This window comes from Anomaloglossus baeobatrachus, chromosome 4, assembly GCF_048569485.1.
Source record: "Anomaloglossus baeobatrachus isolate aAnoBae1 chromosome 4, aAnoBae1.hap1, whole genome shotgun sequence".
NCBI lineage: Eukaryota > Metazoa > Chordata > Amphibia > Anura > Aromobatidae > Anomaloglossus > Anomaloglossus baeobatrachus.
Genome location: NC_134356.1, coordinates 355,610,549 through 355,754,727, shown reverse-complemented (window position 1 = coordinate 355,754,727; position 144,179 = coordinate 355,610,549).

Below are 144,179 nucleotides of genomic sequence, written 5' to 3'. Positions count from 1 at the left end.
CCGCGCTGTCTCTGCAACCCTGCACTCCCAGCCATCCAGCCTCCCCCGTTACACCACTGGGCCCCGGGATCACCAACCCCTACCCATGGAGAGGACAAGATCCTAGCTGCTCCCTACCATCTCTCCCGTGATCCCCGTCACCAGCAGCGGTGGTGCCCTCATCACCACGTCCCGTGGGTGGCGTCACGAACTCTCTCCCCAAACCAACCATCCCCTTTCACTCACAGTTGAGGAGTGCTGCTCGAGTCCCCGGGTCCGGCCCACTGCTTGAGCCACCGAGCAGCAGCAGCAGAAGCCCCGGACCCGAGCGTGGCGAGCGCGTCCCCTCCGTCCGCGACAGATACAGCTAAGCCCCCACTAAGTGGAGGCGTCACAGGTGCAGGAGGAGCAAATCACACACACATTTCCAAACATAGAGGGGGCAATTTCTGGATGATAAAACTGCACACTGATGGCTTGCATAGAGCGCTGTTCAGACATGCAGATAACACAGTCACAAACCCGCAGCCTATTAGGCGACGCCCATACTATTAGATAAGGTGGGCTGCCAAGCCGTACCCCAACAGCGCACTACATAGGGACAGGAACTCTAATAGCAAGGTCTAACAAAAAGGGTCTGGCTGTATCCTGTATTTTGTACAGGATCTGTGAATTTATCATACGCTGGCAGGGGGACATATCATTCTAAGCATTCATCAATGCCCCTGTGGTGCAATTGTGGGACTTCAATGGGTCATCATAATGCCTGAGGGTCTGCTGAAGATTCCCGTAGCTGTCATTACATTTCTTCTGTGAACATCCAACTGTGATTTGTGGCATACACAGCAATACTTTAGTATTACTGTGTATAATACAAACAATAATACAATCGCAATTACAAGTCCCCGAAAGTGATTAAAAATATTTTTCAGAACATAAAATAATGATAACATTTTATCAAAAATTGAATAATGTAAATAAAACAATTCATATAAACAGTAGCGTAATTGTGCTTTTTTGCAATTTTGCCACATTTGAAATTATTTTTCCCACTTTCCATTAAATTTCATGATAAAATACATGGCAGCATTTAAAAATACAATTGGTCCCATTAAAAATAATCCCTTATATGGTTATGTCGACATAAAAATAAACAAGTAATGTATCTAGGATGAAGAAAACGAAAAAACAAAAATTCAAAAACAGAAAATAGACATGAAGAGAAAGGGTTAAAAAAGGGATGTGTTGCTAATAATTAAGTAAAGGGTGTTATACGAATGATAGCACAATCAATTACGCAAAACCCTCCGGATAATTGCAACATGTCATCATGTCAAATTTAAAAAAATAAGCAGCAATTAACTTGGCATATTATTGTCTAGAGCTCATTCCAGGAAATTTGTTTGCCATGTAAAAGTCCCTTATTCTACATTTCCTATGCCTTATAGTAGTCACTGAGAAATGGGATAATGAAACTCTTATTTGTTTCTATTTTGTTGCCAGGAATAGATTCCATTTACACATTAAGACCAGCTGACAAAGAACATAATGAAACATGTCTTCTCAATGATTCCAAGACTCTCAACAAGACGTCAAGCTTCAATCTTCCCAACAATTTCACTTTCACGGCTTAGCATTGGTGGGTATAAGGGGTTTCAAGCACATCACAGGAAACTGCAAGATAGAGATATGTCTTTAAAATTGTGTTAATATTTTATAAAAATAAAAAGCCATGTCCAAATCAGAGCTATACCACTTAAAGCATTCATGTTAGCTAAAAGGTTTTAACTCATCACAGCCTTCCATGGCTGAGATGGGAATAACTGTGCCAAGACTCTGAAAACTGGAGGTTGAGCTACAGGAAATGCTAAGAGTGGCTGAGCTACACTGTTTTCATTACTCCCATAATAGTGAATGAGTTACAGAAACAATAGGGCACAGCAGGAATCATAGAAGCATAGAATAATAGAGTTGGAAAGAACCTCAAGGACCATCAGGTCCAACCCAATGCGAGTGCAGGTTTTTGTAAATCATCCCAGGTATATGTTTATCTAGCTTCCACTCGAAGATTTTCATTGATGGAGAGCTCACTACCTCCCGTGGTAGCCTGTTCCACTCTCTGACTGCCCTCACTGTCAGAAAGCTTTTCCTAATGTCTAATCTGAATTTCTTTCCTTTTAGTTTCATCCCATTGCTTCTTGTACTTCCTTGTGCTAATGAAAATAGGATGGTTACCGCTGCACTGTGACTACCTTTCAGATATTTGTATCTTCTGAGTAGATGTACCTCTAGATAACAAATCCTGGGAGAAGGGATTTCTCACTTAGCCATGCAAACATGACCCTAAAATAATTTTTATAGGGGTTTCTGATATTGGGATATTAATGATCTATCTGATCGTTGGTGGTCAGACAACAAACACTCCCAGTGATATTGTACCCCCCAGCTATTATAAGCTGCAGCAGCCAAATGATAAAAGTGATTGGAGTTGAAGAGCAAAAGTCAACCCTTAATGAAGAAAATAGTAGCTGAGGTGTCGTTCTCAGCATACGCCACTACACATTCAATGACAGTGCTGTTCAGCTCTGTTCATTATTTACATCTGGCCACTGGATCATAAAACCAGAAAACCTTTATAAGCCTTACCTGTGTGTTTGGCATACAGGCCATTTTTTCCTCTTTAATTGTCCCTTTTAATAGGAAGATAAATATACTAAACATCAAATTTAAAGCACAAAAATATAGTTTCTTGCTTTAGAGTTTTCTGCCTAATTTATCAATGATAAGTGAATGTGCCAAAACTCATATTTAGTTAATGTGCTTGAAATTAGCTGGGAAATTCGATTCATTTTTAATTTATTCAGTGTGAATCGAATGATCCCAGATTACCATTAATAAAAACCTTTTTATTATGCTCTGAGGTTTCTCAACACAAAGCATTGTACATGGATGGGACAGGAAGGGTTGAAAAAAACAAAAAAAGTCATACTCACCCAGCGCCTCAAATCCCCTACTAATGCAGATCACTGTTTTAAGCCCCTTTCTGGTCTAAATGAACAAAAAACAATTGCTGCTGTGTGAATTGAATGCCAAAAAAATTTGGTTTACTATTATCTGATAATTTTGGGAAATGATAACACATTCAATTAATGCAGAATCAGTTCATTCATCCTTACTATTAATATTTGATGCATATTGTAGCAGCAAGCATCTCACCATGGGAAAAGTGCCAAAAGTGAAGGAGTAGTATGAGGCTGTTGGGAGAATGAATTAAGCAGTAATGAACAGAGTAGAGCTTATTTTCTATCCATAATTGTAGGCTTCAGTCTACTAATAAGCAAATTATCATAACTGCACATTTCAGCAGTCTGATCAAAAATCCTTTGATTCTAAATATCAATGGTAGTTCTTTAGGCTTTAATGTTCTAATAATAATAAATGTACCTTATGCTTGATAGTTTCCTTTTGCGTTGCTAAGGCTAACTCTTTAAAGGTACCTAGGGATCCACCACAAGGTAGTGGTTCTAATTATGTTCTAAGTTCTAACCATAGTTTCCAAGTTCTGTTCTAATCTTGAATGACATCTATTATACTAGCTAGAAAAGTGTAAAACTTTTCTGAACCTGTGTTGGTGTTTTTTTAAGTTTGTAAAATATGAGAAAACCTGGCATATGGTATAAAATATTCTTAAAAGCAAACCATGCTCCATTAGAATAGATATACTCATCACAGGGCTGATATGTAGAGTTGGACATTTTCATGTCACAAGAGTAAAGGCCACTTTACACACAGCGACATCGCTAGCGATGACGTTGATGAAAGCACCTGCCCCCGTTGGTTGTGCATCACAGGCAAATCATTGCCCGTGGCGCACAACATCAATAGGACCCGTCACAAATACTTACTTGCCTAGCGACGCCGCTGTAGCCGGCGAACCGCCTACTTTCTAAGGGAGCGGTCGTTTAGCGTCACAGTGGCGTCACTAAGCGGCCTCCCAATAGAAGCGGAGGGGCGGAGATGAGCGGGCCGAACATCCCGCCTGCCTCCTTCCTTCCTCATTGCGGGCGGCCGCAGGTACAATGATGTTCCTCGTTCCTGCACTGTCACACATAGCGATGTGTGTGCAGGAACGACGAACAACCTGTGTCCTGCAACAGCAACGATAATCGGGAAAGGAACGACGTATCAATGATTAGGTAAGTAATTTTGACCGTTAACGTTCGTTCCTGCGTTTCACACGCAACGACGCCGCTAATGACGCCGGATGTGCATCACGAATTCCGTGACCGCAACGACATCTCGTTAGCGATGTCGTTGCGTTTAAAGCCTGCTTAACACAAGCAGTTGTGCAAGCATCATTATACAGATATGAATATTGTCTCAGAATTTCATCAATGTTACAAATCTGTAATACTAAAGGGTTTTCTTCTAAGGAACAATTTTCGTTATCATTATGTAAAAAATCAACAGATTTGCAGACCGACAAATTTACACTCAAAATTTGAATTGCGGTGAGTAAATTTGCGCATATTTTAAAAATGTGCAATTGTTTGGAAAAAAAGTGGGTGGGGGGACCACGTGCTGTTTTTTAAATTATTTATTTAAATATTTTTTTTTAAAAGAAGCCGCATGCGGGTCTTCTTATTTTGATACACAGCCCAGATAAATGCATGGCTGGGGCTGTTGTCTGTAGCTGTATGCTTTATCTGTGCTGGGTATGATAATATAGGGGGACCCTATGCCAAATTTTTCATTTATTTATTTTTATACGATAGATGCTCATAGTGTCTTTAATTGGAAGCAGTCAGCACTCAGGGTGAGGGCGCATCTGACTGCAGTGCATATGCTTGAAGGTAAATGAGCAGCCCTGGAACTGAGTGAGTGGCCTGGAAGCAGTTACCGCTGCGCTGGAGACTCGGTAAGTATGAAGCGCTTGCTACTATCCTCTTTTTTTTTCTACCACCATTTTAATGGCTGGATTCTGGTCCCTATAGACTTGTATTCGGATCTGCATTTGGTCAGATAACTGGGATCAATCCCAGGTGTGAACCGGGGTTTTCTTAAATTTGGTTACACCTGCTGTTCCAGGTTAAGTGTGAGTCCGCCATCACTACTAATCAGTGAATGGAGTTTATCACAATTTCTGTGTTTTTTGCTCTACCTGTTTCTTGAGGATTGACCACAGATTTTCAATTGGATTGAGATCTGGGAAATTTACTGACCATGAACTGAAAAATTCAATGTTTTGTTCACGAAACCACTTAGTTATTATTTCTACCTTGTGACGTTGTGCTTCATTATGCTAGAAAAAAAAGCATTGGTCATCATCAAATTGCTCCTGGATCACTATTAGAAGTTGCTCTTCAGACTTAGCTACAATCCTTTATTCATACCATCAATAATGTGAATTCAGCTGCAAGATTCATTCAACACCAAAGATTGCTAAGAATGATTGCAAGCAGATGGAAGTGAAAAAAGGATTTTGTAGATTGGCCTGGTGTCTAACAAGACAGACAGAAAAGAGGGCACTAACCATGAAGAAAAACATTCTGCAGGGATTGTACTGAGTTTTTGGATATCTTTATGAAGAAGACTGCTTTAGACTATTTGAGACAGTTGGGAAAATTATTATCCATACATACTGCCATATGTCCTTTGCAAAAGCCAATAGTAAATTATCCAGAGGCCATACAAGTGTGTTTATTTTGATCTAAGAATACTCCTATAAAAAAGAATATTATTTACACACCTTCAAAAAGTAAATTCTACCAATTATCCTTTAGAAATTTTGTGATGAACAATACCTTTTCAAGTATCATGAAGCCCAAATGTCACAAGACAAAAGTGATAACTAAGTGACACTTTGACTTGTGACCAAAACCATTAAGATCGAAACATTGAAAATCCAAAGTCGCTTACTTTCCTTCTCACCTGCATTTACCAGTAAAGGTCTTTTTTTGCCTTGCAGAGTGGCTTGGAGGACGTATATACAGTATTGTAGAACACTGGGTCTACAGGCTTACAGGTGCTAGCCGTACTTTACATGGAAAAAACCTGGTGACAGATTCTCATTAAATTAGGCATCTCTTGTTGAGGTAAGATGAAGATGGGAGGATAAACCACAACAAGAAACATCAAGCATCTTTGAAGATAAAAAACAAGGCTTGATTGGTGAGACGATATCCCCAGATGTCCTTAATGTCTCAACTTGTACGGAGAAATTTTTGGACCATAACAGTTGATTTTTTATGAATTGACTTCAATTTGTCCCTGTACATCTGAAGGATTTGATAACGGACTACATATTATCTTTGTGGTCATTGCTTATTGAGATATATATATATATATATATATATATATATATATATATACAGTATCCTTTATCCCTGTACCTTTCCGATATTCTCACCTAATAAGATTATAAGCTTATATGGGAAGCAATTCTGAGACTATTTGCTGTCCCTGAGAGAAACTAATGGAATTACCTTTTATCCTAATGACGCCTAGGACTTTATATCTAAAGTACTGATAAACAGACCTTACATGAGAAGCAAAGACAAGGCACTGGCATTGACCATTACTATAGGATGTATTAGCCATTGACCATCTGACACTTGTTTTGCCTCCTAAAGGGGACGGACAGACTAATCTATCTATACTGGACCTAATAATATTGGAGAAATCCAAAGTTCATAATGACCTGTGTTACTTATATCTAGAAGTACAAGGCTAATCAGGCTGAGATAAGGGAGAGCCACCCTTGAGCAGGGGGACAAAAATAACATTAGAGTCACCTCCGCTGACAGGAAAATTTTTTGGCTAGAAATAAACAGGGAGAAGGAGTATGATGGATGATGGTATACCGAGAGATATACAAACATATTTATATGTATATATTATATATATATATATATATTTCTTTTTATATATATATATATATATATATATATATATATATATATATAAAAATATACTGTATATATATATATATATATATATATATATATATATATATACAGTACAGACCAAAATTTTGGACACAACTTCTCATTCAAAGAGTTTTCTTTATTTTCAGGACTCTGAAAATCGTATATTCACATTGAAGGCATCAAAACTATGAATTAGAACATGTGGAATGAAATACTTAAAAAAGTGTGAAACAACTGAAAATATGTCTTATATTCTAGGTTCTTCAAAGTAGCCCCCTTTTACTTTCATTACTACTTTGCACACTCTTGGCATTCTCTTGATGAGCCTCAAGAGGTAGTCATCAGAAATGGTCTTCCAACAGTCTTGAAGGAGTTCCCAGAGATGCTTAGCACTTGTTGGCCCTTTTGCCTTCACTCTGCGGTCCAGCTCAGCCCAAACCATCTTAATTGGGTCCAGGTCTGGTGACTGTGGAGATCAGGTCATCTGGTGTACCACCCCATCACTCTCCTTCTTAGTCAAATAGCCCTTACACAGCCTGGAGGTGTGTTTGGGGTCATTGTCCTGTTGAAAAATAAATGATGGTCCAACTAAACTCAAACCGGATTGAATAGCAAGATGCTGTGGTAGGCATGCTGGCTCTGTATGCCTTCAATTTTGAATAAATCCCCAACAGTGTCACCAGCAAAGCACCCTCACACCATCACACCTCCTCCTCCATGCTTCACGGTGGGAACCAGGCATGTGGAGTCCATCCGTTCACCTTTTCTACAAAGACACGGTGGTTGGATCCAAAGATCTCAAATTTGGACTCATCAGACCAAAGCACAGATTTCCACTGGTCTAATGTCCATTCCTTGTGTTCTTTAGCCCAAACAAGTCTCTTCTGCTTGTTGCCTGTCCTTAGCAGTGATTTCCTAGCAGCTATTTTACCATGAAGGCCTGCGGCACAAAGTCTCCTCTTAACAGTTGTTGTAGAGATGAGAAGGTGTGTCCAAACTTTTGGTCTTTATGTGTTTTATTTATATATATATATATATATATATATATACATTAGAAGGTGGCCCGATTGTAACGCATTGGGTAATCTAGAATGTGTAATGTAGGTTAGCAGGTTGAATAATAAGGTAATGAATGGACTGGATGGGTTCGGTTTAATTTAGTATTCTTATAATTGCTTGTTGGTTTTAAAATGACAAACAACAGAAGGAACAGTTTTAATTGATGAGTCTAATGTTTAATGATGTCGATGGCTTGTAATGAAAGAAGGCCATGAACAGTGTAAAGTTAAGTAAAAATATGCTGTTGATGTGGCCCAATGCTGTTATGTGCCCCCATCGTGGTTCAGCCACCATCCTGACATGTGCCCCCATCCTGCGGGGTAAGGGCGCTTTCACACTTGCGTTCAGTGCAATACGCTACTATGGAGAATAGCGCAGTTCATTAACGCACTGCACTATTCTCCATAGACTTGTATTGACGTCGTACTGTAACGCAAGTGTCTGCGTTGCATCCACTGGATGACGCTGAGTCGTTATTTTGACGCAGCATCGGGCAGAGGGAATGCTACTTGTAGAGTTTTTTGGGTCATTAAAATAACGCACATTGACAGATTCCTTTGGAATCCGCCAAGGTGTTAATGATTGTCTATGGTGGTGGATTCCGCCGCTGTACGCTAAGCGGTGGAATCCGTCGACAAATTCTGTCAAGTTCTACTGAGTATGTTCAGCATGTCCAGAAGAATGATCGAAGTCATTTAAAATCACTCCTGGTCTCTCTCCCCCTCTCCCCGCCTCTCTCATACTCACCGATCACGGGTTCGGCGCTGCACAGCTGTCACAAAGCTCCGGCGGCTTCACCTCTTTTGAAAATGCTGGCCTCTCATTATTCCATCTCATATTCCCTGCTTCCCCCGCCCACCGACACCTATGATTGGTTGCAGTCAGACCCACCCCCACGCTGAATAACAGCTTTCTCACTGCAACCAATCACAGCCGCCAGTGGGCGAGTCTATATCGTGCAGTAAAATAAATAAATAAATAATTAAAAAAAAATAACGTGCGGTCCCCAACAATTTTGATACCAGCCAAGATAAAGCCACATGGCTGAAGGCTGGTATTCTCAGAAAGGGGAGCCCCACGTTATGGGGAGCCCCCCAGCCTAACAATATCAGCCAACAACCGCCCGGAATTGCCGCTTCCATTAGCTGCGACAGTCCCGGGACTCTACCCGGCTCATCCCGAATTGCCCTGGTGCAGTGGCAATCGAGGTAAGGAGTTAATGGCAGCAGCCCAAAGCTGCCACTAAGTCCTAGGTTAATCATGGCATTCGTTTCCCCGAGATACCTTCCATGATTAACCTCTAAGTTAAAGAAAATAAACACATACACCCGAAAAAATCCTTTATTTGGAATAAAAGACAAAAAAAAACCATCATTCACCACTTTATTAAACCGGTGCCAAGCATTTTCCAGCACCTCTGCATTAAACCCTCATGCACATTTTGCTACACTATTTTTATAGCAAACAGTGCTGAACATAAGTGGCATCCAAAAAGTGGCTGCTATACTAATTTTGTGTCCCACCGGTGCCAAGCATTTTCCAGCACCTCTGCATTAAACCCTCATGCACATTTTGCTACGCTATTTTTATAGCAAACAGTGCTGAACATAAGTGGCATCCAAAAAGTGGCTGCTATACTAATTTTGTGTCCCACTTGTGCCAAGCATTTCCCAGCACATCTGCATTAAACCCTTATGCACATTTTGCTACGCTATTTTTATAGCAAACAGTGCTGGACATAATTGGCATCCAAACAGTGGCTGCTATACTAATTTTGTGTCCCACCGGTGCCAAGCATTTTCCAGCACCTCTGCATTAAACCCTCATGCACATTTTGCTACGCTATTTTTATAGCACCAGTGCTGGACATAAGTGGCATCCAAACAGTGGCTGCTATACTAATTTTGTGTCCCACCGGTGCCAAGCAATTTCCAGCACCTCTGCATTCAACCCTCATGCGCATTTTGCTACACTATTTTTATAGCAAACAGTGCTGAAAATTAGTGGCATCCACAAAGTGTCTGCTATACTAATTTAGTGTCACACTGGTGCCAAGCAAGTCCCAGCACCTCTGCATTCTACCCTCATGCACATTTTGCTATGCTATTCTTATAGCAAACAGTGCTGAAACTTAGTGGCATCCAAAAAGTGGCTGCTATACTCTATTGTTGTCGCACTGGTGCCAAGCAATTTCCAGCACCTCTGCATTCAACCCTCATGCACATTTTGCTACGCTATTTTTAGAGCAAACTCAGGGAATTCCTTGCTGCATTTTATCATTAGGAGAGATGGAAAGTGAGGCTTCCTTTACTGTCCTGGTACACACAGAACACGGCCACTGTACCCACCTGCCCACTTTTGCCATGCTATTTAATTTGCCCAAAGAGCTGACACTTTTTCTGCCATCCAAAAATTGTCTGTAATACTAAGTTAGTGTTCCTTTGCTGCCAAGCAAGGTACAACACATGTGCATTCTATACTCCTTTCCATTTCTGGAACGCAATTATTAACTACAGGTTTTCCAGCCAATCTGTGACGAAAGTGCAGGCATGGATATAATGTTGCCTTCATCCAATGATGGTTCCCTCGATGTCTGACAGCTCAACAATACCATATGTTTCCACTTCCAAAACAAGTGACGACCTGCCAATCACACTCCCGCTTACGGGTAAAGGGGTGGAAGTTCAGCGTGAAAAAGCATGTGTGACTGCTGTCCCCACAGTCACAGAGGATGAAAAGCACGCAGATGCACTTGATGGGGCAGGCGGTGGTTGCACAGCCCGCTAGGCCACATTGTAGCACAGTGAAATTCCCATTGCGACTTATGCTTCATTTTAAGTCTTGTACTTGGTGGGCTCCCCAGTATGCAGCAAAACCAGGCAACAGGAAAAGGACTCTAAGCAGTTGGGTTGATAAATGATTGTTTAACTTTACCAAAACAAACAATAAGAACCATGCATAAAATTAAAATAATAAAACAATCTATTCAGTTGCCTTCTACCTGCTAATCCCTCTGCGTAGCAGCAGTAATTGTGTGTTTGTGCGTGTGTGTGTGTGTGCGAACACGACTTACCAGTGGTGCATCACAAGAACTTCAAAGTTATCTACCTAAACATAGACAAAACACATTACCCCCACTGAATACCCTTGTTAGCTGAAGCCTCACAGATCAGGAAGATGATAACAGTGTGAATGCAAACCACACAGCTCTGCAACACAGTCATGGAAATCTTGAAAAGCAACAGTCAATGGAAACATGTGTCGCTGTCCATCTATGATTTAAACTGTACGTGACAATTTGACAGTGCAGAGGCAGCAAGTCTTATTGTCTATATAGTCGGCCTACCCAGAACAGATATATGTTTTGCTAATAAAACAAAGTGTTGCGTGCACGCATTACTGTCTGGGCACAGCCTACCGTACCCGGGTACTGTGATGTCCAGTTGCCATAAATACAGACTTTACGCTCCTCTCATGGTAAACAGTATAGACAGCACCGGAAGAATGTTGGTCTGTGCCACAGGATGCTGCTCACTGGCGTTATGGTCCTCCTCACCAAACTCCAACACGACTTCCCTCACAATTTAACGAAGTGTTTCCGCGGTGGCTCCTTGCTGTAACACACACGTCTAGCTTTTCTTTCTGTTCATAGACAGCATCTCCAAGTTCACACCCGAAGACCAATTTGCTATTGCTATAGTGACCAAACAGACAAAGGCAGATCCAAAAAAACAGCAGCCCCTTGTGTGTAGTCTGCAACAATGCATGCAATGAACGGCAAATAAGCATGTTGCATTGACAGTGGCTAAAGCTGAGCAATACACCCTCACGCTATCAATTCATATCCATGTGACACTTCATGGTGGAAGTACTCAAAGTTGTGAGTTTTTGCCTTCTACTTAGAGATTGTTGACAAATCTTACAGATTACATGACTTGGGTGATCCTTTGCGATGTCCAAAAAGTCCCAGGCTAGGCAAGGCTTACAGCCCATGCGACCTACATAGCCAACATGACTTATGCTCAGAGGCAGAGTTGTGGCCGAGGATTCAGTTGTTGACGTGCTTCCAGTACTTTGTCTGTGTCCAGGAAGACACAATGTAAACTCGTCGTCAGTAGCATCCTCCTTCACCTCCTCTGCTGACGTCATCGACTGGCTGACTTTGGTTTGACAGTAAGTGGGTTCTCCAACCTCATCATCACCCTGTGTTTTTCATTCCCCTCGTCCTGATTCCTCCGTGACAACCTCTTCCTGCCCTGACCGAATAGAAAGTTGTCGTTACAATCAGTTATCTGAGTCTCCTCATCATGTTCCCCATTGTCTCCACCAGGATGATGTATGGTTTGCAAATGCGGGTGTACATGATGCTCAGCACCTTCTTCATCGGGGCCTGGATCCGACTCACAAAGCTTTTGGCCATCTGTGCAGATCATTTCCCCTGTCTCCTGGAACTCGCTGCCTCAACACATCAGATTATCTGCTACACCCGCAAGCTTCAAACGGAACCTGAAAACTCATCTGTTCAGAAATGACTATAACCTTCAATAACCCCACCACCGTGCATAGCTGCCGCCCAACCTACACCCCACCTACTGTCTCCTCCCCAAAATACTTTACAATGCAATCCCACAAGGGCTGGGCCCTCTTTCCTTTGTACCAGTCTGTCTATTGTTACTTGTATATGTATTGTGTATGTAACCCCCTTCTCATGTACAGCACCATGGAATCAATGGTGCTCTATAAAGAAATATTAATAGTAATAATAATAATAATAATAATAATAATATTAATAACTTCTTTGTCTGTACTCACTGCAGCTTTTGAGCAGACCTCTGATTCACAGGCTATAGTTTGACTGAACAGCTCTGCAGACTCAACCATCTCTGTTACCCCATACTCAGCAGGGCTGGTGGAAACTTGAGAGCTGTTATGAAGCAAGTGCGATTGGGTTGACACCACAGTGGAATGGAGTATTTGTGATATTGAACTTGAGGTGGAGGAGAGGCCACTTTATTGCGCACTTGAGATCCATTGAAGCAGCTGCTGTTTTGGTGCCTCATCTACATTTGTTAGCAATGGTCGTGTCCATGAAAAAATGATCATATCAGATTATCCATGGGAAGAAATACACCTGTTATTTTGGCTGTTATTTGTAGTTACGAATCGGTGCCACCGTAAACGCAAGCAACCTGCTGCAGTTCCAGTTGCGCCCAGGCATCAGCTGCCATTTAAGGCTGTGCCTCGGGTTGTCCAGCTGGCTGCTTTCTCCTCCATGTCTAAGTGTGGAGAGGCGGCTAGTGCACATGTGTGTGCCAATTTACCCCAGCCGCAGCCTAACTCCAGTGTTTTGCCTAGTAAGTATGCTCAGCCTGACTGTGCCATTCCTGAGGCTAAGTCTTCATTTCGGGCTACAGCGCAAGCTCCCACACTTAGTGCGAAAAGCCTCTTTGCACAGGTACTTGCACTCCGTGCCGGGTATAAAGAGGGCTTTACGCGCTACGAGATCACTACAGCGATCTCGTTGGGGTCACGGATTTTGTGACGCACATCCGGCCTCTGTTGCGATCTCGTTGTGTGTGACTTCTAGGAGCGATTTTGGATTGTTGCAAAAATGTCCAAAATCGCTCATCGTTGACATGGGGGTTCATTCTCAAATATCGCTGCTGTCGCATGGGCGAAGTTGATCTTCGTCCCTGCGGCAGCACACATCGCTACGTGTGACGCCGCAGGAACCAGGAACCTCTCCTTACCTGCCACATGCCAGCATTGAGGAAGGAAGGAGGTGGGTGGGATGTTCGTCCCGCTCATCTCCGCCCCTCCACTTTGATTGGCCGGCCGTTTAGTGATGTCGCGGTGACATCGCTGTGATGCCGAACATCCCTCCACCTTGAGGGAGGGATTGTTCGGCAGTCACAGTGACGATGACGACCAGGTACAGTCAGGGCCAGAAATATTTGGACAGTGACACAAGTTTTGTTATTTTATCTGTTTACAAAAACATGTTCAGAAATACAATTATATATATAATATTGGCTGAAAGTGCGCACTCCCAGCTGCAATATGAGAGTTTTCACATCCAAATCGGAGAAAGGGTTTAGGAATCATAGCTCTGTAATGCATAGCCTCCTCTTTTTCAAGGAACCAAAAGTAATTGGACAAGGGACATCCTGAGGCTGAAAAAAAGAAAGAATCCATCAGAGAGATAGCAGACATGCTTGGAGTAGCAAAATCAACAGTCGGGTACATTCTGAGAAAAAAGGAATTGACTGGTGAGCTTGGGAACTCAAAAAGGCCTGGGCGTCCACGGATGACAACAGTGGTGGATGATCGCCGCATACTTTCTTTGGTGAAGAGAACCCGTTCACAACATCAACTGAAGTCCAGAACACTCTCAGTGAAGTAGGTGTATCTGTCTCTAAGTCAACAGTAAAGAGAAGACTCCATGAAAGTAAATACAAAGGGTTCACATCTAGATGCAAACCATTCATCAATTCCAAAAATAGACAGGCCAGAGTTAAATTTGCTGAAAAACACCTCATGAAGCCAGCTCAGTTCTGGATAAGTATTCTATGGACAGATGAGACAAAGATCAACCTGTACCAAAATGATGAGAAGAAAAAAAGTTTGGAGAAGAAAGGGAACGGCACATGATCCAAGGCACACCACATCCTCTGTAAAACATGGTGGAGGCAACGTGATGGCATGGGCATGCATGGCTTTCAATGGCACTGGGTCACTTGTGTTTATTGATGACATAACAGCAGACAAGAGTAGCCGGATGAATTCTGAAGTGTACCGGGATATACTTTCAGCCCAGATTCAGCCAAATGCCGCAAAGTTGATCGGACGGCGCTTCATAGTACAGATGGACAATGACCCCAAGCATACAGCCAAAGCTACCCAGGAGTTCATGAGTGCAAAAAAGTGGAACATTCTGCAATGGCCAAGTCAATCACCAGATCTTAACCCAATTGAGCATGCATTTCACTTGCTCAAATCCAGACTTAAGACGGAAAGACCCACAAACAAGCAAGACCTGAAGGCTGCGGCTGTAAAGGCCTGGCAAAGCATTAAGAAGGAGGAAACCCAGCGTTTGGTGATGTCCATGGGTTCCAGACTTAAGGCAGTGATTGCCTCCAAAGGATTTGCAACAAAATATTGAAAATAAAAATATTTTGTTTGGGTTTGGTTTATTTGTCCAATTACTTTTGACCTCCTAAAATGTGGAGTGTTTGTAAAGAAATGTGTACAATTCCTACAATTTCTATCAGATATTTTTGTTCAAACCTTCAAATTAAACGTTACAATCTGCACTTGAATTCTGTTGTACAGGTTTCATTTCAAATCCAATGTGGTGGCATGCAGAGCCCAACTCGCGAAAATTGTGTCACTGTCCAAATATTTCTGGACCTAACTGTAAGTGCGTGTGACGCTACCGTAGCGATAATGTTTGCTGCGGCAGCGATCACCAAATATCGGCATACCAGTAGGGGCGGGTGCTATCACGCTCGCCATCGCTAGCATCAGCTAGCGATGTCGCAGCGTGTAAAGCCCGCTTTAGTTCTGTGTTGTGCCTAGACAGCATGCTGAAGCTGATAGTCTTTTTTCGCAGACTGTGTTTCATGCTACTGAGTATGCTCAGGCACTTACTGCATCAGAGGCTAGGTCTGGTAATTAACTCTTTGGCCCTGCCTCTGATGGGGGGGCCCATATAGACTACAGGGCATCAGGTGTCCTGACGATGTGGCCAGGCAACTCCCAACTGGCTTGCAGAGCCCGCCCCTATGACTTGTCACCTCATTATTTTTGGTCAGACGATGACTGGTGAGGTGTTTGGGTCGTGGCTGCCATGAGGTCATCATTGAAGTGGTGGTTCCGAATAGGACGCCAGTTATGCCACTCATGCTGTGTCACTCTGCTTTTGTCTCCAGGAGGTACATTGTGGTCCACCCTGGTTTGGGGCGGACCAAGGTTATAAAAGGGGCTGGATCCAACAAGGAGGTGCGCAGTCTTCTATTATGCTCTGAAAGAGCACACTTCCATGTGTTGAACCCATTGCGGCTTTAGGCCAGAGATAGGCAGGGAGAGGCCGTCGATGCAGGCTGCCACCACAGTTGGTAACGCAGAACGGTTAAGACCAGCTCCTGTCCTACCAGTTCTGCTAGTGCAGCCCAGTGGCATTAACAGACCTGCTGCTGCTGATGCGCCTGCTGTCCACAGGTGTGTCCCCTACGCACACGGACAGTGTACCCAATGACCCCTGTGTTGTTAACAGGGAGTTCCTGGGCTGGGTGGGCGTGTGGACCCTGTGACACTAACAGGGATCCCAGTCTCCAGATCCGAGTGGCGTCTAACTGGGTTCAGGCTACTATTAGTTTCAGAGTCAAACTGCTCTGTATCCGCCACCTAACCTTCCAGTTGCCAACCTCTCCTTTTCCATCTGGGAACACAGTGGACACCGACTGGCGATGGGGATATATACCTTTCTCTTTCTTTGAAGATAAGGGAGAGTCCAGCTCACCAAGGACTGACCTGCTGGCTGCAATCAGGGATCCAGAACATGACTAAGACCTGAAGCGTCGAAACGCGTTGTTCTGCCATCTTTCTGACATCTATTATGGTATCTGCTGGATTTTTATTACCTTATTTTCAATAAAAAAGGATTTTTAATCTATTCCTGGCACTGGAAACCCTTCTTTCTATTTTCTCTTTCTTTAATTCTTAATTTTTTTTTATAGCGGTAACATAGTATATACCACCTTATCCAAATCTGCCAGTCCCACCATAACAGATGTTGTTTCTTCAGCAAATGTTACTGTTGCTTAACCACCAAACCCACGGACACAAACTTTTTTCCCCTTTCCAACACACCTGTTCCCCTTTCCACCAGCATCTTTCCTTTTTCAACTCATTTTGTATATGACCAAAAGTGCAACTCTGCAGGGACACCGTACTCAACACCGTCTGAGCACAGCAGCTAGCCCTCGGTCCCTCAGATGTGGACAAGTAAAAGACCATTTTCTCCTATCCATGACAAAGCGTTGAGATTCACTCTGTGCACCACTGGTGTTTAGTGGAAAAGCAGATCTAAGATTGCGTACCACCTTCTGCTGATACTCCTGCATACGTGCGTCCCTTTCTATGGCAGGAATTATTTCGCAAAATTGTGTGTTGTACCAGGGATCTAACAGTGTGGCAACCCAGTAGTCAGCATTACTTCGAATTCGTACAATCCGAGGGTCATGTTGTAAGTAGTGCAGCAAGAAGGCGCTCATGTGTCTTGTGCATCCAGGAGGACCAAGCCCTTGGTGTGTTGGTGGCAGAGAGGTGAGAATCATGCCTCCTTCCTCTGCCCTCTCCCCCCAACCTCGCACAACCGAAATGTGAGCAAGCTCTCACTCATCTGCTTAGTCTTCCATGCCCATTGCCAGTTCGTCCTCCATTTCTTCCTGGGCTCCTGCACCTTCCTCAACTGTTTTGCTGAAACTATTGATAATCCCTCTCCCCCACCGTCCCATGACTGCCGCCTAGCTGCCGCTGACCATCTGGACCTTGGAGATCTTGTTATCTCTTCCGCATATGACTCCTCCTGTACTTCCTCCCCTTCCTCTTGTCCACCTGACTCCGAATAATGCTTACAGTGTGCTCCATCATGTAGATGACCAAAATTGTCACGATGAGAATGGCATCGCCAGTGCTAAACATCTTCATCGACATTTATAAACTGGGTAAAATGGTGCATAGGTCCTTGATCTGACACCACTCCAGCAGCGTGATCTGCACCACCTCTGGATCAAGTTAGTCCAGGGTTTACGTCATAACGTATTTCAGGAGGGCTCTGCGGTGCTGCCACAGACTTTGCAACATGTGCAGATTCAAATTCCTGTATGTCGGCACATCACATTTCAGGCGTTTAACCGCCAGACCTAAAGACTTCTGGAGCGATGAAAGTTGTTGAGCTGCTGGGTGCGAACGATGGAAGTGAGCACATAGCGAGCGTGCCCGCTGCACAAGGCCATGTAGGCCGGGATGGTGTTTTAAAAATTGCTGGAGAATCAGATTCAACACATGAGCCATACAAGGCATGTGTGTCACATTGCCGTGACGAAGGCCCGCAGCCAGGTTTGCATCATTGCCGCACACGGCTGTTAAGTCACCACCGGAGTCCGCTCCGTCAATTTGTACTCCGGTCGCCAGGTGACAACGTGTTCCTTTCTTGCATAGTGCTGATGATGGGATAGGAGTCGATGCCAGCGGTGCAGGTGGACGCAGGTTATGCTCACCCACTGGGCTGCATTACCTTGACAGATGCAGAAGCACTGGCTGAATGTAGGTAGTGGGTGTCTCACAGATGAAGTACCATCATTCAGCTATAACCAATGGGAAGACACCTCACCCTTTTTTAGGCCCATCCTGTCTGCTGACCACTGCCAGACATAGCTATGAACCTCTGGTTACTGTTACCCCAAGTTCTGTTTTGTGATTTTGTGTGCTTGTTAACTGACTACTTTTCCTGCTTGCTGTTTATGTACCTCATTGGCCGATCCGCATTTCACTTCTGCTTGTTTACTGATTAAGTCCTGGCCGTTCCATTCTGTTCCTCTTTCTCAGTTAATGTTTTGACCCTGCCTGACTACTATTCTCTTGAACTGCAGCCTTCCACAGGTATTGATCACCTTGGGCCCTGTGTAATTCCAAATCCCTGTATAGGGATTAAAGGGTTTCAGGGGGGGTCCTGCTTGGTGAGTGGCTTCCCTCTAGCCTATCCTTTACAGCCCGTCTGAGTGTGTGGATCAAGGAAGGCGTTACACCGTGCTCTCTGTAGAAGGCCACGTAGGCCAGGATAGTGCTTTAAAAATTGCTGGACAACCAGGTTCAACACGTGAGCCACACAAGGCCTGTGTGTCCCATTGTCACGGCGAAGGGCCGCACCCAGGTTTGCATCATTGTTGTACATTGCTGTAATGTGTAGGATTTCCGTAGCTGCTCCCCCTAGTGTTTAACAGTGGAAAATATCAAACTTTTTAATTTTTTTTTATATTTTGCTCAATTAAAAACAAATAATAATCTTTAAACAAAACATGAAAACATCATTACTTTACATTTTTTCAGTTATTGAATTTTTTTGATTTTGATGATACTCTTTAAATTAATTATTAAAGGTTATATTTCATGTTTGAAGTATTAGGCTGTGTGCCCACGGGAAAAGTGTCCTGCGGATATATCCGCAGGACATTCCGCAGGAGCCCCCAGAAAACCGCAGCACAACTTTGTCTGTTTACATGCTGCGGTTGTATTGCGGAATGTCCTGCAGATATGCTGCGGGCATTCTGCATTGAGGATACAGTACCATGGCTTCGGCACTGCATCTTCAATGCAGAACAAGTGCTGGAGTGATGGGGGAGTTCATACTTACCACTATCACGCAGCACTTCACTCTTCGGCTGTGTCTATCTGCACATTGCCGGAGAAGGTGGGTGGGCCAGAACTAGCTCCGGCTGTCACATGACCATAGCTCATGCAGGTCCCACCCACCTCCTGCTTCCTGCTTTTGGCACCACCGCACTTCTCTGCACCGGAGGAAGAGACTTCGGTGTCTTCTATCAAGACAGGTAAGTATAGGATCTTACGGAAAAATCCGCAAGAATATCTCACATGCTGCAGATTTTTCCACAGGGAAATCCGCATTATTTCCGCTGCAGAAAAAAAACGCAGCATGGACACAGAAGTTCCAAAATGCCATAGAAATGGCTGGGGACTCACTGTACTGCAGATTTTTTAAAAATCCACGGAATTTCCTTGAAAAAATTGCGGCAAATTCCGTGAATTTTCCGCAACGTTGGCAGATCGCCTTACTCTCAATTTGCACATGTTTTATGACTCCAAGATGGTTATTTTATTAGCTGATATTCCCTTTAAATTACCACCATATAATAGATAAGAAAGAAACACACACAATAATCAGGGCCCCTGAACTCCAATGTACATCTGAGTTCTTAAGCCCCTGTCACATTTAGCGACTTACCAGCAATCCTGAAAATGATGCGACCCGATAAGGATCGCTGGTAAGTCACTGGGAGGTCGATGGTGAGATGTCACACAGTTAGACCTTACCAACGATGCAGTAATGATGAGCAATCTGTATAACGATCTGTGCTGTCATTGGGACCCTGTCACACAGTGTCAGGACTCCAACCCATATCGGTTAAACACGTGCGTGTTTGTTCCGTTTCCGTATATACCGAAGAAATGGACAAACGTGCACTAATATTAATCTATGTTTGAGGTCACACGTGCGTTATTCCAAAAGCCATCCATATCCGGCGTAATCCACGGAGGTCCCGCGTCGCTTCCAGCTCTGCTACATAAAGGTGACAGGAGCAGCAGAAGAACCCCGCCGCTCCTGCCAGATCCACACAGCAACTGAGGTGAGCCGCGCGATCAACTGTGCTGTCACTCAGGGTACTCGCGGCCACCGCTGGATCCTCCAACTGTGACTTCAAGTCGCCCAAGTGACAGCAATGAAGTCACAGGTGAGTTGCGGTCACGGATGGAGGATCCAGCTAGCCGCTGGTAACCTGAGTGACAGCAGCGCTAATCGCGCTGCTCATTTCAGTGACTTAGGGGATTAGCGGTCACCAATGAGGCCTGCACGGGTGACTGCTAATCAGTACGCGACACAGACAGAGCCGCGGTATGACAATGAAGTCGGGTGAAGTTCACCCGAGTTCATTCTCATCGCGCGTCGCTGTCTGCTATCAGCGGGTATGTATCAATGACATTGTGCATCACACACAGAACATTTCACACGGACAACACAAATACATACGGATGCCACACGTACCATAACAACGGACTTAAAAATGAAAAACGGATCTGATAAATGGACCGTATGACATGTGCGTGCTTTTCACGGATGTGTGTTGCAGGACTCAAACATAGCGATGCGTCCTGCCCAGCAGGACATCGACTTTGAAGAAAATGGTCCAGGACATTCAGCAACGACCGACGACCTCACAGCAGGGGCCAGGTCGTTGCTGGATGTCACACATAACGAGATCGCTAGCGATATCACTGTTGCGTCACAAAAAACGTGACTCGACAGTGATGTCGCTTAGTGAGACGTAACTTTAGATTCTGATTACTGATTTGGTCTTTTTTTTTATCTATGCATTTCATTATTTGCATTTAATCTTTGTTGTATTGTATTAATTTATAGTCACTGTAATATTGATTTGATTTAGATTTTGTTCATTTACTTTACATTTTGCTAATTGATGAAAATAAACTAGCATCTATTTTTTAAAGCATTATTACTTTTCAGCATTTTCCACACCTGCCTAAAACTACTGCACAATACTGTATATGTGAATATAAACTAGGACATGTAGGTTACTGTCCCTTGGCGTGTAAGTCTCACATTGGGTGGCATCAATTTGTATATTTGTTTTTATATTAGATAGAAATTAATTTTGACATTATTTACTGGTGTCAGAAACACATTTATATCTTACTAGTGGAAAAATTACTTATTTCTTTTCATTTGCTTTCAAGTACATTTTTATTTACTTAGCTTACTATTCATTTTCTTCTTTTAATGTCTGTTATCTATCATGTTCTAGAATAGAAATTGCTGGAAAATCTGTGACTTAGAAATATTAAAAAAGAAAGGTTTATAACTGAGCATGCACTTTGTTATGCCTTGTAAATGAGTAGTCACTATAATGTATAATTAATCAGTATTAGTCCCATGCTGATAAATAACTGCTGGACTTAGATGAGCCACTGTCAATTTTACAACTAGAATCCTTGATTTTCCACGCAGTGTTTGGCATTTTTAGCATTGCTCTGATGAACTGCTGAATCAATCAATCTGTTTGTCTTGGTAGAAAGTTTAGACTTTTTATAGTATACATAAAGATTTTTCAGTAAGGTAAAAAGTGTTACCGCAGAATATTTTGAAATTGATGAAAACTTACTAATATTGATGCATACACATTATATATGTTTTTAAACTACATAGTTATGGCGTGTTTCTACACATAAAGTGACTTAAAAGAAATGTACTTTTGAGTTTAAATTAAAGGGCCATTTTTAGGACAGGTTATCAATAATAGATCTATGTAAGCCTGGCTCTCAGCTCTCGTGCTGTATGAAGGGGCAATCGTATTCCTGAAGGCGCATTTTCTTTTTAGTACTAGCTTGATTGCACTTAGACAGGTTGAAAAAAACACATGGGTTGATCAAGTTACAGTATTGATCAATTATATATTTTTTATTGGTGCCAAATTTACAATCCTTAACCTTTTCCTATCCTGAGTCCCCCCGGGGGGGACATTCAAAATAATCTGTTAAGCTTCTTTGTCATATGGCAGGGGACATCACGCCGATGGGTGGCAAGGAATGTTGTCTTCTGCCAATGGGTTTGAGCAGATTCCGTTTTTACTACCGAACGCTGGAATATATATAACTGATGACGACCTATAATAGGTTTTCAATGGGCGAAACAGGAATTGTATTGGATAGAACAAGGTTAATACTATTTCTTAATAAATAAAAATCAAGCTTTTTTTTTGTTTGTTTTTAAATGCTGACAAAATATTTACCATTACTATTTCTTGCGAATGGGAAGTCCAGTTTAATTACTCCAACTGTAAAGAAGCATTTCCTTAGCATAAGCTTAACTTCATCTTTTCTCCATAAGTAATGAGTGCTCCTTGGTTCATTGTAAGGTCTACATCTATTATTTTCCCTATTATTAACACTATTAGCTGTATTCAGTATAGGGATAGCTGTTGGAGGAGAGACAGTTTTGGATAATAGGCATAAAGTCAGGGTATATTGCTTCACATTCCTTTTATAGATATACTGCTGCTGCAACCTAACTGTGTTGGTCAGGGAATAGGTCATGTTATGGGACACATGCATGTGTAAGGCAGGGACAGCACAGAGTGAAATATATTGGCGGCTGAGGACCAAGTACTGCAGGATGGCTGCTATTATCAGGTTTCAGAAAGCCTCAGAGTCCATAATCCTGAACAGCAACATTTCCTTGGAAAGCAGTCAGGATATGCAAACAGGTAACACCCTGTGTACTTTCTCACAGAAGAGGGACAGTGATGCTGATTATGGAGTCATAGTTACTCACCATCTTGGTTGATTCCTCAAAGTTTAGTCAGTTGAGTGAGGGCCATCTGATGGTTCTTCAAAATTTATTAATGAAAGGCCTCTGCTGGCCCTCCAAAAAGTGCCAGCCAGTTGCTGTTTCTCTAAAAACTGATTGAGAGCCATCTGCTGGACCTCAAAAAATTATGAAACGGAGGTGGCTGCTGGCCCTCTAAAAATTGATTGAGTGCCTCCTGCTGGCCCTGCAAATATGATGAGTGCAGATTGCCTGCCAGCCCCCCAAAAATTATGAGTGATGGCCAAACGATGGCCATGTAAAACTTACGAGTGAGGGTTGGCTAATGGCCCTCAAAGAATTTGGAGTGACAGCTGTGTGATAACCCTGTTGATATGATGTAGTATAATAAACAGTTGAAAAATAGAAAACGGGTTTGATGCTGCGCTAAAAACCACAGATGCTGTATATTTAAAAATGTCTCTTTTATTTCAAATATGAAATGAAATGAAATGAAATAAAGGAGAATTTTTTAAATATACGGCATTTGTGGTTTTTAGCGCGGCATCAGACCCATTTTCTATTTTTCAACTACAGTTAGGTCCAGAAATATTTGGACAGTGACACAAGTTTTGTTATTTTAGCTGTTTACAAAAACATGTTCAGAAATACAATTATATATATAATATGGGCTGAAAGTGCACACTCCCAGCTGTAATATGAGAGTTTTCACATCCAAATCGGAGAAAGGGTTTAGGAATCATAGCTCTGTAATGCATAGCCTCCTCTTTTTCAAGGGACCAAAAGTAATTGGACAAGGGACTCTAAGGGCTGCAATTAACTCTGAAGGCGTCTCCCTCATTAACCTGTAATCAATGAAGTAGTTAAAAGGTCTGGGGTTGATTACAGGTGTGTGGTTTTGCTTTTGGAAGCTGTTGCTGTGACCAGACAACATGCGGTCTAAGGAACTCTCAATTGAGGTGAAGCAGAACATCCTGAGGCTGAATCAAAGAAAAAATCCATCAGAGAGATAGCAGACATGCTTGGAGTAGCAAAATCAACAGTCGGGTACATTCTGAGAAAAAAGGAATTGACTGGTGAGCTTGGGAACTCAAAAAGGCCTGGGCGTCCACGGATGACAACAGTGGTGGATGATTGCCGCATACTTTCTTTGGTGAAGAAGAACCCGTTCACAACATCAACTGAAGTCCAGAACACTCTCAGTGAAGTAGGTATATCTGTATCTAAGTCAACAGTAAAGAGAAGACTCCATGAAAGTAAATACAAAGGGTTCACATCTAGATGCAAACCATTCATCAATTCCAAAAATAGACAGGCCAGAGTTAAATTTGCTGAAAAACACCTCATGAAGCCAGCTCAGTTCTGGAAAAGTATTCTATGGACAGATGAGACCAAGATCAACCTGTACCAGAATGATGGGAAGAAAAAAGTTTGGAGAAGAAAGGGAACGGCACATGATCCAAGGCACACCACATCCTCTGTAAAACATGGTGGAGGCAACGTGATGGCATGGGCATGCAGGGCTTTCAATGGCACTGGGTCACTTGTGTTCATTGATGAGATAACAGCAGACAAGAGTAGCCGGATGAATTCTAAAGTGTATCGGGATATACTTTCAGCCCAGATTCAGCCAAATGCCGCAAAGTTGATCGGACGGCGCTTCATAGTACAGATGGACAATGACCCCAAGCATACAGCCAAAGCTACCCAGGAGTTCATGAGTGCAAAAAAGTGGAACATTCTGCAATGGCCAAGTCAATCACCAGATCTTAACCCAATTGAGCATGCATTTCACTTGCTCAAATCCAGACTTAAGACGGAAAGACCCACAAACAAGCAAGACCTGAAGGCTGCGGCTGTAAAGGCCTGGCAAAGCATTAAGAAGGAGGAAACCCAGCGTTTGGTGATGTCCATGGGTTCCAGACTTAAGGCAGTGATTGCCTCCAAAGGATTCGCAAAAAAATATTGAAAATAAAAATTTTTTTTTTGGGTTTAGTTTATTTGTCCAATTACTTTTGACCTCCTAAAATGTGGAGTGTTTGTAAAGAAATGTGTACAATTGCTACAATTTCTATCAGATATTTTTGTTCAAACCTTCAAATTAAACGTTACAATCTGCACTTGAATTCTGTTGTAGAGGTTTCATTTCAAATCCAATGTGGTGGCATGCAGAGCCCAACTCGCGAAAATTGTGTCACTGTCCAAATATTTCTGGACCTAACTGTACATATTATATGCCTCTATGGGGCCGCTGCTGAACCACCAAGACACTCACAAGCAATCATAAGGGGTTGTGACTGGCACAACCTCACCAGGTGAGTGTAACATTCCTTATTTCCTTCTACCCCCATACCGGGTAAGACCCTATTGCGCTTTCGTTCCCTTCTATAGAATTTTAAAGATATGGTGTAGTAGGAGGAGGATCAGAAAAAAGTGAACTGCATACTATTTTTGAGGTGGGAAGGGATACCTGAGTATACAACTGGAAAGTGCTGTCATCTGTCGGAGTTGAGAAGTCGGTGCCAATCCAGGCCTTGAACATTTGAGAAAAGTCAGCCTTTCAACATTTTCAGCTGATCAGTCATTATGCCTTCAGCAGTACTGAAAACTCACTCTGACAAAACGCTAGCGACAGGGCAGACTAATACTTCCAGGGTGGAAGCTGGGAGGGTGTATCAAAACTGTCCCAGAGCTTTCATAATGTTCCCCTACCTCTGTTGGACCTGATGTGTGTCTCCCTCATCTCTTCTCCCTGGTTGCAAAAGGAGCTATGACTTCTGCTACCAGCATTGTCAGATGGGAAATTTTTGAATGAGTTGTCCAACTAGGGTCTTCTGCACCATTTTACTCTCCATATCCACCTCAGGAAGCAGAAATGGAAAGTTTTCCTTTTACCATGGATCAAGAAGGGTGCACAACAAGTAAGTGATGTTGGCCAGAATGCGTATAGCATGTCACGGGAAAGGCTGTGGGACATAAATTAAGTGGGCACATGGCTTACCATTACAAATAGCTCAGGCAAATCTGGGTTGGTTCTCAAAAAGCCCTGCAAGACTAAGTTGAGCATGTCAGCCAGGCCAGATACATGTGTAAGCTTCACAAGCTTCAATGCTGCATGCAGGTTACGGCCATTATCACACACGACCATGCCTGGTTGTAGATTAAGCGGCAACAGTCACAGTTCTGTCGAGTCTGCTATACCTTTCAAAAATTCTGCAGTAGTGTGCTGTTCCCAAGCTATAGAAATTAGTTTCATTATTACCTCTTGTCTTTTCACCAAGGCAATGCTGAAGTGCATACAGTTTACAACTAATATGGACAACATGCTTGAGATGACATTTTGAAGATAGAGGAGGAGTAGGAGAGGGCACTGCAACTGGTGTAGGAGGTGAAGGAAACACTGTTGTAACTAAAGCCCGCAATTCTCGGCGCCAGTAGCCTTGCACCATCCCTGGGTCCGACTCTGTCCTGCCTCCACAAGGTTCACCCAGTAAGACATCAGCCAAGTGTAGCGTTCCTGGCCACAAGCACTTGTTCACGCGTTAGTGGTTAAGTGAACCTTCACAGTACATGCATCGGTGAGGGCATGGGTGATGTTATGAGACATATACTGGTGTAAGGCAGGGATGCCACAATGGGAAAAATTTTAATAGACGGGGAACATGTACCAAGGGCCCACTTCTGGACTTCTAAAAATTATGAGTGAAGGCCAGCTGTTTGCCCTCTAAAAATTGAATGAGAGCCAGCTGGTGGCCCTCTAAAAAGTACGAGTGAGGGCCCGTTGCTTTAAAAATTGAATAAAGGCTTACTGCTGGTCCTCTAAAAATTGTGACTAAGACCAGCTACTGGCCCTCTAAAAATTGATTGAGGTCAGGCTGTTGACTCTCTAAAAATTATGAGTAAGAGACTGCTGTTAGCCCACTAAAAATTGAATGAGGGCTGGCTACTGACTCTCTAAAAATTATGGGTGAGGGCCAGCTGCTGGCCCTTCAAAAATTCAATGAGGGCCGCCTGCTGGCCCTCTAAAAGTAATGAGTGAGATCTGACAGCTGGACCTCTAAAAATTGAGAGAGGGCCACCTGCTGGCCCTCTAACAATTCAGTGAGGGCCGACTGTCCAGTCCCTCTAAATATTATGAGTGTTGGCCAGCTTCTGGTCCTCTATAAATTGAGTGTGGGCCAACTGCTTGCCCTCTATAAAGTATGAGTTAGGGCCATCTACTGGTCCTCTAAAAATTGATTGAGGGTCACCTGCTGGCTCTCCAAAAATTATCAGTGCAGGTTGCGTGCTGGCTCTCCAAAAATTATGAGTGAAGGTCAGATGTTGGCCATGTAAAAATTATGATGTTCGTATTGTTAGTATTAGAATTAGTCCTGACTACTGGGTTGCCCATTTGCTAGATCCACGGTACAAGACTAAATTTATCAAGATGCTTCCCCTCTGGAAAGGGATGCACGGATGCTGGAGTAGACCATCTTAACAGCAGTTTTCCACATGAGGCACACAGCGTGCATTCTAGGTTTCCAACCACAGGAATGTTGCATCGTCAACGCAGAAAATTAGCAGCAGCAGCAGTTGAAGTGACAGAAGCAATTACTGTGAGGTTTGGCACACATTTTTTAGACCATCGCATGCACCAACAGAAAAGAGTATAAGTCTGACACATAGTGAACGACTAGAGAGGATGGTGCAGGAGTATGTAGAGCTCAATATCGATATAAAAAAAGGGGGACTGGACCCTTTTGCATTTTGTTCTTCAAAAATTGAAGAGTGCCCTGAGCTTGCTAGTCACGTCTTGGAAGTTTTGGCCTGCTCAGCAGCCAGCATTCTCTCAGTATGTGTCTTCAGTGCTGCTGGCAGTGTACTGAAAGATAAGTGCATCAGGCTGTCCCCTGAAAGCACAGACCACCTAACTTTCATAAAGTAGAACAAGTCAAAAATGCCCAATGACTTTTTCACCCCAGGCCTAGACTGTGCAGACTAGGCGATGGTGCACTGCCTGGGGTGTGGGAGCCCCAGCCCTATGGCAGTCTTTTATCTTGCTGCCCCTGGAGAAGGTAGAAATATTGGTTCATGCCCTGTTATAAGGCCATTCCTAAGCAACCAGGTTACTTTATTGGACTATTTGTACTCTGTGCCAATTGTTACAACTGTTACTGTTTCCTGACCTAAATTTTTGGAAATGTGGATACTCCAAGTAGGGTCTCCAAACAGTTTTTTGTCATAGTGACAGGGTTTTGGGAGCAAGAGGCCTACACCTATATGTCATCTTGCTGTCTCTGGTGAAAGTAGAAATGCTGGCTCAGGACTTGCTACAGGGCCAGTCATACCCATCCATGTTGCGGCGTTGGACTATTTGTAGTGTGTGCCACTTTTACTGCTGCCTGACCTTATTTTTTTGAAATGTGGAGACTCCAAGTTGGGTGTCCAAATGTCTTTTCTCTTTAGTGCCAGGCTTCTGGGAGCAAGGGGCATGCACCTGTCACTCAGGCATCTCTTGATTTTTAAAATGAAAATGTCAGCCCACATCCTGTGTGTAAGTGAAAGCAATCAGGCAGTGCCTAAATTAATATGCATTGGAGAATGCAATCACACAGCTGCAGAGTTGTGGACCACTATACAGGCCCAATTTGATCAATGGCTGTCTCCACTGAACCTGGAGCAAGGGAAGGCCACGTATAATAATGGTGAAAACCTGGTGGATGCACTATGCCTGGGCGACATCACATGTGCATTGCATGGCTCACGTGCTCAACCTGGTTGTCCAGAAATTTTGAAGGCACTATTCAGCCCTGGATGCACTGCTGCAGAAGGCACAGTCGTTGTGTGCTCACTTTTTAAAATTAAAATGTCAGCCCACATCCCTTGTGTTGTATGGACCATAATTCCCTGCTGTGCAAAAACGTTATGGGGAAATGGAGGAGGGGCAATTGATGCCACTGTCTTGCTGTCTGCCTGAATGGTTTTTACATGTCAATATTCCATGATGGGTCTCCAAGTTTTTGTTGTCTGCACTGGCAGGGGTATGGGAGCACCAACCCTACATCTGTCTCTCTTCCATCTCAATATTTCTTATATCAATAGTCTGGGAAGCTAATGTCTATGCCAAAACAGTGGTGCTGCACTGTAAAACATGTTTTTGCTGTTTTGGATGCTTTCCGACCCTCTAAAGGTGTTTTCTCTGCCTTACACTTGGCCTCCCATTGAATGGGGTTCGGTAAGGTTCGAAAAGGTTTGTAGTTCGGTTCGGTGAACGTAGTGTTTGTTCAGTTGGGCTCGGCGAACTAAACTGAAAAGTTCGCTCATCTCTACTCATTATTTCCTTGCTGCAGCATGACCCCTAGGTTGTGAATTCAGCCTGTGTTCATTTTTTTTCTTAAAGCCAAAATAAAATATTGATAAACCAGTAATTTATACACCTCACAAAGTGTGCATTTTGCAAAAAAATATTTTTGTTAATTGCACAATTCCATGTAATTGTCCAATATTAGACCTGTCTACACCACCCAAATACAGCTGTTTGCTACTACTAGTTATTATTTATTTTCCCATTTTTACACTAATAATGCTGTGTTTTAATTAAAGAGCGCAAATGGATTCAATAAGCTCCAAGAAGAAGGTATTATTTCTTGATCATAGCTTTTCCAGTAATGCAATTATTTTCTAAAATTTGGCAAAGCTGGCAAATTCAAATTTCAAATTGCAGTATTCATCATCTAGCCCAAAAAATTTTTGTTTCTTCTCAATTCTGTATATGAATCATATTGGAATATGGGATTCATGTATGTATGAATCATAGACAGTATTGAGAAGAAAGAAATAATTTTTGGGCTAGATCATGAATACTGAAGGGCGATTAATTTGAAATTTGAATTCAGGAGTAGTTTACCAAAATGTCATAATTTTAAACATAGTTTCTTTATATGTAGTTCACATACAAGTATTGGCAACTTTTGACCATCTGGTCCTCTATAGCTCAGGATACTGACTATGGAATGTAGTAAAACGGATTCCCATTTTTTCAATGTACTTATTCTGTAGGGAGGTAGAGTTTTTTTGTACTTTTGTTAGGAAATATATACATGCTGTCTGACACCACAAATTTATGAGCAGCAAATCTCCCTCATCTCATTTCTAAGTGCTTTAAAATAATTTTTTGGAGAGTCAGGACATGTATTCTTTACAAATGTGTGATGTATAAGTATTATCTAGTTTAGGATCCTCTTGGTCTGAATCTGAGGATGTGGCCCAATTTAGTGTGTTTATCAGTAAACTAGTTTTCTATTATTATGGATGTATAGATTTAGTTAATCTTTTTTTAATAATTTGTTTTAGGTTTGTTTCCTGTTTGCTGATTACTACTGATAATTTTGTAAATGAACAATTGCATTGATTTGGCAATATGGATCACTGAAAAAAAAAAACATTCTATACCATATACTATACCTCCATATGCCTATTTTACAGATGCAGATACCATTATTTCTCTAGGTATGAAGCTAGTAACTACTTACGGATAGTATAGATGGAAGGGTAGTCAGACAAGCCTGGGTCAGGAAACTGGAGGACACGACAAAACACAAGGAGTAAGCAGAAATGCAGTCAAGTCACAGGGTCAGAATTCCAGGAGAGTACGTATTAGATTCAGGGAGCAGACAGAGTCATGGTCAAGTAATGGTCTGAGGTCAGAAGCCAGGAGATAACGACAAGAACAGGGACTGGGTAGAGAGGAGTCAATAAACAGTCTGAGGCCAGAAAACGTGGATCAGAACACAAGTACAAACGCAAGCTAAAAGCACAACTGCAGAACCAGAGAGTACGAATACCAAGGTCCTGGGAGAGCATGCTCAGTAATGAACCAGAGCAATTACCAGGAAGATGGGACACCTGAGTAAAAGCACCTCCCAGAACCTGCATAGAATCCTGTCCTGTCAAACAACCTGTAAGCAAGTGGTCAAAGAAACAGAGCAGAGCATTTCCAGATGCAAGATGCTCTGCACAAAGGAAACATGTCCCTGCCGACACTGTAGTTCAGGAAGGCACAGCAAAACATCGGAAAGTAGTAATTGCCAGCTCACCTGCACAGGAATATGCTCCTTGAGAGGAAGCGCGGACAACACCTTGCTAGTGGAAATCAGAAATAAAAAAATTCCAGCTTCCAGAAATATAAAAGGCGTTCTTTATTACAAATCTAAATTCCAAGACAAATAGTATTCCCAGAGGGTAAAAGACTAAATAAACATAGCTACACTTTTCAGACGAGGTGTCCTTTGTCAGAGCTCTGACAAAGGACACCTCGTCTGAAACGCGTAGCTATGTTTATTTAGTCTTTTACCCTCTGGGAATACTATTTGTCTTGGATTTTAGATTTGTAATAAAGAACGCCTTTTATATTTCTGGAAGCTGGAATTTTTTTCATTACAGCAAAACATCACCTGTGTGCAAGATGCCCTGCACAGAGGGATCATTACACTTGGATTCTGTGCAAAATCCAAACTGTACAATATTCATTACACAATGTATTAAGGAGGTCCTTTACTTAGAATTTTGCTTCAAGGAGTGTATATATTGCTTCGAGGAGATCCCATACAGAATGCCTACAGACAGATGCATAATTTGAATCTCCTAGGCCACACTTGCAATGCAAACTTTGTAACAAAACTTTCTAACTACCATAAAGATTTGTTTTTCTGATGGGATTTTTTTGGAATAAAAGTGTCTTTGAGCCCTCGTTAGGTAGCTGCACTCCCTCATGCGACAAGCGGTGTATAAGGTTTTGTGCTAACGACTTGCGTTCCAATACTTGGACCACTGTATGGGTTTGTGCACATGAACCCAACACGTAATTTCTAGGGATGATCGAATACCTCAAATATTCGACAACGTCCATATTCGCCTAATAGGTCACCGCTATTCGACTATTTGCAAATATTCGATGCGCAATGGGGGGTCTATGGGAAACCTGAATAGTTCTCGAATAGCAACTATTCGGGTTTTCCATATACTTACATTGCACATCGAATATTCGCATAGCGGCGACCTATTCGTCGGATATTCACTAAGCCAAATATTGCCGAATATTTGTGATATTCGATCATCCCTAGTAATTTAATTTACTGTTTCTTTTGGATATTTTTTTTGGCTGACTTCTATAAAATAATGAAGGCGGGGATGTTTGGAAATAGAAAAGATTAAGATTGCTTATTCAGGATGTGCAGATCTAGTATGCAGATCATTAATATTAATCAAATTCACTTTGAAATTCTGTTAAATTATTTCACAAGGATAGATTACAACTGAACATTTAATTACAGTTTACTCAGAGATTTTAATGATAATATTTAAAAGCAGGACAATATTAATATGTGTAGATATTATTGAATAGATTGATATATTCAGCTGATTATTTCATCAACTGTAATTATCTATGTAAAAGTTCATGTTCCTTAATAAATATATTTATTTCATGTAATGCATACATTTAATCAAGTTATGCATACATTAATTGACTCTGTCACAGATGGTCATTTTGCATATGATATTAATATAATTTTAGAAGAGCTGCAAAGTCAAGCAGTTTATGCCTCATTTCAATATCACAACCCCTTGTTAAATTCTTTTGCAGTATTTATCATTTTCATTTATAATTTTAACACTCTACTTTGACACTTGATACTATCAACTACTACCGTTGACAAGGACCATTAAACACATGTTTAGCTTAATTCATTCTGTTTTTATTTTTTAACAAAACTTGAGAGTAATATAACATGTAAAATATTAACACACACTGATGTTACTGAAAATTGAATTAAAGTGGTATGTAAATGAGGCTTTTTGATAAGCATAAACTATTCAATAAGCTCTTTAAAGATTAACACAGCTCAAATATGTGTTGTTAACTACTGTAAGATGGTCCTGAGCATTAGAGACGCTGTAGATAACAAATATCCCTTCAAAAGAAAATCAAACTCAATGCAATAGACATAAATGGCATGTCTGTTTTCTTTATTACCTTTGCTTATATAATGATAACTTATTTGCAGGATACTATTTCATAACACGCTTATACATACAAAATGCGTCAACACACTGCTATTGCTGTAAAGTGCTGGCCAAAAGTATTGGCACCCCTGCAATTCTGTCAGAGAATACTCAGTTTCTTCCTGAAAATGATTGCAATCACAAATTCATTGGTATTATTATCTTCATTTATTTTGCTTGCAATTTAAAAACACAAAAGAGAATGAAACAAAAATCAAATCATTGATCATTTCACACAAAACTCCAAAAATGGGCCAGACAAAAGTATTGGCACCCTTAGCCTAATACTTGGTTGCAGAACCTTTAGCCAAAATAACTGCAAACAATTACTTCCGGTAACCATCAATGAGTTTCTTACAATGCTCTGCTGGAATTTTAGACCATTCTTCTTTGGCAAACTACTCCAGGTCCCTGAGATTTGAAGGGTGCATTCTCCAAACTGCTATTTTGAGATCTCTCCACAGGGGTTTTATGGGATTCAGGTCTGGACTCATTGCTGGCCACTTTAGTAGTCTCCAGTGCTTTCTCTCACAGCATTTTCTAGTGCTTTTTGAAGTGTGTTTTGGGTCATTGTCTTACTGGAAGACCCATGACTTCTGAAGGAGACCCAGCTTTCTCACACTGGGCCCTACATTATGCTCCAAAATTTGTTGGTAGTATTCAGACTTCATAATGCCATGCACACGGTCAAGCAGTCCAGTGCCAGAGACAGCAAAGCAACCCCAAAACATCAGGGAACCTCCGCCATGTTTGACTGTAGGGAGTGTGTTCTTTTCTTTGAATAACTCTTTTTTTTCCTGTAAACTCTATGTTGATGGCTTTTACCAAAAAGCTCTACTTTTGTCTCATCTGACCAGAGAACATTCTTCCAAAACGTTTTAGGCTTTCTCAGGTAAGTTTTGGCAAACTCCAGCCTGGCTTTTTTATGACTCGGGGTAAGAAGTGGGGTCTTAGTAGGTATCCTACCATACAGTACCTTTTCATTCAGACGCCGTCGGATAGTACAGGTTGACACTGCTGTACCCTCGGACTGCAGGGCAGCTTGAACTTGTTTGGATGTTAGTCGAGGTTCTTTATCCACCATCCGCACAATCTTGCGTTGAAATCCCTCATCAAGTTTTCTTTTCCTTCCACATCTAGGGAGGTTAGCCACAGTGCCATGGGCTTTAAACGTCTTGATGACACTGCGCACTGTAGACACAGGAACTTTCAGGTCTTCGGAGATGGAATTGTAGCCTTGAGATTGCTCATGCTTCCTCACAATATGGATTCTCAAGTCCTCAGACAGTTCTTTGGTCTTCTTTCTTTTCTCCATGCTCAATGTGGTACACACAAGGACACAGGACATAGGTTGAGTCAACTTTAATCAATGTCAACTGGCTGCAAATGTGATTTAGTTATTGCCAACACCTGTTAGGTGTCACAGGTAAGTTACAGGTGCTGTTAATTACACAAATTAGAGAAGCATCACATGATTTTTCAAACAGTGCCAATACTTTTGTCCACCCCCCTTTTTATGATTGGTGTGGAATTATATCCAATTTGGCTTTATGAAATTTTTTTTTTTTTCATTAAAGACAAATTAAATGAAGATAATAATACCAAAGAATTTGTGATTGCAATCATTTTCAGGAAGAAACTGAGTATTCTCTTACAGAATTGCAGGGGTGCTAATACTTTTGGCCAGCACTGTACATATTAAAATCGTGAGGTCAAAGGAGCTCTCAGTGGAAGAGAAAAACACCATCATTAAGCTTAAAAACAATACATCAGAGAGAAAATAAATGCTAGGAGTGGAAAATTAACAGTTTGGAAGATTCTGTAAAAAAAAGCTCATCCTGGTGAGCTTCGGAACTTAAAGAGGCCACAAAAGACCACAGTGGTGGATGACCGCAGAATTTTTTCCATGGTAAAGAAAAATCCCTCCACAACACCCACCCAAGTGAAGAATACTCTCCAGGAAGTAGGTGTTTCAGTATCAACCATCAATCAAGTCAACCATAAAGAGAAAACTTCATGAGGGCAAATACAGAGGGTTCAACACAGGGTGCAAACCATCATTCAGCCTTAAAAAAGAAAATCCAGATTAGATATGTACACAATCCAGCCCACTACTGGAGAAGCATTTTTTGGACAGATGAAACTAAGATCTACCACTAGCAGATTAATTGGATGGAAAAGAAATGGACAAAGCCTGGAATGGCATGATTATTTAAATCACACCACATCCTCTGTAAATCATGGTGGAGGAAGTGTGATGGTATGGACATGCATAGCTTTTAATGGCACTGGGTCAATAGTGTTTATTGATAATGTGACTGAAGACAGAAGCTGCCATATGAATTTTGAAGGACTTTACTTTCTGCTAATATTCAACAAAAGGCAGTGAGGATAATTGTATGATGCTTCACAGTACAGCTGGACAATTGCAAAAGCAACCCAAAAGTTTTTTAAGGCAAAGAAAAAATATTCTGTAATGGTCGAGTCAATCACCAAATCTCATCCACATCCAGCATACATTTCACATGCTTCAAAAAAAATTAAGGCAGAAAGACCAACAAACAAACAACAACTGAAGTCAGCTACAGTAAAGACCCGGAAAAACATCACAATGGAGGAAACCCATCGTTTCATGACGCTCATGGCTTCCACACTTTAGCCAGTCATTGTCTGCAAAGGATTCTCTACAAAATATTAAAAATGAACATTTTATTTATGGTTAAGTAAATTTGTCCAATTACTTCTGAGCCCCTGAAATAAGAAAGTTCTGCTGTCACGATTTCCCCTCCCTGCCACATGGCTATGGGCGGAGCCTTCTCCTGGGCCTCACTTCCGGAGCTGGATGCTTTAAATACTGTCATCTCCGGTGAACCAGCACCGGCTTTAAGCTTAGCGCTGCTTTGCCTGCGAGTGCTGGTCCCTGTAAGTGTGATCCTGATCTGTTTCCTCTCTGTGTCCTAAGCCTCTGTCTGTGTTCTGTCCCCTAGTTGTTCTGCCATTCCTCTGTCCCACCTCCTTCCTTCCCACAACACCCCGAATTGTTCTCCCCTCTCTTACCTCCCCACTCGGTTATTTCCTCTGGTACTGACCTCGGCCTGATCTCGACTCCTCCTCTGCTAGTTCCTCTGGTCTTTTTGCTGCCCATACTATGTATGACCCGGACCCATCTGACCATCCCCCACATGTCCCACAGCTTTAGCTGTCCGGCTGATGCTGGCAGACACTGCATCAGCACACACTGGGAGTTCCCCTCCTTGCTCATTCAACTCTGTGTAGTGTCTTTCCCTGCAGGACTCCAGCTCCCCGTGCTGGCAGCCTGACATCTGCAAAATGATGGTTGCAATTCCTAAACTTTTCACAGGTTATTTTTGTTTAACCCTTTTAATTAAACCTGAATGCTTACACTACAATAGCATGGCTGTTGTTCCAATTTAAATAAAAAAAAAAAGTGGTATACAGATCCCAAATCATGACGATTCAGTCACGATCAGTGACGATCCACTTAGACCAAATGCACCTATGAGTATAATTTTCAATGGTTTAGATACATGGACTAGGAGTGTTCTGTTCACCATGCAAGGAAAAATTGTATCACTATACTATGACACTTCAGTGGTTCCTGTCTGTGCAGTTATCTAACAAAGTGTCTGAATATATCTTAAGTCATTCATGCTGATTCTCCATAGTGTAAAACAGGTTGTCCTGATTTGGCACAAAAATCTGTAGTCACTCTTTATGATTACAGATTTTTGAGTCCTAACAGCACACATGTTGCGCATTGTCAGGATTCTCCAGTGTAGACACATGGAGTGGGCGGTCATGTAACCGCAAGTATTTGATATTCATATTCCAAGCTGCATTCTAACTAGACGTTTGTTTCCTCACTCAATATCAGTAAATAGAGTGAGGCTGCACAACCCTAGTTGGACTGTGGCCATAACTATGCATGTCGCATACTTGTGTTCACATGGCCACCAGGTCTCATCATCGGCATCAGAGAATTCTGACAGCGTAGCTAGGTGCTCTGTTAGGATTCACTTGTCTGCAAATTTTTTACAGTGACTGCAGACTTTTGTGCCATATCTTAACAGTCACTTTAAGGTTAAAAACTAAGACCTCAGTGCTTCATGGCCAACTGCACTAACTAGTGCGCCAAAATACTGACCAATTTCAATACTTTAATAAAAATTTCAATTAGAATAAAGTTCGGTCACTTAAATTAAATTATGAATTTGAATAAACGACCAACAATAATTTTGCAATTGAATGTAATAATATGTGTTTAACAATTAGCTTTAATTAGCTTTGAACCCTTCACATTTCATGATAGGCTATTACATCTGAATTATTTCAAACCAATGAAATAATAATGAAACATATATGTTTGTTATCACCACAATTGTACAATCTTGGAAAGTCATTTTTAATGCACAATGATCACCGTAAAAATTAACTCCAAACAGCAATGTTGGAATAGTTTTTCTTTTCACTAATTCGGTGCACTTTTTTGCCATTTTTCTTCACTCTATATGATAAAATACAACCTGCTCTCACGTTTATGTCAGTGCAAAAATAACAAAGGTAATGTCTATTTCAAAAAGGAGAAAAGATGAAAATACAAAATTGAATATTGGGTTCTGAGTTAAAGGGTGTAATTCTTGTTGCTGGAAAAAATATATGTATATCTATTTAACACTGGGATTTTTTAAAGGTAAATTAAAACTGGAGATGTTCCTCCTTTGCCAAAGGACATTAGTGCTATAAATGCATTTAAGGCCTCCTTCCTACCTCTGCGTTTTGACACCTACCTGAGGCACGTTCACACTTACTAATTAAAGTCAGTAGAGATCTTCATACTTCAGTGTTTTCATCCGGTCCCTGTGTCAGTTTAAGTAAGTCACAAGGAAACAAGTCAGTTTTTTCCAATAGCACGGGTCAGATATGGACATCACACGGATGGCATCCATGTGACACGTACTAAGAAAAAACGAATCCTACTTTAATAAAAAAAATATGTATAAAAGATATCCAAAGCTAGAAAAAGGAAAGATAAATGCTAGATAGATACAGAAGTAGAGATAGAATAGATGGGATAGATGGAATACATAGAATAGATAGATGAATAGATATAGATAAAGAGATAGCTAGATTGTTTGTACAGCTATTTAGCAATCTCTATATATAATTGCCTTATTCTGTCTGTCTGTCTGTCTTGCTCCAAAATTGTGTCGTTACAGTGACAGTGTCGTTACAGTGACAACCGTCGGATTGGCCGCTGGGCTCGGCCTGGCCCCACCCCTCAACACGGATTGGCCGCTCGCCTTGGCCTGGTCCCGCCCCCCACATGGATTGGCCGCTCAGCCAGTCCCTGCCCCTGCATGCATTGGCCCCTTGGCCAGGCCCCGCCCCCTCACACATTGGATGCTCAGCCTGGCCCTGCCCCCCTCACGCATTCCCCGAACCAACACGGAACCCCGCCGACAACCCCAGCAACGCGAGGGTATGTGTTGGCTGGCCCCGACTCCCAGGTGAGTGCTGCACCCCCGGGAGCCCACACCAGCGTATGCCAGCAACCCCAGCAATGCGAGGGTATGTGTCGGCTGGGTTCCCGCCGTACGCTGGTAACCATGCTACATATAAATGCTTTCCATAGTTGCTCGCTCAGGCACACCCGCTACACACTCTGCCCGCTCGGCCACGCTCCCCACGCGCTCTGCCCGCTCGACCACACACCCCACGTGCTCTGCCCGCTCGGCCACGCCCCCCACACGCTCTGCACGCTAGGCCACGCCCCCCACACGCTCTGCCCGCTTGGCCATGCCCCCCACGCTCTGCCCGCTCGGCCACGCCCCCCCACACGCTCTGCCTGCTCGGCCATGCGCTCGGCCCGCTCGGCCATGCCCCCCACATGCTCTGCCCGCTCAGCCACACACCCCCAACTCTGCCTGCTCGACCATGCCCCCACACCCTTCCACACACTCTGCCCGCTCGGCCACGCCCCACACACACTCTGCCCGCTCGGCCACAGCCCCCACACACTCTGGCAGGTCGGCCACGCCCCCCACACACTCCAGCCACTCAGCCATGCCCCCCACAGACTGTGGCCTCTCGGCCACGCCTACCACACACTGTTGCCACTCGGCCACGCCCCCACACACTGTGGCCGCTCGGCCATGCCTCCCACACACTGTTGCCACTCGGCCATGCCCCCCACACACACTGGCCGCTCACACACGCCCCCCACACACTCTGGCCGCTCGGCCACGCCCCCCACACACTCTGCCCGCTCAGCCACGCCTCCCACACACTCTGCCCACTTGGCCACGCCCCTCACACACTTTGCCCGCTCGGCCATGCCCCCCACACACTCTGGCTGCTCGGCCACGTCCCCCACACACTCAGGCCGCTCGGCCACGACCCCCACACACATTGGGAACCTATACACCTCCCCTTAGGACTACTCCACCTATTAGACACATCCCCTCCAGGACTACTCCACCTAATATACTCCTCTCCCCCCAGGACTACTCCTCCTATTATACTCCTCAGCCCCAAGGACTACTCCTCCTATTATAATCCTCTCTCCCAAGGACTACTCCTCCTATTATAATCCTTTCTCCCCAGGACTACTCCTCCTATTATACTCTCCCAGGACTACTCCTATTATCCTCCTCTCTCCCGAGGACTACTCCTCCTATTATCCTCCTCTCCCTTCAGGATTACTGCTCCTATTATACTCCTCTCTCCCCAGGACTACTCCTCCTATTATAATCCTCTCTCCCCAGGACTACTCCTCCTATTATACTCCGCTCCCCCCAGGACTACTCCTCCAACACACACACACACAAACCACGCAACACACACAGCACCACACACACACACACAACGCTACAGACACACAGCACTCCACAAACAACGCAGCACACGCAACACAACACACAAACAACACCGCTCACACCTCCCCCACACCCACACAACACCCAGAACATTTACAGCGCCATACACAAACACTTGGCAACTACACACAACAACATCTATATATATAACAAAAATCATACATCAACTACTCAATAAATTCTAGAATACCAGATGCGTTAGAATCGGGCCACCTTCTAGTAATTAAATATGTGGAGTCCCCCTCAATTTTCATAATTAGCGCAGAAACAGCAGCAGCTGTGGGCTGCAGCTGCTAGATGTCCATTGGCTGATTTTGAAAAATAGAGGGGATCCCATGCTGATTTTATAAATTATTTTTTAAATCAGACCATTTTTATTAAACATAGAACAAGTGGTACAGAGCAATTCAGGCTAGACCTCACATAACATTTATATCATCACCATAATAAACTCAATATCACAATATTTTCTGAAATTACAAATCCATTCTCTGTACAACTTTAAATCAGTAGTTTGATTTTCCATAGAAGAACAGTTAAACAACCTAGCCTTATAGCTAATGAAAATTAAAGATAACATTACACCAGTACATCTGTCCAGCTTAAAATCATTAGATGGCTACATTGCTCCATAACACATCCTTATCCAAGCCCACCCCCTCTCTCCTAACCGGTTACCAGATCAGTCCCTCCCCCTCTCTCCCGGCAGTACCATCCAAGGTTTCATGACGACTCAGCAGTGGCCAGATCCCCATCCCCAAAATGACTCCTTCATTGCAAATACAGTAGCAGATCGTCCAACATAGCATCCTGGACCAATGCCCAAGAGGGGAGGCCGGGTACCTCCATCAAGGGCTGTCAAATTTTTATAAAATTTACTAAGTGCTTTCCTCTTTAGTTAGATTCCTCTCTCCAATCTAAGAACACCATTTATCTTATTTTTAAGCTCTACTATAGTCAGAGGAGAAGGATCTAGCCAATGATATGCCAGCAATTTTCTTGCTTGGTATAGCATGCGTGTTATACCCAGGGCCGTTAATGTATCCGAGTCCACCCCTTCTTTCCCCCAGTTTACCAAGCAAATACGGGGTAAAGGCTGTATTTAATGTGGTATACCTTCTCTATAAGTCTCAGGGCTTGCTTCCAAAATTCACCTATATGGCCACACTCCCACAAAACATGCATTAAAACGGCATCGTTTTGTCCACATCTGACACATTGTGCATTTGATCTACATCCGATCTTAAACAGGAGGCTAGGTGTCTTATATATCATATGGATAAGAAATAGCTGGGAGATCCTTTGACAATTCGAGACCACCATTTTATGAATCTGCTCCAATATATCAGATCACTGGTCATCAGAGATAGGTCCTAGGTCCTGCTCCCATTTATGTTTGACAGTCAGCGGATATCTACCTAGGTGTGCAGGTAGTAACCTTCTATATATTTCAGATATAAGCCCTCTAGAGGACTCAGCTGTGGCCAGAGTATAGAGCATAGAATTATGTGTCACATTCACAGGACCCGAAGTCCTCTGTCTTTCAAGTGCATATTGTAGCTGCACGTATTGATAGAAAAATATATGCGGGAGATGAAATTCAGTCTGCAATTGCTCAAAGCTTTTCAGAACATTATTGTGGAAAATATAAGATACCAGGCAGACGCCCTCTATCCTCCCTCCCTTTAAATCCTTCAAGCTTCTGGATTTTTTATAAGTCCGGGTTCCACCATAGTGGCCAATGCTTCGCATGCTCACTGACTTTCAAAAGAGATTTGCCCCATCCCATACCTTAAAAATCATGGCTAGCGTTGGGTGTCATACTCTGTTCACCTGCCTCTATCCCACCTGATTTTTTAAATTACTTGAATAAGTAATTAAAAAAGCAGCCCCCCATTTTTCAAAACCAGCCAATTGACAGCAGAGAACTAGGGGCTGATATTTGTAGGGTTGGAAGGGCCATGTTTATTTGTCCCTTCCCAGCCTAAAAATAGCAGCCACAGTCACCCCAGAGGTGGCACATCTATTAGATGTGCCTAATCTGGTGATGTACTTGGCTGTACTGCTGTGTGATCTGCTACAGTCACCGGGGGTGACCTCATAAGGTCATCTCAGTTCAGTGCAGTGATCTTTACATAACAGTGTATGAGCTGCAGTAACTACTGTCCCTGCCAATGAGGAACCATTTGTTCTTCACTGGCAAGAACAGTGAGTCTTGTAATGTTGTGAGACCCCCTTTTGGATTACGTCAGACTGGATAGGGGTTTTTGAAGGGTAATAAATTGGTGAATGAGGGTGTCTCTTGTCCTTCTTAATTTAATCATTTTCTCTTTTTATGTCTTTCAGGTTAAGTTTTGTGAAACGTCGTGAGACACCGCTAGGGGGTGTCTACTAGATACCCACCCATTACAAATACCAGGGTCTTGATGCAAGCTGGCAATTTACAGCCGGCATCAACTCCATATATTACCCCATTTGCTACCATACCAGGGTAACAGAAAGAGCCGAGTACAGTGAAATATTTGGTGCATCTAAGGCTGCTTTCACACTACGTTCCTTTAACATGCGTCATGAATGTTTTTTTGCTGTAAGAGCGGATCCTGCTTTTACAGCAAAAAACGCATGCAAACGCATGTGTTATTTTGCAGGATCCTGTCACTTTAAGTTTATGGGTGGGCATTGGAGTCATGTGATCGGGAGTGAGGGGAACTGAACGTGATAGACTGGAAGCCGGCTTCTGACAGCTGCGGAGGCTCGTAACCAAGGTAAACATCGGGTAACTTGCTTAGATACCCGATAATTACCTTTTTACGTGCAGCTGCTAGGAGCCGGGCTCCCTGCACACGTTACCAACGTAAACATCGGGTAACTAAGAGAAGCGCTTTCCTTGGTTACCCGATATTTACCTTGGTTACGAGTGTCCGCAGCTCTCAGGCGGGGGAGAGAGAGAGGAAGAGAGAGGGAGGGGGAGAGAGATGGGGAGAGAGGGGGAGAGAGATGGGGAGAGAGACAGAGAGGAAGGGGGAGAGAGACAGAGAGGGAGGGGGAGAGAGACAGAGAGGAAGGGGGAGAGAGGGACTGATCACCCGAGGCTGGTTTCTGTGCATGCTCAGTAGAGCAAACAGGATCCTGTCTATCAGCATGCCAGCGTTCACATGCGTTTGCGTGCAGTATAGTCAGGATCCAGCAATTTGCAGTATTTGGACGCAGCTCAAAAAAGCTACACGTAGCGTTTTTGAGAAATGTTTAAAAACTGCAACTCGCTGGATCCTCACTATAACGCACGCAAACGCATGTGAACGCATGTTGACGCGAGTCCATTGCATATGCATTGAAATGAAAACGCATTTGCACTGGATCCGTTTTTGCGTTAAAAAACCGTTCAGGACGCATGTTAACAAAACGTAGTGTGAAAGTAGCCTAATAGATGTGCCACATCTGGGGTGACTGCAGGCAGCTATTTTTAAGCTGGAAAGTGCCAAATAACCATGGCCCTTCCCACCCTAAAAATATCAACCTTCAGTTCTCTGCTGTCCATTGGCTGTGAGGGATCCTACTCTATTTTTTAAATTATTTTTTTCAAATAATTAAAAAGATCAACATGGGATCCCTTCTATTTGTCTAAAGTAGCCAAGGTACAGCTGAACAGCTGATGCTGCTGCTGTACCTGTGCTGGTTATGAATAGAGATGAGCCACCCCCCTAGCGTTCGTGTTCAGTTCGGTTCGTCGAACAGAGGCTCTGTTTGAGAATGTTCGAGAATGTTGAGAATGTTCGACGAACTATTCAAACCCCATTGAAAACAATGGGAGGCAAACACAAACACATAAAAACACATTATACATGTACACATACAGTTAATAAACATTGCCATAACACGTCACCAAGACACGTCCTGCACTTTGTCTCCCACCGTTTTTCCTTCCGATAATCACTGCGTCCTCCTGGTAACCAGCACTGATGATAGGACCTTCCGTGACGTCAAAAATAGCATGTGACCAGTCACGTGTCTATTATCTCATTGGCTACAGACTGGTCACATGGCTAGACGTCATGCTAGGTCCTGTCAGTGCATCTCTCCGGTACGCGGTGATTGTTCCAGCATCTCCGTGTACCCGCAAAATGCTCTGGCACATGGTCGGCTTCCTGGTTCCTGCATGTGGGCGCTCTTTCCAGAGTCAGCCCACATGCAGGGACTCGCTGTCACAGCAGGTAAATAGCGGCACTGGGAATCACGTGATCAGAGATTGCCGTTGCTATAGTAACAGTGGCAGCGGTGACGTCACCGCTTACAGCCCGCAGCCTCTGCTTACTCATTGAATGATTAAACTGCACGGAGCAGCAACGTTCTTCCTCCCATGCACTGTTGTCTGATGTAGCAGCTGCATGGGTTGAAGGAGAAAGAAGACAGAAGATCAGGATCGTGGAGGGCTGACAGGGAGAAATAAACATGGAGTCTCTAAGTGTGTCTGTGCATTTATTTCTATTAAAGTATTTTTTCTCTGTGTGGTGTTTTTTTTTTTTAACCCTTTATTGGAGATTCTTAATGGTCAGGTCAAACTTGCCTGACATTAAGAATCTCTGACTTAATACTAGCTAGTAAAACAAAGCTAGTATTAACTCATTATTACCCAGCAAGCCACCCGTCACCAGGGCAGCTGGAAGAGTTGGATACAGCGCCAGATGATAGCGCTTCTATGAAAGCGTCATTTTCTGGGGCAGCTGCGGACTGCAATTCGCAGCAGAGGGGCCCAGAAAGCTCGGGCCAATCTGTGCTGTGGATTCCAATCCCCAGCTGCCTAGTTGTACCTGGCTGGACACAAAAATGGGGCAAAGCATATGTCGATTTTTTTTTTAATTATTTCATGAAATTCATGAAATAATTAAAAAAAGGGCTTCCCTATTTTTTTAGTTCCCAGCTGGGTACAAATAGGCAGCTAGGAGTTGGGGGCAGCCTTACCTGCCTGCTGTACCTGGCTAGCATACAAAAATATGGCGAAGCCCACGTCATTTTTTTTGGGGGGGAAAAAAAACCTCATACATACAGTCCTGGATGGAGTATGCTGAGCCTTGTAGTTCTGCAGTTGCTGTCTGCTCTCCTGCATACACTAATGAATGGATCTTGCTGAGCCTTGTAGTTCTGCAGCTGCTGTCTGCTCTCCTCCATACAGACAGAAAGCAGACAGTAGCTGCAGAACTACAAGGCTCAGAATACTCCATCCAGGACTGTATGCAGGAGTTTTTTGCCCCCCCCCAAAAAATTACATGGGCTTCGCCATGTTTTTCCATGCTAGCCAGGTACAGCAGGCAGCTACGGGCTGCCCCCAACCCCTGCTGCAAATTGCAGCCACCCCAGAAAATGACGCTATCATAGAAGCGCCATCTTCTGGTGCTGTCTCCAACTCTTTCAGCTGCCCTGGTGACGGGTGGCTCACTGGGTAATAATGGGGTTAGGGCTAGCTGTATATTATCAACTGGCCCAAAGCTAGAAATTCATGGTGTCATGCCAATATTAGACATGGCCACTATGAATTTCTAGTACAGATAAGAAAAAACACAACACACATAAAAATATTTTTATTAGAAATAAAACACAACACAATTAGTGACTCCATCTCTATTGAAATAAAGATCCCCCTCCGCAGTAATCCTGGGTCAAGGGTCCCACACCGTTTAATCTGGATCCAATATCATCTGATCCGTTTGCTGGAAGGCAAAGCGATCAGATGATGGGTCAGGTTCAAGGGCCTGAATCACATGACAGCAGCTGATTGTATAAACGGCTTTTTTACAATCAGCTGATGCATCAGTGCAAAAAAAAACAACACACTTCTGTGCAGACTCCTGTCCGACAGCATCAGCTGATAGTTTAGCCGGTCGGGTGGTAAAAAGCCGGCCTCACCGCTCAACTTATGGTGTCAGCTGATTCCGTCAGGTGACCGCATCAGCTGATCAGCGCCAGGTCTGAGAGAGAAAGAAGAGAGTGAGAGAGAGAGAAGATGGAGAAAATAGAGAAAAAAAGAGAAAAGAGAGAGAGAGGAGAGAGAGAAAAGAGAAGAGAGAGGGAGAGAGAAGAGAAAGAGGAGAGAGAAGAGATAAATAGAAAAAGAGAGACTGAGAAGAAGAGAGAGAGAAAAAGAGAGAGAGGAGAGAGAGAGGGAGAGAGAGAGAAAGAGAGAAAAGGAGTGAGAAAGAGAGAGAAAGACAGAGAGAGAGAAAGAGAAAGAGAAAAAAAGAGAGAGAGAAAAATAGAGAAAGAGAGAAAAAGAGAGAGAGAGAAAGAAGAGTGAGAGAGGGAGAGAGGGAAAAAGAGAAAAAGAGAGTATGAATAAAAGAGAGAGAGAAAAAAAAAGAGAAAAAGAGAGAGAGAGAAAAAGAGATAGAGAGAGAAAGAGAGAAAAAGAAAGAGAGAGGAGAGGAAGAGAGGAGAAAGATAGAGAGGGAGAGAGAGAGAAAGAGAGAGAGAAAGAGAGAGAGAAAAAGAGAAAGAGAGAGAGAAAGAGAGAAAAAGAAAGAGAGAGAGAAAGAGAGAGAGAAAGAGAGAGAAAAAGAGAGAGACAGAGGGAGAGAGTGAGAGAGAAAAGAGAGAGGAGAGAGCAATACAGCCTCATTCCGTGAACTGCTCCAATTTTAGAGGAGTGTCCCGTGGCTGACAGCTGATGTCCGACTCCTCCCCTCAGTGCATAATTAAATTAAATTATAATTATAAATAAATAATAATTATAATTTAAAATAAATTACATTTTTTACCGGGATGGACAGGACTTGAACTCGTGAACTAATACTTCTTAGGTGAAAGCTCTAACCATTGCAGAGTGAAGTCTGGTGACAGCGCGGCTCTCTTCAGGTGCTACGTGGAGAGGACACAGAGCGGTCCCTGTCATCTTCATATAGCAGAGCTGACAGTGTCGTGTGGATTGCTTCGGACCTGGATTGTTGTTTGGGGATTAATAAAGAGGTAAATGAGGTGTTTTTTGTCTTTTATTCCAAATAAAGGATTTTTCGCTGTGTGTGTTTCTTTACTTTCACTTACAGTTTAATCATGGAAGGTATCTCAGGGAGACGGCTGCCATGATTAAACTCATTATTACCCCGATTGCCACCGCACCAGGGCAATTCGGGATGAGCTGGTTAGAGTTCCGGGACTGCTGCATCTAATGGATGCGGCAATTCTGGGCGGCTGCTAGCTGATATTGTTAGGGTGGTCGGCTCCCCATAATGTGACGCTCCCCATCCTGACAATACCAGCCTCCAGCCGTGTGGCTTTATCCTGGCTGGTATCAAATATGGGGGGAACCGCAATTTTTTTTTTTTATTATTCATTTATTTATTTTACTGCACGACATAGACCCGCCCGCCGGTGGCTGTGATTGGTTGCAGTGAGACAGCTGTCACTCATTGTGGGGCCGTTTCTGACTGCAACCAATCATGGGCGCCGGTGGGCGGGGAAAGCACGGAATAACTAATTGAATAATGAAGCGGCAGCCATTTTCAAAAGAGGAAATGCCACTGGAGATTAGTGACAGCCGTGCAGCGAGATGCCCGTGATCGGTAAGTAGAAAAGAGAGAGGGATTGTGCTGGGGACGCAGGACGCATGCAGATATGCAAGGTGCGCTCATACTTACTGTGAAAAGCCACGCTTTTGGTGATCGAACCGTTCTCAAACATAACTCGAACTGCCAAACTTTTAGCAAATCGTTCGAGTTCGTCGAACGACTCGAACAGCCCCCAAAATCACTCGAACATGAAATTGGCGAACCTCAAATTTCAAACTTCGCTCATCTCTAGTTATGAAAATTAACGGGAACCCCATTTTTTTTTGTAAATTAATTATTTACTCTGCTAAATAGCTGTACATTTTATCTAGCTATTTCTCTATCTATTAGCTATCTATAAATAATCTATCTACTTATCTATTTATCTATTATCTATCTACCTATCTATCTATTATCTATCTCTACTGTATTTATTATCTATCTATCTATCTATCATCTGTATCTGTAGCCCCCCTGAGGCTCTGGTCGCTACAGGGTACTGCAACTGAGTTAAGGGGCAGTATCTAGCTGGGATGAGCGACAGATGGATTGCCGGTGCTCACACCAGACACATTACACATGCAGTTAGGTTGGAGGAAGAGGTCCAGCGGCTGTGTCGTATCATGTGGGCACAGTATAGAGGAGTGGAGTGCCAGTATGATGGAGGTGGTGGCAAACATGTGGGCACCTGAGCCGGGTGCCGCTTGCTTAGGTCGCACCAACCTGTACGCCGGAGTCCACCCTCAACCAGGCCGCATCACTGCCAGATCCAGCCAGACCAGACCAGGTCGCATCACCTTCCCCGGCCGAGAAGAACAAGGCTGCGCCGCCTCCCCCAGCCAAGAAGAGCCAGGCTGCATAGCCTTTAGCACTTCAAGTTGCCATGAAAAATTAAAGTCATGCATGCTGTATAAGTGTTTTTGTTCTGCAGGTTGCAATTGGACTTGAATACCAGGTTGTTGAAATGTTGAAATGTTGATATTGCCTGCCAAAAGGCAAGAGTTTTCACAGTTACTAAGCATAAGAATATTTTCTGGTATGCACTGAGTTTTTGTATTTGCAGCCCGGGAGTGCTGCTGTTTGCTGTCGGGGAATGTAGCACCACTTAGGCTCTGGTCGCTACAGGGCACTGCAACTGAGTTAAAGGAGCAGTATCGATCTGGGGTAAGTGACAGGTGGTTTGCCGGTGCTCACACCAGACACATTACACATGCAGTTAGGTGCCTTCCCCACAGGAGGAAGTGGACTGGGGTGGGCAGGGAGAGTTAGCCATCCAGTAGTATGAAACTTCCCAGTCACCAGGACAACCATTGGGGGCGGGTGCCACATGGGGTATAAGAGGATGTAGCCATGACACATAGTGAGATTTACTGAAGGGGAGTCCCCTGAGACCAGACTGAGTGCAGGAGAGCACCAGTGCTGGTGGGACACATAGCTTATCTTGCCATTGTGGAGCCTGGGGCCTGTGAGCTGGAGCTTGGCCCAGATTCCTTCTTCCAGTCGCTTGATAGCAAGGACAAACAGGACATTTATACTGACACCGGTAACCACCTGGAACTTGCACCGGATAACCAGAGACTTACCAGCAGTGAACCAAGACACTCTCAGGCAATCGCCTAACCAGTGAGTAAAAACACCTGAACCGGAGCTCTTGCCTCATTTCCACTATTTACCTGCGACACCGTCTCACGCTCCGGCGCCCACGGCCCACTATCAGGTAGCCGGCCACCCTCCTGGAGCAACCACTCCGCCTTTGGGGAGTGACTCCATCTTGGCTGCAATCAACATCGACCCCCGGTGAGAAGAACTCTGCAGCAGCGGCCCCTCACCTGGCCGCACATCACAGGTGGCGTCACAACAAAAACTTTTATTTCATCTCCCCTGTAAATATTTCCCCTTTAAAAAGCGACCTCCAAAGTCACGGAACTGGGCAACGGCTAACCAGTGACATCTCTCCTCAACACATCGCCCGGGACCAAGCACCCCATAGCCCTAAGGTGACACAGCTTTTCCTGGCATCATGAACAGGATTGGACTAGACCCGTTTACACCGGGTGACGTGCGCCATATGGACTGTTTTATTTGTGAAGCTACCGCCATTTTGTATAAAAACTGACTGCACCACAGCAGAGGTGAAAAGAGCGTGAAATGAGACCCTGCCCCTGGTAGTGACAAGGATGTAGAAATTAAACCGGAAGCAGGGAGACTGGAGGCCCTGCCACAGGATGCCTCCAGGACTGCTGCAAGCAACACCACGTCTGCCCCAGGGGATTGTGGAAGCGTATCGGGTTGTCCTAAAGTCTGGACTGCGGAGAGGCTGGAGGTGCAGCGGCTGTGTCATATCATGCGGGCGCAGTACCTTCGGTAAATAGAGAAGTGATGTGCCGGTATGATGGAGGTGGTGGCAACCATGCGAGCCCCTGAGAGTCGGGTGCCGCTTGCCTAGGTCACACCGACCTGTATGTCGGAGTCTACCCTCGACCAGGCCGCATCACTGCCACATCCAACAAGACCAGACCAGGTCGCATCACCTTCCCCAGCCAAGAAGGACCAGGCTGCACCACCTCCCCCAGCCAAGAAGGACCAGGCTGCATCGCCTTCAGTACTTCCAGTTGCCATGAAAAATCAAAGTCATGCTTGCTGCATAAGTGTTTTTGTTTTGCAGCTTGCAATTGGACTTGAATACCAGGTTATTGAAATGTTGAAATGTTGATATTGCCTCCCTAAAGGGAAGAGTTTTCACAGTTATTAATCATAAGAAAATTCTCCGGTATGCACTGAATTTTTGCATTTGCAGCCCGGGAGTGCTGCTGTTTGCTGTCGGGGAATGTAGCACCCCATAAGGCCCTGTCACACACAGAGGTAAATCTTTGGCAGATCTGTGGTTGCAGTGAAATCATGGACATATTGTTCCATTTGTACACAGCCACAAACCTGGCACTGATTGTCCACAATTTCACTGCAACCACAGATCTGCCGCAGATTTATCTCTGTGTGTGACAGGGCCTTTAGGCTCTGGTCGCTACAGGGCACTGCAACTGAGTTAAAGGAGCAGTATCGATCTGGGGTAAGTGACAAGTGGTTTGCCGGTGCTCACACCAGACACATTACACATGCAGTTAGGTGCCTTCCCCACAGGAGGAAGTGGACTGGGGTGGGCAGGGAGAGTTAGCCATCCAGTAGTATGAAACTTCCCAGTCACCAGGACAACCATTGTGGGCGGGTGCCACGTGGGGTATAAGAGGATGTAGCCATGACACATAGTGAGATTTACTGAAGGGGAGTCCCCTGAGACCAGACTGAGTGCAGGAGAACACCAGTGCTGGTGGGACACATAGCTTATCTTGCCATTGTGGAGCCTGGGGCCTGTGAGCTGGAGCTCGGTCCAGGTTCCTTCTGCCAGTCGCTTGATAGCAAGGACAAACAGGGCATTTATACTGACACCGGTAACCACCTGGAACTTGCACCGGATAACCAGAGACTTACCAGCAGTGAACCAGGACACTCTCAGGCAATCTCCTAACCAGTGAGTAAAAACACCTGAACCGGAGCTCTTGCCTTTTTTCCATTATTTACCGGCGATGCAGTCCCACGTCCTGGTGCCCACGGCCCACTATCAGCTAGCTGGCCACCCTCTGGGGCAACCACTCCACCTGTGGGAAGTGACTCCATCTTGGCTGCAATCAACATTGCCCCCCGATGAGAAGAACCCTGCAGCGGCGGCCCCCTACCTGGCCGCACACCATAGGTGGAGTCTTGACAAAAACCTTTTTCATCTCCCCTGTAAATATTCGTACTTTTAAAAGCGACCCCCAGGGTCATGGAACCGAGCAAAGGCCACCCAGTGACATCTCCCCAGCAACACATCACCTGGGACCAAGTATCCCATAGCCTTGGGGCGACACATATCTGTCATCTTAGTTACATAGTTACTTAGGTTGAAAAAAGACCTAGGTCCATCTAGTTCAACCTTCCTCCACCAGTTCTACATTTAGTCACTAAGTCATTTATAACCAACAATGTTTTGTGTACTGAGGAAATCATCCAGCCCTTTTTTAAAAGCTGTTATAGTATCTGCCATTACTACCTCTTGTGGTAGGGCATTCCACAGTCTGACTGCTCTAACTGTAAAGAACCCTTTCCTATTTAGCTGTTGGAATCGCTTTTCTTCCACTCGCAGTGAGTGCCCCCTGGTCCTTAGTACTGTCTTTGAAAGAAATAAGTCATGTGCCAGTCCTTTATATTGACCACACATGTATTTATACATATAAATGAGATCTCCTCTGAGACGTCTTTTTTCTAAGCTAAACATATCTAACTTTTTCAACCTGTCATCATATGGGAGGCCTTCCATTCCTTGTAATAGTCTAGTTGCCCGCCTTTGAACTGACTCTAACTTCTGAATGTCCTTTTTAAAATGTGGAGCCCAAAACTGGATCCCGTATTCCAGATGTGGCCTTACAAGTGATTTATAGAGGGGTAACAATACGTTGGGATCACGGGATCTAATCTCTCTTTTTATACACCCTAAAATCTTGTTTGCTTTAGCAGCTGCTGCTTGACATTGAGTGCTGCTGCTCAGCTTATTTGTAATGAGAATACCCAAGTCCTTCTCCTATCTATCATCTATCTACTGTATCTATTATCTATCTATCTATCATCTATCTATCATCTATCTACTGTATCTATTACCTAAAGTATCTATCTATCATCTACTTATTATCTATCTAACTTTCTATCTACTGTATCTATTATCTCTCTACCTATCTAGCATTTATCTATCATTTTCTGGCTTTGTACATATTTTATACATGACAGAACATTCATTTCAGTATCATGCATTTTTTTCCGGTACTGGTCCCACGGATGTTACACGGATGTGTTACTCGGACATACAGACAGCGCACGGATGGTCATACAGATGTCCAAAACGGACGGTGCAACGTGAGCTTTTTAAAATGGATGTGTGAAGGAGGCATAACATACACTTTTCTCTAGCACTCAGTGATTTGTCTGTTTGATATTGTGCACAGATACTTACTCAGATATTTGCATAGATGTTTGCCCATAAACATATACTTCTCTAGGCACTACGATTATTGCTTTATCAAACTCTTTTGCAAGCCAGCCCATTTGAATTTTACATAATTACTTACTAAAAAATCTTCATGTTGCTTTCTTAAGTAATAAGATTGATAATAAACAGCTTCTTTCTTAATAGCATGGTTGCCAAAATTAAATCAGGTGGATTATACTGTGATCTTTACATGATGTCCATTTGAAAATACCCATGAGGTTTCTTTCCAGGAAGACATGCAGAATTTTGAAATGAAACTTTTGAATTAAACATATAACTAAAAAATAATGGGATACCTAGGGAAATGTTTCTAAATATATCTCAATTTTGGTGGCCTAGTTTTTCTCTAGGTTTTGGGGTATGTGCCATGATATTTTATCATTTTTAATTTGATCATAGCTATAGCATGAAATATGTAGTCATTAATAAGACACTTTTATTTTTTTTATTCCTTTTTTGTTATTTTTACAATACACTATAACATAGATGTAAGCCATGTATACAGTAGCTTTAACTATATAGTCAAAGACAATTAAACATTAGTAATAAACTATGGTACTAAATCAAGACTTTTTCACCATTCATTTTATTTATTGTTGGTAACATAACATTGCATATGTCTTACAGTATATTACAAAAGCGAGTACCCCATCACATTTTTGTAAAGATTGTATTAAATATTTGTGTCGGACAACACTGAAGATATAACACTTTGATACAATGTAAAGTAGTCAGTGTACATCTTGTATAACAGTGTAAATTTTGGTGCGCCCTCTAAATAAGTCAACACACAGCCATTAATGTCTAAACTGCAGGCAACCAATGTGAGTACAGACCTAAATCAGAATGGCAAATATATGCCCAATTAGCCATTTTCCCTTCCTGAGGTCATGTGACTCATTAGTGTTATTGTGTCTCATGTGTGATTGGAGAGCAGGTGTGGTAATTTTGGTGTTATCGCTCACTCACTCTCGCATACTGGTCGCTGGAAGTTCAACATGAAATCTCATGACAAAGAATTCTCTGAGGATCTGAAAAAAAAAAAGTTGCTCTACTTAAAGATGGCCTAGGCTATAACAATATTGTCAACACCCTGAAACTCTACTGCAGCACGGTGGCCAAGACCATACAGCAGTTTAACAAGACAGGTTCCACTCACTCAGAACAGGCCTTGTCTTGTTTGACCAGAGAAGTTGAGTGCACATGCTTCTTTTGAGGGTACACCAAATTTACACTGTTATACAAGCTATACACTGACTACTTTACATTGTATCAAAGTTTCATATCTTCAGTGTTGTCTCATGAAAAGATATAATACAATACAAAAATGTGAGGGGTGTACTCACTTTTGTGATATTCTGTATGTATATAAGCAGGGATGGGATTCAAATTTTTAACAACAGGTTCTCTGTAAACCCTGCCCATTTGAAAACCACACCCATTCAGTAACCACACCCATTTTGTTAGCCACACCCATTTTCACACACTTTCCTCAACCAAAAAATTCAAGTAATTTAAAGTATAATCTTTTTCCCCTTCTTCCCTGCCTCTACCGTCACTCTCCTGTCCAGTACCAGTTGTTCCAGTCACTGTCAGTCATATTGTATTAAACGGTTTTTCTACAATTTTTAAAAATTATTACTAAAAAAGCCCTGCTAATATTGGAACGGACGACCTTCCATGTGGTCTCTTTCCCCTGCAGATCCCATCCCATTATTGCCTCTTTCCCCTGCAGATCTCATCCCATTATGGCCTCTATCCCCTGCAGATCCCCTCCTGCAGATCCCATCCCATTATGACATCTTTCCCCCTGCAGATCCCATCTCATCATGACCTCTTTCCCCCTGCAGATCCCATCCCATCATGGCCTCTTTCCCCTGTAGATCCCATCCCATCATGGCCTCTTTCCCCCTGCAGATTCCATCCCATTATGGCCTCTTCCCCCTGCAGATCCCATCCCATCATGGCCTCTTTCCCCTGCAGATCCCATCCCATTATGACCCCTTTCCCCTGCAGATCCCATCCCATCATGGCCTGTTTCCCCTGCAGATTCCATCCCATTATGGCCCCTTTCCCCTGCAGATCCCATCCCATCATGGCCTCTTTCCCCTGCAGATCCCATCCCATTATGGCCTCTTTCCCCCTGCCGATCCCATCCTATTATGGCCTCTTTGCCCCTGCAGATCCCATCACATTATGGCTTCTTTTCCCCTGCAGATCCCATCCCACTATGGCCTCTTTCCCCCTGCAGTTCCCATCCCATTATGGCCTCTTTCCCCCTGCAGATCCCATCCCATTATGGCCTCTTTCCCCCTGCAGATCCCATCCCATCATGGCCTCTTTCCCCCTGCAGATCCCATCCCATTATGACATCTTTCCCCCTGCAGATCCCATCTCATCATGACCTCTTTCCCCCTGCAGATCCCATCCCATCATGGCCTCTTTCCCCTGTAGATCCCATCCCATCATGGCCTCTTTCCCCCTGCAGATTCCATCCCATTATGGCCTCTTCCCCCTGCAGATCCCATCCCATCAAGGCCTCTTTCCCCTGCAGATTCCATCCCATTATGGCCCCTTTCCCCTGCAGATCCCATCCCATCATGGCCTCTTTCCCCTGCAGATCCCATCCCATTATGGCCTCTTTCCCCCTGCCGATCCCATCCTATTATGGCCTCTTTGCCCCTGCAGATCCCATCACATTATGGCTTCTTTTCCCCTGCAGATCCCATCCCACTATGGCCTCTTTCCCCCTGCAGTTCCCATCCCATTATGGCCTCTTTCCCCCTGCAGATCCCATCTCATCATGACCTCTTTCCCCCTGCAGATCCCATCCCATCATGGCCTCTTTCCCCTGTAGATCCCATCCCATCATGGCCTCTTTCCCCCTGCAGATTCCATCCCATTATGGCCTCTTCCCCCTGCAGATCCCATCCCATCAAGGCCTCTTTCCCCTGCAGATTCCATCCCATTATGGCCCCTTTCCCCTGCAGATCCCATCCCATCATGGCCTCTTTCCCCCTGCAGATCCCATCCCATTATGGCCTCTTTCCCCTTGCAGATCCCATCCCATTATGGCCTCTTTCCCTCTGCAGATCCCATCCCATTATGGCTTCTTTCCCCCTGCAGATCCAATCTCATTATGGCCTCTTTCCCCCTGCAGATCCCATCCCATAATGGCCTCTTTCCCCCTGCAGATCCCATTCCATCATGGCTTCTTTCCCCCTGCAGATCCCATCCCATTATGGCCTCTTTCCCCAGCAGATCTCATCCCATGTGCTCTATTTCCACTGCAGATCCTGTCCCATTTTACTCCTTTTCCCATATAGCTCCCATCTTATGTGGCCCCTCTCCCCATATAGCTCCCATCTTATGTGGTCTCCTTTCCCCATATAGCTCCCATCTTATGTGGCCCCTCTCCCCATATAGCTCCCATATTATGTGATCTCCTTTCCCCATATAGCTCCCATCTTATGTGGTCTCCTTTCCCCATATAGCTCCCATCTTATGCGGCCCCTCTCCCTGCATCTTCGGCTCACTGAGCGCTTACCTGCTCCAAGCACCGGCGGCCCTCCTCTGTCTTTCGTCCTCCTCCGCTCGTCTCTGCACACTGACGCTGACAGATGGCAGTAGGAGGAGCTACCTCCTCACTCTGCCGTGACCTCTCTGCAGCGTCCGCACGTTGCTGCACGCCTGGTCAGGGAGCAGACAGGCTCCACTGAAACCGGAAGTGTGGCGCGGAGGTACGGGGATTCATTTGTGTTAGAGCCTTAAAGACACTAACACAAATGAATACAGGGAACCGGATCGCCGGAGCTGTTTCTTGCCGGTTCGGGGAACCGGCTGCTATTTTAACAACCGGTTCTCCCGAACCGGACAGAACCGGCTGAATCCCACCCTTGTATGTAAGACCTATGAATTAAATTCCTCTTTTTGAATACCGGGGTAGTTTAATTACAAGCTTTTAGTCAGACCTCAGTATTTTTCACATATGAGAAATCAGACCAATTTTTTTTATCAGACATTGGACAAAGTTTGGTTTAAGTGTCATGTGATTTTCTCAAATGTAGTAATAAAAAAAAAATGAAAAAAATCCTTTGTCAAAAACTTACCAAACTCGGATGTCACCCAAGTACGGTCTGAAATTTTCACAGACCCTTAAGCTTGCCTTGAGGATTTTGTTCTGACACAGATTAAAATTGGACATGTCTATGATTTTCCAAGGAATACTTTGTCCGGCATAAAATCATGAACGTGTAAATGCCCCCATAATCTATCAGCACTAGAGTTGAGCGCGGTTCGCGGTTCGAGGTTCTCCACTTCTAAGCTCGAGTGATTTTTGGGGCTGTTCGAGATCGAACTAGAACTCGAGCTTTTTGCAAAAGCTCGATAGTTCTAGATACGTTCGAGAACGGTTCTAGCAGCAAAAAGCAGGGCTTTTTACAGCTACAGTGAGCAGGAGCCATCGCTGGCAGCCTGCCACAAGCTGGTAACCAAGATAAAAATCGGGTATCCAAGCAAAGCGCTTTGGTTAGTAACCCGATGTTTATCTTAGTTACGTGCAGGAAGCCCACACTTCCCCGCTCAGCTCGCTCCGCCCCCTCCTGCCCGCGGCATGTACACATACATACACCCACACACACACACACGCACACACACACACAACCCCCCCCTCCCCCGCTCGGCTTACCTGCGGTGATGAAGTCCCGCCATCCCGACCTCAGCGCTGTCACTTTCCTCCATGGCCGCCGCCCGCTTGTCACATCACCTCTCGCTTCCGACCCGAGACTGACTAGCGGTGACGTCACGGACCTCTCGCGATACTTGAGGGGAAGGCGCCGGTCATTGAACTCAGTGACAGGGGCTGTCGGCAGTGCTGGAGATCAGCGCAGGTAATGTACCTCGCTGACAGCAGCACTTGTCACCCCCCTGCAGTGACCTGGGCTGACCCATTGATGTTAGCTCAGGTCACTGCACTGCTCTCCCAGCCAATGGGGAACATCCTGCTCTTCATTGACTGGGACAGTGTGGATCGTCATGGCAACCCCTTGGATTACAGCAGACCTGGATTTGTTTTTCAATCTAATAAATTGGTTAAAGAGGGAATGTTTTGGGGAGTGTTTTTTCAAATAAAAATGTGTTTGTCGTCTATTTTTTTTTATTACTGACTGGGTTGGTGATGTCGGGTATCTGATAGACGCCTGACCTCACCAACCCCAGGGCTTGATGCCAGGTGACATTACACATCTGGTATTAACCCCATATATTACCCTGTTTGCCACCGCACCAGGGCGCGGGATGAGCTGGGGCGAAGCACCAGGATTGGCGCATCTAATGGATGCGCCACTTCTGGGGCGGCTGCGGCCTGCTATTTTTAGGCTGGGGAGAGTCCAATAACCATGGACCTCCCTAGTCTGAGAATATCAGGCCCCAGCTGTCTGCTTTACCTTGGCTGGTGATCCAGTTTTGGGGGACCCCTACGTGTTTTTTTTTTAAATTATTTATTTAATTTAAAATAACAGCGTGAGGTGCCCTCAGTTTTGGATTACCAGCCAAGGTGAGGTTGCCAGCTGTGGTCTGCAGGCTGCAGCCGTCTGCTTTACCCTAGCTGGCTAGAAAACTAGGGGGAACCCTACGTCATTTTTTTTTCATTTTTTTGGCTAAATACAAAGCTAAGCACCCCTTAGTGCCACATGAAAGGCACCAAAGGGTGCTCCACTTTTTCTCCACTTTTTCTCCACTTTTTCTCCATTTTTTTCTCCACTTTTTCTCCACTTTTGCTCCACTTTTTCTCCATTTTTTCTCCACTTTTTCTCCACTTTTTCTCCACTTTTTTTCCATTTTTTCCTCCACTTTTTCTCCACTTTTTCTCCACTTTTTCTCCATTTTTTTCGCCACTTTTTCTCCACTTTTTCTCCACTTTTTCTCCATTTTTTTCTCCACTTTTTCTCCACTTTTTCTCCACTTTTTTTCCATTTTTTTCTCCACTTTTTCTCCACTTTTGCTCCACTTTTTCTCCATTTTTTCTCCACTTTTTCTCCACTTTTTCTCCACTTTTTTTTCCATTTTTTCTCCACTTTTTCTCCACTTTTTCTCCACTTTTTCTCCACTTTTTCTCCATTTTTTTCTCCACTTTTTCTCCACTTTTCCTCCACTTTTTCTCCACTTTTTCTCCAATTTTTTTCTCCACTTTTTCTCCACTTTTTCTCCACTTTTTTCCATTTTTTTCTCCACTTTTTCTCCACTTTTTCTCCACTTTTTCTCCACTTTTTCTCCACTTTTTTTCCATTTTTTTCTCCACTTTTTCTCCACTTTTTCTCCACTTTTTCTCCACTTTTTCTCCACTTTTTTTCCATTTTTTTCTCCACTTTTTCTCCACATTTTCTCCACTTTTTCTCACTTTTTTCCATTTTTTTCTCCACTTTTTCTCCACTTTTGCTCCACTTTTTCTCCATTTTTTCTCCACTTTTTCTCCACTTTTTCTCCACTTTTTTCCATTTTTTCTCCACTTTTTCTCCACTTTTTCTCCACTTTTTTCTCCACTTTTTCTCCACTTTTTCTTCACTTTTTCTCCACTTTTTCTCTACTTTTTTTCCATTTTTTTCTCCACTTTTTCTCCACTTTTTCTCCACTTTTTCTCCATTTTTTTTCTCCACTTTTTCTCCAATTTTTCTCCACTTTTTCTCCACTTTTTCTCCACTTTTTCTCCACTTTTTCTCCATTTTTTTTCTCCAATTTTTCTCCACTTTTTCTCCACTTTTTCTATATTTTTTTCACCACTTTTTCTCCACTTTTTCTCCATTTTTTCCTCCACTTTTTCTCCACTTTTTCTCCACTTTTTTTCCATTTTTTTCTCCACTTTTTCTCTACTTTTTCTACATTTTTTTCTCCACTTTTTCTCCTTTTTTTCTCCACTTTTTCTCCACTTTTTCTCCACTTATTCTCCACTTATTCTCCACTTTTTCTCCACTTTTTCTCCACTTTTTCTCCACTTTTTTTCCATTTTTTTCTCCACTTTTTCTCCACTTTTGCTCCACTTTTTCTCCATTTTTTCTCCACTTTTTCTCCACTTTTTCTCTACTTTTTTTCCACTTTTTCTCCACTTTTTCTCCACTTTTTCTCCACTTTTTTCTCCACTTTTTCTCCACTTTTTCTCCACTTTTTCTCTACTTTTTTTCTATTTTTTTCTCCACTTTTTCTCCATTTTTTTCTCCACTTTTTCTCCACTTTTTCTCCACTTTTTTTCCATTTTTTTCTCCACTTTTTCTCTACTTTTTCTACATTTTTTTCTCCACTTTTTCTCCACTTTTTCTCCACTTTTTCTCCACTTATTCTCCACTTTTTCTCCACTTTTTCTCCATTTTTTTCTCAACTTTTTCTCCACTTTTTCTCCACCTTTTCTCCACTTTTTCTCCACTTTTTCTCCATTTTTTTCTCCACTTTTTCTCCACTTTTTTCTCCACTTTTTCTCCACTTTTTCTCCACTTTTTCTCCACTTTTTCTCTGTTCTTTTTCTATGGTCGGTCTACCCATTAGCTCTGCCATGCATACTGTAGCTCTACACCTACTGCACATGTTACTTTATGATTGACATCTCTTTCGTACCAGAGCTGTCTAAGTCTACTCTGACCGCATATTTGTCATTACTATATTGTCCTTGTACTGTATTATGACATTTGTATCATGTGTTTCATTTCTTGCTGTGTTGCAGTTTTTTTGCTGCATCCCAATTGTACCTCTACATTGTTTTAGTTTATGTTATTGTTCTCTCACTCTTATGTGATACTGATTATTGTCATTTTTCATGATTACATGCAGATAAGTCCAATCTGACAAAGGCTCAGGCCGAAACGTCATTTGCAACTTGTTTTGGACAAAAACATATATGCTTATGAAAAAAATTTTTTTCTTAATACGGACCAATAAAGAGTGATTTTGCATTACTATCCGTTGTGACTTACTGACTTAGTCTGGGAGATTTAGAGTGCCGAGGTTACTCACTAATTTTATCTATTATTACCTCTGAGCACCTATATACCAGTGAGCAGAGCTTCCTCTACAGTAGTTCTCCTGATTAGGCATGCCCTTACCTCATGAGCAGGGCATTGCAGCTTTGGTAGCAACCATTACGACATGGACTCTGCTGCTGTGGACCCGGGGAGAGTGAGTGCAGATTCATTGCACCCACACTCCTCACATGAAGGGTCCGCACTCCTAGAAAATGGGGGATACGTTCCCAGAGTGTCTCCCCCCCATATTCTAGACGGTCCAGAGTCGTCGTGGGACCCCTTTATTTTTTTTCTTACAATAAATTGGTGAAAGAGGAAATGTTTTGGGGACTGTTTTTTCAAATAAATTTCTTTTGTCGATTTTTTGTTTTTGTTAGTACTGACAGTTTATGATGTTGGGTATCTAATAGACGGCATGACATCACAAACTGCTGGGCTTGATCTCAGGTGACTTTACAGCTAGTATCAACCCGATTTATTACCCCGTTTGCCACTGCACCAGGGCACGGGATGAGCTGGGGTGAAGCGCCAGGATTGGCGCATCTAGTGGATGCGCCACGTCTGGGGTGCCTGCGGCCTGCTATTTTTAGGCTGTGAAGGCCCAATAACTATGGACCTTTCCACCCTGAGAATACCAGACCACAGCTGTCCGCTTTACCTTGGCTGGTGATCCAATTTGGGGGGTCCCCTACTTTTATTGTGTAATTATTAATATTTATAAAATAGTTATAAAAAAGAGCCTGAGGGGACCTCCACATTGGATCCCCAACCACGGTAAAGCTGCCAGCTGTGGTTTTCAGGCTACAGCCGTCTGCTTTAACCTAGCTGGCTATCAAAAATGGGGGGACCCAACGTCATTTTTTTTTTTAACTATTTTTTAAATAGAAAAAATTAATGGGCTTCCCTGTATTTTGATTGCCAACCAAGGTAACGGCAGGCAGATGGGGGTGGCAACCCATAGCTGTCTGCTTTATCTGCGCTGAGAATCAAAAATACCGCGGAGCGCTACGTCATTTTTTTAAAGATTTATTTTTACAGCACTGGGATGTCCAGCAATCAAAATACAGGGAAGCCCATTTTATTTTTAGTTATTTAAATAAATAATTAAAAAAATATATATGGGCTCCCGCTGCATTTTTTGTATTGCTAGCTAAGGGTAATCCAAGCAGCTACTGGCTGCTAACCCCCACTGCTTGGTGTTACCTTCACTGCCAATGGAAAATCCAGGGAAGCATTTTTTATTTTTTTTGCCAAAAAACTACAAAAAAAGGACGTGAGCTTCGCCATATTTTTGTATGCTAGCCAGGTACAGCAGGCAGCCACGGGCTGCCTCCAACCCCCAGTTGCCTATTTGTACCCGGCTGGGAACCAAAAATATAGGGAAGCCCGTTTTTTTTTAATTATTTCACTTATTTCATAAAATAATTAAAAAACAAATGACGTGGGCTTCGCCCCATTTTTGTGTCCAGCCGGGTACAACTAGGCAGCTGGGGATTGGAATGCGCAGCACAGGTTAGCCCGAGGTTTCTGGGCGCCTCTACTGCGGATTTCAGTCCGCAGCCGTCCCAGAAAATGGCGCTCTCATAAAAGCGCCATCATCTGGCGCTGTATCCAACTCTTCCAACAGCCCTGGAGCAGGGTGGCTTGTTGGGTAATCATGAGTTAATACTGGCTTTGTTTTACTAGCCAGTATTAAGCCAGAGATTCTTAATGTCAGGCACGTTTGACCCGGCCATTAAGAATCTCCAATAAAGGGTTAAAAAAAAACACCACACAGAGAAAAAATACTTTAATAGAAATAAATACACAGACACATTAGAGACTCCATCTTTATTACCCCCTGTCAGCCCTCCACGATCCTGCTCTTCTGTCTTCTTTCTTTCTAGTGTAGTAGTAGTGACGATTGTAGTGAGGATGAGATTCACCAGCTCATCACTTGGGGCTGGGGAACCTCCATCCTCACTACAATCCTCACTAGTGTAGTAGTAGTGACAATTGTAGTGAGGAAGGATGAGATTCACCAGCTCATCACTTGGGGCTGGGGAACCTCCATCCTCACTAGAATCATCACTACAATCGGGAAGCAGCGTGCAGCCTTCACTCCGTGAGTGATCAGTGCTGGCTGTCAGCGATAACAGCGGTAACGCTGACAGACGCGTTACCATAGCAACGGTGCTCTCGGAGCCGCGGTTAGCGGTGACATCACCGTTAACTGCGTTGCTATGGCAACGGTGATCTCCGTTAATAACCGGCTGTGTCAGCCGGTCCCTAACGGAACGGGGAGTCGACCGTGTGCTAGAGCATGTCGCCGGTACACGGCGATACACAAATGTGCACCGTGTACCGGAGAGATGCACTCGCAGGTCCTACATGACGTGTCATAGTCATGTGACCAGTCTGTAGCCAATGAGATAATAGCCACGTGACTGGTCACATGGCTATTTTGACGTCACGATAGGTCCTGCATCTCTGCTGGCAGTGCCATCACCGGGAGGATTCAGCGATCATCGGATGGAATAGCGGCAGGAGACAGAGTGCAGAAGGGATCGCGAGGACCGGTAAGTGTTATGGCAATGTTTATTAACTGTTTGTGTACATTTATCATGCATTTTTATGTGTTTGTGATTGCCTCCCATTATAGCCTATACGTTCAAGTTCGGTTCGTCGAACGTTCGACGAACCGAACTCGAACGGGACCCCCGTTCGGCGAGCCGACCTCGAGCCGAACCGGGACCGGTTCGCTCATCTCTAATCAGCACTTCTATATAAACATATACAGTATAGACTAAAAGTTTGGACACACCTTCTAATCTCTAGAACAACTATTAAGAGGAGAATTTGTGCAGCAGGCCTTCATGGTAAAATAGCTGCTAGGATACCACTGCTAAGGACAGGCAACAAGCAGAAGAGACTTGTTTGGGCTAAAGAACACAAGGAATGGACATTAGACAAGTGGAAATCTGTGCTTTGGTCTGATGGGTCCAAATTTGAGATCTTTGGATCCAACCATCGTGTCTTTGTAGAAAAGGTGAATGGACAGACTCTACATGGCCGGTTCCCATCGTGAAGCATGGAGGAGGAGGTGTGACAGTGTGGGGGTGCTTTGCTGGTGACACTGTTGGGGATTTATTCAAAATTGAAGGCATACTAAACCAGCATGGCTACCACAGCATCTTGCAGCGGGATGCTATTCCATCCGGTTTGCGTTTAGTTGGACCATCATTTATTTTTCAACAGGACAATGACCCCAAACACACCTCCAGGCTGTGTAAGGGCTATTTGACTAAGAAGGAGAGTGATGGGATGCTACACCAGATGACCTGGCCTCTACAGTCACCAGACCTGAACCCAATCGACATGGTTTGGGGTGAGCTGGATCGCAGAGTGAAGGCAAAAGGGCCAACAAGTGCTAAGCATTTCTGGGAACTCCTTCAAGACTGTTGGAAAACCATTTCCGGTGACTACCTCTTGAAGCTCATCAAGAGAATGCCAAGAGTCTGCAAAGCAGTAATCAAAGCAAAAGGTGGCTACTTTGAAGAACCCAGAATATAAGACATATTTTCAGTTGTTTCACACTTTTTTAAGTATTTTATTCCACGTTTTCATTCATAGTTTTGCTGTCTTCATTGTGAATTTACAATTTTGAGAGTCATGAAAATAAAGAAAACTCTTTGAATGAGAAGGTGTGTCCAAACTTTTGGTCTGTACTATACATGTACGGCTTACTAAAAAAAAACCTGCTGTCCAACAATTTTCTGCTGAAAATATTGGCATAAATTATGGTTAAGTGAATATTGCTCCAAGGTTAGAACCTGCTGCACAAAATTGCACAGGAGCTTCTTCAAAATGTCGGTTGGCTTAAATACTGTGGACCCGATTCATCAAAGCTTCCACAACAGAATTATAGGGTAAAATTCTACCAAAAGTTGCAAAACTTTAGTGCAACATTAGGTTTTGACTTATGACATTTTCATGCCAATTATGTGCAGCTCCAACACATTAGGTGATGCTGAGGCATGACAGTGCATCTTAATCTGCTCTCATCAAATTCATTAAGAATGGTGGTTCGAGGGGCTGCTGATAAGTCTTTAGCCTTACCTAGAAAGAAACAAGATAGGTTGATGAAACTTTACATTTATTCCACATATTCTCCACTGATGTCAACATAATTCTTACATCGGTATTCTAAGTTCTGTAAGCCTAGCAAAAAGAAGGATTTTGGTTGTGCCTCAAACCCGGCCTCCGTAGCAACCATGGCATCAGAAATGGTGTGAAATTTGGTACCCTTGAGGTGTTTCTTCAGGTTTGGAAACAAATGATAGTGGGAGGGAGCTAGATCTGGTGAATAAGGTGGGTGGTCAATTAGCTGGAAGTCCAGCTCTAACAGTTTTTTCTATGGTTGCTTGTGCAGTGTGAGCGGAGGCGTTGTCTTGCAGGAATAAGATTCCTTTGGACAGCTTTCCGCACCTTTTGTCCTTCACAGCTGCCTTCAATTGGTCCAGAAGTACAATGTAATACCTTGCATTGATGGTGGAACCCCTTTGAAGGTAGTCCACTAGCAGCATGCCCTCCTTATGCCAGAACACACATGCCATCACCTTAGTGGCTGATTTTTGCACCCTGAACTTCTTTGGACTAGGAGAACCACTATGCCTCCACTCTTTTGATGGCTCCTTGTTTTCAGGGTCATACAAATAAATTCAGGTCTCATCCATAGTGACCAGTCAATCCAAGAAGTTCTTATCAGTTCAGAAACGCTGACAAATGGACCAAGAAGTTTTCACTCACATGTTTCCCTGACCTGTTGTGAAACATTTGGGGACCCACTTTGCAGATAGCTTCATCATGTCCAAATGTTCATGGATAATGACACGAACACGTTTACAGAAAATCTCCATGATGTCTGCTATTGCTTTAGCTGAAATTCATTGATTCTCCAGTATGAGGTTGTGCACAGCATCAACGATCTCCGGAACAACAACCACACTTAAGGCCACTTTACACGCTACGACATCGCTAATGCAAAGTCGTTGGGGTCACGGAATTTGTGACGTACATCTGGCCGCATTAGCGATGTCATTGTGTGTGACACCTATGAGCGATTTTGAATCGTCGCAAAAACGTTCAAAATCGCTCATCGGTGACACGGGGGTCCCTTCTCAAATATCGCTGCTGCAGCGTGTACAATGTAGTTCGTCGCTCCTGCGGCAGCACACATCGCTACGTGTAGCGCCGCAGGAATGAGGAACCTCACCTTACCTGTGCCGCCTGCAATGTGGAAGGAAGGAGGTGGGCGGGATGTTTCGTCCCGCTCATCTCCGCCCCTCCGCTTTGATTGGGCGGCCTCTTAGTGACGTCGCTGTGACACCGCACGGACCGCCCCCCTTAGAAAGGAGGCGGTTCGCCGGTCACAGTGACGTCGCAGAGCAGGTAAGTAGTGTGACAGGACCGGGCGATGTTGTGCGCTACGGGCAGTGATTTGCCTGTGTCACACAACCGATGGTGGCGGATACCCACGCTAGCGATATCAGTATCGATATCACAGAGTGTAAAGTGGCCTTTAGTTGTCTAGGATGTTCCTCATCATTGGTGCTGAAGTGGCTCTTTTTAAATTTGGCAACCCAGTTCTTAACTGTGGAATATGAAGGGCATTGATCCCCCAATGTCTGCGACATATCACCATGACTATCCTTAACGGACTTTCCTTGCAGAAACAAGAATTTTATCACTCTTCTGCTCTCAGTTGCTGTCAATATTGCATTAGACTCCGCCATTTTGTGCGTAGAACTCAGTTGCCATAAGGAACAAACACAAAATTTTGAAATCATATATTAGACACATAAGGCTTTCATGTGATATAACATTCATTACCATAGAAACAAAAAAAAGATCACAAAGCCAAACATTTATCAGCAGCCCCTCATATATGACAATATTAAAATTTGTGGTAAGGCCATATATCAGAAAAGACCATGGTGAAAAATGCAAGTCTTAATTCATTGGGGTCTATGTCCCTAATTCACAAATTTTTGTCTTTTTTCTTGAGTAAATGTTTGGTTTACAGTCATTTTTATGTTTGCTCCAAATTCATTATAGATTTTACACTAGTTTTCAGTCCTTCTCAATATTAAGGTTTACTCAACCTCTAAAGTTGTTTGTCATTGTACAGATGTTTTAGCTAATTCAATATTTAGGATTTTTAACATGCCACAAAATTTGTGCTAAAAGTGCTAACGTGCTACAGAACAATAGTAGTTACCTATAATGTATGCTGTGTCATCCCTCTACACCGACGTACGTTTCAATGTATTTTTCCTCAGGGGGCGTATATTATATTATATTATACGCCCCCTGAGAAAAAATGCATTGAAACGTACGTCGGGGTAGAGGGACGACACAGCATACATTATAGGTAACTACTATTGTTCTGTAGCACATTAGCACTTTGCAATCCCTTGGTAGCCGCTTGTTTGCCTTTCAAATTGGTATCTTTGCAGTCTTTTCCTTGCACAGCACATGCACTTTGGTTTGATTCACTATTACCTGCACACTGCACTTTATTATGTGAATGACTTTGCCACTTTTTCTGTGTCAGTTTCTTCTGTGATCTTTTTTAATATATGCGACTTTCAGCTATGTCATTTACGCGGCTCTTTCATCTGGTTTTATTATGATTCTTGACTAGTCTACATTTTTTTACACAGTCAGTATATTATTTTTGAGTCCAGACATCCAGGAAAAATTTCTTTCTGTTTTACTTTTGATGATATTCGGGAGATGTTTTCTAAACCAGCACTATGCACTTTAAACACACATGTTTTTTATAAAACACATTAATATAGTTTAGATTTTTACACTTTAGCCTCAGGTCTATGTCATTCCAGCCATTTGTTCACTATTTAGTAGTGTGACTTCTGAGTTAACTGTTTTTACACCAGTCACCATGAGTGTCTTTTTTACAATTTGTTATTTTCACTTATTTTTGGTATTTTTCTGACTATTGTGTCTTCATATACTCTTTTATATTTTATTTTTTGTACCTCTTAGATTGTATTGACACGTTTTAACAACCCCTGACGCAGGCATCCGCCGAAACTGACGTTCGTCGGGTGGGGGGCTCCGGTGAGTGTACTATGATGTTTATGGTGGGCTGTATATACATATTATTATGAGTATCATGATTGGTTTGGCCACCTGATGGTGGGGTGTCTCTGTGGAAACCCTAGACAGTTATATGTGGATTATACCCCATGGTAGGGGATTGAATATGGAGGTTATTACCATTGTCTGCTGGGTTCCCCGGACACTCTCCACCACCAGTGGTATTATCAGCAATATCAGCACTATTGTGATTGATTGACACCACCGTTGTATGCCCTCTGTGTATGCTTATTTCCATACCATGCACTTGCACTAATAAAAATATATATTTAAATTGCAATTGGATGTCTGATCGCCTTTTCTTTGTGGTTGACGTTTTAACAATTGGCTGGTGGATCTCTCATTGGATTGATACATATTTTCAACTTTAATACCATTTTTGATTCATACTATCACTATATTCCCTTTCCTACTACACTTTTTTTTATCTCCTGGGTATTTTATTTTTCCTTACAATATTTTTAGAATTTTCCTTAGTATGTTTTCTTCTGAATGATATAGATTGAAACAAGTTTATTATTATCTTCCTTGATACTTTAAATTTTATTTTTTCTTTTCACCATTAGTACTACAAATAAGTCGGCTCCATAGTAACTCTGTGCACTAATTATTGTTATTATATTGCTCATATATCGTCCCTCGTGTTTTGAAGTACTATTACTATTATGATTTTATGAATTTTGATATGTATATTTTTTAAAATAATTGTTCAATAAACTAATTTTATTATATTGAAATCACTGTTTTTCTTGTTGAGTATTTTTTTACTCCACAAACGTTGTTTCTAATTGTTTTTACAGTGAATAGTGTTTTCAGAACTTGTTGTTAATTAGCTTTGTGTAGCGGTAGAAAACAGCAGTGTACAGGTGGTGTAATCTATTAGTGCTAGCAAAAAATAATTTTTTTCTAGCGTGTCTTGCTGTGTGAATACTTCTAAAACTTTAGAGTGTGTTGCATCACGCAGCTTTGCGTAGCAGTCAAAAACAACAGCTTAGAAGCAGTGTGATCTATTAGTGGCCACAGTACCACCAAATCCAAAAATTTAAACAGATTCATACTCCATTTTTCTAAGTTGTCGTAATCAGACAGAGCTGCCTGCTTTGAACAAGTCTAAATGGCTGTTACTGGCAGAAGCAGGTCTAGCTAATGGACCTCTAGTTCGACTGCAAATCCATCTATGAGCTTTTTGAATGCTGCAATTATATCAGAGCAGAAAATTGGCTTCTGTGTGGGAACTCTTAAAACAGGCAGTCTAAGAATGGTTGCCCTGCTGAAAGTGCAGTTGGCACCTGAGGAGCATTGGCATTAGTGTTAAGCCACCCCCCTAGTGTTCGAGTTCGGTTTGTCGAACAGTGGTGTGTGTTCAGCGTTCGATGAACGTTCGACAAACACCTTCGAACCCCATTGAAAACAATAGCATGCAAACACAAACACATACAAACACATTATACATATACACATACAGATAATAAACATTGCCATTATACTTACAGGTCCCCGCAACGCGTCCTGCACTCTGTCCCCGCCGCTTTTCCTTCCGATCATCACAGCGCCCTCCCGGTAACCAACACTGATGATAGGACCTTCCGTGATGTCGTCATAGCATGTGACCAGTCATGTGTCTATTATCTCAATGGCTACAGACTGGTCACATGGCTAGACGTCATGCTAGGTCCTGTCAGAGCATCTCTCCGGTATGCGGTGCTCATTTGGGCATCTCCGGGGACCGGCGAGATGCTTGGGCACATGCTTGGCTCCTCATTCCTGCATGTTGGCGCTCTTTACAGAGTCAACCCACATGCAAGGACTGGATGCCATAGCCGGTGAATAGCGGCAGCGGGAATCAGGTGATCGGAGATCACCGTTGCTATAGTAACCCACCTGTCAGATTACTATTTCAACGGTGGCAGCGTTGACGTCACCGCTTACAACCCGCAGCCTCTGCTTACTCACTGAGTGATTAGACTGCATGGGAGCAGCAGCGTCTTCCTCCCATGCAGTGCTGTCTGATGTAGCAGAAATGCATGGGTTGAAGGAGAAAGAGGACAGAAGACCAGGATCGTGGAGGGGTAATAAACATGGAGTCTCTAAGTGTGTCTGTGTATTTATTTCTATTAAAGTATTTTTTTCTCTGTGTGGTGTCTTTTTTTTAATCCTTTCTTGGAGATTCTTAATGGCCAGGTCAAACTTGCCTGACAGTAGGAATCTCTGGTTTAATACTATCTAGTAAAACAAAGCTAGCATTAACCCATTTTTACCCAGCGAGCCACCCATCACCAGGGCAGCTGGAAGAGTTGGATACAGCGCCAGATGATGGTGCTTCTATGAAAGCACCATTTTCTGGGGCGGCTGCGGACTGCAATTCACAGCAGAGGGGCCCAGAAAGCTTGGGCCAACCTGTGCTGCGGATTCCAATCCCCACCTGCCTAGTTGTACCTGGCTGAACGCAAAAATGGGGCAAAGCCCATGTTGTTTTTTTCTTTTAATTATTTCATGAAATTCATGAAACAAAAAAAGGGCTTCCCTATATTTTTAGTTCCCAGCCGGGTACAAATAGGCAGCTGGGGGTTGGGGGAAGCCGTACCTGCCTGCTGTACCTGGGTAGCATACAAAAATATGGCGAAGCCCACATCATTTGCCCACATCATTTTTTTGGTGGGCAAAAAACTCCTGTATACAGTCATGGATGTAGTATGCTGAGCCTTGAAGTTCTGCGGCTACTGTCTGCTCTCCTGCATACACTATTGAATGGAGCATACTGAGCCTTGTAGTTCTGCAGCTGCTGTCTGCTCTACTGCATACACTAGTGAATGGAGCATGCTGAGCCTTCTGCTTCTGCTCCCCCTGTCTCTCCCTCCAGCATACAGTCCTGGATACAGCATGCTGAGCCTTGTAGTTCTGCATCTGCTGTCTGCTCTCCTACATACACTAGTGAATGGAGCATGATCAGCCTTGTAGTTCTGCAGCTGCTGTCTGCTCTCCTGCATACACTAGTAAGTAAAGCATGCTGATCCTTGTAGTTCTGCAGCTGCTGTGTGCTCTCCTGCATATACTCGTGAATGGAGCATGCTGAGCCTTGTAGTTCTGCAGCTGCTGTCTGCCCTCCTGCATACACTAGTGAATGGAGCATGCTGAACCTTCTAGTTCTGATCCCCCTTTCTCTCCCGCCAGCATATAGTCCTGGATGCAGCATGCTGAGCCTTGTAGTTCTGCAGCTGCTGTCTGCTTTCCTGCATACACTAGTGAATGGAGCATGCTGAGCCTTCTAGTTCTGCTCCCCCTGTCTCTCCCTCCAGCATACAGTCCTGGATGCAGCATGCTGAGCCTTGTAGTTCTGCAGCTGCTGTCTGCTCTCCTGCATACCTTAGTGAATGGAGCATGCTGAGCCTTGTAGTTCTGCAGCTGCTGCCTGCTCTCCTGCATACACTAGTGAATGTAGCATGCTGAGCCTTGTAGTTCTGCATATGCTGTGTGCTCTCCTACATACACTAGTGAATGGAGCATGCTGAGCCTTGTAGTTCTGCAGCTGCTGTCTGCCCTCCTGCATACACTACTGAATGGAGCATGCTGAGCCTTCTAGTTCTGCTCCCCCTATTTCTCCCGCCAGCATACAGTCCTGGATGCAGCATGCTGAGCCTTGTAGTTTTGCAGCTGCTGTCTGCTCTTCTGCATACACTAGTAAATGGAGCATGCTGAGCCTTGTAGTTCTGCAGCTGCTGCCTGCTCTCCTGCATACACTAGTGAATGGAGCATGCTGAGCCTTGTAGTTCTGCAGCTGCTGTCTGCCCTCCTGCATACACTACTGAATGGAGCATGCTGAGCCTTCTAGTTCTGCTCCCCCTATCTCTCCCGCCAGCATACAGTCCTGGATGCAGCATGCTGAGCCTTGTAGTTCTGCAGCTGCTGTCTGCTTTCCTGCATACACTAGTGAATGTAGCATGCTGAGCTTTGTAGTTCTGCTCCCCCTGTCTCTCCCTCCAGCATACAGTCCTGGATGCAGCATGCTGAGCCTTGTAGTTCTGCAGCTGCTGTCTGCTCTCCTGCATACACTAGTGAATGGAGCATGCTGAGCCTTGTAGTTCTGCAGCTGCTGTCTGCTCTCCTGCATACACTAGTGAATGGAGCATGCTGCGCCTTGTAGTTCTGCGGCTGCTGTCTGCTCTCCTGCATACACTAGTGAATGGAACATGCTGAACATTCTATTTCTGCTCCCCCTGTCTCTCCCTCCAGCAAACAGTCCTGGATGCAGCATGCTGAGCCTTGTAGTTCTGCAGCTGCTGTCTGCTCTCCTGCATACACTAGTGAATGAAGCATGCTGAGCCTTCAAGTTCTGCTCCCCCTGTCTCTCCCTCCAGCATACAATCCTGGATGCAGCATGCTGAGCCTTGTAGTTCTGCAGCTGCTGTCTGCTCTCCTGCATACACTAGTGAATGTAGCATGCTGAGCCTTGTAGTTCTGCAGCTGCTGTCTGCTCTCCTGCATACACTAGTGAATGGAGCATGCTGAGCCTTGTAGTTCTGCAGCTGCTGTCTGCTCTCCAGCATACACTAGTGAATGTAGCATGCTGAGCCTTGTAGTTCTACAGCTGCTGTCTGCTCTCCTGCATACACTAGTGAAATGGAGCATGCTGAGCCTTGTAGTCCTGCAGCTGCTGTCTGCTCTCCTGCATACACTAGTGAATGTAGCATGCTGAGCCTTGTAGTTCTGCATCTGCTGTCTGCTCTCCTAGAATACACTAGTGAATGGAGCATGCTGAGCCTTGTAGTTCTGCAGCTGCTGTCTGATCTCCTGCATACACTAGTGAATGGTGCATGCTGAGCCTTCTAGTTCTGCTCCCCCTATCTCTCCCGCCAGCATACAGTCCTGGATGCAGCATGCTGAGCCTTGTAGTTCTGCAGCTGTTCTCTGCTCTCCTGCATACACTAGTGAATGGAGCATGCTAAGCCTTCTAGTTCTGCTCCCCCTGTCTCTCCCTCCAGCATACAGTCCTGGATGCAGCATGCTGAGCCTTGTAGTCTTGCAGCTGCTGTCCGCTCTCCTGCATACACTAGTGGATGAAGTATGCTGAGCCTTGCAGTTTTGCTCCCCCTGTCTCTCCCTCCAGCATACAGTCCTGGATGGAGGATGCTGAGCCTTGTAGTTCTGCAGCTGCTGTCTGCTCTCCTCCATACAGACAGACAGCAGACAGCAGCTGCAGAACTACAAGGCTCATCATACTCCATCCAGGACAGTATGCAGGAGTTTTATGCCCCCCCCAAAAAATTACGTGGGCTTCGCCATGTTTTTGTATGCTAGCCAGGTACAGCAGGCAGCTACGGGCTGCCTCCAACCCCCAGATGCCTATTTGTGCCTGGCTGGGAAACAAAAATATAGGGAAGCCCTTATATTTCTAATTATTTCATAAATTTCATGAAATAATAATAAAAAAAAAATGACATGGGGCTTCGCCCAATTTTTGTGTCCAGCCAGGTACAGCTAGGCAGCTGGGTATTGGAATCCGCAGCGCAGGGTGCCCAAGCTTTCTGAGCACCCCTGGTGTGAATTGCAGTCCACAGCCGCCCCAGAAAAAGGCGCTTTCAACTCTTTCAGCTGCCCTGGTGACGGGTGACTCGCTGGGTAATAATGGGGTTAGGGCTAGCTGTATATTATTAACTGGCCCTAAGCCCGAAATTCATGGTGTCACGCCAATATTAGACATGGCCACCATGAATTTCTAGTACAGATAGAAAAAAAAACACAACACACCGAAAAATATTTTTATTAGAAATAAAACACAACACAATTAGTGACTCCATCTTTATTGAAATAAAGAACCCCCCTCCGCAGTAATCCTGAGTCAAGGGTCCTGCGCCATCCAATCCGGATCCAATATGATCTGATCGGTTTGCTGGAAGGCAAAGCGATCAGATGATGTGTCAGGTTTAAGGGCCAAAGCAATCAGATGATGTGTCAGGTTTAAGGGCCTGAATCACATGACACAGCAGCTGATTGTATAAACGGCTTTTATACAATCAGCTGATGCATCAGTGCAAAAAAAAAAAAACTACACTCCTGTCCGACAGCATCAGCTGATAGTTTAGCCAGCCGGGCGGTAAAAAGCCGGCCTCACGCTTGACTTATAGTGTCAGTTGATTCCGTCAGGTGACCGCATCAGCTGATCATCGCCAGGTCTGAGAGAGAGAAAACAGATAGAAAAGAGAGAGAAAAGAAAGAGAAAAGAGAGAGAAAAGAGAAGAGAGGGAGAGAGAGAGAAGAAAGAGAGAGAAGAGAGGAGAGAGAGGAGAGAGAGAAGAGAGAGAGGAGAGAGAAGAGAGAGAGAGAAGAGAGAGAGGAGAGAGAAGAGCGAGAGAAGAGGAGAGAGAAGAGAGAGAAGAGGAGATAGAGGAGAGAGAGAAGAGAGAGAGAAGAGAGAGAGGAGAGAGCAATGCAGCCTCATTCTGTGAACTGCTCCGATTTCAGAGGTGTGTCCCGCGGCTCACAGCTGAAGTCCGGCTCCTCCCCTTAGTGCATAATTAAATTAAATTATAATTATAAATAAATAATAATTATAATTTAAAAATAAATTAAATTCTTTACCGGGACAGCCGGGACTCAAACTAGTGAACTAATCCTGATTAGGAAGTAGCTCTACCCATTGAGACACTGCATCTAATGAAAAGCATTGGAAGATTTGGTAATCTTGACCTCTGTATTGCAGTAGAGAATCCAAAAGTGGATTATTCAGCTACAAAGAGGAGAGAAAGGGAAAAAGAGAGAAAAGGAGAGAACAAGAGAGAGAGAGAGAAAGAGAGAGAAAGAAAAAGAGAGAGAAAAAAAGAGAGAAAAAGAGAGAGAGAGGTAGAAAGAGAGAGAGGGAGAAAGAGAGAAAAAGAGAGAAAAACAGAGAGAAAGAGAGAAAAAGAGAGAAAAAGAGAGAAATATTGCTAGGGTGGTGGGCTCCCCATAATGTGGTGCTCTCCATCCTGACAATACCAGCCTCCAGCCATGTGGCTTTATCTTGGCTGGTATCAAAATTGGGGGGGGACTGCAGGTTTTTTTTATTATTTATTTATTTTACTGCACGATATAGACCTGCCCGCCGTCGGCTGTGATTGGTTGCAGTGAGACAGCTGTCACTCATCGTGGGGGTGTGTCTGACTGCAACCAATCATGGGCGCCGGTGGGCGTGGAAAGCAGGGAATACCAGATTGAATAATGAGCAGCAGCCATTTTAAAAAGAGGAAAAGCTGCCGTAGCTTTGTGAAAGCCGTGCAGCGCCGCACCCGTGATCGGTGAGTAGGAAAGAGAGAGGGATTATGATGGGGATGCAGGACGCATGCACATACATAACATGTGCACAAAGTCTTACTGTGAAAAGCCACGCTTTTGGTGATCGAACCGAAACTCGAACTGCCGAACTTGAAGCAAATCGTTCGAGTTCGTCGAACGACTCGAACACTGCCCGAAATCACATGAATTTTATAATTGGCGAACGGTTCGATTCGAACATCGCTCATCTCTAATTGGCATCTCTTGTCAAGGCTACCCCCTTGAAAATGAGCAAAGCAGTGGGAACCTCAACAAGTCAGGCACCTGTCACTTCAGGTTTTTGAGCAGTCTGTTGGATGGGGTTCCATGGCCCATTTCTGTTTTAATTGGGTGCTGTGTGGTGGATCTCGAGCAAGGAGAGCTGTGAGGATCAACCAGGTAAATAGTGGTTTAAAGGCCTTTTTTACAATTCGGTGGTCTGAGGAGGAACTTTGTCAATCTTAGCTCTGTGGGTGAACTTGAAATACAGGCTATATAGGGGACATTATTTGTAAAACCTTTTGCTCCATGGCTAACCTATGCCAATGTTTTATGTCTACCTGCTTTGAACAATAGTTTTTTCAAAATAAATGCTTCAGATTCCCAGGTTAGACACTAAGCAGCATGGGTGAGCCACTTCAAGTCTGAAATACAAAACAGTGTGTGTGCAGCGTGCATTGTCATGTGAATATCTCTGAAACCTCATACTGGGTTGTATCTTGCAGTTTTGCATAGCGGTCAAAAACCACAGTGTTCAGGCAGTGTTATCTATTAGTGGCCACAGTACCACCAAACCTAAAAATGGAAACAGAGTCATATTCCATTACTTAAAGTTGTCATATTTGGACAGAGTTGCCTGCTTTGAACAATATTTTTTTTTCTAAATAAATGTTTCTCAATCCCAGAATAGACACTGAGTAGTATGGGTGAGCTACTTCAAGTTTAAATGGCTGGATCTGGAAGTAGAAAGTCTATCTGGTGAACCACTAGCTGGTTTCAAACCCAGCTACAAGATTTTTATGTGCAATAGCTATACTGTATGCAACAGGAGCTGAAAATTAGACTCTGAAAGGATAACTTGGAAAACAGACTTTCTGGAGGCATTTTAAAAAGAAATGTTGTGTAAAGGTACCCTTCCAATATTGGCTGTAATGGTGAAATGTGAAAACATGGTTGGCAGGAGATAATGTAATGTGGGCTGTGCCTTAGGCAGAAACTGTTTTAGCGCATGTTCTAACACCACTGAGGATTGGTGCACATTTCTCTGTCTATGTTTACTCCTACTACTACTCCACTTCATCCACCTCCTCCTCATCTGGTCAGCATTACATCTGTACAACCAACCTCTGCTGAGCACAGCCAGGGGGAAACAATATCAGGCTGTTCTATGTGGGTGAACTGGGAATACAGACTACATAGAGGAAATTTGTTAAACTTGTTGCTTTGTGGAGAAAATCTAGCAATCTTGACTGTGTGGGTGAACTAGGAATACAAGCTCTGTAAGTACCCTTTTTTAAAATGTTGGTCTTTGGAGAATTTCTGAAATCCATCTCTGTGGGGTCACTGTTAAAATGTTTCATTTCTTCATTTATTTCTACGTAACCATAATTGCTATGGTGACAGAAGACCGTAAAATCATTTACCTATCTACATTTGTTTGCAGGGCAATTGGCATGTTCTTACCCCTATTTAAGTTCCTTTTGCAGCTCTTTAGCCCCTACCACATCCATTTTACAGCTCTGAACTTTGGCTTCCCATTGATATGTATGGGTTTTGTTGTTTGGAGTCAAGTTTGCTTGCTGAACCCAATTTGTTTTGGTCCATGCGGGTTGGCTCATCACTAGTTGTAAGAAAAATCAGCTAAAACTTACAAAAAAGTTTGAAAAGTAGACATTAAAAGATTGAAAATTAGTGATTTTGAGTGATGAGACAAAAGCCGATAGACTAGGCTCTGTTGGGTGCAAATGAGACTGGAAGAAACAAGCGGAAAAGGGGCTAATGGATTGAGAAATTGAAGGAACTGTTAAGTTTGCTGAAGGAAGCCTCATGATATGGGGTTGTTTCACTGTCAACAGTGCTGGCTACTTGACCAGGATTAATGGTGCTCTTAATGCTGAGCTATATGTGAGTATGCTACAAGACAAGTCACTATGTATACTCGAGTACTATGAGTATGAAAAGGATGACAGTGTTCCAGCAAGACAATGACCTGACACTTTAAATACAAAAAAATGGCCATAATATGTAACACCTGAGGGAACAACTCAGTAGCGTCCCACAGGGTAGTAGCCAACTCCAAGGAGCATATAACATAGGAGGAGAAAAGGAGACAAGGCAGTAATAGTGTTTGAAAAATACATTTTATTAATTAAAAACACATAGCAATTAGATATCATAAAATATATATTATTCAGAATAGGTCTGACAGTTTTGTGAAGTACAAAAGTGGTTTATATTGGAGCAAACACTTGCCACAAGAACCAACCGGGTATTGTATATAATGATTGAAATGTAATACACCACCAAATCAAAGGACAAGGTGTGTTATCATGAGGTGGTAATCCAGAGGGGGCACTTCTAGGTAAGGATACTATTATATGCCTGAAATCAGGTTTGAAACATAGTAAAGTGTCCCCATTGGAACTCATCATGAATAGATTAATTCGGCCACTGCACAGGTCAACAAACTGTGGGACGTTTTATATCACAGCATAAATATGCATTCTAAATGCCCAGGTTAGGAGAGACCGTGCAGACAGAGTTACCATGTAAAGGGGCAGAGTTAAATTACAGTACAGTGTTCACTTCCTTTTGTAAAAGCATGCTGCAAAACATCTGTCAGGAGGTTACTCTAGCCACCAGTACCAGCCTTTCCACATATCATCCGGTATTGTAATTTAACTCTGCCCCTTTACATGGTAACTCTCTCTGTCTGCATGGTATCTCCAAACCTGGGCATTTAGAATGCATATTTATGCTGTGATATAAAACGTCCCACAGTTTGTTGACCTGTGCAGCGGTCGAGTTAATCTATACATGGTGAATTCCAATGGGGACACTCTACTATGTTTCAAACCTGATTTCAGGCATATAATAGTATCTTTACCTAGAATTGACCCCTCTGGATTACCACTTTGTGATAACATACCTTGTCCTTTGATTTGGTGGTGTATTAAATTTCAATCATTATATACAATACCCGGTTGGTTCTTGTGGCAAGTTTTTGCTCCAATATAAACCACTTTTGTTCTTTACAAAACTGTCAGACCTATTCTGAATAATGTATATTTTATTATATCTAATTGCTATGTGTTTTTAATTAATAAAATGTATTTTTCAAACACTATCACTTCCTTGTCTCCTTTTCTCCTCCTATGTTAAATGACCTGACACTTTCAGCAAGATCGGTGACCAATTGGTTCAATAACAATGAAGCCAAGGTGCTGGATTGGCTCCCACAGTCCCCAGACCTCAACCTAATCAAACACTTGTGTGTTAATCAGTGTACAAATATACCAATTACTAGACTGTTCTTTCTAGATAAAGATCCCTTTACCTTCTCTCTTTTTCTTTCCTTTTCATTTATTCTTATTTCAACATAAACTTTAATACTTGTGACCCCCCCCTGTGATGGGAAAGCATTCTGTTGTGAATGTTATATTTTATGTTGTTAAAAAATGTAATAAAACATTTTGGAAACTAAACACTTGTGGGTAGAGGTAAAGAAAAACTGTATACATACCCAATTGAGTGAATCAACATTGGAAAGGTGTAGAAAATAATCTGCAATTAGATGTTTGTGAAGACATGCTTGATTCTGAATCAGAGCGTGCCCTAAAGGATTCAGACAGTGTTGAAAGCCAATAGTGGGCTTTAAAAATACTAACAATATAATTAAAATTAATATCTAGATTTTTAGGAGCAAAACGGTAACAATGCAGTGACATTATAATAATCTGTATAATTAGTCATATGAAAAGTAGTTGCAAGTCAAATGTATGTATCAGAAAGCCAAGATGATTGTCTGTAAAATGATGGTAGTCTCGTGTTCAAAGCTGTAGTGCATTGTGAGATATAGAGCCTGAAATTCAAATGCTCAAAACATTGATACCCTTTTTCTCATCAGTATATAGAGCTAACACCCTGCTGCAAGGATCATGATGTTACAATCTTATACTGTTAAAGAGCGTTTAACACAAACTGTTAAAAGGAGCTCTATAGAATGCACTTAAGGTTACATAGGATCCTAATATGATCCTTCTTAGTCAGTTTCCAACTCTGAAAAGTATCATATATCATAAAATGCATATGAAAATTGTCTCTTCAGAGAAGAAGAGGATTTGAACTCACCTATTGGAAGTAGTAATCCTACAACAAGCCTTACCACATGACTTAGGATAAAAGCCAAACCAAAATCTCAATTTTCAGACATAGTGTTTTGGAGTATTGCCCTTCATTAGAGCAAAGTATGAAATTTTATTTGGCTAGGTGAGACAATAAGACTGCGATCTAACTGCTAAAGATTCTCCTAGTGGAAAGTGACATTCCAGGTCTGGCTTGGCAGTATCAATCCATGAAGAAAGAAATGGGAACTTGCCAAACGTGGCTCAATCTGTGCTGCTGTAAATTAGATGATGGTCCAATCCGTTGAGTGTCCAAGTGGTTTCAATCAGTGAAAGAGTTGTTACAGGAATTACAGATTTTTATCACCTAACTCTTTTAAAGGTGCTGAGAGAGATCATAAGACACAATACAAATTCACATGATTAGGAAGTGATCTGTTGTGTACACAAAAACGGCTTTTAAGTCTGACAGTTTCACTTTGCAAGGTTAATTAATTAACATAATGTACTCAGTAATATATTGATTTACAGTGTAGTGACCACAATCATAATTTTTATTAGTTTATAAAATAATTTACTCTGCTATAAATATATAAATCAATTTGCAATAATGATTTGTCCAGTGCTTTTAGCACCTATTATTATTATTATTTAGCTATCTATTATTCTGTAGTTTACAAAAATTATTAAAAAGGATACATATCTAAATAAATATATATATATATATATATAAAAGATTAAAATAATTGGTACATACCTATATAAACCAGTTAATAAATAAATATAGCTTGAACTGAGATATGCATAATCAGACAGCGATTGTTAAGTGTTAACTCTGGCTAAGCTTATAGCAACGACATATATGCATGAATCAACTTCACGCAATAATGCCAAAGTCATGACTGATGGCCTTTTTGTGTATGCATGTTCTAGAGATAGAAAAGAAAAGTTGGCTCACCTAACTACAAGGGATGTGCTGATAGATGAGCCACAAAGACTCATAGTAGATAATTTATACAGTGAGTGACAATACAAGAGTAATGATGAAGGCCAGAAGGTGATTAAAAAGATTGCGGTGATACAATCTTAATTTGTTGGGTCCTTTGTGCATTAATGACAGAATTTAAAATGTAATTACGGTGGCATGTAATGTAAGGGACAACAAATGACTAACAACCTACCTACACACCTATGTGAATGAGGCTGGCAATGTATTCTAAATGCACATTGTGAACAGATAGGCTATTTAGAAAAAAAAAATTAGAGGCACAAATTCTAGTACATTGGTTTTACTTTTACTAAGTCTTTATAAACCGGACGGCATGGCCTGCAGCCAGCATGAACAGTCACATCTAGGAGAGGCTGCTCTTTCTAGCACGGTTACCGGCCCTTTATCCTGCCAAAGTTGAACACCCAGCACATATATCTGATTCCCTTTGTCCCGGGGAGTGTGCAGAGCCTGGCAATGTACCGTAGGAAGCAGAGCACGGTGCAGAGATGCTCTGGGAGTTCACATGACATTCTACCCAAAATGGAGCTGGATTCCTTGCTGCATCTGGTGAAAGGGAGAGAGCCAGGGTAGCGGTCGCCACAGAAGAATTCGGCGAGGAGCAAGAGCCTACCTTGAAACAAGTCTCAGCACAGCTCCTGTATGCCATACAGGACTCTACAGTGACCTTCACCAGTAAGATAGATGACATGAAGAGGACTTGCAGAATTTTGGGAGTGGGTGAATGAGACTGAATCCAGGGTCTCAGTGCTGGAGAACGAGGCGGCTCTGGTATCTGGGAAGCTTGTCTCCCTGGAAAAGGCAGCTGATATGTGGGCCCTGAGAGCCGAGGATCTGGAATATAGGCTGCGCCGCAATAACTTGCGCATTTTGGGCCTACCGCAGCACACGGAGGCAGGAACCCCTGTGCATTTGCAGAATCATGGCTCTGTTAGATGCTCCCTGATGCCAAGCTGTCTCCTGCATTTGCTAAGGAGATAGGACACAGGGTCCCAGCCCGACCACCTCCGCCTAGAGCCCCTCCGCAACCATTCCTTGCTCGCATTCTAAGCAGTCGGAACAGAGATACATTTCTCAGAGCAGCACAACGCAAGGGACCAATCACCTATAACAACGGGACTGTCTCCATATTTCCGGATTTTTCAGCTGCCCGGCAGAAAACTAGAGCTACATTTGTCCATATTAAGACGCATCAAAGGGAGCTGCAGATTTCAAAATCGATGGCATTCCCTGCCCGGCTCTGGGTCATGTATGAGAACAGAATTCGGTTCTTCTCTTCTCCTACAGAGGCGGATGAATGGCTAAACACCTGCGTTGCTGCCAAGAAGCATTGATATGGATGCTGGAATGCGATCCTGATTTCTTCTGCTGAGAGACTTCTCCAGGGACTGATGTACTTCAGTTGGAGGAGGATGTCACCCTGGAGATTTGGGACTGTAGTTATCCTGTCTTCCTTCATCGTTGGTGTTGGATGAGGCTAAAGTTTATAGTTCTCCTATTGCTGCTAATTGCTTCTACTTCTGCTTCTGTTGACTTCCCTCCCTCTTCCCTGAGCCTATTATATTCTCCTTCCTATTCTCCCTTCTCCTTTCCTTACTTCTTTCTTTCTTTCCCTGTGGCTTCTAATTTCTATGCTCCCCCCCATTTCCTTCCCCCCCTCCCCCCTAATCCTTTTTTCTCTCCTCTTCTTGTATATCTATGGACATATGGGTATTATATGGCTATATGTTCATTATCTTTTACCATATGTTCAACAGAGCTGATTATACACTTCAATATAGTTTATAAGTGTTAGTGTGATGCCCTAGCACACCAGGTAGTCACACATAGGCCCCCACATAATACCTTCCCATACAAGGTTACATCCAGCCGACCTGAAATCCTAGCCACCCCCCTTTGGGTAGTACAGACATACCAGTGGGCCGGACCAGGCGGATGAGAAACGCCCACCTAGGGGTCTGGAGAACCCGGGGCGGGAAAAGAGTCAGTTCAGAGTTGAGTCAGAGTAGTATTGGAGTTCAAGTGGAGAAGTCAGGTGTAGTTGACAGGCGTCGGGGTTGGAGCCCTGGCGTACTGGCTAGGTGGCAGACAGTGGCCAGTGTCAGCAGGAGATGGGAAGACGGCTGCCGGAGATCTGAGGTGGACTGGGGCAGGGTTGTAGCCCGCCAGTACTGACACCGGAGAACCGACCCAGAAACCGTGCACACAAGAGGGTACTTGGACCCTGAAGCAAGGACCGAAACCAACGGCCTAGCTAATTAACCAATTAAGGGCAGGATTATAGGTCCTGTCCCAACCTAAAGGCCGCTTTACACACTGCGATAACGTGACCGATATCACTAGCGTGCGTACCCGCCCCCATCGGTTGTGCGACAGGGGCAAATCACTGCCCGTGGCACACAACATCGCGCAGACCCGTCACACTACTTACCTGCTCTGCGACATCGCTGTGACCGACGGTCCGCCTCCTTTCTAAGGGGGCGGTTCACTCAGCGTCACAGCAACGTCACAGCTGCGTCACTGAACCGGCGCCCAATAGAAGCGGAGGTGCGGAGATGAGCAGCCGGAACATCCCGCCCACCTCCTTTCTTCTTCATTGTGGGTGGCCGCAGGTAAGGTGAAGTTCCTCTTTCCTGCGGTGTCACACGTAGCGATGTGTGCTGCCGCAGCAACGAAGAAGTAAATCGCTAGCTGCAGCAGCCGCGATAATCGAGATTAGGGGGGCATGTCACCGATGAGCGATTTTGAACATTTTTGCGACGATTCAAAATCACTCATAGGTGTCACACACAACATCGCTAAAGCGGCCGGATGTGCGTCACAAATTCCGTGACCCCAACGAGATCACTTTAGCGATGTCGCAGCGTGTAAAGTGGCCTTAAGTCCCGAAAAGAGACAACCACCCACCGAGAGGGATAGGGCATCCGCCAGGGCCCGGTAGATCCCAAGGGTCAGCGTCAGCGGGCAAGGCTCCCAAACAAAGGACCGTGAGCGGACTCCCGTGTTTCACACAGGGAGGTCCAACCAGGGCCAGATTAAGGTTGGTGGGGGCCCCTGGGCAGAAAATCTAGTGGGGGCCCAATAACGTTAACATTTTTAGCCATAACAGTAGAGCACGAACTGTAGCATTTAGCTATAAATACTGCACCTCAGTCTCACATTCCCCCTCCTCAGCATACTGTGCCCTCTATACTGTGCCCTCCATACTGTGCCCTAACACTGGCCACCATGCTTCCCCTTCTCTATACTGCACCTCAGTCTCACATTCCCCCTTCTCAGCATACTGTGCCCTCACACTGGCCACCATACTGCTCCTTCTTTATACTGCCTACCTGCTTCACTATCCAGTCCTGCCCCTGGGCAGAAAATCTAGTGGGGGCCCAATAACGTTAACATTTTTAGCCATAACAGTAGAGCACGAACTGTAGCATTTAGCTATAAATACTGCACCTCAGTCTCACATTCCCCCTCCTCAGCATACTGTGCCCTCTATACTGTGCCCTCCATACTGTGCCCTAACACTGGCCACCATGCTTCCCCTTCTCTATACTGCACCTCAGTCTCACATTCCCCTTTCTCAGCATACTGTGTCCTGACACTGGCCACCATGCTGCCCCTTCTCTATACTCCCTACCTGCTTCATTATCCAGTCACTATACTGTACCTCCATCTCACATTCCCCCTCCTCAGCATACTGTACCCCTCACACTGGCCACCATGGTGTCCCTTCTCTATACTGCCTATCTCCTTCACTATCCAGTCACTATACTGTACTTCCATCTCACATTCCCCCTCCTCAGCATACTGTACCCCTCACACTGGCCACCATGGTGTCCCTTCTCTATACTGCCTATCTCCTTCACTATCCAGTCACTATACTGTACTTCCATCTCACATTCCCCCAGCTCAGCATACTGTGCCCTCCATACTGTACCCTCACACTGTCCACCATGCTGCCCCTTCTCTATACTGCTTATCCCCCCCACTACCCAGGTTCTATACTATGCCCCTCACACTTTTCCTTCCCAATACTGTCCACTTACAATTTTCTCCCACCATACTGCTGCCTCAAATTTTCCAATGGTGCCCCCCTGATTGCTGTACAGGGGCAATTATGCCGCATGCCCCCAAAGGTACACCCCTGTACAGTGTACAGGAGAATACATGACTGGTACACGCAGGGCTGGCTCCAGGTTTTTGTAGGCCCTGGGCGAAAAACTTTCAGTGGGCCCCACCACACATAGACATGCACAGATACATACACATACAGGCATACGTACACATACAGTATATATTTAAAGAGAAATTGACAAAAAGACAAATAGACATAAATCTAGACACAGTCATATACACTGACATACATAGATTCATACATGCACACACAGACACATTTTTATATTTTTATATATACTGTATTTCTAATATTGGGAAGCCGGCAACAGACTCATTCACCTCCCCGCTTGTCTCCATCCAGCTCTTCCTGGGCATGTGTCTGTGCTACGCTAATTGGTGGCCATCGCTAACAGACATGGCCGCACATAGAGTACACTAACACTGCTGTACAAACACATCACAAGAGAGGCTGGGGACATACATATTACTGGGGGGCATACATATTACTGAGAGAAGGGGTATATAGCAATGGAGGGCATACAGCTCTAGAGGGGGGCAGTGGCTCTGAGGTGGGGGGACAAACAGCTCTGAGGTGGGGGGATGACAAGCAGCTCTGGGGGTATACAGCTCTGGGGTGGAGGGGACATACAACTCTAGGTGCATAGTACTATGCAGCCCCCATATTCCTGCATATAGTGTTATGAAGCTCCCATAGTCCTCCATATAGTATTATGTAGCCCCCATGTAGCATTATATAGCCCCCATATGGCACTATGCAGTCCCCATATGGCACTATGCATCCCCCATATAACATTAATTAGCCCCCATATAGCACAATGCAGACCCATGTAACATTAAGCACCCTCATGTACTATACAGCCCCCATATAGCACAATGCAGACCCAGATAGCATTAGGCACCCTCATGTAGTATACAGCCCGTATATAGCACAATGCAGACCCAGATAGCATTAGGCATCCTCACGTAGTATACAGCCTGTATATAGCACAGTGCAGAGCCAGATAGCATTAGGCATCCTCACATAGTACACAGCCCCTATATAGCACAGTGCAGAGCCAGATAGCATTAGGCACCCTCATGTAGTATATAGCCGCCATATCATTTAATGCACCCTCTTGGTCGTCTGGCCACAGTGATTGTACATACTCACTTCTCCTTGTTCACCCGCTGCTCCAGTCTCCTTGGTGCGTCCATTGCTGTCGCTCACTCTGACCGCCCTGCAGGCGCGCAGTGATGATGTCACCGCACCGCTGCAGAGCAGTCAGCGCACCTACAGACACAACGGGGAGAATCATGAGAGAGAGCGTGCCTCTCCATCTCATCATTGCTCTCAATTGTATCAGCAACTGCGATGCCGATACAATTGAAAGCGCGATCCACATTATTATATACCATCTGATGTGTGTACACAGTATGTCACACTACTCTGTACACTGGATGTGGTATACCATGTGCACAGATATACAGTGCCCTACACTGATCACACCTTGACCTACTATATATATTCCTATATTACATATATTCCTATTCTATATGTAATATGGGCCATATAGTATAATCTGTGCTGTCCTGCGGGCTCAGATGTGATCAGTGCAGGATCTGTGTAGTGATGTCTGAGCTCTCTGCTGGAGCTCAGTATGAGTTATTGCATGGGAGAGATGAGGTTGGAGCCGAAGACCCGGCACTGACAGCCCGACCTGATGACCCGGCACTGACAGCCCGACCTGATCTGCAGGAGTTCACACTCCTGGAATAACTCACACTGATCCCCGGCAGAGTGGCCACTGACACTATGGAATGCCGTCCTGCTCACTCCTCACTGCAGCTTCCTGGCCCGCACCATGATGGATGACGTCATACTCACCTTGATCCACTGAGGCCTCCGCTCCGGTCCTTCCACAAGCTCCTCTTCGGCAGGAAGAAGCAGCATCAGGCGTGTGGTGACGTCATCCTTGCAGACGCAGCCCACACAGCGTGTTGTGGGCATGTCTGCAGCACAGTGACAGCCGGGATTGAAAATCTTTAAAGGTACAGTGCGGTCCTGAGCTACTGCTGCGTTAATAAAATGGCGGCCACACAGATGGTAGTGGGAGCCCCCTCAGAAGCATTTGTGGTGGGGGCCCCGGGGCTGGAGCCCCGCCTGCCCCACCTATAATCCGGCCCTGGGTCCAACACACAACACAAAGCATGCAGTGGAAAGAGACATTTACCACTAGCCTGGGTGTGGGACCAGATGCACCAGTCTGCGGCGGCCAGCCACCAGCACCTTGGGTTACTAAAGAGGACTCTGTGTTTATTGACTCCACACATCAGTGCAACCTCATCCAGCACCAGGACAACCGAATTGTAAGTTTACTAGTCCCTGCAACCCTGCACAACCCTGGGCCCCGGGGCATCCATCCCTACCCACGGAGTGGTTAATATGCAGCTGTCATCCCATCGCCCCCGGGTACCCCATAACAGCAGCGGTAGTGCCACATCTCACCACACACCATGGGTGGCGTCACAGACTCATTACAGCAAATCCCGTACAAATACGTCCCCTTTTATTCGAAGTGTCCGCGTGACCCCCAGGTCCGGAAGAACCCCTCGAGCCATACCATAGATCCGGATCCAAGCAGCCTGGGGGCGGCACATTAGATTTTGTACTGCTGTCACTATTAATGATGGCTATGCTAGGTGTTCCCCTAAGATATGTATGTGCCTGTTCAGACACTGATAGCTTAGGCTGTTCGCTGTGGTGGAGCGGATTCCTTCTTTGGATTTGGATTACACCCCCTCCGTTGTCTCTTCTACATCACATATATATTTTACGTTACAAACCCTCACTGTTGCCTGTTACAGGTCTTGGAGTCCTGTGCAAAGTTTTTGCGATTCAGACCAGTCACGTTTTAGTTCTATTTAAGTAGTATGTTCTGGACCTATGACACTAAAGTTACTGTCTTGGAATGTAAGGGGACTGAGTACCCCTAAGAAGCGAAATGCGGTATTCTCCCACATAAAGAAAGCCGACCCCCATATAATCTGTTTGCAGGAAACCCACCTGCACTTGGATACTGTAAAAGTTACCAGCAAGCCTTGGATTCAGTGGTCGTCTCACTCGGTCCACACATCATTCTCCTGGGGTTTTTTGTGATGGTTCATAGAATGGTGAGATTGGAGGTGGGCAAAATTCAAATTTACCCAAGAAGGCAAATATATGTTCCAGGCATATATTGATAACATCATGGTGGTCTTGGTGGCACTGTATCTCCCCCCTCCGGCTGATCTCTCGCTGCTGTATGAAGCAGTAGAATTTGCCTCACAATTCCTGCAAGTCCTACTTATATGTATGGGTGATTTCAATTTGATACGCAACCCTGAACTGGACAGATTTGGGTTGCATACTTGTACGATTGCACAGACAACCTCATTAGCTGATTTCTTGCAGGACACCAGTTGGGTAGATATGTGGCGACTCCACAATCCAGTTCTGAAAGAATTCACCTGTTACATCCCTTGTAAGAATTCTCTATCCCATATCGATTATGTGTGCGGGAACGCCAGAACCTGTTCACTGATTTTTCACATTGAGCATTTGGTCTGGGCAGTATCTGACTATTCTCCAATATTTGTACAGCTCCGATGGGGAAATGCAGTGCTACACAGATCCACACGTCATAGTAACCCTTTGTGATTGACTCTGCTCGGCTCTAACGATCGAATTCCAGATCAAATTAATGTCTTTATGTCCGAGAATGTTTATTAGAGATAATCATTCGATGTTTTGGAATGCATTTAAGGCATATTTAAGGGGTTGCTGTCATTCAAGCATATCATAAATTAAACGGGAGGCAGCTATGGAACAGACTGAGCTGGCAGACAGTTGCATGTCTAGAGAGAGTTTCTGGCTGACCCATCGGATGCTAGGCGCTCTTCCTGGTTACAGGCAGGTAGACAGTATCTACAGTTCCTGCAGGAAAAAAGTAAAAGGAACATTTTTTTCACTAAACAGAGATATTTTGAGCAGGGGAACCAATCGAGTGGTCTCCTTGCTTTTCTAGTCCACCAAAATAATAGCTCCCCCGCCATACTTAAAATATGCACACCGCAGGGAAACATTGTCTCCACTATTGATCAGATTGTGCAGACCTTTGCCATATTCTACGAGGAACTCTATCAATCTTGGCTATGTCATGATAGAGAGAATATTCAACACTACTGGAGCTCCCTCAATTTCCCTAGGTTGTCTTCCGAACAGTCAGCCATGATGGATTCTGATATCAGCTTAGAGGAGCTAGAGAAAGCATTATCAGACATGAAGAGGGGAAGAGAGTTGGAACCAGATGGACTCCCAATTGAAGTATTGTGCAGAGCATAGTATAGTGCAGAGATTCTCCCCACCCTGTTGAAAATTTTTAATGCTCCTTCCGGAATGTTCCTTCCAGATTCTTTCTATGAACCGACCATTGTATTAATTTTGAAACCGGATAAAGATCCACTAGACTGTGGCTCATATCGCCCCATATCTTTACTAAATTCAGATTACAAACTACTCACCAAAGTCCTAGCTAATAGACAGAATAAAGTAATAGATGCCATTTTTCACAAAGATCAGGTGGGGTTCATATCGGGTAGGAGCACCTCAGACAATTTGAGGAGGGCACAGATAGCTCTGCAGATGGGGGACAAGGAGGAGAAGGATTGGACCTTGGTTTCTCTAGATGTACAAGTGAACAAAGGAATGATCCAGCTTTCCGTTTCCATAAAAACACAGCTTTAATGAAAAACCTTTTTAAAATACAAAGAATATTTTTCTTGTAATAAAGATAAGCCACAAAAGTATACCATCTCTGAGTCAGGAAAAATCCAAAGGTTCTTTAAACCGCAACCAGACGCGTTTCGAGCACATGGCTCTTAGACTTTATGGTTACCAGGGGTCATTGCTGCCTGAGATGCAGGGAGGAGGTAGCGGATTTTTGGCACAAGATTTGGACCTCCAGAGACCTTCAACAATATTGGAGAGAGGTGGTAGTCTTTTTATCGGAGATTCTGTATCTCAAAGTCCCTCCTGACCCCTTATTATGTATTTTTGGAGTTCTTGATGCTGAGGAATGGTCATGGTATAATAATACTTTCTTGAAGAAGGCGTTATTCTTGGCTCATAAGGGGATAGTCTTAAGATGGATGGACAGATGCCCTCCTAGCATATCTAACTGGATACGTCTGGTTAACATTACGTCGTCCTGCGAACACTTCATCTACAAAAAAAGTGGTTGTCCGCAGAAGTTTGACAGGGTATAGGACGGTTGGCTAAACTCACCACTGACTGGGAGGTCTGTATCGGGCTTCAGATCTCAGACGAGGGACCTGATATGCCCTTAGGGCTTGTTCGCACGTAAATGCTGAATATTCTGCATCGATTTGATAGCACATGTGCGCTTCAAATCACTGCAGAAACACTGCATAATGGATGTAGTGTTTCAGAAGAAAAACAGCTGATTTCATGCGCTATGGTTGCTGCCCCCAACATAGACAGAGTGGGAGCTGCATCCAAAGCGCACTAATTAATTGACATGCTGCTTTTATGAACGCACGGATTTGAGTCACAATTGTAGAATCCAAATCGCTGCATTCAAAAAAGCAACGTGCGCACGTATCATGCACAATCTACATAGATTGTGCAGGGGATGCAGGACATATGCATTTACGCTGCAATGCAATACGCAACGTAAATGCGTATATTTACGCAACATGCGCATGAGCCCTTAGTATGATAATCGCATTTTCGCTGTGAATCCTTTGTAGTTATCCAGTAATGATATTTCTGTGTTCCACACCAGCTTGTTTTAATGTTGGGTTTATTTCTGGTTTCCTTAAGTTGATCCCTGAGTTCAATAGAACTCCGGAGACTGTTCAAAGAGTTTGTGACATGCAAGTTAACTTTTTATGAGCATATTAAGATATATATGTACTGATACGTATTCTTTTAAACTGTAATGATTGATATCTATGCTTTGATCTTATGTTTTTTTTTATATTTGAAACAAAGTATTGTTGTATATTTGAATAGCCTTCAATAAAACGAGTTTTAATTTTTTTTTTATAAACCAGCATCTTCACCTCTGCTACATCTGTGCAAGAAGACAAACACAGATCTGCTTACATACACTCAGCTGAGAGCTGTCAGAGACTTCACCTGAGTGCATAGCTGAGGCTGGTCAGCTGTGCAACCGGGTAACCCCCACAGACTGCTAGATCTTCAATGACGTCATAACCATGTGACCAGTCTGTAACACACGAGGTAATACAACATTCACATCAGACTGGTCACATGGTTATGACATCATGGAAGGTCCTGTAGTCAGTGGTGGTTACCAGGGGGCACAGCAATGATTGAACCCAGAAGCAGAAGCGAACAGGAGACAGAATCTACAGGATGCGTCTGGGGAGTGGTAAGTATATTGACGATATTTATTATTAACTATATTCTTTATTTTACATCCCCCCCGCCACATCACATAACTGTAAAGTCCAAGTTCGGGGTTCAGACGCAAGTTTGTATTATCTCTGACCCAGAACACGAACTTTACAAAATGTTCGGGCAAGGCTCCCGATTCCAAACATCGGGGGGGTTTGCCCATCACTAGATGTGACGTCACGCGAGCCCTGCATGAAATCACCACTGGCTTCACTGTCCCCGCCTTAAGACTGCTAGATTACAATATTGTTATTCTAAACCTGAGATGTATATTTTTACCTTTTCCCTCTTGAACGTATGAAATCATTTGAACCAAGCAAAATGAGCAATGACTAGAAAATGAAGAAAAAATATTGTCTAAGGCCTCTTTCACACATCAATGAAAAACACAGACTTTTTCACTTACGTGTTAAAGACGCATATGGCCCTGTGTGTGCCGTGACTTTGGCACACGTGTGTTCTCCATGTGCTAGCCATGACAGTGCCTGACTCAGGGTCGTGGGGTACCCGATCCCTGGCTTTTAATTTTCAGGGGATTGTCACAGGTGGCTGTGTTGGGTCCCATGACTCTGGCAATTTAAAGAAGTCTGGTGAAAAAAATAAGAAAAAAAAATAAAATAAAAGTGTCTTGTGATGCCACCTACGGTTCCCGGTAAAATTATCGGCGCTGCTTGCAGACCTCTGGGTGATGATAAAGCAGCTAGTTTGTCACGCTCCCCGTAGGTGGAGCGATGTCCCCAGGGTCCTTGGGAAGGATCAAGATTTTACACACAGGGAGGCAGCTTACCACATGAGTCTTGATATCGGTTTCTTCAAGGCCACTGATGTGCGGCTCCCCATGTTCAGGCAAATGAAGTCCATAGTGAGAGCTGTACGTACCTTTGATAACAATAACTGTCACACACACACACACACACACACCGGGTCTGTCTTTCTGTACCTTTACTGATGTTGTTAGCAAAGTTAAGTCCTGGGTACAATCCAGGTGGTCAGGTGGCAGTTAGGATTTCCACTTTTGTGAGTTATGAGGCTGTGACGCCCTGGACCCCAGGGGTCACAGTACACTAACAACACACACATACACCCTCCCCCGGATACATCAGTCAAACAAAATCCTTGTTGCCTCCCTCCAGGGTCTGATGTCCACACCAGGTGGGGCGGAGCCAGGCGGTTGGCCCCACCCACCGAGGAGTTCACAGGCCTGGAGGCGGGAAAAGTAGTTAGTTAAGTTCAGGAGTTGAAGTTGAGAGGTGGAAGTGAGAGGAGCAAAAACTGTCCGTGTCTGGGTTGGAGCCCAGGCACGATCAGCAAGGTCGGCAGACGGTGGTGGCCGTCGGCAGGAGTTGGTGGAGGTCAGCGGAACCGTAGGACCGTGGTCGGGCTGTGGCCCGCCGGTACCGAACCGAGGAGCAGATTGAAGCCAAGCACCAAGGCAGGGTACTCAGACCCCGACTAGGCTAGGAGCCGCTGAAAAGGCCAAATTCACTGATTGCGGTCTGGACCTCAGGGGTTCATTCCCAAACAAGTCCGGTCAGAAGGCAACAGCCCAACCTGTCCGGATAAGAGCCACCACCAAGGGCCAGAGATCCAAGGGCCAGCGCCTGCGGGCAAAACGGGCTCTTCCGACACGCACACACCGGGGAGCGGACTACCCATGGGAAGCCATAGGAGTCAAACACATACACACAGGTGCAGGGAAACGACAGCCACCATCAACCCGTCCGGGGAGAGTGAAAACACCGCAGCCGACTGTGGGTCCCATCCATCCGGCCGTTTGGTTTACCAGAGACTCTGTCCTTCTGTGTCTGAGTGAGTACAACAGTGCCATCCGGCACCGCGCTGCATCGCAATCTTGCACCCGCGCCCACGCTGCCTCCCTGCATCCGGCCCCTGCACCTACACCTTCCCTCCCCAGCCGGGGCTCCGGGACCAACAGCCCCTACCCACGGAAGGGCCAACACCTCAGCTGCTCTCCGCCATCGCTCCCAGGAACCCCCGTCACCAGCAGCGGTGGTGCCCAACCATCACCACAACCCCGTGGGTGGCGTCACGACTGACATCCTACCAAACACCTCCCCCTTTTCACTCGTGGGCGAGGAGGCGCTGCTCGATCCCCCGGGTCAGGCCCCGTGCTCGAGCCACAGAGGAGCAGCAGCACCGGACCCGAGCGCCAGCGATTCCCAGGCGAGCGGCATTCCCAACCCCTCTGCCCGCAACAAGGCCTCCTTGTTACTGTATGATTATTTAAGTCCTGGGCTGTCTACGACCTGGCCCTGACCTCTCTTGTATCTCTCACTTGTATAGCAGGCGATGAGAACCGTTCTCCTGGGTACCACTAACTCTGCTGCAGTCCCTGGCTCTATTGATGGTGGTGCTACAAGTGTTCCTGCGCCAGGAGACTGAAGTCCCCTTCACTCTCCAGTCTTTTCTGCTTGGCCTGACTGAACCCTTGCAGACTCGGACTCCGGTATTTAGGTTGTTTCTTCTGGGGTAAACTGAACTGGTCCATCCGTACCGCCCTGCGCTCGGCTGCAGCTGAGCCGCTCGGATCCGGGCTCGTTGGTGGATAGCTCGAGCGCCTCCGGACCCGGGCTCACTTTGGTCTGAAACGATGCTGGCGCTACGTAGGGGGGTGGTAGGTAGGTGTACGGCCGGAGCCGTGTTTGAGTTTGTGACGCCACCCACGGGATGTGGTGAAGGTGTAGACACCACCGCTGCAGTTACGGGGCACCCGGGGGAGATGGTTATGCAGCAAGATGTTAACCCCGCCGTGGGCAGGGATGATGGCCCCGGGACCCATTGGGGAGAGCTGGGTGGTGCAGGGCGGTGCGCGGCCGGATGGCACTATTGTACTCACTGTTATTGACACACAAAAGTCCCTGGTAAACAGAGATGATGGTGGTCGGTGCCCGCAGCCAGCTGCATCTGGTCCCCCACCCGGTTTGGTGGTGTTTGCCTTTCTCCTGCACCGTGTAGTGTATGTGTAGACTGCCTGCACTTCAGCGACGGGAGTCCGCTCCCCTGCTGTATGTATGTCGGGAAAGCCTGTTTGCCCGCAGACGCTGGCCTGTGGGATCTCTCTGCCTGTGCGGTGGCTTTCTATTCCCCTGTCACGTCCCCACCGGAGCCCGCTCCTGCGACTTCTGCTCTGATCGCCAGACAACACCATGTTCCCACCATGGATAGTGCTGGTGATGGGAGAGGAGTCGGTGCCCGTGGCTCTGCGGAGCACAGGCTCCACTCATCCACTAGGCTGGGTTTCCCTGGAACCTGCAGTACCACTGGCTGACTGTAGGTGGCGTGTGTGTCTTCCAGCTGAAGTTGCCAACATTCACCTGCAGCCAATGGGAAGACACCACCCCCTTCTTATTCCTCCTCCTGTCACACGACCATTGCCAGAGATATTTCTGTACTCCTGGCTCATGTGCTGTTTGTATGTTGATTCCTGTGCGCTGACCTTTGCTTGTTTTTTGACTACCCTCCTGCCTGTCGTTTTTGTACCTTGCTGCCAGTTCCGGATTTGACCTCTGCTTTGTCTCCTCACTACGCCCTTGCCTGCCATTCCGTTCCTGTTTTGCATCTCCTGGTTTTTAACCCTGCCTGACGACCACGGACTACAGCCTACCACAGATAGTGATCTCTGGAGCTCTGTGTAATTCCAAATCCCTGTATAGGGGTTAAAGGGTTGCAGAGTTCTTGGGGTCCTGCTTTGTGAGCGGCTTTTCTCTAGACTCCCCTTACAGCCAGTCTGAGTCTAGGGCTCCAATCAGGCATTACACCCCCTCGGTGGGTTGTTGTCTTCAGTCGGGACTTGGGTGGGAAAGGACCTAGAGTCCAGACCGCAATCAGTAAATTAACTCAGTCCAGTAGATTCTGGACCTTATTTCAGGGTCTGAGTACCCCCCTGTGTGCTCCGGTTTCCAGTCAGTTCCTCGGGTCGGTACCAGCGGGCCACTACCCTGTCCCGGTCCACCACGGTTCCACCAAGCCATCTTCCCAGCTCCTGCAGGCTAGGCCACCGTCTGCCTCCTAGCCAAGTGGTACGGGCTACGACCCTCACACCTGTCAGTTTCCTCCACGCCTCACTCCACTGACTCTCCTTTGACTCTCTACATTTCCTGCCTCAGGCCCTCTGAACTCCTCAGAGGGCGTGTCCAACTGCCTGACTCCACCCCCTGGTGTGTCCATCCAGCCCTGAGGGAGGTGACTAGGGTTTAATGTGGTTGGCTGGTGTTACCTAGTGTGGGACGGGTGTTGTGCGGGGTGCTATCTGTGACTACCTGGCTAGTCCAGGGCGTCACACATCCACCCCTTTTCTGTATCGCCTCACCTCCGACCCTCACACAGGATCCCTCACACTTCACTCGACTCGACTGACTATGCCAACTGTCTCTTTTTACTCGCTCTGACTGGAACTAACTGGCTCTGACTGAAACTAACTGGCTTCCTGCCCACTCACCTCAGACACCTCACCCACCAACCTCTACCTCCAGGCTGGTTACAGGGACAGTGCTCACCACTATACAAGTTCAGCTGCACTAGACTCTAACCACGGTTTAGTGGAGTGTTGTGATGAGTCTGTCTGTGTGCGTTTGTCATGTGAATTCTCCTAATGTGGAAATCCCTTTCTGACCTACCAGGTGTTACTGTGACTCCTTAACCATAGGGTGCCACATTAGCACACACAGATCAGGCCCTTATACTCACCTGTCCACACTCTTGCTGGCTGTCGTGCTGATGTCTCCAGTTCTCCTGTCTCTGGACACTGCTGTCTCACCACTGCTGTTACGTCCTGGTCGTGGTGCAGTGAATATTCATTAGCATAATTAGCCGGCCTGGAAGCAGGAGACAGCAGTGGCCAGAGCCAGCATCACTGGAAACAGGTGAGTATAAAAATAATTTAATTTCAAAGATACTTCTTTTTTCTGGTATGTGTTACATGGATCACACCACTGTGTGCTTCATGTGACATCAGTGATGCCGGAGAAAACTGAATTTTCTCCAAGCAGAGCACATGGACATGCGTGTGCGCTGCACGGAAACACAGTAAGTGAGAAAATCACTGATGTGTGCATGGACCCATTGATTTTAATGGTTCTGCATATGGCTGTGATTTTGGTACATATAAAAACAGTAGCATACGTGCCAAAATCACTGACATGTGAAGGGGGCCTAAAAGAGTTTATAAGAAACTAGAAGGTGGCCCGATTCTACGCATCGGGTATTCTAGAATTTACATATTGTGTAGTTCATGTATGATTTTTGTTATATATATATATAGATGTTGTTGTGTGTAGTTACCAAGTGTTTGTGTAGGGTGCTGTACATGTTCTGGGTGTTGTCTGGGTGTGACGGGGGGTGAGAGCGGTGTTGTATGTGTGTTGCGTGTTGCGTTGTTTGTGGCCTCTGTGTGTCTGTGGCGTTGTGTGTGTGTGTGTTGCGCGGTTTGTGTGTGTGTGGTGTGTTTTGGGGGGAGGTATGTTTTGTGCAATGTGTGTGTTGTGCGGTATGTGCGTATATTTGTGTGTGCCGCGGTGTTTGTGTGTTGGGTGTTGTGTGTGTGCAGCGTTGTCTGTGTGTGTTGGTGTCTGTGTAGGGCAGTTGTTTGTGGTTCCCAGTGTGTGTGTGTGGTGTGTTGTGCAGTGCGCGCACGTGTGTGTGTGTTGGGGGGAGGTGTGCACTTCCCATCATGCTCCATCCCCCATGCAGCGCACCCCCATCGTGCTCCATCCCCCATGCAGCGCACTCCCCATCGTGCTCCATCCCCTATGCTGCGCACCCCCCATCGTGCTCCATCTCCCATGCTGTGCACTCCCAAACGTGCTCCATCCGCCATGCTGCGCACTCCCAAACGTGCTCCATCCGCCATGCTGCGCACTCCCAAACGTGCTCCATCCGTCATGCTGCGCACTCCCAAATGTGCTCCATCCGCCATGCTGCGCACTCCCAAACGTGCTCCATCCGCCATGCTGGGCAATCCCAAACGTGCTCCATCCGCCATGCTGTGCACTCCCAAACGTGCTCCATCCGCCATGCTGCGCACTCCCAAATGTGCTCTATCCACCATGCTGCGCACTCCCAAACGTGCTCCATCCGCCATGCTGCGCACTCCCAAACGTACTCCATCCGCCATGCTGCGCACTCCCAAACGTGCTCCATCCGCCATGCTGCGCACTCCCAAACGTGCTCCATCCCCCATGCTGCGCACCCCCCATCGTGCTCCATCCCCCATGCTGCACCAGCATCAGCCTCTCTATCCACAGCATCGTCCTCTCTGCCCGCAGCATCAGCCTCTCTCCTCCCAGCATCAGCCTCTCTACCCGCAGCATCAGCCTCTCTCCTCCCAGCATCAGCCTCTCTGTCCCCAGCATCAGCCCCTCTGTCCCCAACATCAGCCTCTCTGTCCCCAGCATCAGCCTCTCTCATCCCAGCATCAGCCTCTCTCCTCCCAGCATCAGCCTTTTCTGTCCCCAGCATCAGCCTCTCTCCTCCCAGCATCAGCCTTTTCTGTCCCTAGCATCAGCCTCTCTCCTCCCAGCATCAGCCTCTCTCCTCCCAGCATCAGCCTCTCTCCTCCCAGCCTACCCCAGCCTCAGCCTCCCCCAGCATCAGCCTCTCTCCTCCCAGCATCAGCCTCTCTCCTCCCAGCATCAGCCTTTTCTGTCCCCAACATCAGCCTCTCTCCTCCCAGCCTACCCCAGCTTCAGCCTCCCCCAGCATCAGCCTCACCCAGCATCAGCCTCTCTCCTCCCAGCATCAGCCTCTCTCCTCCCAGCCTACCCCAGCCTCAGCCTCCCCCCGCATCAGCCTCTCTCCTCCCCCAGCATCAGCCTCTCTCCTCCCAGCATCAGCCTCTTTCCTCCCAGCCTACCCCAGCCTCAGCCTGTCTCCTCCCAGCATCAGCCTTTTTGGTCCCCAGCATCAGCCTCTCTCCTCCCAGCCTACCCCAGCCTCAGCCTCCCCCAGCATCAGCCTCTCTTCTCTCAGCCTCCCCATCCCAGCCTTCCCCAGGATCAGCCTCTCTCCACCCAGCCTCCTCCAGCACGCCATGCTCCTCTGCCGACACTCACAGATCCGATCGCATACACTCACACACACCCGATCGCATACACTCACACACACCCGATCGCATACACTCACACCCACACACATTGACGATATTGCACATACGCGCTCATACTCACAACATCCGGAGATACCACATGCTTCTGGCCATGTGATCCTTTGGCAGGTCCTGGAAGCTCACAGCACAGTATCGCCGCCGAGAAGCAAGCGATATCCCAGGATATTGTGAATATGTGGATGCGATGTGATGTGTGTGTGATGTGTGTGTGTGATGTGTGTGTGTGATGTGTGTGTGAGAGTGAGTGTGATCTGATGTGTGTGTGTGTGTATGTGTGTGTGTGTGCTGTTATGTGTGTGTGTATGTTCCGCCGCTGCAGGACCTTGATGCGCTGGTAACTATGCTACCATGGTTACCAGCGTATCTCGTCCCCCGCTCGCACGGGAGCCCACACCAGCATACGCCGGCCAGCCCCAGCAATGCGAGGGTATGTGTCGGCTGGTTCGGCGGCGTACGCTGATGTGGGCTCCCAGGGGTACAGTACTCACCTGGTAGTCGTGGCTCCGTGACCGTGTTGGTTCGGGGAATGCGTGGGGGGCGGGGCCAGAGCTAGCGTGCATTGCGTGAGGGGGGGCGGGGCGTGGCCGAGTTGCCAATGCCTGCAGGGTGCCGGGGCGAGAGGCCAATCTGTGGGGGGGCGGAGCCTGGGCGAGCGGCCGGCCAATCCGTGTGGGGGCGCAGCCTGGGCGAGCGGCCAATCCGTGCGGGTGGGCGGGGCCATGGCGAGCCCAGCGGCCAATCAGCTTTGTGTCACCGTAAGGACACAATTTTGGAGCAAGACAGACAGACAGACAGACAGACAGACAGAATAAGGCAATTATATATATAGATAGTAAACATTTTATCAATTTTTCAATTAGAAAAAATGTCCATTTTCTAACTGCAAAGGTTATTATGTATGGCATTACAATGCCAAAGCTACAAGTTACCAAATACCAATGGTATCATGCAGCTAATATTAAGATGAAGTTTAAGAATGGCTGTTTAGAATCAGTTGTGTGGCAAATGTCTAAATTTTGTACATGTGTGAGTATGTTATCGAAGTTTTCTTGGTATGTATGAAATCTTTGTTCTGTATGTTTTTAGATTTCATGTCTTCACACATCACCTTCCTACAAATACATTGAATAATGTTGTGAACTTAAATTCTAGTTTAAATCTGGTAACAAAAAATAAAGGGGGAGCCAGCACTGCCTGAGAATGGCATGCAACAATTAAAAGTGTAAATTCACATATTCATTCCAACTCCAACGGTACTATAATACAAAATGAGATTTTTAGCAAACAATTGATCAATTTTTTGAGCCACCTCTGTCACGTCATGGCAAATCTCAATAGCAGGGTCTTACTCAAAATTTTTTATTCCCATTGTGCAATGCGGCCTCCTGAATACATTAAAAGCAGAACCATATTAAAGCAACACATATACCTGTAACATTTCAGAACCGCTTCCATGCTGCAAAGATAGGCAGCTGCGAATAAAGGCTAAAAATCTCATTTTGCATTATAGTACAGTTGGAATAATTTGTGAATTTACACTTTTTATTTCTTGCATGCTATTCTCAAGCAGTGCTGGCTCCCCTCCTTTCTGTTGTTTATTGGTTTGGTGGCTGATCCCCACCATGCCGAGAACGCCTGGTTTTGGTTTGCATATTCCTTCTGTTTCTATCAAAATTAATTTTGGTGGCTGTTCAAACTCAGCCTCCTCACCCTTTTCCACAGACAATGTTAATTAAGCACCATTTACTTGGGCCTGCTCCGCCTTCATTCATGGCTGCTGGTCAGGCACTGTGTGGGCCAGTTCTGACATTGTTCTGGTGTGTGTGGCATCTGCTAAACATGCTGGAACCTGGACTGCCTTTATTCGAAGCTGGCTGTCTTTGCAACATGGAAGCGGTTCTGAAATGTTACAGGTATATTTGTTACTTCAATATGGTTCTGCTTTTAATGTAATTAGGAGGCCGCATGGCACAATGAAAATATAGAGTAGGACCCCTCTTTTAAGAAATGCCGTCACATGGCAGGGGTGGCTCAAAAAAATTGATAAGTTGTTTGCTAAAAATCTAATTTTGCATTATAGTACAGTTGGAATAATTTTGTGAATTTACATTTTTATTTGTTACATGCCATTCTTGAGCATTGCTGGCTCCCCCCTTTTATTGTTAAATCTGGAAAGATTGTAAAATGCAAGTTGATTATTTCTGCTTCTATTACAAAATCTGAGTAAATCATCACATCTTTTTCGTAATAGTTTTTTTTTTTTCCCAAGTAAAGGTCATTAGTGTCCATAAGTAATTACCTGACCTAAATACAGCATGAACTATTGGTCCTTACAAATATAAACTGTGTTGTATCTTTAGCATGTCACTTACTTTCCCTAAAATAACATTCCTATATATTATTTATATGTAAACAAAATGTCTCTTAGCATCTTCCCCTTGAGTTTACATTATTCATACATTTAAGATGCAATTCTCTTTTCAAGATCTCATACATATATTAATAAACTTGGCATGAGTAGAAAGAACACAGTAGATATTGAGCAATAACCTATAAAAAAGGTTCTTTTTCCATGAAAGGCAGTAGAGGGAAGACATAAGTGTAAATCAGATTCTTTCTCAAATACTGCATATTTATTTTGAATATTGTAGGCTTGGGGCTTTGTAATATCCCTGTATGTCAATTATCATTAAATAGTACCTATCAAAATCTGGGGCTTATCTTTTTATTCATACAGTGGGCAGCCCCTGGTGATTTTTCTATTTATAATCCAGTGATAAAACCTTTCAAAATTTCCTATTCTAACCCCCCAAAAACCCAACATTTTATCAAAACTAGGCCAATACTTCTGACTTATGGGATCTCAGCACACAGACACTACTGGCTCTCCCTGGACTCGCGTGATGTTGTTATGTCATACAAGCCCTACAAGTATCAGTGGTAGCTTCACTCCCACTTCCTTCAGCTGTAACTAACATTCAGAGGAAGTCAGACAGCAACAGCAGCCCTCATTTCTTCCTGCAGACAGTTTTGTCTAAAAGTAGTAAAAGTGAAGAAGCCGCTGATGGACTACAGGGCTCATATGATATAACAACATCATGCGAGCTCTGGGAGAGTGCCATCACCACCATAAGAAACGCTGGCACTGGACTTAAGTATAAGCTGTTTTTATTTTATACAAGAGAATATAGTAAATGAAAGGGTTTTTTTCTGAGTAGTGGACAACCCAATTAAGCCGCTAGAGAGCTGTAACCTCTGTAAAGACGTAATCATTCAGTAACAGTTTAAAAAGGTTTGAGGCAGCGGTGGATTAGTGCAAAGGGCGAGATCTCCGTCTTTTACTGCAAGAACGACTTTGGTGGCTTGTGGGATCTCGCTCTGCATGATGGTATCCAAAAACCAGTATATTCAAAGCCAAATTTGATAGAAAGTCATGCTCTTTAGGGTGCCATCAGGTTAACTTCTCAAAGGTTTTGTCACCAGACTATATATAGAAAAATCACTAATTTGGGGCTGCCCACTATTTTTTTATATAAGAAAGTCAGCCCCAATACTACAATAGGTACTCTTTGAGTAGGACCTGTATGTAAATATATATTTTTGGCACTTAAAGGGGTTTTCCATTTTTTGAAAACCCTTATCACTCAGCTGCAGTTTGTTTTAGAAAAGGAAAGGTGTGCATAATTCACCTTCCCTGAGTCAGACCTGACTCTGCATTGCTGTTCCTTGCTCCTGTTATTGTCTTCAGTGCTAATGTAACATCGACAGTGCTTTATAGTTGGCACTGAGGACCTCAACAGACACTGGGAGTAGTAGAGGAGACCCATAGTTGGACCCCGAGAAGGGTGAGTAAAGCACAATTAGTATATGTTAGGGCCAGGTGGACGGGCAGACCCAGGAGGTGGATCCACTGGGCTGAACACCTCACCGAAGGCAAGGTGCCTGGTAGCCGGAGCACTACGGGTAGCAGGACAGTCCGTTCAGAGGAGTGGAGTGTAGAAGTCCCTGGGACCACGGAGTCACTGAAGGTAGTCCGGGTGACGGAGCTCAGGTTCGGAGGCCGAGATGACGTCAGGCAGAGTCCGGAACCAACGGAGCGAGAAGACGGGTCACCATAGGGATCGGAGATGGTATGAACTGACGGGATGGCAGACCGTCACCGTTCGGGGTTCGGGTATCGTCAGGACCGGTTGGCAAGGCAGGAGCGGCTCTAGGAGAGAGATAGGTAAGTATACCACAAGACACAAGGAGACCTGACTCCTAGCTTAGCAAAACACGAAGAACAGGCCCCGCCCACTTGGAAAGGATCTCCCTATATACCCTGTACCTGATTCTTCAATATCCTGTTGGAGGACACTGGCCCTTTAAGAGAGGGTCAATGACCGCGCACGCGCCCTAATGCGCATGCGCGAGGCCCGGGTGCCAGAAGCCAGAGCAGGGAGCGGTGAACAGGAGGCAGGAGAGCCGGGCTGGAGCAGAGTTGCCGACGGGCGCCGGGAGCGGGGACCGGGCTGCCTGGGGACCGCAGGTGATGGGGCATGGAGGCTGTGGAGCGGGGGACGCCTGGCAGAGGAGCCGGGGAGCAAGGCAGGGAGGGAGCGTGGCAGGGGAGCCGGGGAGCGTGGCAGGGGAGCCGGAGAGCGTGACAGGGGAGCCGGGGAGCGTGACAGTATATAATAAACAAACAAAAACAAATTGAAGCCAGGGAGCAGGAGTTTTCCAAATCCACAAAACACTGTTAATACTTATTGACAGTTAATAATTTCTTCAAAAACTAACAGTTCTGGAGTATCGCTAGAATTCAATCACTATCATAATATCCTTCCCCTATCTACAATCAATCAAAAACTGAACTTCTTATTTTTGTTCCTTCTTCTAAACTACCAAAACCTGAAATTCTCATTTCCATGTGTGATTCTCCCTAGCAGCCAGGATCATATTTCTGTCCAACTGCTACACTAATGCCACCACCATTTGCCAGTCTTGGAACTGGTTGCCTATCTGCTACAGAATTCAAATAAACTTTAACTTGGCTTGGTATAAAATAAGCATCCTTGTAGCTATCATTTTATATATCCTCTCAAGATAATCTTATATGAAATTATAAAATGTGCATATAAACTTTAGTGAAATTGTGTGAAAATTCACTTCCTGGGCTCATCTGACATAAATAAACAAACAAATAATTAAATTGAAAGTTCATGAATATGCTTTGTTTTAGATACAAATGTTACAAGGTAAAACACAGCACAAAATATGTCACAAACATGAATGTATTGTGATTGGGATATACTATACTTTAATGCACCTACAATTTTACTTAGTGATGAGCAAACCCAAACTATAAAGTTTTGGGTTCATACCGGACACATAGTGTCTGGGGCTGAACTCCGAGCACGGACTTCTCATAGAAATCCGTTGTACAGTTCGAGTTCAGATGCTGAATAAAGCTTGCTAAAAGGCTGCAGTGGAGCCAATCAACAAATTTTTGGCTGTGAGCCCTTCTGGAGCTATCACAACCATACCAAGTATTGGCATAACTTTGATTAGCAGGCGCAGCAAGTGATCTAGCCTCTATAAATGCAGGATCATGAGTGGCATCACCATTCTGTTTTGAGCCTGGTGTACAGTCCCGGAACAGAGCCTGGTGTAAAGTACCCTAACAGAGTCTTGTGCAGAGTACCCTTACAGAGCCTGGTGCAGAGTTCCGTAATAGAGCCTGGTTTAAAGTGCCTTAACAGAGTGTGGTGTAGAGTGCCCTTACAGATCCTGGTGCAGAGTATCCTAAAAGAGCCTGGTGCAATGTATCCTAATACAGCCGGGTGCAGAGTACCCTAACAGAGCCTGGTGTTCAGTACCCTAACAGAGCCTATTGCAGAGTACCCAAACAGAGCCAATCTGTGGTCAATCTGGGCCTATATGCACAAATTAAACACTTCCCTCTGGTGCACGCACACAACTGGATGTTATGTGTAATTTTGTAGGTCCGAGTACTGCTTGACAATGGTCAGTACAGAACAAGTACAGTTAGTATTAGGCTATATGCGCACATTGCATTTTTGACTCATTTGTGTTGCAATTTTTTGTGCAGTTTTGTTGTCAGCAAGTTCTGACTTTTGACTTCCCAGCAAACTCTATGAGAATTCAGATGTGCTGTACGCACGTTGCAGTTTTATTGTCTGCAGTTTATTTATCAAAACCATCTGACAAAAAAGAAGCAGCATGTTCATTCTTCTTGTGTTTTTGTCACGTTTTGTCACCCATTGAAATTAATGAGGTGATGAAAAATGCAAGGAAAATTGCATGCTACCAAATTGTGTTCCTTTTTACATGTGTTTTACAGCGTTTTTGTCACAAAAAGCTCAGGTAACCCACGTTGTTCCAGGATAAATTCATTCTCTCTCTGTCTCTCTCTCTCCAAGCACTTCATACTCACCGATCACTGGCGAGGCATCGCTATCACACTGCTCCTGCAGCCTCTCATTCTTCCGGAACTGCTCATTAGGCTCATACATATTCACTGCTTCCCCTGCACACCGGCATATTTGATTGGCTGCAGTCAGACACATCCTCACACTGAATAACAGCTGTCTGACTGCAACGAATCACAGACACCGGTAGGCGGGTCTATATCATACAGTAAAATAAATTTAAAAAAAACATTGTGGGGTCATCAAAATTTTATGCACAGCCAACATAACGCCCCACAGCTGGGGGCTGGTATTCTCAGACTGGGTAGGCCTATAGTTATTAGGCTCTCCCCAGCCTAAAAATATCAGCCAGCAGCCGCTCAGAATTTCCGCATCAATTAGGTGCAACAGTCCCGTCACTTTATCCAACTCTTCCCGATTGCGGTGGCCATCGGGATAATGAGGAGTTAATAACAGCCAATAGTTGCCATTAAGTCCTAGATTAGTCATGAGTCTATGAGACATGCCCTCATCACTAAGGGAAAGTAAATAAACACAAACACCCAGAAAATCCTTAATTTGAAACAAAACACAAAAAAACACCCTCTTTCACAACTTTATTAACCACCCATACACCCCTTCAGGTCTGACATAATCCACACTGCACCAGGACAACGGGAAGAGCTGGGTCCAGCGCCAGAATTAGCGCATCTTAACAATGCACCTCTTCTGAAGCGGCTGTGAGCTGCTGTTGTTAGGCTGGAAAGGGCCAAATAACAATGGTTCTTCCCACTCTAATAATATCAGCCCCACTTGCCTGCTGTACCTTTACTGGTTTTTGAAAAATGGGAGGACCCCACGTCATTTAAAAAAAAAATCAAATAATTTAAAATAAAATGTTGGATCCCCTCTATTTTTCATAACCACCAAGGTACAGCAGACAGCTGAGGGTTGCAGCCTGCAGCTGCTGCTGTTCCTGTGCTAGATATGAAAAATAGGGGGAACCCCACGTCATTTTATTACCCCCAAAAAAATAAAAAAAACTATTGTTATTTATTTCTATCTGTTCTTTCTTATTATCTATTCTATATGTTCTTTCTTTCTATCTATTCTATATTTTCTATCTATCTATCTATCTACCTATTCTTTCTATCTATTTTTTTCTATCCAGCTATTTTAGCTATCTATTAGTTATCCTATTCTTTCATATTTTGTTTCTCCTTTAAAAAACGCATTAACAAAAATGCGGCAAAAACGCACCATCATTACAAGCTTTTTTTTACATTTCCAGGCTCTCTGTGACAAGGTGCAGTTTTGGTTGCAGTTTGGCTGCAGTTAAAACTGCAGCGTGCACACATAGAGCCTTATATTGAATAGCTGAGCATGCCTCCAGATCCTTTGCTTTGTCTTCCACCCAGTCTCCTGCTTAAAGGGCAGAGTTTGCACCTGCGACCCATGGGTATCTGTCTTACACCTAACCCCCTTGTAAATCAGCCAAGCAATCTATGCCCCAAGTCTTGCAGCAGTCACTTCAGATTTTTGGTAACTCCACTGGCTGGGGCTCCATAGGCCATTCACCTGGACAGACGTGGAAGAGATTGAGTGTATTGATGCTCAACAACTTATTTTGTTTGAGGATGAGTACAATAGGGGTTTAGTGAACATGGTCAGCAGACCACTGCTGTATATCTGTGATGATGAAAAAACACAGGAGCAGACATCTGCAGCTTTCTGCAGTTTGCAGACCAACAAAGAGGATAGAGTTGAGGAGTGGGTGAAAGATGATGCAGGGGATGATGAGGTCCTAGATAGAGTTGAGCGCGGTTCGCGGTTCTCCAGTTCGCGGCTCGAGTGATTTTGGGGGCTGTTCTAGATCGAACTAGAATTCGAGCTTTTTGCTAAAGCTCGATAGTTCTAGATACGTTCGAGAACGGTTCTAGCAGCAAAAAGACAAGCTAATTATTAGCTGGCTTTCCGCTGTAATAGTGTAAGTCACTCTGTGACTCACACTATTATGAATTTTCAGCGTATAGTGTGCGGGAACAGCGCATTCAGATCACTGCTGTTTGGATAATGGCGATCGCCATTTTTTTTTTTTTTCCTTGTCTTCCTTCCCTAAGCGCGCACGTGTAGTGGGGTGGGCCAGCATGTCAGCCAATCCCAGACACACACACACAGCTAAGTGGACTTTTAGCCAGAGAAGCAACGGCATGTGTGATAGGATGTCCATGTCACATGTCCATGCATTATAAAAACGGACATTTTCCTCCAGCACGCCATTATCTGTCTTTTGCGTCTTGGTGTCAGTCACCGCTGGCGTAGCTCCTGTCTCTGATACTGCTGTGTACGCTCTATACACAGCGCTATACAGAATAGGGATAGAAGTTTCTATTAGTCCTTGTAAGGGCTAATACCGGTAGGGTCAGAGCCATAGGTGACAGTCAGGTCCGTGAAAACAGATTTTAACAGCTACACAAGATGACAGCGTCTGTGTAGCTAAGGTCAGGGATTTCCTCGCTGCATTTCCCCATTAGGAGGGATAGAAAGGGAGGCTTCCTTTCCTCTACCCAGACCCACAACCCTGCCACTGTACCCTCCTGCCCTTTGCACACTCAAACTCATTGTTACTAAGTTATTATACTAGCAAACACTGAGGAAACTAAGTGGCATCCTAAAAGTGGCTGTTGGACTTCCATTAGTGTCCCACTGGTGCAAATCTATGTGCAGCACCTCTGCATTGCACACTCAAACTCATTGTTACTAAGCCATTATACTAGCAAACACTGAGTAAACTTATTGGCATCCTAAAAGTGGCTGTTGGACTTCCATTAGTGTCCCACTGGTGCAAACCTATGTGCAGCACCTCTGCATTGCACACTCAAACTCATTGTTACTAAGCTATTATACTAGCAAACACTGAGTAAACTTAGTGGCATCCTAAAAGTGGCTGTTGGACTCCCATTAGTGTCCCACTGGTGCAAATCTATGTGCAGCACCTCTGCATTGCACACTCAAACTCATTGTTACTAAGCCATTATACTAGCAAACACTGAGGAAACTTAGTGGCATCCTAAAAGTGGCTGTTGGACTTCCAATAGTGTCCCACTGGTGCAAATCTATGTAAATCACCTCTGCATTGCACACTCAAACTCATTGTTACTAAGCCATTATACTAGCAAACACTGAGTAAACTTAGTGGCATCCTAAAAGTGGCTGTTGGACTTTCATTAGTGTCCCACTGGTGCAAACCTATGTGCAGCACCTCTGCATTGCACACTCAAACTCATTGTTACTAAGCCATTATACTAGCAAACACTGAGTAAACTTAGTGGCATCCTAAAAGTGGCTGTTGGACTTTCATTTGTGTCCCACTGGTGCAAACCTATGTGCAGCACATCTGCATTGCACACTCAAACTCATTGTTACTAATCCATTATACTAGCAAACACTGAGTAAACTTAATGGCATCCTAAAAGTGGCTGTTGGACTTCCATTAGTGTCCCACTGGTGACAAACCTATGTGCAGCACCTCTGCATTGCACACTCAAACTCATTGTTACTAAGCCATTATACTAGCAAACACTGAGTATACTTAGTGGCATCCTAAAAGTGGCTGTTGGACTTCCATTAGTGTCCCACTGGTGCAAATCTATGTGCACCACCTCTGCATTGCACACTCAAACTCATTGTTACTAAGCCATTATACTACCAAACTCTGAGTAAACTTAGTGGCATCCTAAAAGTGGCTGTTTGACTTCCATTAGTGTCCCACTGGTGCAAACCTATGTGCAGCACCTCTGCATTGCACACTCAAACTCATTGTTACTAAGCTATTATACTAGCAAACACTGAGGAAACTTAGTGGCATCCTAAAAGTGGCTGTTGGACTCCCGTTAGTGTCCCACTGGTGCACATCTATGTGCAGCACCTCTGCATTGCATACTCAAACTCATTGTTACTAAGCCATTATGCTAGCAAACACTGAGTAAACTTAGTGACATCCTAAAAGTGGCTGTTGGACTTCCATTAGTGTCCCACTGGTGCAAATCTATGTACAGCACCACTGCATTGCACACCCAAACTCATTGTTACTAAGCCATTATACTAGCAAACACTGAGTAAACTTAGTGGCATCCTAAAAGTGGCTGTTGGACTTCCATTAGTGTCCCACTGGTGCAAACCTATGTGCAGCACCTCTGCATTGCACACTCAAACTCATTGTTACTAAGCCGTTATACTAGCAAACACTGAGTAAACTTAGTGGCATCCTAAAAGTGGCTGTTGGACTTCCATTAGTGTCCCAATAGTGCAAACCTATGTGCAGCACCTCTGCATTGCACACTCAAACTCATTGTTACTAAGCCATTATACTAGCAAACACTGAGTATACTTAGTGGCATCCTAAAAGTGGCTGTTGGACTTCCATTAGTGTCCCACTGGTGCAAATCTATGTGCACCACCTCTGCATTGCACACTCAAACTCATTGTTACTAAGCCATTATACTACCAAACTCTGAGTAAACTTAGTGGCATCCTAAAAGTGGCTGTTTGACTTCCATTAGTGTCCCACTGGTGCAAACCTATGTGCAGCACCTCTGCATTGCACACTCAAACTCATTGTTACTAAGCTATTATACTAGCAAACACTGAGGAAACTTAGTGGCATCCTAAAAGTGGCTGTTGGACTCCCATTAGTGTCCCACTGGTGCACATCTATGTGCAGCACCTCTGCATTGCATACTCAAACTCATTGTTACTAAGCCATTATACTAGCAAACACTGAGTAAACTTAGTGACATCCTAAAAGTGGCTGTTGGACTTCCATTAGTGTCCCACTGGTGCAAATCTATGTGCAGCACCACTGCATTGCACACCCAAACTCATTGTTACTAAGCCATTATACTAGCAAACACTGAGTAAACTTAGTGGCATCCTAAAAGTGGCTGTTGGACTTCCATTAGTGTCCCACTGGTGCAAACCTATGTGCAGCACCTCTGCATTGCACACTCAAACTCATTGTTACTAAGCCGTTATACTAGCAAACACTGAGTAAACTTAGTGGCATCCTAAAAGTGGCTGTTGGACTTCCATTAGTGTCCCAATGGTGCAAACCTATGTGCAGCACCTCTGCATTGCACACTCAAACTCATTGTTACTAAGCCATTATACTAGCAAACACTGAGTAAACTTAGTGGCATCCTAAAAGTGGCTGTTGGACTTCCATTAGTGTCCCACTGGTGTAAAGCTATTTGCAGCACCACTGCATTGCACACTCAAACTCATTGTTACTAAGCCATTATACTAGCAACCACTGAGGAAACTTAGTGGCATCCTAAAAGTGGCTGTTGGGCTTCCATTAGTGTCCTACTGGTGCAAACCTATGTGCAGCACCTCTGCATTGCACACTCAAACTCATTGTTACTAATCCATTATACTAGCAAACACTGAGTAAACTTAATGGCATCCTAAAAGTGGCTGTTGGACTTCCATTAGTGTCCCAATGGTGCAAACCTATGTGCAGCACCTCTGCATTGTAAACTCAAACTCATTGTTACTAAGCCATTATACTAGCAAACACTGAGTAAACTTAGTGACATCCTAAAAGTGGCTGTTGGACTTCCATTAGTGTACCACTGGTGAAAATCTATGTGCAGCACCTCTGCATTGCACACTCAAACTCATTGTTACTAAGCCATTATACTAGCAAACACTGACGAAACTTAGTGGCATCCTAAAAGTGGCTGTTGGGCTTCCGTTAGTGTCCTACTGGTGCAAACCTATGTGCAGCACCTCTGCATTGCACACTCAAACTCATTGTTACTAATCCATTACACTAGCAAACACTGAGTAAACTTAATGGCATCCTAAAAGTGGCTGTTGGACTTCCATTAGTGTCCCACTGGTGAAAATCTATGTGCAGCACCTCTGCATTGCACACTCAAACTCATTGTTACTAAGCCGTTATACTAGCAAACACTGAGTAAACTTAGTGGCATCCTAAAAGTGGTTGTTGGACTTCCATTATTGTCCCAATGGTGCAAACCTATGTGCAGCACCTCTGCATTGCACACTCAAACTCATTGTTACTAAGCCATTATACTAGCAAACACTGAGTAAACTTAGTGGCATCCTAAAAGTGGCTGTTGGACTTCCATTAGTGTCCCACTGGTGCAAAGCTATTTGCAGCACCACTGCATTGCACACTCAAACTCATTGTTACTAAGCCATTATACTAGCAAACACGGAGTAAACTTAGTGCATCCTAAAAGTGGCTGTTGGACTTCCATTAGTGTCCCACTGGTGCAAATCTATATGCAGCACCTCTGCATTGCACACTCAAACTCATTGTTACTAAGCCATTATACTAGCAACCACTGAGGAAACTTAGTGGCATCCTAAAAGTGGCTGTTGGGCTTCCATTAGTGTCCTACTGGTGCAAACCTATGTGCAGCACCTCTGCATTGCACACTCAAACTCATTGTTACTAATCCATTATACTAGCAAACACTGAGTAAACTTAATGGCATCCTAAAAGTGGCTGTTGGACTTCCATTAGTGTCCCACTGGTGCAAATCTATGTGCATCACCTCTGCATTGCACACTCAAACTCGTTGTTACTAAGCCATTATACTAGCAAACACTGAGTAGACTTAGTGGCATCCTAAAAGTGGCTGTTGGACTTCCATTAGTGTCCCACTGGTGCAAATCTATGTGCATCACCTCTGCATTGCACACTCAAACTCATTGTTACTAAGCCATTATACTAGCAAACTCTGAGTAAACTTAGTGGCATCCTAAAAGTGGCTGTTGGACTTCCATTAGTGTCCCACTGATGCAAATCTATGTGCAGCACCTCTGCATTGCACACTCAAACTCATTGTTACTAAGCCATTATACTAGCAAACACTGAGTAAACTTAGTGGCATCCTAAAAGTGGCTGTTGGACTTCCATTAGTGTCCCACTGGTGCAAATCTATGTGCAGCACCTCTGCATTGCACACTCAAACTCATTGTTACTAAGCCATTATACTAGCAAACACTGAGTAAACTTAGTGGCATCCTAAAAGTGGCTGTTGGACTTCCATTAGTGTCCCACTGTTGCAAATCTATGTGCAGCACCACTGCATTGCACACCCAAACTCATTGTTACTAAGCCATTATACTAGCAAACACTGAGTAAACTTAGTGGCATCCTAAAAGTGGCTGTTGGACTTCCATTAGTGTCCCACTGGTGCAAACCTATGTGCAGCACCTCTGCATTGCACACTCAAACTCATTGTTACTAAGCTATTATACTAGCAAACACTGAGTAAACTTAGTGGCATCCTAAAAGTGGCTGTTGGACTTCCATTAGTGTCCCACTGGTGCAAATCTATGTGCAGCATCTCTGCATTGCACACTCAAACTCATTGTTACTAAGCCATTATACTAGCAAACACTGAGTAAACGTACTGGCATCCTAAAAGTGGCTGTTGGACGTCCATTAGTGTCCCACTGGTGCAAACCTATGTGCAGCACCTCTGCATTGCACACTCAAACTCATTGTTGCTAAACCATTATACTAGCAAACACTGAGTAAACTTAGTGGCATCCTAAAAGTGGCTGTTGGACTTCCATTAGTGTCCCACTGGTGCAAAGCTATTTGCAGCACCACTGCATTGCACACTCAAACTCATTGTTACTAAGCCATTATACTAGCAAACACTGAGTAAACTTAGTGCATCCTAAAAGTGGCTGTTGGACTTCCATTAGTGTCCCACTGGTTCAAATCTATGTGCAGCACCTCTGTATTGCACACTCAAACTCATTGTTACTAAGCCATTATACTAGCAAACACTGAGGAAACTTAGTGGCATCCTAAAAGGGGCTGTTGGACTTCCATTAGTGTCCCACTGGTGCAAATTTATGTGCCGCACCTCTGCATTGCACACTCAAACTCATTGTTACTAAGACATTATACTAGCAAACACTGAGTAAACTTAGTGGCTTCCTAAAAGTGGCTGTTGGGCTTCCATTAGTGTCCCACTGGTGCAAACCTATGTGCAGCACCTCTGCATTGCACACTCAAGCTCATTGTTACTAAGCCATTATACTAGCAAACACTGAGTAAACTTAGTGGCATCCTAAAAGTGGCTGCTGGACTTCCATTAGTGTCCGACTGGTGCAAATCTATGTGCAGCACCTCTGCATTGCACACTCAAACTCATTGTTACTAAGCCATTATACTAGCAAACACTGAGTAAACTTAGTGGCATCCTAAAAGTGGCTGTTGGACTTCCATTAGTGTCCCACTGGTGCAAACCTATGTGCAGCACCCCTGCATTGCACACTCAAACTCATTGTTACTAAGCCATTATACTAGCAAAAACTGAGTAAACTTAGTGGCATCCTAAAAGTGGCTGTTGGACTTCCATTAGTGTCCCACTGGTGCAAATCTATGTGCAGCACCTCTGCATTGCACACTCAAACTCATTGTTACTAAGCCATTATACTAGCAAATTATGCTGCCAGTTTAAGGGCCATAGTTGCATTGTCAGGGATAGTTTTTGTTGTTTATTCTGCTGTTAATAAAGCTAGACCACCGCTGCAATCTACACCACCTCTCAATTTTTAATACCACATTTTAAGTGCACAATCTTGTCGCAATCAAAATGAGTGGCAAAATGACAGATGCTGGTGGAAAGGGGAAGAGGCGTGTTGGAAAAGGAAAAAAAGGGTTTGTCCGTGGGGAAGGTTGCAAAGCTCCATTAACATCTGCTGAAGATAGACCATCTTACAGCAAAAGTAAGATGTCTACTACTTACCGTGGACAATCCGATGTGCTCCCTTTTTTACGGACACGAACAACTGGAACAAAGGTAGATTATGGCCAAAAAAAGAAAATGCTTGAATGAATCTCAAGTGGTTCAACAAGTGCCCTTTCCTCCTCCTCAACTACCGCATCCAAAAAACACCAGTCCTCTGAGTTGTCATCCCAGTCACACTTGCTTTCTCCCAGCTCTGAAGTCTCCATCCGCCCTGCACAGTATGGTGTAAATGAGATGGCTGAGTCTGCAGAGCTGTTCAGTCACACTATAGCCTGGGAATCAGAGGTGTACTCCCAAGCTACAGTGAGTACAGACCAGGAAATGGTCTGCAGTGATGCCCAGAACCTTTGTGACTCAGATTCAGGCCGTGATGACCACGTTTCTGAGCATAATGTTAACCCTTATTCACAAACTGAAACACCTGTTGTAATAGACAATGAGGAACATACTGATGACGATGAGACGCAGATACCAGATTGGGATGACAACTTAAATATTCGGTCAGGGCAAGAAGAGGCTCGGTCTGAGGGTGAGGGGAGTGCAAACACAACAATTGATGAGGAAGTTCTAGATCCCACCTTATGTCAACCCACAGTCAGGCCCTCGAGGAGGTCAACAGAGACGGTGGAGGAGGATGCAACTGACGACGAAGTTACCTTGCGCCTTCCTGGACAGAGTCGGGGTACTGGTAGCACGTCTACAACTGCATCCTCAGCCACCACTGTGCCTCTGAGCACTAGTCGGGGTGGATCAGCAGGTCGCATGCCCTCTAAGCCTTGCCTAGCCTGGTCCTTTTTTGACAGCAAAAGATCGCCCAAATTATGTGATCTGTAAAATTTGTCATGATTCTGTTAGTAGAGGGCAAAACCTCAGCAGTTTGACAACTTCTTCCATGAATCGTCACATGAATAAATATCATATGTCCCAGTGGGAAGCTCACCGTGCTGCAATGCGGCCTAGCGGAGCGAACCATCCACCGCCTGCCCCTTCCAGTGCATCTGCACGCTCTTCATCTTCTAGGACTGTGGGGACAGCTGTCACACCTGGTTTTCCACGCACAACATCCACTACTGTAACCGCAACAGGCAGTTTGCTTGGTAGGTCGTCAGTTGGTTTGGAAGGGGAAACAAGTGCGTGTGTACAGCTCTCTCAGACATCGATAGCACCAACGTTGGATGAAGGCAACATCATGTCTACGCCTGCACTTTCCTCACAAACCTTCATTTTTTCAGGGACACCCTACTCAACACCGTCTACACACAGCAGCCACATCTCTGTCCCTCAGATGTGGACAAATAAAAGGCCATTTCCTGCGACCCATGACAAAGCTAAGAGGTTGACTTTATCCCTCTGTAAGCTCTTGGCTACCGAAATGCTGCCTTTCTGCCTGGTGGACACACAGGATTTTAGAGACCTTATGTCTGTCGCTGTGCCCCAGTACCAGATGCCCAGTCGCCACTACTTCTCTAAGAAAGGTGTGCCCGCGCTACACCAGCATGTTGCACACATCACCGCTTCCTAGAGAAACTCTGTGTGTGAATGGGTGCATTTCACCACCGATACTTGGACCAGTAAGCATGGACAGGGACGTTACATGTCGCTGACTGGGCACTGGGTAACTATGGTGATAGATGGTGAAGGGTCTGCTGCACAAGTCTTGCCGTCCCCACGACTTGTGTGTCAATCCTCTGTCTGTCCAAGTTCCGCCACTGCTTCTGCCTCCTCCACCTCATCTGGGTCCTCCACCTCCGCCCCAAGCCTGCCTGGTCAGGCCACCAGCAATCTCACTGCGCAGAAAGAATCACGCACCCCTCATTACTATGCTGGCAGCAGAGCGCAACAGCATCAGGCGGTCTTTAGCTTGACATGTCTTGGAAATAGGAGTCACACAGCGGCTGAGTTGTGGGCAGCTCTGGAGACTGAGTTTAATAAATGGTTGTCTCCACTCAACCTGCAGCCTGGTAAGGCCATGTGCGACAATGCTGCAAACCTGGGTGCGGCCCTTCGCCTGGGCAAGGTGACACATGTGCCTTGTATGGCTCACGTGTTGAACCTTGTTTTCCAGCAATTTTTAACACACTATCCCGGCCTAGATGGCCTTCTGAACAGGGCACGAAAACTGTCTGCTCACTTCCGCCGTTCAACCACCGCTGCTGAGCAACTTGCATCGCTCCAGAAGTCTTTCGGCCTGCCTGTTCATCGCCTGAAATGCGATGTGGCGACACGCTGGAATTCGACTCTCCACATGTTACAGCGACTGTGGCAGCACCGCCGAGCCCTGGTGCAATACGTCATGACGTATAGCCTGGGCCAACGAGATGCAGAGGTGGGGCAGATCACCCTGATGGAGTGGTCTCAGATCAAAGACCTATGCACCCTTCTGCACAGTTTCGACATGGCGGCGAATATGTTTAACGCTGACAATGCCATTATCAGCATGACAATTCCAGTCATTTACATGCTGGAGCACATGCTAAACACTATTCGGAGTCAGGGGGTGGGACAACAGGAAGGGGAGGAACTACAGGAGGATTCATATGCGCAAGACACAACAACATCACCAAGGTTCAGATGTTCATCATCACCAACGCGGCAGGCATGGGACCATGGGGGACAGGGATCAACAAGGGCGCATGGTAGCAGGCGAAATGTTGAGGAAGGTGCAGGACAACATGAAGAAATGGAGGATGAACTGTCAGTGGACATGGAAGACTCAGCGGATAAGGGAGACCTTGGTCAAATTTCAGTTGAAAGAGGTTGGGGGGAGATGTCAGAGGAAGAAAGAACGGTTAGCACCTCTATGCCACAAACACAGCGTGGACTTGGTCCGCATGGCTGCGCAAGACACATGAGTGCCTTCTTGCTGCACTACCTCCAACATGACCTTCGTATTGTCAAAATTAGAAGTGATGATGACTGCTGGCTTGCCACACTATTAGATCCCCGGTACAAGTCCAAATTTTGTGACATAATTCCAGCCATAGAAAGGGACGCACGTATGCAGGAGTATCAGCAGAAGCTGTTACTCGATCTTAGCTCGGCTTTTCCACCAAACAACCGTGCAGGTGCAGGGAGTGTATCTCCCAGTTGTAACTTGACAAACATGGGACGGTCTCGTCATCTTCAACAGTCTACCCATACCAGTAGCACCGTATCTGGTGCTGGTAACAGCAATTTTATTGAATCTTTTCATAATTTTATTAGACCCTTCTTTGCAAGGCCACCAGAGACAACAAGTCTGACACATAGTCAACGGCTGGAGAGGATGATACAGGAGTATCTCCAAATGAACATCGATGCCATTACTTTGCAAATGGAGCCTTGCTCATTTTGGGCTTCAAATCTTGAAAAATGGCCAGAGCTCTCCACTTACGCCTTGGAGATTTTGTCGTGTCCAGCTGCCAGCGTTGTCTCTGAACGTGTCTTCAGTGCTGCTGGGTGTGTGCTGACAGATAAGCGCACGCGTCTGTCCAGTGACAATGTGTACAGACTAACGTTCATCAAAATGAACAAGTCATGGATCCACAAGGAATTTACTACCCCTGTGTCATCCTGGGGAGAGTAAATGATTGTGTATTTTGAATGTGCTTGATGCAAATCTAGCTGTGAAGTGTACAACTAGGGCACAAGCGCTGCCACTGATGGGGTGTCTGTGTGGCCCAATTTTTGGAAAAAAGGGAGACACTTCTTGGAGTAACCCTTGCTGTGTTTTTAAAAATGATCCAAGATGCACAGCGGTGGGATCAGGAAAGACTTTGCTACCTACCCCGGTGTCATCCTGATTACGGTTAAGTATGGCGTATTTTTTAATGTGCTTGATGCAAATCTAGCTGTGAAGTGTACAATTGGGGCACAAGTGCTGCCACTGAAGGGGTGGGTGTGTGTGTGGCCCAATTTTTGGAAAAAAGGGAGACTCCGCTTGGAGTAACCCTTGCTTACATTGTTTTTAAAAATGATCCAAGATGCACAGAGCTGGGATCAGGAAAGACTTTGCTACCTACCCCGGAGTCAACCTTGGGACGGTTAAGTATGGCGTATTTTTTAATGTGCCTGATGCAAATCTAGCTGTGAAGTGTACAACTGGGGCACAAGTGCTGCCACTGAAGGGGTGGGTGTGTGTGTGGCCCAATTTTTGGAAAAAAGGGAGACTCCGCTTGGAGTCACCTTGCGGTGTTTTTCATGATTTTAGAAGGGTGTGCCATGCCTATATCTGTGTCTCCTCCTCTTTTTCCTTGTTCAGCTCTTTTGTTTTCGCATGAGTATATGTCCTTGTCACTTTCCCATGTGTTTGTGTTGTGTTGTGAGTTGTTTGTCACCTTTTGGACACCTTTGAGGGTGTTTTCTGGGTGTTTATATGTGTTTGTGATTGCCTCCCATTGTTTCCTATGCGGTTCGAGTGGTTCGCCGAACCGGTTCGCTGAACCGAACTCGAACGAGACCTCCGTTCGGCGAACCGAACTCGAGCCGAACCGCAACCGGTTCGCTCATCTCTAGACCTAGACCGTACATGGAATCAAGGCCATCTGAGTGATGTGCACAATTCAGAGAAAGAGAAATGATCGCACTGTCCTAGCTTCACAGCAAAAGTGGGAGCAGGGTGCAAAAGCATAGCGGCCAACACTTAGCCAGTACATCGGCTGCTACTGCCCAACATGTCGACAAACTGAGCACAACAATGCTAGGTCAATGGAACTCCCTGACATGGTATTTCTTCAGACAGTGTGCTAACAGCAATAGATGGGTAGTTTGCACACTGTGCCGTCAGAGCCTGAAGAGAGGCATTAATGTTCTTAACCTGAGCACTGCCTGCATGATAAAGCATCTAAAGCCAAAGCACAAGTTGCAGTGGAGTACACACCTGAAAAAACCGGAAAGATCTGAGGCTCCTCCTGCTAACTACTTCTGCGGTCTTGGCCTCTTCCTCCCGCTCCCAAGCAACACGTCCACCTAGCTTCTTGCAAAGAGAGAAAGTGACAGCACTATAGCCAGCAGTATAACCGAGCATCTCCACACCATTCCATGCTGTCCATCCCCCAAATGCTGAATAGAAAGAGGAAGTACCCTCATACCTACCAACAAGCCCTGTTCCTGAACAACAGCATTTCAAAATTCCTAGCCTTTGAAATGCTGCCATTCCATCTAGTGGAAGTAGACAATTTTAAGAATCTTATGGCGGTGGCTATCCCGCAGTATGTGGTTCCCAGCCACCACTACTTTTCCAGGCAGGCCATCCTGGCTTGCACAAATATTTTGAAAACTAAATAAGATGTGCACTGTGCAACACCATCAGTGGTGAGGTGCACATGACCACAGATACGTGGATCAGTAAGCATGGGTAGAGAAGTTATATCTCTTTAACTGCCCACAAGGTAAATGTAGTGGTGGCTGAGTCTGAGAAGGAAGGAGTTCTGGTGTGTGTCCTACCCCCACCAAGGATTACTGGATGTCTCTCTGTCCGTGTTGCCTCCTCCTCATACTCCGCTTCCCCCACCACCTCAACATCTGGTCAGAGTAAAATCTGCACCACCAACTTCAGCACAGTCAGGAGGAAATGACAGAAGGCTGTTGTGAAACTAATCTAATTGAGGAGAAAATTCCTCAGCTCGCAGGAACTGTAGATAGGTTTAAACAACTGACTGATGAGTAGTTGTTGCTGCTAAACCTCAAGTTTGGCCTGGTGGTGTGCAATAATGGGCAAAATCTCATAGCATCTCTGGGCCTAGCTGGTTTAACGCACATCCCTTGAGTGGCGCATGTGCAAGATTTGGTTGTATAAAGTTTCCTGAAAAAATACCCCGAGATATTAGAGCTGCTGGAGAAAGTGTGGGCCAACTGTGTGCATTTTTGGCACTGTCAACTTGCTGCTGCTTGCCTGTCTGTGTTGCAGCATCCCATTCGCTTTCTCACTCATCCCAAAACATGTGATGTACCAAAAAGATGAAACTCCACCTTGCATATGTTGGAGAGACTGTGAGCAGCAGACATAGTTTCAGCTGCAGCACGCATGCGTCGCTCTGTGGAACCACACCACTTCATGACTAGAGTTGAGCGCAGTTCGCGGTGTGAGGTTCTCCAGTTTGCGGATCGAGTGATTTTGGGGCTGTTCTAGATCGAACTAGAACTCGAGCTTTTTTGCTAAAGCTCGATAGTTCTAGATACGTTCGAGAACGGTTCTAGCAGCAAAAAAAAACAGTTAATTCCTAGCTGGCTTTCCGCTGTAATAGTGTAAGTCACACTATTATGACATTTCAGTGTATAGTGTGCAGGAACAGCGCATTCAGATCACTGCTGTATGGATAATGGCGATCGCCATTTTTTTTTTTCCTTGTCTTCCTTCCCTAAGCGCGCGCGTCTTGTGGGGCGGGCCAGCATGTCAGCCAATCCCAGACACACACACAGCTAAGTGGACTTTTAGCCAGAGAAGCAACGGCATGTGTGATAGGATGTCCATGTCACATGTCCCTGCATTATAAAACCGGACATTTTCCTCCAGCACGCCATTATCTGCCTTCTGCGTCCTTGGTGTCAGACATCACTGGCGCAGCTCCTATCGCCGATACTGCTGTATATGTTCCATACACAGCGCTGGACAGCTTAGGGATAGCACTTTCTATCAGTCCTTTTAAAGGCTCATACCGGCAGGGTCAGAGCCATAGGTGACAGAGTTTAAAACAGAGTTTAACAGCTACACAAGATGACAGCGTCTGTGTAGCTAAGGTCAGAGATTTCCTCGCTGCATTTCCCCATTAGGAGGGATAGAAAAGCAGGCTTCCTTTCCTCTACCCAGAGACCCACAACTCTGCCACTGTACCCTCCTGCCCTTTGCACACTCAAACGCATTGTTACTAAGCCATTATACTAGCAAACACTGAGTGAACCTAGTGGCATCCTAAACGTGGCTGTTGGACTTCTGTATAGTCCCACTAGTGCAAAGATATTTGCAGCACCTCTGCCTGCACTGCACACTCAAACTCATTGTTACTAAGCCATTATACTAGCAAACACTGAGTGAACTTAGTGGCATCATAAAAGTGGCTGTTGGACTTCTGTATCGTCCCACTAGTTCAAAGATATTTGCAGCACCTCTGCCTGCATTGCACACTCAAACTCATTGTTACTAAGCCATTATACTAGCAAACACTGAGTGAACTTAGTGGCATTATAAAAGTGTCTGTTGGACTTCTGTATCGTCCCACTAGTGCAAAGATATTTGCAGCACCTCTGCCTGCATTGCACACTAAAACTCATTGTTACTTACTAAGACATTATAATACCAAAAATTGAGTAAACTTAGTGGCATCCAAGAAGTGGCTGTTGTACTCCATTAGTGCCCCACTGGTGCAAATCTATTTGCAGCACCTCTGCATGACACCCTCATGCACATTTTGCTACGCTAATTTTATAGCAAACTCAGGGAATTCCTTGCTGCATTTGATCATTTGGAGGGATAGAAAGTGAGGCTTCCTTTAGCTTTTCCTTCTGTTCATAGACAGCATCTCCAAGCCCACACCCGAAGAGCAATTTCTCCTCCACGTGTAAGTGTAGAGAGGCAGCTAGTGCGCATGCGTGTGCCGATTTACCCCAGCTGCAGCCTAACTACAGTGTTTCGCCTAGTGAGTATGCTCAGCCTGACTGTGCCATTCCTGAGGCTAAGTCTTCATTTCGGGATACAGCGCATGCTCCCACACTTAGTGTGAAAAGCCTCTTTGCACAGGTACTTGCATTCCGTGCCGGGTCACAGTCCTGTTTTGTGCCGAGACACCATGCTAAAGCTGATAGTCTTTTTTCAGAGACTCTATTTCATGCAACTGACCATGCTCAGGCACTTACTGCATCAGAGACTAGGTCCGGTAATGAACTCTTTGGCCCTGCCCCTGATGTGGGGGGGCCCATATAGACCACAGGGCATCAGGTGTCCTGACGATGTTGCCAGGCCACTCCCAAATGGCTTGCAGAGGCCCGCCCCTATGACTTGTCACCTCATTATTGATGGTCAGACGATGACTGGTGAGGTGTTTGTGTCGTGGCAGCCATGAGGTCATTATTGAAGTTGCGGTTCCAAATAGGACGCTAGTTATGCCATTCATGACGTGTCACTCTGCTTTTGTCTCCAGGAGGTGCATTGTGGTCCACCCTGGTTTTCAGGCGGACTCAGGTTATAAAACGGGCTGGAGCCAACAAGGAGGTGCGCAGTCTTCTATTATGCTCCGAAAGAGCACACCTCCATGTGTTGAACCCATTGCGGCTTTAGGCCAGAGGTAGGCAGGGATAGGGTGTCGATGCAGGCCGCCACCACAGTTGGTAACGCAGAACGGTTAAGACTAGCTCCTGTCCTACAAGTCCTGCTTGTGCAGCCCAGTGGCATTAACAGGCCTGCTGCTGCTGATGCGCCTTCTGTCCACAGGTGTGGCCCCAATGCACACGGTAAGCGTACTGAATGGCCCCTGTGATGTTAACAGGGAGTTCCTGGGCTGGGTGGGCGTGTGGACCCTGTGACGCTAACAGGTCTCCCAGTCTCAAGATCCGAGTGGCGTCTAACTCGGTTCAGGCAACTATTAGTTTCATAGCCACACAGATCTGTATAATCCACCTAACCTTCCAGTTGCCAACCTCTCCTTTTCCATCTGGGAGCACGGTGGACATTGACTGCTGATGGGGATATATACCTTTCTCTTTCTTTTCTTATTAATTTTCGTTATATAGCAGTAACATAGTATATACCACCTTATCCAAATCTGCCAGTCCCGCCGTAACAGATGGTGTTTCTTCATCAAATGTTACTTTTGCTTAACCAACAAACCCACGGACAAAAACTTTTTTCCCCTTTCCAACACACCTGTTCCTTTTTCCACCAGCATTTGTCCTTTTTCAACTCATTTGGTATATGACCAAAAGTGCAACTCTGCAGGGACACCGTACTCAATGCCATCTCAGCACAGCAGCCAGCCTTCTGTCCCTCAGATATGGACAAGTAAAAGACCATTTCCTCCTATCCATGACAAAGCGTTGAGATTCACTCTGTGCAGCACAGGTGTTTACTATAAAAGCAGATCTAAGAATCCGTACCACCTTCTGCAGATACTCCTGTATACGTGCGTCCCTTTCTATGGCAGGAATTATTTCGCCAAATTTTGTCTTGTACCGGGGATCTAACAGTGTTGCAACCCAGTAGTTAGCATTACTTGGAATTCGTACAATCCGAGGGTCATGTTGTAGGTAGTGCAGCAAGAAGGCGCTCATGTGTCTTGTGCATCCAGGAGGACCAAGTCCTTGGTGTGTTGGTGGCAGAGAGATTAGAATCTTGCCTCCTTCCTCTGCCCTCTCCCCCCAACCTCGCACAACCGAAATGTGAGCAAGCTCTCACTCATCTGCTGAGTCTTCCATGCCCATCGCCAGTTCGTCCTCCATTTCTTCATGGGCTCCTGCACCTTCCTCAACAATTTTTGCTGATACTATGCGCCCTTGTTAATCCCTCTCCCCCACCGTCCCTTGACTTCCGCCTAGGTGCCGCTCACCATCTGGACCTTGCAGATCTTATTATCCCTTCTGCATATGACTCCTCCTGTACTTCCTCCCCTTCCTCTTGGACCAACACCTGACTTCGAATAATGCATACAGTGTGCTCCATTTTGTAGATGACCAGAATTGTCACGCTGAGAATGGCATCGCCAGAGCTAAAGATCTTCGTCGATATTTGTAAACTGTGTAGAAGGGTGCATAGGTCCTTGATCTGACACCACTCCAGCAGCGTGATCTGCACCACCTCTGGATCAAGTTAGCCCAGGGTATACGTCATACCATATTTCAGCAGGGCTCTGCGGTGCTGCCACAGACGCTGAAACATGTGCAGATTCAAATTCCTGCGTGTCGGAACATCGCATTTCAGGCGTTTAACCGCCAGACCCTAAGACTTCAGGAGCGATGAAAGTTGTTGAGCTGCTGGGTGCGAAGGATGAAAGTGAGCACATAGCAGCGTGCCCGCTGCACAAGGCCATGTTGTTACGGGGGGCTGTCTGATAATAACTTAAAGGAGTATCAGACAGTCAGGGTCCACCGTGCAAAGACTCTGTTGCAGACTATGGCAGAGTGCAATACCTCTGTTAACTCACAGAAGGATATAATAAGTAAAGCAATTCCTCCCTTACTTGGAGGGTGTGTGGAATGATCTCTGTTAATAATCACAGAGATAAAGGCGATGTGTGCGAAATGGCACCTACCTAGGTCCGCTCTTCTAGTGGTGCAAAAGAGACGAACAGCAGCGTAAGCCGCACAAAGCTCCTACCTGCGTTCGCTCCACTAGTGTGCGAGGACACGAACCACTAGATATGGCACCTGCCTAGGTCCGCTCTTCTAGTGGTGCAAAAGAGACGAACAGCAGCGTAAGCCGCACAAAGCTCCTACCTCTGTTCGCTCCCCTAGTGTGCGAGGATACGAACAACTGCCAGACGCAGTATAAGGAACGTTACCCTAGCGGCAACGTCCACCTACGAGTCGAATCACAAGGCCCAGCCAGACCATGTGCCTCAGGCACCTGCCTATGTCCGCTCCCCTAAGAGGTAAGGATACGGACAGTAGCCGAAGCTGTAAGGTATAAGAACGCTACCCTGCCGGTAGCGCTCACCTAGCATAGACAGAGGAATGCCTAGAGGAACGTGCACAGGGCGTCTACCCTCATGCATGAACCAAGAGGACTGAGTGCCATGCGGCGTGTGTCAGGGTCTTATATAGACTCTGTGCCTCATCCAAGATGGAGGACACCAGAGCCAATCCGCTGCCAGAACGACAAGAGTGACATCATGCTGGCCTATCACCGAGCAAGGCGTCACAAGCACATGACCAGCGACCAATCGGCATAGAAGGTGTCAGAGACATGTGACCTCGTGTCAGCGATGATGTCACCCGCACATGTGCAATGGCTCCAAGATAGGACTTAGTCTCCAGCGCTCGCACATGTGCAGTAGCAAGAAATCTGGACTTAGTCTCCAGCGCTCGCACATGTGCAGTAGCAAGAAATCTGGACTTAGTCTCCAGCGCTCGCACATGTGCAGTAGCAAGAAATCTGGACATAGTCTCCAGTGCTCGCAGCAACCGTAACAGTACCTCCCCCTCAAGGGCCCCCCTCCCGGCGACGCAGGTAATCGGCAACTAAGTCGGGAGCATGGACAGCCTCCTCAGGCTCCCAAGAGCGATGTTCCGGGCCTTAGCCCTCCCAATCTATCAAGAAGAACCTGCGCCCTCTAACCATCTTAGAACCAACTATGGCTCGTACCTCATAGCTAGAGCGAGAAGAATCAGAAGCAGGAGAGTGCACTTCACGAGCGTGAGGTAAAATTGCCGGCTTTAGCAGTGAAACATGGAATTTGTCATGGATCCTAAGATGGACGGGTAACTTCAATTGGTAGACTACAGGATTTACCTGTCGAAGAACCTCATAAGGACCCAGGAAGCGAGGAGCAAATTTGACAGAGCTCACTCTAAGTTTCACGTTTTTTGCAGAGAGCCACACAAAGTCCCCTGGAGAAAAGACAGGAGCCGGGCGACGAAACCGATCGGACACCGTCTTCATACGGTCCTTAGCTGCTTGGATTGACTCTTGAGTCCGATCCCAAACCTCTCTGGCATTAGTTGCCCAGTCGGCCACAAGAGGAGGAGGTGCAGCAGCGGGAAATGGTACCGGTACCCTAGGGTGTTGCCCATTATTGAGTACGAACGGTGTCTGCCCAGTGGCCTCAGCCAGCGAATTGTTAAGGGCAAATTCTGCCCAGGGTAGGAGGGAGGACCAGTTATCGTGGTTCTCAGCAACAAAGTGTCGAAGGTATATAATCATGGATTGATTGGTACGCTCAACCAAACCATTGGTCTCCGGATGGTATGCCGAAGATAGATTCAACTCAATTTGCAGAAGGCTACAAAGATCTCGCCAGAAACGGGAAGCAAATTGCGGGCCTCTATCACAAATGATACGATCTGGCATCCCGTGAAGCCTAAAGACATGCTTGAGGAATAGTTTGGCTAGTACCCTGGAAGATGGGATTCTCGATAACGGTACGAGATGAACCATCCGGGAGAAATGGTCCGTAATGACCCACACAAATCTATGTCCCTGTGAACATGGAATATCACCCACAAAGTCCATGCCTACCACCTCCCATGGTCTATCTGGCACTGGTAAAGGATGCAAGAGCCCAGCCGGTCTCTGCCGTAATGGACGGTTGCGAGCACACGAGTAGCAAGAACCGACATATCTCTTGACGTGGCTGGCTAAGTGTGGCCACCAATACCACCTCTCCAGTAACTCTCGTGTCCGCCTAATACCAAAATGCCCACCCACCTTTGAGGTGTGGGCCCATGACAGTATATCATTCTGTCGATCAGGCGGAACAAAGGTCTTGCCCGGTGGGATTTGGTCTAACGTCACAGGGGAGAGCGTATGAAAAACCCTGGAGGGAAGGATAAGACGAGGTTCGTCAATCTCTTCCTGGGTAGAAAGCATAGAGCGAGACAGGGCATCTGCCTTGTTATTCTTACTCCCAGACAGATAGTTGATGGAGAAGTGAAAGCGGGAGAAAAACAAGGACCAGCGGGCTTGGCGAGGATTCAGACGCTGAGCGGTTTGTAAGTACGTCAGATTCTTATGGTCTGTATAGACCTGGAAAGGATGTTTCGCTCCTTCCAGCAAGTGACGCCACTCCTCCAAGGCTAATCTCAAGGCGAGCAGTTCCCTATCCCCAATGGTATAGTTTCTCTCTGCCGGTGAAAAGGTTTTAGCAAAGAAGAAACACGGCCTTTTTCTACCTGCACTGTTCTTTTGATACAAGACCGCACCAGCACCCACTGAAGAGGCATCAACCTCTAAGAGGAAGGGCTTACTCTCATCGGGTCTTTGAAGAACGGGGGCAGTTGAAAAGTGTCTTTTTACTGCCTCAAAAGCCTGAGATGTCTCAGTAGACCAGGCTTTGGGATTAGCACCTTTCTTAGTCAAGGCCACCAAAGGGGCCACCAAAGTAGAAAAATGGGGTATGAACTGCCTGTAATAATTTATGAATCCTAAGAAGCGTTGCACCGCCTTCAAGGAATGAGGTTCGGACCATTGCAGGACAGCAGAGAGCTTTGCAGGATCCATAGCCAGGCCCTCTTGTGAGATAATGTAACCCAAAAAAGGCAATGAGGACTGCTCGAATACACATTTCTCGAGTTTAGCAAACAATGAGTGCTCCCTTTAACGGGAAAGGACACGAACGACATCCTGACGATGAGTCTCCAGATCAGGAGAAAAAATCAGGATGTCGTCCAGATACACCACTACTGAGGATAACAGTAAATCCCTGAACACATCGTTTACGAAGTCCTGAAATACTGCGGGTGCATTACATAACCCAAAAGGCATGACGAGGTATTCATAGTGACCGTCTCGGGTGTTAAAAGCGGTCTTCCATTCGTCACCCTTTCGAATTCGTACCAAGTTATACGCACCCCGCAGATCCAACTTCGTAAAAACTTGAGCTCCTCTCAGTCTGTCAAAGAGCTCCGAAATTAAAGGTAATGGGTATTTGTTCTTTATTGTGATTGCGTTGAGACCCCTGTAATCTATGCAGGGACGCAAATCACCCTCTTTCTTCCGAACAAAGAAAAACCCAGCTCCCGCGGGAGAGACAGACTTACGAATGAACCCCTTCTCTAAACTCTCTCTTATATAGGTCGACATGGCCTCCGACTCAGGTATCGACAGAGGATATACCCTGCCTTTAGGTGGAACCGAACCTGGGATAAGGTCTATGGCACAGTCATATGGCCTATGGGGTGGAAGAACCTCAGCACCCTGTTTGGAGAACACGTCAGCGAAATCCAGATAGGGTGTAGGTATGGGAGAGAGATCAGTAGATGCAACCGCAATGACCTTAGGTGGTAAGGGAAGACATCGGGACTGACATTTCGAACCCCAACTAATAATGCTGTCAGACTCCCAGTCAATGTGAGGAGCATGAGTCCGAAGCCATGGAAGACCCAGAAGGACGTCGTCTATACCCTCAGGCAAAACAAGAAAAGAAATCTCCTCTATGTGACCCTGAGACAGGGAAAGGCGCAAGGGAACTGTCCTCAATGTAATGGAGTCAGACAACATAGTTCCATTAACAACACGGACAGGAATAGGCGCCTCTAACATGATAGAGGGAATATTGTGTCCCTTTACAAATCCTGAGGACACAAAAGTCCCGTCAGCTCCGGAATCCACAAAAGCCATAATAGGCCATGTATTCTCAGATAACGAGAGCTGACCTGGGATACAACACTTAGAGGGTGCAGAAGATGTCTCTAGTAACCCCCCTCTAATGGTTACTAGGCCAGGGAGTTTCCCTGACGACTAGGACACTTGTTGGCATAGTGCCCAGCCTGACGACATACGTAACATATAGGAGGACCAGACTTGCGTAGTCTGGAGGACGTATGACCTAACTCCATAGAAGTGGGAGATGTTTCAGATGCTGAGGAAGATGGTAGTGGACCCTCAACAACTGGAATAGCCCGAGGCTTAGGGCGTGAGGAAGAGACCTCGAGTCTACGTTCCTTATGGCGTACATCGATCCTCGTTGCTACTGTGATCAAGTCCTCCAGAGAAGCAGGGACCTCACGAGTAGCAAGAGCATCCTTGACATAGCCTGCCAACCCTCTCCAGAAGATAGGAATCAACACCTTCTCTGGCCAATCTAGTTCTGCCACCAGAGTTCTAAAAGCAATGGCATAAGAACTAGTGGATAACGAACCCTGAGATAGATCTAACAGTCTCAGGGCCGCATCATGGGTAACCTGCGGACCCATGAATACCGCCTTAAGAGCATCAAGAAAGTCTTGATGTCTCAGAGTAAGCACATCAGAGCGCTCCCATAGGGGAGTCGCCCATTCTAAGGCTTTGTCCTGAAGTAAGGAGATGATAAAGCCTACTCTGGACCTCTCCGTAGAGAAGCGAGAAGAGTTGACCTCTAGGTGTATCTGACACTGACTAATGAAACCACGACATGATCTGGCATCGCCAGAATATCTGTTTGGCAGAGCAAGTCGAGGATCATGTGCAGATGTCACCATGGTCTGAGGTTTATCCTCTATACTCTTGAGCCGTGACTCAAGTACTTGTATGTAACGGTGTAACTGCTGATATTCTGCCATAACTGCCAGACCCTTGGCTCAGTCCTAATGTTACGGGGGGCTGTCTGATAATAACTTAAAGGAGTATCAGACAGTCAGGGTCCACCGTGCAAAGACTCTGCTGCAGACTATGGCAGAGTGCAATACCTCTGTTAACTCACAGAAGGATATAATAAGTAAAGCACTTCCTCCCTTACTTGGAGGGTGTGTGGAATGATCTCTGTTAATAATCACAGAGATAAAGGCGATGTGTGCGAAATGGCACCTACCTAGGTCCGCTCTTCTAGTGGTGCAAAAGAGACGAACAGCAGCGTAAGCCGCACAAAGCTCCTACCTGCGTTCGCTCCACTAGTGTGCGAGGACACGAACCACTAGATATGGCACCTGCCTAGGTCCGCTCTTCTAGTGGTGCAAAAGAGACGAACAGCAGCGTAAGCCGCACAAAGCTCCTACCTCTGTTCGCTCCCCTAGTGTGCGAGGATACGAACAACTGCCAGACGCAGTATAAGGAACGTTACCCTAGCGGCAACGTCCACCTACGAGTCGAATCACAAGGCCCAGCCAGACCATGTGCCTCAGGCACCTGCCTATGTCCGCTCCCCTAAGAGGTAAGGATACGGACAGCAGCCGAAGCTGTAAGGTATAAGAACGCTACCCTGCCGGTAGCGCTCACCTAGCATAGACAGATGAATGCCTAGAGGAACGTGCACAGGGCGTCTACCCTCATGCATGAACCAAGAGGACTGAGCGCCATGCGGCGTGTGTCAGGGTCTTATATAGACTCTGTGCCTCATCCAAGATGGAGGACACCAGAGCCAATCCGCTGCCAGAACGACAAGAGTGACATCATGCTGGCCTATCACCGAGCAAGGCGTCACAAGCACATGACCAGCGACCAATCGGCATAGAAGGTGTCAGAGACATGTGACCTCGTGTCAGCGATGATGTCACCCGCACATGTGCAATGGCTCCAAGATAGGACTTAGTCTCCAGCGCTCGCACATGTGCAGTAGCAAGAAATCTGGACTTAGTCTCCAGCGCTCGCACATGTGCAGTAGCAAGAAATCTGGACATAGTCTCCAGTGCTCGCAGCAACCGTAACACATGTAGTCCGGGATGGTATTTTAAAAATTGCTGGAGAATCAGATTCAACACGTGAGCCATACAAGGCACGTGTGTCACATTGCCCTGACGATGGGCCGCAGACAGGTTTGCATCATTGCCGCACACGGCTGTTAAGTCACCAACGTAGTCCACTCAATCAATTTGTACTCCGGTCGCCAGGTTACAACGTGTTCCTTTCGTGCATAGTGCTGATGATGGGAAAGGACTCGATGCCTGCGGCGCAGGTGGACGCAGGTTATGGTCACCCACTGGGTTGCGTTACCTTGACAGATACAGAACCACAGGCTGAATGTAGGGGGTGGGTATCTCACAGATGAAGTACCATCATTCAGCTACAACCAATGGGAAGACACCACACCCTTTTTTAGGCCCCTCCTGTCTGCAGACCACTGCCAGACAAAGTTATGAACCTCTTGTTAATGTTACCCCCAGTTCAGTTTTATGAGTTTGTGTGATTGTTACCTGACTACTTTTCCTGCTTGCTGTTTATGTACCTCGTTGGCCGATCCGCATTTCACCTCTGCTTGTTTTCTGATTAAGTCCTGGCCATCCTATTCTGTTCCTCTTCCTCAATTAATGTTTTTGACCCTGCATGACTACTATTCTCTGGAACTGCAGCCTTCCACAGGTATTGATCAACTTGGGCCCTGTGTAATTCCAAATCACTGTATAGGGGTTAAAGGGTTTCAGGGTTCTGGGTGTCCAGCTTGGTGAGTGGCTTGCCTCTAGCCTATCCTTTACAGCCCGTCTGAGTGTGTCGATCCAGGCAGGCGTTACACCATGCCCTCTGCAGAAGGCCATGTAGGCCGGGATAGTGTTTTAAAAATTGCTGGACAACCAGGTTCAACACGTGAGCCATACAAGGCACGTGTGCCACATTGCCCTGAAGAAGGGTCGCAGACTGGTTTGCATCATTGTCGCACCCGACCTTCCCTGGCTGCTGGTTGAGTGGAGACAACCATTGCTGAAAGTCGGTCTCACTCTCCAGAGCTAACTGTCCACAATTCCTCAGCGGTGTCTCACATTTCCCCTACATTTCAAAGTAAACATTTGACCGCCTGATGGCCTTGAGCTCTGCTGCCAGCATAGTAAGGAGGTGTGTGGGATTCCTTGGGCGCAGTTACAAGGAAGGGTGGCCTGACCACACAGGGTTTGAGCTGAGGTGCAGGAACAACACGAGGTTGATGAGGCAGAAGCAGTGGAGGAACTTGTACATACAGAGGAAGGATTTAAACACACAACTCGTGGGGACGGAAAGACTTGTGCAGCAGACACTTCTCCATTTATCACCATAGTTACCCAGTGCCCAGTCAGCGACATGTAACGCCCCTGTCCATGCTTACTGTTCCAAGTATCTCTGGTGATATGCACCCTGTCACACACAGAGTTTCTCAAGGAAGCGGTGATGTTGTGTGCGACCTGCTGTGTTAGCGCGGGCACCCCTTTCTTGGAGAAGGAGTGGCAAATGGCCATCGGCTCTTGAGGCACTGCAATGGGCATAAGGTCTCAAAAATCCTCGGTGACAAAAGGGTGTAAAGGCAGCCTTTCTGTAGCTAACAAGTTTGAGATGCCGAAACTAAACCTCTTAGGCATGTCATGCACTTCGAAAATCATGTAAAAAACAGCAAGGGGACTCCAACCACAGTCTCCCTCGTTGCCACTAATTGGGCCACACACACCCCACTTGACTGTCATCAGTTGATCCCCCTTTTCAAAATGAAACAGATGCTTTGCAGGAAGCACTCTCAAAAATATGCGTGCCTTTCCCGTCCCCTGGATGACCCAGGGTAAGAAAAGTCCTCTGAGAGCCATGACTTGTTCATCTTGGTTCTTTTTTCAAAAGCGAGGGGACTCCAACCACAGTCTCCCTCGTTTCCACTAATTGGGCCACACACACCCCACTTGACTGGCATCACTTGATCCCCCTTTTCAAAATGAAACAGATGCTTTGCATGAAGCACTCTCAAAAATACGCGTGCCTTTCCCGTCCCCTGGATGACCCAGGGTAAGAAAAGTCCTCTGAGAGCCATGACTTGTTCATCTTGGTTCTTTTTTCAAAAGCGAGGGGACACCAACCACAGTCTCCCTCGTTTCCACTAATTGGGCCACACACACCCCACTTGACTGGCATCACTTGATCCCCCTTTTCAAAATGAAACAGATGCTTTGCATGAAGCACTCTCAAAAATACACGTGCCTATCCCGTCCCCTGGATGACCCAGGGTAAGAAAAGTCCTCTGAGAGCCATGACTTGTTCATCTTGGTTCTTTTTTCAAAAGCGAGGGGACTCCAACCACAGTCTCCCTCGTTTCCACTAATTGGGCCACACACACCCCACTTGACTGGCATCACTTGATCCCCCTTTTCAAAATGAAACAGATGCTTTGCAGGAAGCACTCTCAAAAATACGCGTGCCTTTCCCATCCCCTGGATGACCCAGGGGAAGAAAAGTCCTCTGAGAGCCATGTCCACATTGTCAGTGGACAGACACGTGTACTTATCTGCCAGCAGACCCCCAGCATCACTGAAGACAGGTTCCGAGAGAAGGCTGGCTGCAGGACACGACAAGATCCCCAAGGCGTACGTGGCAAGCTCAGGCAATTTATCCAGATTGGAAGCCTAAAATGAGCAGGGCTCAAGTTGCACAGTAATGGCATCGATGTTTCCTTGCATATACTCATATATCTGTGTCTCCTCCTCTTTTTCCTTGTCCAGCTCTTTTGTTTTTGCATGAGTATATGTCCTTGTCACTTTCCCATGTGTTTGTGTTGTGTTGTGAGTTGTTTATCACCTTTTGGACACCTTTGAGGGTGTTTTCTAGGTGTTTTTATGTGTTTGTGATAGCCTGCCATTGTTTCCTATGCGGTGCGAGTTCGGTTCGTCGAACGTTCGACGAACCGAACTCGAACGGGACCTCCGTCGGTGAACCGACCTCGAGCCGAACTGCGACCGGTTTGCTCATCTCTTTTCATGACCAATGAGTGGACCTCCATGTGGGACATGTGTGCCATGTTGTGCTGTTTTGAATACTCCACAATTATGTGCATCATTAATGATGACATAATCAGCATTACTGTCCCACTTCTATGCTTTCTTGAAATAATGGTTTAGGAGATGATGGATGAGGTGGTGACACAAGTGGAAGAGGAAGAAAAACAGAGACAATTTACCCCTTTATCATTCCAGTTGTGGCGCCCTGGACTAGCCAGGTCACCACAGATAACAAACAAACACCCTCACCCCCAATAGACAGGGACACCAGCCAAACACAAAACCCTTATTGCCTCCCTCCAGTGTCTGATGTCCACACCAGGTGGGGCAGAGCCAAGTAATTGGCCCCACCCACCAAGGAGTTCACAGGACTGAAGGCGGGAAAAGTGTCAGAACAGTTGAGGAGTTTGAAGTGAGAGGAGTAAGCACTGACTGGGTTTGTGACCCAGGCACTGACAGCAAGGTTGGCAGACGGTGGTGGCCGTCTGCAGGAGTGGTGAAGCAACGCGGAACCGTAGAACTGGGGTCGGGCGTTGGCCCGCTGGTACCGACCGGGGAGCGAAGTGAAGCCAGCACACACAGGCAGGGCCATCAGACCCTGACCAGGCTTGGAGCCGCCGACAATAGTCAAATCTGAATGTGACCGGAACCCCAGGGGTTTCCTAACAACCAAAGACCTGATAGAAGGCAACCGCCCACGCCGTGAGGGTATACAGCTACCGCCAAGGCTAGAGACCCAAGGGCCAGCGCCTGCGGGCAAACGGGCTCCTCCGGCATCCATCCACCGGGGAGCGGACTACCGTTGGGGATCCATAGTGGTCAAACAAGAACATCAAGGTGCAGGGAAAGACAGCCGCCATCACCTGTCCGGGGAGGGACACTTCAGCCGGCTGCGGGACCCATCCATCCAGCCATTTGGTTTACCGAGGACTTTGTGCATCTCTTGCTGAGTGAGTACACCCGTGCCATCTGGCACTGTGCCGCGCTGTCCCTGCAACCCTGCACCTCACCAACCCAGCCTCCCCGTCACATCACCGGGTCCAGGGACCACCGACGCCTATCCACGGAGGGGGAAAACAACATCCCAGCTTCTCCCTACCATCGCTCCCGGGATCCCCGTCACCAGCAGCGGTGGTGCCCATCTTCACCACGACCCGTGGGTGGTATCACGGACTAAATCCCCTAAACCAACCACCCCTTTCACTCACGGGCGAGGAGCACCGCTCGAGTCCCGGATCCAGCCCACTGCTCGAGCCACCGAGCAGCAGCGCCGGACCCGAGCGTTAGCAAGCGTGCAGCGGCGGCGTCCTCTCCGCCCGTGACAACTTGGCGTAGTACCAGTAGAAGTGCGCCTTGTGATCTCCGCCGGCGATGTCCGGCCGAAAATTTTGAAGCATCGCCATCTTGGCGCGAAAATCTCCTGCTCGAGCGTCTTCTCCGAGCAGAGAAGGCGCGAATTCGAACCCCGCCCTCAACAAACGGAAGTGCTGAAGAGAACGAAGAGGGGGCGGGTGTGTGTCTGCCTAATGTAGCCGAGGCTATAAAAGCAGGGTCGCCAGGACTCTGCAGATATAACCGGTTCCTGGAAGCAGCTTGCAACATGTCCGCACCATCTGAGAGGCCTGAGTCTCCGGAGCCTGCCCCCGGGACTGCGGCTTGGCTGAACACCCAAGTGATGCTGTTGTGCTGCCGTAACCAGGCCCTAGTACGGGACCTGTTAGATCGCTGGACCGCTGAGATGGAGAAGTTTGCTGCGGTCATACGGGCGCATGAAATAGAGACCATGCTAGAGGAGCTGGTGAGAGACCCACACCCTTTTGTCCCTAAAGGACCGGCCGCTGCGGCTGAAGGACTCGGTCTACCCTTGGCCCCAGCAGGGCCCGACCCATTGCCTGTGCTGACCGCCCGTACAACCCCGCTCAGACCGCCGTCCCCGATGGAGGTGGCGGAATCCGTGCTGCCCCGCCAGGGCCCGGAGGCCCGAGAGGAAGCCAGCCAATCAACAGCCGGAGGGGGTGACTTAGAAGAACCGATGGCAGACCTCCATACACCGGCCAATGACGGGTCACTTGCCACGGAGGAGCCATGAGTCTGGGCTCAGCTGGAAACCGTTACCGACCTGCCAAGCCCCACCATTAGTTCCCTGTAGTCGGATGACAGCAGCTCGGGGGCTGACACAGAACCGGTCTCGGAGTCCGAGGAAGCGGGTGAGAGTCTTCCCAATGGCGATGCGCCAGTAGCTTTCTATGTCCCGCGTGGTGGAGGGAACGGATACCGGGTGGCCCTCTCCCACCAGGCCTGCCACCAGATGTTTGGAATATTAACAGCGGAGGGTGAGGCCACCTCAGAGGAAGAGGTGGAATAGGCAGCGGTCCGCCGTTGCACTCAGTTGTCCCCCGTTGGGACCCTCAGCAGTTTAAATGAATGACATTAATCAACCGTGACCTTCATCTGATTGTCTACCTAATTATCCCGGCTGTTGCAGGCAAGTTGTCCCCGGAGGGAGGGACTTTATGTGTTTACCACCTGCATGAGAGACTACTCATTGACATGGCCGAGAACTGGCAGGCCATCAACGAACTGGTGGGCATGTAAATAGTTTTATTGGATAGAAACCGTTGCCGCCCCTGGAGAGGCAGATTGGAGGAAGGGCCCGCAGCAGAGCAGGCTGGGGCCCGGCCACCACCAGGACCGGTGGCCATCCTCCGGGGGTCAGGGGTCCCCCTGGATGTGGGGTCCCCTGAAGCGACAGCCGGGTGCGAGTAACCGTACCCGTTCCCGCTCGGGCAGCCTGAACCTGGACTGGGGTCAAGGGGTGCTGCCCACTTCTTAGGGGCAGCATCAGGGCTAGGTTGCTTGGGTGGGAGAGCGGAAGACATCCGTCCGTCATTATTAAAAATGTTTTTGTTTATATGTGTAACGTTGAAGTGTCCTAACAAAAATGCTTATATGTTCAAAATGTTTACATGTTGTTTATATTTTTACAGCTTTTGAAAAAAAAAATAAAACCGGTGATGGACTGGCAACGCGCGGACGGTCTGCATTTCACCAAGGGGGAATGTGGCGCCCTGGACTAGCCAGGTCGTCACAGATAACACACAAACACCCTCACCCCCATTAGACAGGGACACCAGCCAAACACAAAACCCTTGTTGCCTCCCTCCAGTGTCTGATGTCCACACCAGGTGGGGCAGAGCCAAGTGGTTGGCCCCACCCACCGAGGAGTTCACAGGCCTGAAGGCAGGAAAAGTGTCAGAACAGTTGAGGAGTTTGAAGTGAGAGGAGTAAGCACTGACTGGGTTTGTGGCCCAGGCACTGACAGCAAGGTTGGCAGACGGTGGTGGCCGTCTGCAGGAGTGGTGAAGCAACGCGGAACCGTAGAACTGGGGTCGGGCGTTGGCCCGCTGGTACCGACCGGGGAGTGAAGTGAAGCCAGCACACACAGGCAGGGCCATCGGACCCCGACCAGGCTTGGAGCCGCCGACAATAGTCAAATCCGAATGTGACCGGAACCCCAGGGGTTTCCTAACAACCAAAGACCCGATAGAAGGCAACCGCCCACACCGTGAGGGCATACAGCTACCGCCTAAGGCTAGAGATCCAAGGGCCAGCGCCTGCAGGCAAACGGCCTCCTCCGGCATCCATCCACTGGGGAGCGGACTACCGTTGGGGATACATAGTAGTCAAACAAGAACATCAAGTTGCAGGGAAAGACAGCCGCCATCACCTGTCCGGGGAGGGACACTGCAGCCGGCTGCGGGATCCGTCCATCCAGCCATTTGGTTTACCAAGGACTTTGTGCATCTCTTGCTGAGTGAGTACACCCGTGCCATCCGGCACCATGCCGTTCTGTCCCTGCAACCCTGCACGCCACCAACCCAGCCTCCCCGTCACATCACCAGGCCCCGGGACTACCGACCCCTACCCACAGAGGGGGAAAAGAACATCCCAGCTTCTCCCTACCATCGCTCCCGGGATCCCCGTCACCAGCAGCGGTGGTGCCCATCATCACCACGACCCGTGGGTGGCGTCACGGACTAAATACCCCAAACCAACCAGCCCTTTCACTCAGGGGCGAGGAGCGCCGCTCGAGTCCCCGGATCCGGCCCACCGCTCGAGCCACCGAGCAGCAGCACCGGACCCGAGCGTCAGCGAGCACGCAGCGGCGGTGTCCTCCTTGCCCGCGACACAGTCATCTACACATGACTCTGAAGGTGGGTTCCTATACCAACAGCAACTAGGTACATAACTGTAGAGCCAGGAGACACTTTTGGAGCATGAGGAGGAACCGTGTTCACAGCAGGGTGTCACTCAAAGCAGATCACAGGCATCACTGGAGTATAGCTGGGATGATAAAGATGAAACAGACGATACACATACCATCAAGGACAGTTTGTCATTGCCTCTGGGCAGCCTTGCACATGGGAGTGACTACATGCTGCTGTGCCTGCGCAGCAACCACTTAATTGCCTAGATGGTTACGTGTGCTGATTAGTGCTTGCTCAGTAGAAGTACAAGTTAGAGGAGAAGGAGGAAGTCACCATTGCTGCTAGGTCCCAGCATCACCTGAGGAGAGGGGGTCAGCTTGTCCAAAATGTGGAAAACATTCCTCAGCACGCCACAACATCTGTCACCACCATCTGACACGGTCCGTATTAGAAGGAGGCACCATTTCAACAATTTGGAGGAAGAATACTTGTCCACAAGTCTCCACACACTGAATGGTGATAAGTCTTCTCTATTTAACTATTTAGTCTCCAAATTGAACACATGACATGAGCTTGCCCTTTATGCCTTGGAGGTGCTGGCCAGTCCTGCAGCAAGCGTATTGTTGGAATATGTGTTCAGTTTGGCAGGGCATGTGATCACAGACAGGCAGACTTGCCTGTCCACAGCCAACATGGTCAAGCTCCTATTCATTAAAATGAACCAAGCGTGGATACTGCAGGACTTTGGCTGAATAGAGAAAAATATGAGTAGTACCCAGCCATTGTTGTCCTACACTGCAGTTTGTTATTTCTATTTGCCATTCCCAATGTTTTGGGGCCTCCCCAAATTTAAAAAAAATAAAACAAAAAAGAAGCACAAAAAACAGTGTTGGTTACCTCCTACTCCACTTTTTCAACCTACACCACCTCGACCTTAACCTCCTCCTCCACTTGGACCTCCACCTCCTGGTTCAAGATTATTATTTTTTATTTTAGATTTTTTTATTTTATTTTAATTTTTAGTAGTTTCTTTTTATTCTATGTTATTTTAAGTGATTTAACTACCCACATTTGTTTGCAGAGCAATTTCTACCATTTTGTGGCTTTTGTACCCTTACAATGACCATTTTACAGCACACAATTTCAAGTCACCATTGATTACTATGGTGTTTGGGGTTTCATTGTCAGATTCAGGTACCGAACCAAACTTTTGACTACCGTTTGGCTGAATCCGGCAAACCTAAGCAACCATGGAATCTTCTGCATATACAACTGCCTTTTAAAAAAGGTAGAATGAATTTGACAAGAAAATAGAGTGGAGGACCTTGAATTTATAAATATATATATATATATATATATATATATATATATATATATAATATATACATACATATACAGGTGCTGCTGATAAGTCTTTGGCTTTGTGATCTTTTTTTGTTTCTATGGTAATGAATGTTATATCACATAAAAGCGTCATGTGTCTAATATATGTTTTCAAAATTTTGTGTTTGTTCCTTATGGCAACAGTGTTCTACACACGCGGGAAAACAAAATGGCGGAGTCTAATGCGATATTCACAGCAGCTAAGAGCAGAGGAGTGATAAAATTCTTGTTTCAGCAAGGAAAGTCCGCAAAGGATATTGATGGTGATATGTCGCAGACATTAGGGGATCAATGCCTGTCATATTCCACAGTTAAGAACTGGGTTGCCAAATTTAAAAACAGGCCACTTCAGCACCAATGATGAGGAAGGTCCTGGATGACTGAGTGTGGTTGTTGTTCTGGAGATTGTCGATGCTGTGCACTACCTCATACTGGAGAATCAACAAATTTCAGCTAAAGCAATAGCAGACATCATGGGGATTTCCCGTGAACATGTTTGTGTCATTGTCCATGAACATTTGGACATGAGTATGCTATGTGCAAAGTGGGTCCCCAAATGTTTGACAACAGATGAGAGAAGCATGAAAGTGAAAACTTTGTAGTCCATTTGTCAACGTTTCAAGACTGATAAGAACTTCCTGGATCGACTGGTCACTATGGATGAGAACTAGATTTATTTGTATGACCATGAAAACAAGGGCAGTCAAAAGAGTGGAGGCACAGTGGTTCTCCTCGTCCAAAGAAGTTCAGGGTGCATAAATCAGCCACTAACGTGATGGTGTCTGTGTTCTTGGATAAGGAAAGTGTGCAGCTAGTGGACTACCTTCCAAAGGGTTTCCCCCTCAATTCAAGGTATTACATTGAACTTTTGGAGCAATTGAAGGCAGCTCGGAAGGCCAAAGGTGCGGCAAGCTTTCCAAAAGAATCTTGTTTCTGCAAGACAACGCCTCTGCTCACACTGCACAAGCAACCACGGCAAAACTGGCAGAGCTGGGCTTCCAGCTGGTTGACCACCCACCTTATTCCTCAGATCTAACTCCCTCCAACTATCATCTGTTTCCAAACCTGAAGAAACACATCAAGGGTACCAAATTCCAAACCATTTCTGACGTCATGGCTGCTACAGATGCCTGGTTTGAGGCACAACCAAAATCCTTTTTTTTACAAGGCTTACAGAGCTTGGAATACGGATGTAAGAGGTGTGTTGACATCAGTAGAGAGTAAGGGTGGCTTTACACGCTACGAGATCGCTACAGCGATCTCGTTGGGGTCACGGATTTTGTGACGCCCATCCGGCCGCTGTAGCGATCTCGTTGTGTGTGACTCCTAGGAGCGATTTTGGATGGTTGTAAAAACGTCCAAAATCGCTCCTCGTTGACATTGGGGGCCTTTCCCAATTATCGCTGCTGTCGCTTGGGCGTAGTTGCTCCTCGTCCCTGCGACAGCACACATCGCTACGTGTGACGCCGCAGGAACGAAGAACCTCTCCTTACCTGCCACACGCCAGCAATGAGGAAGGAAGAAGGTGGGTGGGATGTTCGTCCCGCTCATCTCCGCCCCTCCGCTTTGATTGGGCGGCCGCTTAGTGACATCACTGTGACGCCGAGCGAACCGCCCCCTTAGAAAGGAGGCGGTTTGCCGGTCACAGCGACGTCGCCAAGCAGGTAAGTACGTGTGACGCAGCCGTAGTGATAATGTTCGCTACGGCAGCAATCTTCACATATCGGTATAACGATAGGGGCGGGTGCCATCATGCTTGCCATCGCTAGCATTGGCTAGTGATGTCGCAGCATGTAAAGCCCGCTGATGTGTAATAAATGAAAATTTTCACCATCCAACCTCATTTCTTTCTGGGTAAAGCCAAAGACTTATCAGCAGCTCATATATATATATATATATATATATATATATATATATATATATATACCGTGTGCAGAAGTATTAGGCAAGTTGTATTTTGGAGGATTTTTTTCATTATTGATCAACAACTATGTTCTCAATCAACCCAAAAGACTCATAAATATCAAAGCTTAATATTTTTGGAAGTTGGAGTGGTGTTTTTTTTAGATTTGGCTATCTTAGGAGGATATCTGTTTGTGCAGGTAACTATTACTGTGCAGAATTATTAGACAACTTAATAAAAACCAAACATATTCCCATCTCACTCGTTTATTTTCACCAGGTAAACCAATATAACTGCACAAAATTTAGAAATTAACATTTCTGACATGCAAAAACAAAACCCCCAAAAATTAGTGACCAATATAGCCACCTTTTTTATGATGATACTCAACAGCCTACCATCCATAGATTCTGTCAGTTGCTTGATCTGTTTACAATCAACAATGCATGCAGCAACCACCACAGCCTTCCAGACACTGTTCCGAGAGGTGTACTGTTTTCCCTCCCTGTAGATCTCACATTTTATGAGGGACCACAGGTTCTCTATGGGGTTCAGATCAGGTGAACAAGGGAGCCATGTCATTATTTTTTCATCTTTTAGACCTTTACTGGCCAGATATGCTGTGGAGTAGTTGGATGTAAGTGATGGAGCATTGTCCTGCATGAAAATCTTGTTTTTTTTCAACAATACTGACTTTTTCCAGTACCACTGCTTGAAGAAGTTGTCTTCCAGGAACTGGCAGTAGGTCTGGTAGTTGAGCTTCACTCCATGGTCAATCCGAAAAGGTCCCACAAGTTCATCTTTGATGATACCAGCCCGTACTAGTACCCCACCTCCACCTTGCTGGCGTCTGAGTCGGAGTGGAGCTCTCTGCCCTTTACTGATCCAGCCTCTGGCCCATCCATCTGATCCATCAAGAGTCACTCTCATTTCATCAGTCCATAAAACCTTTGAAAAATCAGCCCTAAGATATTTCTTGGCCCAGTCTTGACATTTTATCTTATGTTTCTTGTTCAAAGGTGGTCGTTTTTCAGCCTTCCTTCCCTTGGCCATGTCCCTGAGTATGGTACACTTTGTGCTTTTTGATACTCCAGTAATGTTGCAGCTCTGTTTTATCCTAATTCCTGTAAGCCTTCTGCAAACATGGTGAAGTTTGCAGAAGCAACATTATTTTGTTGTTTTTGTTTATTTTATTTTTTTTGTGCTGTTCTCTGGAGTTGTCCTGTTGAACAGGTAGGAGGTCTCTAGACCAGGCTCCATGTAGGAGACAAGGACAGGTCGGAGGGTCATGCCTCGCTACCTTCAAGTGTACCCTTGACTTGAGGGCAAGTCAGAGTTCTCTAGCTTACAGGGTCAGAGAAGCCCCTGTCCCTGGGTAGCGGTCCTTACGCGTGACAGGAAGAAACACAAGATGACTGTCAATCTTACTCGGTCTGGTGCTTCAAGTCGGATCTTGCCTCGTAGGTTAAAGATAATTCTAATAGTCAGTCATCAGCACAGAACTACAAGGGTAGACCTGGTTAATGACCTGAAGATATCTGAGACCACAATCTCAAAGTTTACAATTAGTAACACACTATGCCGTCATGGACTAAAATCCGGCAGGGCATACAAGGTCCCCTGCTAATGTCAGCAAATGTCCAGGCTCAAAAAGTTATATGCTCACTGTGTTACTGCAGTAATGGAACACCCAGGGTGGTTAATGAAAACTGAATAACCATCCTGGACCGCTGGCCTGTGGTAATCAATGAAAGGAAAAAGGAGAATTCCAGATGAATAAAATTCTTCAAGTTTTATTAGTGAAAAATATTTTAAAATCCATAGATGTCAGATTAAAATGTTTTTAGTGAACAAGGGCATAACGCCTGAAACACGTTATACCCTTCAATCAATGACGAGCTGTCTTCAGTCATAGGTGTGTGGACTGGTTCCTCTGTATCATCTGAGCCTCTCTGCAGAGATACCCCTGATCTAACTTCTTGACTATGCTGATGGGGAAATGGTTCCTCCTCCGAAACTGTCCCCTGTCTGGAAAGTTGGGGATATAGCCTTTTTCGTCCCAGAAACCCTACCTCGGAGCCCTGTGTGGATGATGGCCCAAATAAATGAGTCAATGTTTCCTTCTGCTCCTCTTTCCTCCTTTGCCACCACCTTGACCATCATTAGTGTCATTGATTATGGGGCATGAGTGCTAGCCATGTTGGTAGAGTATTCAAAGCAGAGGAACACTACACACAGGTCCTGCATGGTGGTATGTCGCATATCAGGTGGTGAGTCAAAGTGACTTTGCAGCGCAGACAGGTGAGCAGCATCAGGGTGAGTTGCAGTTGGTGGAGCAGGTGTTACTCTGACTTAATGGGAAGGAGGTGGATAAGGTGGAGGAAGCAGAATAGGAAGAGGAAGCAACACTGACCAATAAATGTCCAGCGATCCAAGGTGGTTGTAGGACATGCACTTGTGGATATAGTAAATGATGCTGGTGGTGATGAGGTGGTGGTGGTCCTGTTGCTGCCACATCATGTGCTTTTGGGGAGGAAGGTGGCCTTGGTGATTTTGAGCAGGCCAACATAGCAGCAGAAGAGAGAGTAGGAGGAGCCAGAGTTCTTTCCTGATGTCTCAGGAAACTACTCCATTGCACTTGCAAGTGCTGGGAGGTAAGATGATGCATCATACAGTTGGTGCTCAGGTGGAGACAATCTTTCCCTTGCATCAGGTTCTGATAGCCATCTTGAAAACCATCACTTCCTTTGTATCAGCACAGTCCTGGATGAAATGCCATGCCATGGAGCACTTTTGAGCTGGCTTTCCTGGGAGGTTTTCACTGGCGCAAAGGGCAACAGCAGCTGACTTACTGGCTATGGGTTGTCCAAAGGGATTTTGCCCCATGCTTCCTCTTTTGCTGTGCTGCTATTTCAACTGCCTTATCACTTCTTCTTTATTGGAACTGCACACATCACTATCATCACCTCCAGGTGGGGCGTGCACCTCGTCGTCTTCCCTTTCATCGCTTCACCCACTCCTCAACCCTTCCCTCCTTCCCAGTCTGCACACTGATAAAAGCCGCAGCAGTTGCCATTTGTGTTTCATCATCCTCTGGCCTGTGGTGCAGTGATCCGCAGACCGCCCACTAGGCCTCCCACAGACTAATCCTCCAACTCAACAAGTGGTTGGGTGTCAGTGCACTTGGTCTCGTGTACCTCTGGGGTAGGGCCAGGTGGATGGACAGTAGAACCCCAGCCAGTAATGTCACGAAAAAGCATAAGTGACTGCTGCATGACTTGTGGTTCACACTGTTTGGCTGAGTTAGAATGGGTTGAGGTGAAAGGAAGCTAACCATGGAACTTAGGAGATGACTCTTAACTATCAGGTGTGTACCAGGTGTAAGACAATGTAAAGAACTGGAGGCAGTTTTAGCCATTTTATCTAAAACCACATCACCATGTTTTGGTCCCACCATTCGTGCAGCGGTCCTCGGGCCTAAGAAATTATGAAGACCAGCCTGCGGCATGCGTGCTATGGAGAAATGTCTTCCAGTTTGGAGCGTAGCATGAAAAGATCCACTACATCCTCGCCCTTAAGCATCTACACCACCATCAGCATCACCACGGCCACGTCCCCTATTAGATCTTTGCCTTATTCTTTGGCACACATCTTCAGATTATTAGACAGCCTGTATACTGAGAATGATTATAACAAAGCCTGTATACTGCTGTTTTTCAGCACTATGCAGAGCTGTGTGATGCAACACAGTGTGAGGTTTCAGAGATATTCCCACAGCAAAGAATGCTGAACTCACTCTGGTTTTTGATAGATTGAGCTAATAGATTACACTGCCTGTACACTGCTCTTTCTGATTTCTTTGCAAAGCTGTATAATGCAACGCAGTGTGAGGTTTCAGAGATATTTACACAGGAACACATGCTGTACACACTGTGTTTTTTTTATAGATTGAGCTAATATATTACACTGTCTGTACGCTGCTATTTTGGACCGTTACGCAAAGCTGCATTATACAGGTCTGTATTTG